The sequence below is a fragment of the Ricinus communis genome, chromosome 2 (assembly GCF_019578655.1).
Source record: "Ricinus communis isolate WT05 ecotype wild-type chromosome 2, ASM1957865v1, whole genome shotgun sequence".
Taxonomy (NCBI): domain Eukaryota; kingdom Viridiplantae; phylum Streptophyta; class Magnoliopsida; order Malpighiales; family Euphorbiaceae; genus Ricinus; species Ricinus communis.
The window spans coordinates 7,394,175-7,532,096 of NC_063257.1; the positions used below are offsets into that span (position 1 = coordinate 7,394,175).

Here is a 137,922-nt window from a genome sequence, read left to right on the forward strand (position 1 = left end):
CGTATACTCTTTTTATTTACATATGTTAAATCATTTTCCTGATTTTAGTGACTTGTTTCTATAACAGGACACGATCAGATCTCCACCAGCAGAGTCCAAAACAATGAGGAAAGCAACTCTAATAAGTGTATCAGTAACAACCCTTTTCTACATGCTATGTGGTTGCTTTGGCTATGCTGCCTTTGGAGACATGTCTCCGGGAAATCTCTTAACTGGTTTCGGTTTTTACAACCCATATTGGCTACTAGACATTGCTAACGTTGCAATAGTAGTCCACCTTGTTGGTGCATACCAAGTCTACTGCCAACCCTTGTTCGCATTCGTCGAAAAAGCAGCAGTACAAAGATTCCCGGACAGTGAATTCATTACTAAAGATATTAAAATCCCGATTCCTGGATGCAAACCCTACAATCTTAACCTCTTCAGAATGGTATGGAGGACTGTTTTTGTGATCTTCACAACCGTAATTTCGATGCTCCTTCCTTTCTTCAATGACATAGTTGGTCTACTTGGAGCTCTAGGATTTTGGCCATTAACCGTTTATTTCCCAGTTGAGATGTACATAGCTCAAAAGAAGATACCAAAGTGGAGCACAAGATGGCTTTGCCTCCAAATACTAAGTGCTGCTTGTCTTATTATCACTATAGCTGCAGCTGCTGGCTCAATTGCAGGAGTTATTGTTGATCTCAAGACAGTCAAACCATTCCAGACTACTTACTAGATCAGTTAGAAGTTGAACTGGTATCACCATTGATGAACATTTCAAAAACAAGGGAATCCCAACACTAGATTTTAGTTGTTGTTCATGTTCATATGATGCTCTTTTATGTGGTCCTGTTAATTCGCTATGGTAGTTTTTTCCATCTTCTGTTATTCCTCTCTCAAAAAAGAAAAATGGGACCATGCCTGTAACATAAGTTAAAAGAAAAGAAAAGGGAAAAAAAATAAAGAAAAAAACATGAGTCTCTAATTCTGTATCCCAAAGCGTTGTATAATTCTCTAATTTTCCAATGCAAATTGGAAGATTTTATGCATAGATTTCTCTTAATAATTGTCTACTTTTCATTATTGTTTTCTATATCTCGATGCTACATTGTGATCATGACTATAACTTTCTGGCGTTATATTTCTGTTAATTACCAGCCATTCATGTCGAAAAATTCAATCTCAATATACTCCATTTTGGATATCAATTTTGTTCTTTTTCTCTTCTTTGGTCCTGCTTGAATAGTATGGCACATAAAGGAGAATCTTCATTTTCACCATTGAAAGTGCACACTTCAAATCAGTAGTGACATAAATAGAGAAAAGAAAATAACAAAAGTAAAGAGCTAGGACCATACAGATGATGCTGCTAAACCATGGCCGATCATATCCAATCTGTCAGAAAGCTATAAGTACAGTCTACATATATGTATATATTAATCAAAGAGAACATGGTGTAGTTATCAGTAGTGGGGATGATCTACTAGCTAGCAAGCATTAATAAGTAGAGAAAAAAAATATGTGCCGCATGGTGCCCCTGCACCATCTTATATTGGGGACCAGAATATGTTAGTATGAGTCCTGTTTCAACTTATAACAGTTGAAATCTCTGGTTGCTTTGGAACTGGCAAAACATCCATCATCAATGCTAAGAAATTATTAAGAAGTGGAGTGATAAGTAGGTCATATAGAGTGAAGGAAAACAATGCTGAAGCATTAATGTTTATGGAATTTAAATAGGTACTGTCTATCATGAAAGCAATTGATTCCTAATATTGTACTGTCAGAACAGACCCCAAAAGAAAAAGATTCCAAATCTTGCTCCTGTTTTTGGTGCATCAATTGCAATTGAAACTAAGGTTTGATGTAGGCTTAGTGAATATCTTTACCTATACACTATGAAAGTGATATGTAAATCTTTTATAAAATTTTGTTCTAATTTTCCAAATTTTGGATCAATTTAATGGTTGCAGATCCAAGGATAGGTATTCCTTTTCGGTGAACTTTATTGCATATATATATATATATATATTTTTTTTTTTTTTCCCTTTTCCCAACCTGCAAAGGTTTCAGGATTCTTCTAGCATCAAAAATTGCATGTGAACACCATTATATTCCTTGCCACAATACCTTTGTTTTTTTGGGGTTTTTAGGCCTGTCGATAAACAGACAAGAAAACACACCATGTGCCATCATTAAGGATCCATTTTCAATGGAAAACATATTTATCAACCATTAATTTATTTTTCTTCTTTTTAAATTCCCCACGCAATTGGAAATAAATAAGTAGAGAATTAAAAATAAATACATAAAATATGAGAGCCGTGCTATAATATATCCTAAGCAAACACGGTTTTATGCTCTTACCTAATTACCTATTATGATAATGACCTTGTATTTGAATCACTTAAATGGTGGTTTAAGTGGCAGCTTAATGGGAAAGGGCGGCCACCGTTGCCCGGCGGCAAGTGGTGGGTGGGTCCTCAATGGGCAAATCCTAGTACACCGCTAAAGAGTTTGTTTTTTTAGTAATTCTTTTTCCAAGGTCTAAGCTGGTGTGCTTATATTATAGTAGTGGGTTGGTGTACACTGTGAATTAACATCTACTATAGCTAGCATTGTCTTTGTTATTACCTTTTTCATTTTTCCCTACCTAACAATGTACACAACTAAAATTGGTCACTGCCCTTTAAACATAATTGCTTTTAGTGATGGTTAATGGAGGAAAATTCTCCAAGAATTGAGGAGATTATTTTTCAAGATTCTCTCTATAATCCTGTGAAGTGATTATATATACACTCCTGAATGGAGTTAATGATGTAGTGGTAAGACAAAGGGACAAACTCATGTCATAGGATGATCAAGTAGTATAGCAATGTTGACTTCAGTCTTTATATTGCAACATTAAGTAATAATATAATTGATTAAATTGGGTTGGGAATAAGCTAAATTGAATTGGAACTAGTTTCAAGAATTCACATGAATCAGTTCAAGATTCATTGAATCAAGGGATGACCTGTGTGGTTAACACATATTCTTGAAACTGATGGTTGTGGAGTGACCAGCTGGTGGAAGCAAGCAACTAGAGATAGTTTACACATGCATGGTGGAAGTATTTAAATTGTATTTCTAACCCATTTTTGGAGTTTGCCCATCAAGTGTTTGTTTGATTCTTGATCAAGTTAGTTCTTGCTTCAATGGACTTATCAGGTTGGCTGGTTGCTTATTTCTTTTTATCAATTTTGCATTTTCATCTCTTTTTAAATTTTTATTTTATTTTTTATAAAAGTGGATTTCCATAAATATCTTGCAATTGATCTTTTGCCACTTTACTTGCTTTTTGGGCATTTGGTGTTACTGTTAATATAAATTGTTAATAAATTTATATATAATTTTTAATTATTTATAAGAATTAAAATTTTATAGATAGAATCTTATAATTGTTAAGTACCACTAATTAAATTCTAAAAATAGATAAAAAATTTAATAAATAAAAATAATATATTTAATTGATCAATAATTAAATACTATAGATAATTGACTAATTTAATATTTAATTATGTTAATAAATTATTAAAATTAAAATAATATTAATATTTATAAATTTATATAATACCATACACCGTGGTATTTGAAAATGACTTGTTATTAATAACTTAATATGAAATATATATAACTAGTCTCTTCCCGTTAGATTTTCATATCAAGTGAAATTGAATTCATGCATTTCAAGTATAAAACATTATTAGATGTTGTTTCAAATTTTCGTAAAAGGATATTTCCACCTCACTTTGAATTTGACTTCAATTCTCAATGATATAATTTTTTTTGCATTTCCAACAAACAATGTTCATAAATCTAAGTTCATACTTCAAAATCCAAAAATAACAATTATTCCAATGGTAATTTATACACTTAACTATTTAAGTCTTATCGGACAAATCGGGTAATAACTGAATTAACCGAGTAATAGTTTAGGATAAAATTAGTGTATTTTTAAGAATTATTATCAAGTTTGATTAGGAAATAATATATTGAAGTGCCCTACTTGACAAACTACATATGGAAAAGCCATCTCAGCAACTTGTAGTAGCTCTTCTTGGCAATTTCTTCAATGCCAACGCCTGCCTGCAACAATGGCGTTAGTGTCGGAGAATAAGTCCTTGAGAATTCTAATTCCTTGTAAAACCTCGTATGCTTCATCTCCGAGGCTGTCTGCATCAACAGCTCTGCGAGAAGCAAGCGCCGAGTGTCAGAGACCAACAAGAAGATTATGGTGTAGTTTCGTTGGTACAGAATTTTTCAGACATGGCGAAGGCAGTTCTTGAGCTTGGTGGCGTCCCCTTGGTTGTATGAATGTCGTCAATGGTTGCATATCTCGACACTTATCTCCATCCTTCTTCTCTACCTCTTTCTTTTTCATTTTCTTTTCTTTTCTTGGATTCTGGGAGTTTGCCAATTCTTTACAACACTTATTATTCACTTTTGTACTTCAGGTAATTCGCATGCTAGTGCTATAAATCATATTTAGATATGCAAATCCTATTTACAGCATATAGTTTCCTAATAGGAAAAAAGAAGGAAATAAAAAAAGAAAACTTATACCAGAAGAATTTTTAATGTGGACGGAGATTCTGAATAATAATAATAACGATGATGATAATAATAATAAAGAATGTGCATAGAGATTCTGCATCTTCATCCAATATCTAAAAACTTGCATTATTTCCCATTTGTCCGGAAGACAAAGATTCAATAAACATGTAAATATGTAATTTACAAGCTCACAGAAGAGAAAAACCATTGTAGCACAAATAAACAGGAAATCTCCCATCTCATTTTGGAACTTAAAAATAAAGAATCAAGAAAGAGGGAAAGTCCTGGGCTACTCTGTCAATTGTATTGACAGTATAAACTTCTCCTGGATGATATAGTTCTATTTTGAAACACATTCATGATTTCTAGAAACAACAGTAATATACAACATCATAGACAAACAAGAAACATCTTTCCTCAGAATCACTCTGCTATTACCAAAAGATTTGTATCATGGAAGCACATTGTACCTGAAGTTGCAGATTGGAAACTGCACAAGCATTGATAATTCACCCCAAAAATGAAGCTTCTGTGGCTGCCTCGAAGAGAATAGACAAAAATGACTTGTGAAGGTTTCTAAGAAAGTTCCTCCTTTTCAAACTTCTTCCAAGATTCCTGTTTAAATGCAAAACATAGAAAAGAATATGACAATCAAGAACAAATTGAAGTAAGTTGTTAAGGCAAGAAAAACCTAAATCATACTGGAGAACTCTTCATGCACTTTCAGTTCCCCTATCATTTTAGAAAAACCTTGAGCCTACAGCCTAGATATAGACTACCTGGACTACTCATCAATTACATTCTATTCACTTATGACGACCTGAATAGATACAAATTTCAATAACATGAACTATTCCTGAGAGCAGCCAATCAAAGCGATGGGTGATGGGTAAGTGATTTAATTGCAGAGACATGACATTTCTTGAGCCATTTTACTGAAAAAGATTTAAGAATATTTTGAAGAATAAAGTGAATACATTCTGAAAAATCAAATAAAACATTCAAAAGAATTTCACTACTTTAAAGCAACTAAAATAAGTTAGGTAAGAAATTCTCAAGAATGATAACTCTCCCCAAACTTGGTAGATGTATGAAAATTCAAATGCAAGAAAACACTAGCTTAGATACTTGATTCTAAATAACACTTCAACCGTTTATTTAAGCAGTCACAAGAAATTATCAGCAGGACTCGTACCGGCCTCACATGTTCAGTTACAGACATAGTTGTCAGACCCGGACTGGACCAGTCGGTAGGACCTGGTTAATAGGGAACCAGACCAGTGTCTAGTCCAGTCTGCTAAAAGAAACCCGTTCCCACCCTGTCGAACCAGTCACCCTAGTCATGGTGCATGCGAGTTGGATGGGTTTATTAGATTTGTGGAGTTCGAATCTGGTACCCTCTTTAACCTTAGGAATAGACTTATGCATAAAACTACTTTGGTTTTTGTGAGATTATCTTCTAAGAAATATTATTAAAATAGATTTTTTTTTAAGGCAAAGCTCAACAATATCTTATTCCAAGATGAAAAATCATAATTATTAGTTAATCATACATTATCAAAGTCACTATAATTTTAAATATTCTAGATTTTGAACTGAAATTACTTAGAATTATTAAAATTACTCTCTAAAAAAGACAATATTTAAGTTATAATAACAAAAATTCAATGTCAGTTATGTTGAAAAATTTTCTCTTTAGATTTTAATAAAATTTATTTGTTACTTATATAATTTTTTTTTTTAAAAAAAAAATTAATTGAGCATACTTTAAACACTAGTATTTTGTTAAAAGATTATTAGTTTTATATATTTTAGATAACACTCAATACTAGTTTAATTATGTTTAAACCCCAGTTTGACTTGGTCAAACCTCTGACCCTTGACCCTCTCACTAGAACAAATTGGATAGGCCAGGTTAAACAACCATGGTTCAAGATTGTAACAATTTAAATTGACCAGCTAATTACAAAATTAGATGAAACAAAGACAAGGTTTTGGGCAGGAATTCACAACATATTCGAGAAGTATATACAAGGCAGGCCCTGTGATTGGTGATGAACAATATATTCAGATGAGAAATATTTCTTCCCAAATGACAATAGAATTTAGGATGGACAACAGTTTGCTAAATTGCTGAAGTATACACGTACCAGTAACACTATATGTGCAATAGCCAAAAGTTTATGAAAGAAAAGATAGAATGAGCATGAGGTAATAATTCCATATTGATTCTAACCACCCATATGCCTCCATTTTTAATAAGAATCCAGTTAGAAGCAAACACCATAATGTGCTTCCTCATGGGTGTCTGGTAACCATATAAGAAGAGGTACCGAACTACAATAGATTAAGTAATCGTATTGCTTTTTCTGCTATGTTTGATATATTATGAGGTCAAAAAATTCCATAACTGACATATGTGCCTTGACCTAGCAAATTGAGGATATTATTGAATTCTAAAAGGTCACCTGGATGATGTCAAAGCAAAATCTATGCAGATAACTAAGCTGCCCTAAGGCATCCATCTTACAGGTGGACTAGAATAGTCACATCATCAAAATCGTTTTGACATCAAGTACATGTAAGCACTCTTTTTTTTTTTTTTTTAAATACTTGAAAACTGAGATTTTACCTTGAGAATATCAAAAACCTTCTCAGCAGTATATTTTTGTCCAAGAGTGGCACCTTTCTGTTGAACCTTATCAGGATGCACACATAATGTTGCCTTTCTATAAACTTTTTTCACCGAGGCAGAAGCAATCAAATCTGCCATTGAAACTGGCTCCCAACCACATTCAGGCCACAGCACCTGTTCATAATTCCATATATACATAAATATGTTGGTATGCACAGTGTTCTCCACAGGCAAATACAGAAGTTCAAATCTTTGACATTCAAGACCACTTTCAAAACAAAGAATGACACTTCATTCAAATGCAAACTAAAGTAATTATGCATGTGACTATTGATTGAATTTAGTGAAGAATACTTTATCAGGGAGAACATTAAAAAAATCTTGCAATATGATATCTGAAGAAAATAAACAGACATTCTCTGGATTCTTTCGATAAAAAGCAGAGCTCAGTCACATAAGTGACAAGGAAAAAGAATACAGCAGGTTCAAACAGAAATAGTAATATAAAGATACCAGAAATAATAATGAAATTGTAATCAGTATTTGTGGTGTAAGAATATCAAACAGTGAATATGTTTTGTATCATTTCTATAAGTAAAAGAATTTAAAGAAATAAAAAGAATAAAAGATAAAGCACACATGTCATGAGTTAGGCCGTAGACGCTGCCTTGCCAGGTCTAGTTGCCTGACATTAAGCCATCATCCTGATTAAAGTTCGCGTCCAAATTAGTTAACATATTTCAACCCAGATACTTTTTAAGTTCTTTCCACTGCAGAAACTAAACTGCAGCAACTGTATATGTATTGTTTTCCTCTCAGATAGTAAAGAGGCAAGCTCAGACTAGAAGTTCTTCAATTTTACACTATAGCCCATCCCATTAGGAAGTGATGAATCAAAGTCTTTGTCAAACTTGCTTAAGGAAAGAGCAAAAATTTTATAGGACTTTCAGTCTAAGACTTCCATCAATCTCCCTCCACAGCTTACAAAACCTATGATTCATCAATTGGCAATATCGGTCATGTTAACTCTCTACAAAGCAATGATATGATGACCAACTGGTCCACTTGCTCCTAAAGCAAGCCTAACGTTTTCCTTACATTTTGACCACTTCTCCTTTAGTCCACTATCTTGACATAGATCTGCCATCATGAATAAGTAAGTCTACTCGAACAGTCGAGCTCTTGACATCTTCAATAAGCTTTTCCACCCATCCCCTTATTCCACAATGAGGCGTTCATCAGCCCAACAAACACACAGGAACAGGAAGGATACCCTCAGCTCTGTATTCTACCACTTAAGACACCATCTTGGTACAACTTGTACACATGTAAATGAGGCTTGAAGCAGAAACTATATTTTTACAATAGAAAACATGTGTATGTGTATATGGCAACCTAAGGCTTTTCTCTTTATATATTTTGTGTCATTAATACCTTCTTTTCTCTTGCACAAACTGGTAGCAGAAATGAAGTTGCAACCAATGAGCCCTGAGTGAGCTCAATATCAAAAATCAAAAAGCATAGTAGTATTTATACGTAGTCCCTTCAAATCTTTCCAAATTCAAATAGCAGCACATCGTTAAATCCATGTTTATCAATGTAACATGATTGTGATTCTCTTTCATATGTTCTAGAATTCACTTCAGTGTGAAAAAACAGTTAGCAAATGAGATGTTTTCTTGCACACTAACATGCTAAAAGCTAAATGAAAACAATGTGTTTTAGCAAACACTGTTATATTACGCACACTTTGCAATGATGATAACAATGCACGCATGTTGCCTTTCCTCCCTTCTGCCCATCTCTTTATATCTGCGTCCACTTTGTCAGCAAGCCTCTGCAAGTTAAACTTACATATCAGTACTCTATAAATGAAAATGAAAGAAGATAAAATACCTGTCAGGAGACAGGCAAATATGGCCAACATCCAACACACCCTGTACTACTCCCCACGAGAACAAGTAAAGAAATATAAACATGCAAGCTTGTACACGTTTATTAAGAGCATACATACATAAAATAATTTACTCTCAGCTCATCTTTAACCCATAAATAACCACGTGCATATGCACAGGCACATTTATATAAATACAAGTGTCTACGCATACTCAACCACTGTTCCGAAACATCAGAATACAAGTCCTACTAAATGCCTCATGATCTTAGTTCTATAGTTACAAGTGCATACAGAGACACGTTTATATATGTGCAAACACTTTGCTCTCACACACATTATACTCAACCACTACTTCAGACAATCAGAGCATAAGAAACTAAACGCATCAGAATATTAGTTCTACACTTACACGCCTCTCTTCTTGCTCGTGCTGTGTTTGCAGGTCGCGCTGGTTCATATCAGCAACTGCTTTTGCCTATAAATGCAAAAATCCAGAAGTGAATCCATGGGGAAGAGGATACAAAGATAAATAACATATTCAATTTCAGCACATCTACGAGGAAATTTGGCTAAATATTGTCAATTCACAATGAAATGATGCAGCTACAAGTCAACTTCCAAAGGGCAGTCTGACAATACACTAAAGTGCTACTTAATGGACTCTGTAGCCAGATGAAGGCATCAAGCCCATCAATTTATGATTCACATTATTGGGTATAAGAGCTGATAAAAAATAATGTCTCCTAAAGAGCATATTTTCCTCGTTTTTCTAGTTACTGTGTGTCATTGGCGCAAATTTGATTTCACACTCACATCAATGGATTTCAGAATTCAGATAACCTGGAACCATAAGATAAAGCCATCTTCCAATAAGGCAAAGTTATAAACCAAAACCCAAAAGATAAGTTCATCCTTCCAAGAAAACAAGTTTAGTCACATTAAAGAAATAAGAAAGATAAGGGTGAGAAACACACACCATGCGGTCCTGAGTTCTCTGGTGACGGCCCAATCTGGCTCTTCGTCTTTCTTCACTTTCCCCTTCAACTTCCTCAAATTCTCCAAAAAATGAGGCATCTTTGGGAACGATAATTAAATCAAAATATTAGAATCAAGAGAGGCACACAGAAAGTCAAAAAATTATCAGCATTACTCCAAGAAAAGCCAATTACAGTAACACTTACCTCCAAACATGAAAGAAAATTCATCAACTATACTTGTTGTAGAAGAGGCCTTCCTTATGCCAGATGAGGCACTGCCAGACTTCTTCTGGGCTACAGCAGGCTCTCCTCTGTTGTTTGATTTTGCATCAAATACAGGACCCTAACAAGTGAAGCAGGCATCAAATTAAATATTTTGCTGGTCTTGCATAAACCATATACTTCATATCGTTGTTCTCACCAAAGTTGCAGCCCTGGATTTTGGTGCACTGCTGGATCGAGAACCCATATTCAAAATGGATTCTATATCATCCATACTTGTTTGCTGATTCTTCCGATTAGCATCTTCAGCTTCTTTATACCTGTTTGCTTTTGCCGTTTCTCTCTCCCTTGCTTCCTTAGCATGGTGAGCATTTGAATGTCCATCAACATTACTCCGCACCATGCCAAACTCTTCAAGCTCATCTATGAAGGATACATTTGAGCTTTTAACTGCATCACGAAGCATTCAAACAACATTCAGGCTATGACAAATAAGAAAATGAAGAATTCACATAAACATTACTTCCACTTAAGGATGCAGTATAACCTTTATCACTCCTTAAAACTTGTCCAGGTTTTGGTGGGGGCCTTAGTAGGGATGGAACATTTGAAGAGCCGCCACGCTTTGTGCTTCCAGAATGACTGAACAAACTGACTTCTTCCAGTGGGTTTGCGGATGTTGATTTTGTTGTGGTTGAAGTTGATTCTAACACTACAAAAGGGTCATCTGTTGAGGTGTAGGTTGAACTATTCATCCCTGTATTCTCTCTGTGCCAAAAGTGTGAGAACAAAAACAAAAGCATTAATTGGTTAAATATAACTCTGCCATAACATTACATAGAAAACAGATCATTCTAATATATCATTACGCTACAGCAGACATAATGCTCCATTCTACAAGACAGAAGGCAGGCTGTAAAAATCCAACAGATAGAATCCTTAAGGCTCTATCCTTGCAAATATTTTCTTTTATAGTGTAAAAAGATAAACCTCCTCCATCATGAAATTGCAGAGAGTAATCACATTTAGCAAATTCATGTCATCTTTTAGAAATACATTAAGAATCACAATAAGCCCCGGGATGGGAACGATGGTAAGATATATGTGATGATCCTATGTCATATGGTCACGACCACATAAGGCATGGTACATAAAGACAGAGACCAAAAGTAAAACATGTTTTCTTGTTATCTATCCTTTAATTATTTTAAAAATCTGTCAGCTCTCTCTGCACTCTGCAGATTACGTGCATCATATGCAAGCATGACAGAAAGCTAGATAACTATGCATAAAAATTAGTTAATATAGTTAAGTGCTATTTCTGTGACAGATTTAACAGTAAGTATCCAAAGACAGAGTAAAAAATGAAGCAGAGATTCACTTGTTAAGTTCAAGTAACACCAATAGAATTTACTACTTAAAAAAATCTCATAGAAAGCTACCAAACTAAACACCTTTATCCATGAAATCTAGGGTAGTCAATAAACAACATATTCATAAATGATAATGTTAATTACATGCCACTAACAACATACAGAACCTCAGCAACACATTTATCATATGCAACTAAAACCAATCTCTTTTCTTCAAGTAATTAAGTTCCTACACAATCCAGTAGCTAATTCTTCTATGGGACAAAAAAGATAAATAAACATCTCAAGCATTGGCATTTAGTAAAGAAAACAGTTTCATCAACTATCCATTAATGTAAACAATTTTCGCTAGACAGAAGTAGTCAAATACCTTTTATTGAATGAGTTGATTGAAACATTACCAAACCCAGGTAATAAATCATCAAAACCAACCGATCCGTTCTGGCTGGATGGCTTTAATGTTGCACCAAAGCCCCCTAACAAGTCATCAACTAGTGCACTCTGATTAGGCTTAGAAACAAAGGACCCAAAAAGATCATCTGTATTATTATTAGAATTGGAGCCATTTAACCCGCTCAATATATCACCATCAAAAGAAGATTTAGCACTCGAGTAATTGGAAGTCGAGAAAAAAGGATCGTAATTTAAAGAAGACCCATTTCCATTAGTATTTGAATTCTTTTGAAACCCACCAAAAATATCAAAACCATCATTAACATCATCTAAAACATTAAAATTCTGGGAGCTATGTTTACTTACAAAAAGGGTTTCATTATCATTGAAGAAAGACCCATTACCAGAACTGGAATTATTGGTAGATTTCGGGTTTAAAGATGAATTCGAAATGGAATTTCGGGTTCGAGCATTTGTGGGTATGTTGGGTCCTTTCGATGATGCCATTGGAGCTGACTTGCCTTGTGGCCTTAACCCATAATGCTTCGTTAAGTCACCAAATTCATCCATATTGATCTATAAGGATAAGAATCTTAACAGTCTAACTAATAAACGAGATAATTTTAACAAATAAGTACGTAATTGATCTATGAGAAACGCTAAGAACACAAAGATCTTGACAAAATTCGAGTGAGTTAAAGCTAAGAAAACGAAGATCTTGAAACAGAGACGTCTTTAATCTTTTCTTGGGTGCTTTTGTTCGACTCTTTCAAATGACAACGAGAAAGATACGGGTGTAGAAAAATTGGCGGGAATTGGATGTTAAGAAAAATAACAAACAAAAGTAAGGAGAGAGAATTTTCAGGGAAAGTGACAGAAAATTTTCAGGGGAGTCTCTGTTTTGTGTTCAAGAAAGAGGGAAGGCGGTGGTGATTGTCTGCTGTACATGTGGAAAGCAATGTCTTCTTTGAGTGGTGGACCATATTTGTATCCCTAATTGAACTTGGAAGTGTGTTAAAATTAAAAGAAAATTGGAAATGAAGTAGCATACATTAGCATTTTAATTTTTTTTTTTCAACTATTAATTCACTTCCATGTTACAATAAGATCATTAAAAATGTCGAAATCTTTTATCTTTCATCCTTGTTTAGAAATAAGTAAAGGCAGACATTTATACACTTTTATTTATTTAATTTAAAATATAAATATATATTACTAAATTACATATAGAATTGAATAAGAGTTTAATATTTTATAATTTTTTTCTATTAATTAATTTAAAATTTAGACATATTTTTTAATATAAAAATATTCATAAAATTTTTAAATTTAATTATAAATTAAAACTTAAACTTATATTTTATAATTATTTTATTTAATTATTTTAAAATTTAAAAATAAATATTTATTTTTTAATTTATTTTTTAGAAATATATTTCAATACTAATTTTAAACTTTGAAATTTAAAAATGAAATAAAAAAAGTAATTATGATTAAAAAGATTAATAATCATTAATACATAAAAATAACTTAACACTCAATAATATGACTATTAAAAATATTTTTTTAAAATATATAAATTATGAATGTTTTTATTCAGTCACTAATAATATATTTTTATTTATGTATAAAACCGATAAATAATTAATTTATATAAATAACTTAATATATTAATCATTTTAATATTTATATAATCTTAATTTTTATTGATAGACATGTATGTCCATGATATAATTGAGAATTAACCGATGAAAATTAGCAACGGGGCATGATTGTCGTGTATGAAAGTGCAGTACCAAATATCAAAACCATCCCGCCGACAATCTTAAAGGCAAGAAGGGTATGCACAAGTTGCACGGCAAGAATTTATTTACCTATTTCGGGTCTAATTAAATTTTCATAGTAGAATTGGATTTTAAATAGAGTTAATTTTAAAATAATTTAACGAGATGTCAACTCAATTGATGAATTGGATAATTTATTTATTTCCTTTTTTTTTAAAAAAAAACTGTTTTTTTCCTAACTCTTATTAAACCTAATTTTTTAATTTTTAATATTAATTCATAAATTTTAGAGTTTTTAATTTAAAGAGTGGCAATGCATTTTAGTGCATTTATTTAAAAAAATTTAAAAAGTTTAGCAAAAATTTTCTTTTGTATTTTTTATAATTGTGATTATAATGTTTATACATTAATAAAAGTATTCAACTTAAATTTTATGAATAAAAATATCTTTTAAAAATAATCATGAAAATAATATACTTAAGCAAACACATTTGGTATTGCAATAAGAATGATATGTGTAATTGGTATATATAAAATAATTTAAAACAGATTATGATTTTAAAATCATTTGTTACCTACAAGTTCAATAATCTTAAAAACTTTATTTATGAACCTAAAATGAATTGCAACTAAAAGAATGAAACTTGTACTAGAATATTAAATTTATATATTTAATATTAAGTTCCTAATTTTGGGTGATACATGCTTTTGTTTTGATCCTTTTCTTTCCTCAGTCTTACTCATATGTTAATGTCACCCTTGGAAATGTCAATCAATATAAGTTGCTGTAGTGTAGCTGGAAACCCAATAGGATCTGATAATTTCATAATTGTGACAACTCATTTCCTTAATACCAAAATTATTAAGCCAATGATCCTGTCTTTCAATGCCATCACCTGCAACCGGTCTTTGCTAATTGTATTCATTAATCATTAATGGAGGGAATATGTCTAAGGAAGGCCTCAAAGTCAGACAATATTCACACACATGTAATCCTTTGCTTCTTTTTATGGCAAAAACATAAATAATTTTAGACTCAATAACTTGTTTCTTTACCCACATGGTCCCTCGGACATACTTTGCAACAGAACTGTCAATTTTAACTTTTTAAAGCTTGTGACAACCCAGTTCAACTCAATGGAAATATCATGGGAAACTTCCACCTTTGGATTCTTCTACCCACATTGTTTTTTTTGCCTTATTTTCATTTTTTTAATGTTGCCTTGAACCTAACGTGCATTTTTTGACCAAAGGTAGCCCACCAATCTTGATCAGTCTAAACTACTCACCACATGTTTTTAACAGCTGTTCTGTGTTAAAGCTTTCATTGTTTTGCACAACAAATGAACATATAACATGGGCAACAAGCAACACCTGCTCTCTTCCTTTCTCTATTTCTTCCTCTTCGCCATTTCTGCTTCTTATTTTTCAATCTCAGCTTCTTCTTCTTCTTCATGTCCCATAGATTTTAGCTATGTCCAAACGACACCATGGGACACATCCGGGTGTCGGAAACCCGACCAGGGGCACTGCTGCGTGACTCTTCTAAGCCTCTTCGGCATGGGATTAGCTCAACATCTAAGAGAAACATCCATGTTTCAACTGGCTAATGCAACTGCTCAAGCTTCCTGCTTATCTGATTTTCAAGCCAAGCTCGGTGCCATGTCTATAGAGTCATCACTAGTCCCTACATGCTTCGACAACCCAAACCAATTTGTTGCTAATGCTTCTAGTTGTGTTGGAATTAATACTACACAAGATTGGACAGAAAAGGTTGGTCCAATGACTACTTTACAAACATCTTGTAAAGGGGATGTATCAGGATTAACCCAGTGCAGTTCATGCCTTGAAGCTGGCCAAAAGGTGACTTCTCAGTTAACTAGTATTGACCCAAATACTACCTCGAAATGCTTTTACTTTACTTGTTTATATGCTGCTGCAATTGTTAATGAGTTCGGTCCAATGAATGCTAGTACTGCTGGATGCATTCTGGGCTTGCCATTGACAGGCTCAGCAATCAACAATTCATCGAAAAGTTCCAAGAAAGATAAGTTGCTCAAATTGGTTTTTGGATTCATAGGTGCTGTTCTTGGTGCTTTGATTGCTTTTGGAGTAATAATTTGGTATAGAAGATATGATAAGAAGAGGAAGCTTAATGCTTCACACGAAGAATATGTGAGCAGTTTCAGGGCAAGTGTACTGCCCAACTCTGGTGCAAAATGGTTTCACTTTTCGGAACTTGAAAGAGCTACTAATGGCTTTTCGCAGAAGAATTTCATCGGCCAAGGTACCTATGGAGTTGTGTATAAAGGTACTTTAGCAGATGGAACTATAGTTGCAGTGAAACAAATGCAAGATTCGGATTCGCAAGGGGATGAAGAATTTTCCAATGAAGTTGAAATCATCAGCAAAATTAGGCATAGGAATCTTCTTTCTCTTCGAGGATGCTGCGTTACAAGCGATCACTTGAGAGGTAAAAGGAGATATCTGGTTTATGATTTTATGTCCAATGGAAGTCTAAGTGACCATTTGTCCAGTGAGCATAGCAGGAAGCAATTAACTTGGCCACATAGGAAGAACATTGTTCTTGATGTAGCTAAAGGACTTGCTTACTTGCATTATGGTATCAAACCTGCCATTTATCACAGAGACATCAAGTCTACTAACATTCTGTTGGACATGGAAATGAAAGCGAAAGTTGCTGATTTTGGGTTGGCTAAGCAAAGTTTAGAAGGTCAGTCCCATCTCACCACAAGGGTAGCTGGCACACACGGCTACTTAGCACCAGAATATGCTCTATATGGGCAATTAACAGAAAAGAGTGACGTTTATAGCTTTGGAATTGTGATTCTTGAAATTATGAGTGGAAAGAAGGTGCTTGATACATCGAATTCATCGTTTCTTCTGATTACAGACTGGGCATGGATGCTAGCGAAATCAGGAAAGACAGAACAAATCTTCGATGAGTCTATAAGGGAACAAGGACCAAAAGGAGTAATGGAAAGGTTTGTTCTTGTTGGGATGCTTTGTGCTCATGTAATGGTAGCTTTCAGACCCACCATAGCTGATGCTCTTAAAATGCTAGAAGGTGACATTGACATCCCCAAATTACCTGACAGGCCAACGCCACTCAGTCATGAATCATTTAAACCTTCATTCTTATATAACAGTTCTACAACAAGTGAAAGGTCAAGAACCAGCAGTTCCAGTATGAGCTTAGCATAGATCATATATTAGTTTTGGACGATAAAATCTTTCTTTGTTTCTCAGTCAGCCTTTGAAGTTTCAATGTTTGAACTCAAAACCTTCAAAGATGGATAGTCCTATGCATGCATGAACTCTTTTCATACTGTAAATATCGTGGATATAATGTAATCTGAAACAGATAATAGATACATACGTTTTCTATGAAATTCTTTTTAGAGCCTTCCTTTTAAATAAGAATGTGAACTTACATTTACTTGTATGCCTCATTTCTACTGGAGTTCGTAAACAATTTGGATTCTAATACCCTGGCACAAGAGAATATTTTTCAGACAAAAAGAAAACTCAGAGCTGAACTATTCTGCCATTGCTTCACCTTTTCTTTTTTGCTTGAACTGCTTTGTTTCAGCTACAGATACAACCATTTCATATCCTCTAATATCTTTTTTTTTATTTGGATGAATGAGAAAATTTTTATTATTATTTTTATTTCTTTTAATGTATTGAGAAACAAACACAAATCTAAAAAAATGTTAAAAATAGATAAAAAGGAAAAAAAAAAAAAGAAGAGAGAATATGAAATTAGTTTTAATGAAAATATTTAAGTTAGTTTACTATTTAAAATCATACGTATAAATATTTTAATCCATAAAACTGACTACAATATAATACTAAATAAATTTAACAGATTTAAACACTTAATTATAAATAAAAATAATAATTTATACACGAAAATAGAAAAAAATTATTTTGCAACTTTCTTTAAAAAATTAATTTAATGTCTATTATACATTCAATTTCTCTAACTATTGAATTTAGCATTTAGTTGGGCAGCAAATTCTGGTTTAATGGTACCAAGCCCCAAAGCTCTTAGAAAAAGATATTTAATTATCAAAATAACAAAATTAATGGTTGTAAAATGTGAAATGCTATTTTACAATTTCATATGTGGCAATTCCGCCAAGATTTCTTGGTTAGTAGAAGCACAAAGAGGTGAATAGAAGAGGGTCCAAAATAAAAAGAAATATATTTTAATTCTTCCATATTTCAAAAGTAACATATTATTCCATATCCAAAATATAGAAGAAACTGTGTTTCCAATTTAGCTATTAGTTATTCATGAAGCATCATAGGCTAACTATCATCCTCTGAAGCCAGCTTCTTTACAATTTCAATTGCCATTTCTTATTCTTTAAATTATTTTATTTGTTTGCTTTTTTATTTTTTTATTGTTGTTTTGATATAAATATTAAAGAAAAGGAAATTTTTTGAAAATACTATAAAACTAATAAAAATTTATTACTTTTAATGTATAATTTTTTTTAAAATATTATTTTTCAATTATTTTTCAAATTTACATTGTAATTATTTTTTAGTTTTTTATTGTTTTGCTAAAAAATTAAAAAATAATAAAAATCGTATTTAAAAAGATTTAAACAAAATATTTTTAATATTATTCTTAAAATAATATTGTTCCCTCAATCTGACTTTAGAATCTGACTTTAGGTGAGCTCACATAAGCAACAACAACAATTGGTTTTACGAGAATTAGCCCGTTTGTGCATCTTTCTTTCTCCCGTGTTTTTCGTTGGTTAAACAACTAATTACAACTCTCTATACTTCTTAACTAAGAAAGAAGTTATCTTGGTATTGGATCTGTTTTTCTCTCGTGCCCTTCTTGCTTGGCGGTATAAAGAAATTCGGAATGGGCGCACCAACCGACCATGAAAATATTATAATATTACCAAATCACCTTTGCTGCAAAAACTATAAATAGTGAAGGGACTCTTCTCACCACTCTCCCTCCCCTTTTCAAAAAAGAAAACTAACCATGAGAAATGCCTGCCTTTCAGTACGTGAGAGATGTTCTGAAGTGCTTTCTCTGTCACTGTCTTACTTTGGCCTCTCTCTAGTCATCTAGAACTACTGAACATAACAAAAATAAGAAAGAGATTATGGGCATCTTTTGCTAAGCCGAGAGGAGCTATATATGCTGGATGTGGCTTCCTCACCGTGACTTTCGGCATTAGCTGTGACTTCACCAAATAAAAGAAATAAAGTATAGGACAGAAAGAAGAAGAATGCATCTAAAGCTAAAGCAGAGTATGCTAAAATTCAGTCTATTACTAATTCCATTCATTTCGTAATGGTGGAACCCATTTTTCGAGGTTATGAGGTAAAGGGACAAGGCTCCTGCCAATCTAAAAAAAAGGCGAGAAACGGCCAGTTTCGCGTGCCACAACAGCCGTTGGCAAGGCCTTTGCCCTCTCGCTCCGTGGGCTAGGTTCAAGGGCTGGTCGAGTGGCTACACTCTTGTCGTTTTTAGTTCAAAAGGAGAAGAGATTAGCAATGGCTATAACAAGAGATTCAAGAAAGGGACACTCACTGATTCAACGTTAGAGCCAGCCAAAGATGGTAAAGTACTTGAGATTGCCTCTGCCTTAAAAAGAAATATACAAACTCAACAAATTGGCTGGATGGAACTGGTTTTCACACTGGATATATTGCCTCAACACTCCTACCAGATGGAAAAAGAGGTATTGATACAAGCTTGAAAACGGATTGATTGCTTAAGGTAATATTACATATGGATTAAAGGCAGAAAGGAAAGTTAGATCTTTTGAAAGGATAGCCCGACCGACCCTATTAGACTGACATAGAACTGGAGGAGCAGCAAGAGAAGCGAAGCAGCTATTCCTGAAAGAGTGCTTCTCTCAATTGAAATAGTTCCTCCTCTCTTCTTCTTCTTTTATCTTTAGTGAGTTAAGCTATAGGGAAAGCTTTCATGCGCTTGCCCTTTACTTCGCAAATATGAAGGCAACTACTATATTTTTTTCTTTATTAAAGTATAAACTACTGGGTTGTAAGGGATTATTATCGGTTAGTTGAGTCGGTTAATGCTTTTGAGCCACAAATTCAGAGACTTTACGATGACCAGGTATGTGGCTTTTTAGGCTTAATTTGTTTGCATTAAGCTGGCCTCTTAAAGTTGGTATTTTTGTGATCTTTTGGATAATGGACTGTGTCTGTCTATTTTAGTTGAGTGCTAAGACAAGGAGAGACTTTAGAGAAAGAAAAGAGTTGTGTGGCATAACAGTAGTAGCGGCGACAGAGAGCTGCCTCATCCTCCTTCTCCTTTCTTCTTTCCAATAATAAGCATTACTGCAGCTATGTGTAAATAACAAAGCTTCTAACCTGTACTAACAGAGACCTGATTAGCAGCCGAACTATAATAAGCACCACTATAATGTGAATTCATCTTTGTCTTTTACTTTGCCTTGAGGGTCCATTTTTTCTACTGGGGTAAAAACAATTGACATGTCAGCATTTTAAGTTTTTTTTATGTAATCTCAGTTAACTAATGAATTAAATGAGGGACATGTATTTAAGATTTTTAATAATTTAAAGGTTTAATTGAGTCTAAAAATAATTTAGGGGCTAATCTATACATGGCATCAAACTTTAAGGGCAAAAAATGCATTTTTTTTCTAAATATTTATACATTGATAGAGAATAATCTAAGGGGAGGGAAAAAATAAAAAAAAATTCAGTCTTAACGTGTTTGGTTTATAGAATTTTTTAAGGAGAGAAAAAAATAAAAGAAAATTTAGTGGTAACCTGTTTGGTTTATAGAATTTTTTAGAAAGAAAATGAAATTGAAGGGGAATTCTACAGTAGATGTTGAAATTGATTTTATAGTGTAAAAAGTTTTATCTAATAAAAATTTAATTAATTAATATTTTTATTTTTATTTTTATTTTTATTATTAAAATAAAATAATTTCTCTCGCTTCTCTTTAGTAATTATTATTATGTAAGCAAACGCAATATTTCTTTCAGCTTTTTCAATTCCTCTCAACTTCCTTTCCTTTTTTCTTGTTTTTTTTTTAATTTACCTTCCTTCTTCGTTGCCATGCCTGTAAGAGAAAAATGAATATTTCCTTTTTCCAAATCTGAGGTCTGTGTTTCCTTTTGGTATCAGTTCCTGTCAAGTTGATATTCTCATTTTATTTTATGCTTTTGATTTCGGTTATTGCTTTTTCTAATCTTCGATATGACTCTCAACATGCAGTTAGGCTAAGTACATGTGTTTGCTGCTCGAAATTGAGTCTCCATTTTGCACTGCACCCTACCTGTTTGATAAAAGGCCTCTAACTATTTTTATGAAAAAAAATTCGATTTGCTTCAATTTCTGGTTATCGCTGACCATTCATTAGTATTGTAATGGTCAACCTAAATTCATTAGTAATGTAATGGTCAACTTAAATTCATTATAAGGTTGTTGTTTAACGTTGCAAGTTCTTTATTTTTTTTTTTTTGAACTACCTGCTTCTGAATTGTGACCAGAGACGAATCAGGAGCTTTTTATTCTTCACTTTATTTTGTTTTTCCTCAGTAAGTAGGTGTATGTGAAGCCATTTCGTTTCACTGTATGGATTTTTTTATCATACTTCTAATAGACCAGTTTCTTGGTATGCTATGCATCAGGTAGAGTTTGTTGGTTGATCTTCATTGTTTGCTTGAGATGCATAGATTTAGTAAGCATCCAAACAAATTATCTACTGGATGGTGTATACTAGCAAGAAGGTTCGATTCAAGTGGACCCACAAGTGATATTTCCGATGTATCCAAAAAGATATGTAAAATCATGATGTCCTCACCAGCAGTAACTCTTCATACTGCCCTTGACCAAAATGGTATCAGGGTTTCACCAGAAATAGTTGAGGACGTCCTTAGGAGATTTGAGAATGCTGGTATGGTAGCATATCGGTTCTTTGAGTGGGCAGAGAAGCAGCTGCATTATACACACAGTGTTAGGGCTTACCATACCATGATAGAGTCTCTGGCTAAGATAAGGCAGTATCAGATCATGTGGGATCTTATCAATGCCATGAAGAGAAAGAGAATGTTAAATGTTGAGACATTTTGCATTATTATGAGAAAGTATGCGAGGGCTCAAAAGCTGGAGGAAGCTGTTTATACGTTTAATGTTATGGAGAAGTATGATGTGCCTCCAAATTTAGCAGCATTCAATGGCTTGTTTAGTGCTTTGTGCAAGTCCAAGAATGTGAGGAAAGCTCAGGAGATTTTTGATAGTTCAAAGGACCGGTTTGTCCCTGATTCAAAAACATATACTATTTTACTTGAGGGATGGGGAAAGACTCCAAATTTGCCCAAGGCGAGGGAAATTTTCAGAGAAATGGTTGACGTGGGTTGCAGCCCTGATATTGTGACTTACGGTATCATGGTAGATATTCTTTGCAAGGCTGGCAGGGTTGATGAAGCACTTGACATCGTTAAGGAAATGGACTTGACAATTTGTAAACCAACGTCTTTTATTTATAGTGTTCTGATTCATACATATGGGATAGAGAATCGGATTGAAGATGCTGTGGACACATTTCTAGGAATGGAAAAGAACGGAGTGAAGGCTGATGTGGCTGCATATAATGCTCTCATTGGTGCTTTTTGTAAAGTAAATAAGTTTAAGAATGTGTACAGGGTCTTGAATGAGATGGACTACAAGGGTATGCAACCCAATTCAAGAACCCTCAATATTATTTTGAACAACTTGATTGCCCGTGGAGAAACTGATGAGGCTTTTAGGGTGTTCCGCAGGATGATCAAGGTATGTGAGCCAGATGCAGACACATATACTATGATGATAAAGATGTTTTGTGAAAGGAATGAGTTGGAAATGGCTCTTAAGGTGTGGAAGTACATGAAGAAAAAACATTTCGTTCCAAGCATGCATACTTTTTCAGTGCTTATAAATGGACTATGCGAAGAGGGTGATGTTTCTCATGCTTGTGTCATGTTAGAAGATATGATTGAAAAGGGAATTCGGCCTTCGGGTGTGACGTTCGGAAGGCTAAGACATCTGCTGATAAAAGAAGGACGAGAAGATGTACTTGAATTTCTTCAACAGAAAATAAATGTGCTAATCAAGGAGCCTTTGTGGGATTGACAAACATGCTCAATCATAAAAGGTAATCTGTTGTGTTAATCAAGCACTAAGCAGATTGTTCATTGATATTGCATAATGTTTAAATGCAAAAATCAACGATGGCGTCAATTTTTATCCTCAAATTCATGTAACATAGGGGACAATTATCAATAAAATCACATTGAAGTTATGTTGTTACATGTTTCTCTTCGGCCAAATCTTTAACTCAAAAGGAAAAACGAGTTGGGTTGGGCAGCCATTGTTAAGGAGCTGCAGCAACCCTATTTCAGGCGCACCATTAGCAGGCCCATTTTGATTTTACTTGTGTACTCATTTAACCGAAACATGGATATATCCTCCATGCGTAGATTTGGAATATTTATAGTTAGATGGAAACCACTTGGAACACTTGTATCACATATTTTTCAAGTACCGTCTTAGCCTCATGATTCTAAACTGACTGCTCCATTCCAAAAGCCTGCTCTGAATTCATAAGGTTTCTATAGCATGATAGTCTTGCTCATGATTCATCCTGGTAGGTTACCATGCAGAAAAACATAAACTCAGAAGGACACTTTTTCCAGAAGCAAAAATATTATAACAAAATTTCACTACTCTTTTCTCTTAAGAAGACATAATAATAAGTTTTATCTAGCATCTTCTGAGTAACTACATCTATCTAATAAATCTCACAAACACTTGAGCAAACATGATGAGGATAAAACTTAAAGATTCACAGGTCTTTATATCTTAAAGTAATGAAGACACTCCCTTAGTGCCTTCTTGCTTTAGACTCTGTTATTGAAAGTTTCATCCCAGAAAGCTTGTTGACCTCATAAAGCAGTCCCACTGAGAATAAGAAACTGCATCAAAATACAAAAGGTTGAATATGGCCATTAGCTTACATTTGCAAGACATTCAATATCAGTATTAAACATACTAATTATATGATTCCTCCTGAACTTTGTGATGCTGATTATTGTAATAAATGGTCCACATGGTGATCGTGATGCAATTAAATCTGCCCTCCAATCTAAATGTAAGTGTTTTGGTTCCAGAATCTCCTTATTGGATTCCATAATAATAAACTACTTGTCAAGACACACTAACATAGGCTAAACTAGTTTTCTGCTCACACTAACATAGGCTAAGCTGCTTGTGAGCTCACACTGACATTATTCATGCCTAAATTAAAGAATATGCTAACCAAGCTAGTTCAGGAACATGGAAGTTCACATTTCTTTCAATATTTCAACTCTTTTGCATAGCAACCCAAAGAAAAAGGTTTCAAAATCACTGGTCCAACTCCACTGCAAATCACTGTCCATGAAAGATATAACCTCCTACTTTTGTAAAGAGAATGAACCTTTTCATTGAAGGATCAGGAAAAATGGGTCCGGACTGCCAACAGAGTCTCTGACACAAATATTCAGGTCAATCCAATAGGTATTTCCTATAAATGTTCAATGACGAACACATGAGGCCTCATTTCTAAACTAACGAAGTAGCTGTGTTAATATTAAAGGGTTTAAACCAGGACATCTAATTGTGTGATGGAACCAGGACCCTAATTGTGTGATGGATATCTACTCTGGTACTGCAATGGGTAAGACCACCGAATTCATTAGGGTTTAAGTATTTTTACGCACACGCAAGTATGCAAAATGAAACTGAAAATCATCTTCACAGTTAAAATTACCATGTAGTGATGCAAACACGATGTACAGTACTAGCTGCAATTAGGGCCACAACTTCTGCTGATACAACTGCCATAAAAGAGGAACAAAACATTCAGAAAATACACAAACATAAAACAACAGTGTCTCTTTAGTGCTTGTCAACATTAACTGAAAGAAAATTCAGGTATCTGATGTGCCACTGTATTTTTAAATTTACCCAAGTTAATGTTGCACAAGCAAAGAAGCCATCCAAAATACCAAATAAATGGGAGGTGAGAACAACTGATGACTGCACCCTGATCCCCAACCCCATTCCTATCACTTCCCAATACTTCCGGCATGCAGCCATGTACTAAAGAGAAGAGCTTAATTTGCCAATGTCCTAACCAAGGTAATTAACAACAACAATTTCCCAGCTGTTCAAATAAGGTATCAATATTGTTTTCTTAGATTGCATCTGTTTCCTAGCAGATGATAGTAACCTTTTTGTGCTCCATCAACTATGGGAGCACTTGGCGTTGCTGTTGTAAGAAGTGTTTTTTTCTTTTTAAAAAAAATATTATGTTTTTCAAATTTGAAAACTTCTTTTTGGAAAAAGTTAAATAAGTAAGATTATAGAGAGCTGCTTACAACATGCAGATAACCAGTTTATGATGGACATCATTGCATCAATTAGTGTACTTGCTAATAGCACTTAATAAACCAAGCTCTGCAAACAAGCAGTCACAACGTGCACACAGGAAAAAGATCAATATCTGATGAATATCACGAGCACAAAAATGTAAAAGGTTGCAAAAGATATAGAGATATGTGATGGACATAAGAAACTTTCTAGTCTTATTTGTTGTAATCAATCAATAATAGCCCCATCAACCAAAAGAAAAAGATTAATCCAAGAAGGTAAACAAAAAATTCAGACAGATTGCACTTGCCTGTGCCCCACCCAGTCTTTATGCCACACGTTTCTTGAAAATTGCCAATGAACTGCAAACAGCAACCCAGCAAAAAATGTTATCATGCAAATTTTCTTATGAAGGTCATATAAAGATCAATTTATAAACCTGAGCTTTTTTTTTTGTAAAATACTGCAAACTTGAATAATGATAAGTGGACATAAGATCACGACTGATGTTTTTTGTGATTGAAACAGGAAGTGCATATATGCACTTTATACATTAAAAAAATTAATTGATCAAATTAACAGCAAGAAATAGTAGATTTGAAGACCACAAAGCAAACGCTAGATTTTTATGAAAAAGCAGAAAGTTAGAAACTATGCATGCAGCATTGAGCTCAGTTGGTAAAAGAACATAAAGAAGGAAGAGAATTTGATAGTTTTACCACAAACACACAAATATAAAAAGAAAGAACAGTAGGAACAAAAAAAAAAAAAAAATTTACAAAAGGCCAACTAAAAGAATTCAACAACAAGAAAGGCATCTGGCCAATAAAAGCATGCACATTTTGATCCTCCTACATATACCATCCAAGCAGATATAGCATGAAATTATATAATATTGATTGCAAGCTAATAGTGATAAGATGAACAGGCAAAAGGTTCTCCTTAAGCTGTAAATAACAAGAAAAAAGAAAGGGCTCTGGACTCACTGTTAGCAGCACAAGAAATAAGAGAGAGCTAATGAAGCCTCCAAGAATGGTAAATAACTCTGTTGATGCTAATTTCCCACGGTACATCTCTTGAAGTGAAAGAATCACGGTGAACATAAGACCAGAATATAGCATGGAGCTTCCTGGCCCTGCCATTATCTTCATTTTGCATTACAAAAAGAAAAAAACAAAAAGACAATAGTATCAGATGTATAGTCAAATATCAGAATACAATATACTAATACAATGAAATTGGTTAAAGCAACCAACTTTCAGTTCAGTGCAATCAAAACCAAAATAAAAGAAAAAAAGAAACCGACTAGATCTTGACGTAGGACAATAAAAAAACAACAAAATTATGAGCAGATCATGTTTGGTGAGGAAGATTAGAAGATTCAGATCAATGATACAGATCGAAATTATGAGAAAATTTTAACTTTCCTTCTTTTACATAGAAACCCCAACCTCTACACAAAGAAATCTGAAGATATACCTTTAGGCTTAGAGACACGATTCGGATCCTTCCTAAGAAGCTTATGCGTCCTCCTCGAGCTTCTAGTCTAAATACTAGAAACCGTATTATAAAAGTGGAACTGGACTAGGTAACTCCACCGAAACGTTGTCGTTTCAATGTCTAGTTGTAATTTTCTTTTTGAGACGTTTGGTTTTTATTTTATTTTTAATTAGTCAGCGTCGGGCTTTTGCACTGATTAAAAACGATGTCGTGGGTGACAAACTAGAAAGCAAGAAATAAGCTTGCTGGCGATCACTGATCATTCATTAAACTGGAAATGGAGTGGGCGGAATGTCCGGTGTGCTTACAGAATTACGACGGAGAGTACGCAATTCCGCGAGTACTGACGTGCGGACACACAACCTGCGAGTCATGTCTTAAAAGCCTTCCTCAAAAGTATCCTCAAACAATTCGCTGTCCTGCTTGTGTTCAGCTTGTCAAGTTCCCATCTTTAGGCCCATCTTCTCTCCCCAAAAACATCGACCTCCTCAGGTTAATCCCCACTAACCATAAAAAAAAACAACCCATTAATCACTCCAGGAGTTCTGATCATCAGGTTGATTCTGCGTCTTTTCTATGGTCTGATGACTTTTTTGTTACATGGAAGAATTGGGTTCTTGAAAAGGATGCTGTTTTAGTTGATGAGAGTGAAAAGGATTGTGGCGTTTTGAAGGATGGAAATAAGAAGTTGAGACTTTTTAAGGTTGCTGATGGTTTGTTGGATGTTAATGGAAGTGGGTTTATTTTTAAGCTGAGTTATGCTTCTAGGATTATGAATTGTTTATATGGGTTGGGAAATGTGGTGAGAGAGGAATTGAGTTTGATTTTAGGAATTTGTTTGGAACATTATAGGATTGGTAAATTTTATGGCTTTTGGTGTGATTCGCAAAATGGTTTTTTGTATTTAGTTTGTGAGAGATTTAATGTGGGTGTTATGGACCATTCTGGTTGTTCTAAAAATGGATCAAGTAAAGATGGTTTGGCTAGTTTCGCTGTTACGGGTATGGAAATTTGTGAAGCGATAATTGGTTTGCATTTGGAAGGGTTATTTATGGGTTGCCTAAGTCTTACTTGCTTTGAATTGGATGACTTTGGACATGTATATTTAAGTTTGGGTGAGGTTTTGTTGACGTCAAGGAAGGTTCATGAGAGTGTCATGGCAGCTCGTTCTGGTAGCAGACGGATTGGTGATATAGAGATGGGAATACTGGTAACTGAACTTTTTAAAAGAGAAGTCTTTGTAAGTCCAGAAATGCTATTTGAGATATTTAAGAAAGAAAGCATAGAGGTAAAATGCGGTAGTAGCTTTAGTTATTCAGCTGTGTATAGCTCGGATATTTGGTCGCTGGCTTGTACTTTTGTTAGACTTTTAATTGGGAAACAGTTTGTTGAAGAGCTAGTTGATTATGTGGATTATTCTGTTTCAAAAGTAAGTGAAGAGAACATTTTGGATTGTTCAGGGCTTTACATGGGTTTGATAGAAAGGATAAGTTGTTTATTAAAAAATAAATTAGGTGAACAATTTGAATCATTGCAGCAAATTCTATGCAGATGTTTGAATTTTTATCCAGGCAGTCGGCCACCTTTGATTGATGTTTGGAAATGTATTAGGGAGCTAATTATTAAGCCTGAGTTTGATACTATGCTCAGATTGAATAAGGCTACTGATGAGAAGATTAAGAGGCATTTCTTGGTTCTTAGCGAATTGGCCCGGGTGCACATTAAAGCTTCAGAAATGCATGTTAAGGATGAGGTGGAGGGACCAGTAAACAACAGTGAAGAAAATGTAGAACAATTTGAGGGCAGGATGGTTGATAAAGATTTAGTTAAGGGCCTTGTGCAAGGAAATGTCAAATTAAAAGATTTGCAGGGTCATCTTGATTGTGTTACAGGATTAGCCATTGGAGGTGTAAAATTCTCACCTAGTGCTCTTAGATTGCAATAGTATGCTTTCTCAGTTAGATACTATCCATTGATCCATTCTACTGCATTCTGCACACTAATTAGTTTGGTTTGTCTTCAATAGCCACCGCTGCTACTTTAGGACCTTCTCTTTCTTATGATTATTGTTAGTTAAATTTTCATACATGAGTTATCCTGTCAATTGTTTCAAACCACGTCTGAAAATGCAAGCTTATAGCTTGTTATTAACGTGAAAGATCACCAAGATGTGCATATTAAATGACATGGGATGGGTGCTTTTCTCTGATGTTGGCTTATCTTTATACTTTTTTGTAGGATGAGCCTCAGCAAGATGTTCCTACTTGTATTTCTTGTGCTGTATTTCTCTTTTTGAACTGAATTTCTTGTGCTGTATCAGTGAACCATTTGAATGTTTAAGTAGCCATATGGTTTGTCAGATGTCTCATTTAGATGTTTATCCTGCAGGAGGGTTTTTGTTTAGCTCCTCATTTGATAAATCAGTTCGAGTCTGGTCTTTGCAGGTAAACATCAAATAGGCAATAAAAAAAGTTTATCCCAGTTTCTTTTCCTTAAGCTTCTTTTCTGCAAATTTTCCTGCAGGATTTATCCCCTTTACATACCTTTAAAGGTCATGAGCATAAAGTCATGGCTGTAATCTACGTTGATGAAGAGCAGCCATTATGCATAAGTGGTGACGCTGGAGGTGGCATATTTCTCTGGAGCATTAATCACCCTCTGAGGCAAGAATCATTAAAGAATTGGTACGAGCAAAAAGATTGGAGATATAGTGGTATTCATGCCTTGACCACAGCAGGAAATGGGTATCTTTATACTGGGAGTGGAGATAGGTCAGTTAAAGCATGGTCACTGCGGGTAATGTCTTGAACTATCTGATTCACTGATTATACTTCATCTCATACATGCATTATCTTAAATATATTATTCATTTATTTATTTTCTCTAGGATGGGATCCTATCATGCACTATGGATGGTCATAAATCTGTAGTTTCCTCATTAGCAGCAAGTGACGGGGTTCTGTATAGCGGGAGTTGGGATGGGACCATCCGACTGTGGAGTCTAACTGATCATAGTCTTTTGACAGTGTTAGGTGAAGACATGCCGGGAACTATGACCTCTGTGTTGTCCCTTAGTGTTTGCCAGAATATACTTGTTGCAGCACATGAAAATGGACATATAAAGGTTGTTTTTTTCTCTGAACCTGTTGAATTCCTTTTGTTTACATGGCCAAGTGGACGCCAAATAATTTATGATTGAAATTTACTCGCTGCATGAATTTGCACTGATTTTAGGCTTCAAATTAGTTAGGTCATGATATGTAGTATAATTATACCATCATTTAGTGAAAGAAATAAGTGAAATCATATGCCGATACTCAAATTGATGTCAGGCTAGATTTTAAATCCTTACTGTATCCCTTGGGCATCTGTTGGATGCAAGTTCAATTTGATCAAAAAAGAGAATGATGCCACTGTAAGCATCCTTGAATAACTTGGTGTAGTTTAAATGAAGACTTGTTTTCAATTTTTGGGAAAAAGACCTTCAAGCACTTGCTAGTTCACCTATGAAATGATAAATTTCAGTTCTTTTTTCTTTGACTTTTTTGATAGCCTTTCTTTTTCAAGCACAAAAGTCAATATTAATTGCTACTTCTTTGCCTTTAGGAAAATTCATCAATGAAGTTATTTTCCATCTTCAGGTATGGAGGAATGATAAGTTTATGATATCCATTCAACTTCATAATGGTGCCATTTTTGCTACTGGTATGGAGGGGAAATATCTGTTTACCGGAGGTTGGGACAAAACTGTCTATGTACTGGTACATGGCTACTTATATTCATTTGTTCTTTGCATTGTTTCAGGAGTTTGACGAGCTGATATCTGGTGTTAGTCACCTATTTTGCATTTTTAATATAAATCACAAAACCATCTGGAAATTTGTCTCAGCTTCTTTTAAAAATTAAACTTTGGCAAATTGATTTTATTTTGTCTTGTCTGGACTCTTCTCTGAGAGTTTTATCTCCTTCATCTTCGTACAACCTGATCAATTTAGAATTGATGATAGGAATTATCAGGAGATGAATTTCAAGTAGAAACCGAATCCATTGGATCAATCCCAGGTGGTGCTGTCATAACATGTTTGCTATACCAGCAAGGAAAGCTTTTTGTTGGCCATGGCGATAGGATTATCAAGGTATATCTCTTCTGCTCTACAGGCATTCTTTCACATGACTTATCAGAAGTGAATTTCTTTTGTATAAACTAAACCTTGTTCTCAAGGATAATATTCTTTTTTAAATATCCTTTCTGAAGCCTTTTTTTTTTCTTGAATAAATTATGGTAAACTTGTAAAATACGCAACTCGGTCTTTGCTCCACATTTAGTTGTGGTAGTAATACCTTAATACATGGCCATTACACAGCCTCGACATAAAGGGTATTTCTTTGAATTCTTGGGTTTTAAACTGCCAATCAAAAAAGTTTGTGGTATTATAATCTTATGCAAACTGAATCAGTTAAACTTGATTGTATGGCACTAGGTATACTTCTATGGAGAGTGATCCAGCCAGGTAACCAGCACCCTCTCTCTCTCTCTCTCTCTCCCTCTGGAATGATGTTTGCTCAACCCAAACTTTATAGCTTTGTTAAGCGAGGTGCTCTTAGTTTGGAAATAGTGTGAAATCAATTGATTCTGATTTCGCAGAGAAGGTTATTTCCACTGGCAATCAAACTCGCAGTTTAGAGTATGTGTTTGATATTATCATACCCCTGTTAAAAGTTTCTGGTGGTTTCGCTGCAGGATATCAGACGCTCGACTTCCTAAAAGGAAATGCAAACTCTGTTACCTGTTAGATAGGGGATTATATACTTGAAAGCTAATAGTTTCTCACCACAGTTTCTGTTGTAGACAGTATTGCATGAAAAATGCAGATGTACATAGATACAAACCACATTTGTATAGTAATATATTGTTAGTGATCCTTATATATGCAAATTCTAATGTTTTGTCTCTGCCCTTGAAATCTTTTGAGTTGGGCATAGGTACCTGAGCTTTTCTGAATGTAATCATAATTTCTTTTCTTCTCTTTTCCCCTTCTTTACTCTTTAACTTGTGAAACACTTAAAAGTGTGTCATTGGCATTGCTCATTTCCTTAGAGGAGAGTGTACTTGGGAGACTGAAATGGGCATATTACATTTTAATTAAAATTAAAAACATAACCTTGACTTTGAAGCCATTATTGATTTTCAGGAGAAACTGTTTCAAAAATTAGAATCCCTCCAATAATGAGATAACTAACTAACTATAACATTCAAGTCCAAATAAATAATAGTTAGTGATTTGGCATGTTAAGAATTGTACGGAAATACTAAGCACTTGTAATGTTGGAGTTGGAAAGAAACTGCTAGGTTTGTTTTCAGAAAAAGAATTGATCTTTCATAAATTCTTTGGGTGTCCAATACATCAAAGAAAAATTAGTCAATAAAAGTCATTTTTCTTATAAAAAAAAGAACTAAGTCATTTTCAAAGCAAATAATTTCTTATTTTAAAGAAGTAAATCACTTTTCAAATTTATACATACTTATAATATGTAAAATAATTTATATACAAAATATTTGGATACTATATTGAATCATATATTAATTATGTATAATATACATTTTCTCAATTTAAATTTTAGTAATTTAATCATTTTAACATTTTAATTTAGTCAATTTTAATAAAAATAAATATTTTATTTTATAACCTCTTAAATATTTTAATTTTTAATTTAATTTAATAAGATACTTAGATTTTAATATTTAAATATTTATACGTACTAAATATAAATCTATTAAATAAAGTTACATATCAGAAATATTAAAATATCATAAAAGAAATAACTGACATGTAATAGTATCCATTTGGTTTCTTGACTATCAACTAGCCCTTGTATGACTTCCAACCATAACTGCCTACTTTTATAATTAGTTATATTATTAAAACATTTAATAACTTTTAAATAAGTAAATAATATTTTTTTAAACACTCCAATATATATATATATATTCCAACTAAAAAAATGTATCCTTAATTCCCAATGAAGAGAAAAAAAAAGAATCTAATATGTATATCTTCTCAAATTCCATAAATCTATTGTCTTTCCCCTCCAAGGATTTGATAGTGCAAAATTTTACTTGGGTTTTTTTTTTTCCTTAAAAGAATTTCCTTTCATTTCTTAAATACTAAATGTATATGTATACTTTAAAATTTATATAAATTAATTAATTAATTTTTTTATTTATAAAAAGTTTAACGGGTTGTGGACTACACAACAAATAGTAGTAATCTCCTTACATTTGTTATAAAAATGAAATCTCACCTAATATAGAGGTAGAGTTTGAACTCAAGATCTCCAGCTCCTAAAAGTAATTACTTTTGCCACTCGAGTTAACTTCAAGAATAATCAATTAATTATTTTACTTTTTAATTTAAATTAATATATACCTAAATTTATATTTTTAATATTTAAATTAATCTAATGTATACATATACTTAGACCTGTTTATGGGCCTGGATACCCGCCCGGCCCACACTCCTCGGGCCGGGCTTGGACAACAATTTTTGTGAATAAGCCCGGCTCGGCCCGAACCCGAAAAAAGCCCGTAGTCTTTGGGCCAGACTTGATATTTATATAAAAACTCAAGTCCGGCCCGGCCTGAGGTCTAATTTAGTTAAAAAAAAAAAAATGTCATACCTATGACTCAAACCCACACCCTTTAGTTTATAATTAAGTATTATAAATCACTTAACTACCTATTATTCCTATTTATAATTTCCATATTATTATTAATATCAAACTCTAAACAACCTCGTTGTACATTGCAGAACCGGGTCAAACCCGGCCCGAACCCGCCCAGGCTCGACCTCTTTATACAGGTTTAACAATTGGCCGAACTAGGCTGGGCCGGACCGGACTTTCCAAAAAATTTCAGCCTCGGACTTGGGTTTAGAGATATTAAAAAATTATCTGGCCTGGACAGACTCGAGTTTATCCAAAATCAAGTCAGGTCCGGACAGGCCCGGCCCATGAACAGGTCTACATATACCTAAAGACTTTATTGATAAAATTGAGACACCTTTATGCAATACATCAGATATATTAAGGACATACAAGAAAAAGTTTAGATATCTTGTTAGATTCCATTGAAAAAAGTCAAGTTGAGAGAATAAATATGCACTTGGTCTCTCTTAAATAAAAGTTTCAAATAAACTGAAATAAATTTATTCTGTTTTCACTTTCACTTCTTTACTAATAATTTGCTTTTCATTTTCTTCTCACAATCTTTGCTGTTTCTCTTGACTAATGTACACTATTAGATTGCCAAAGCAAAGAATTAGAAGGCACCGCGCTTGACGTGGTGACTGGTTTGCAGAGCTAAACAACTACAATTTTATGCACACCAAGCACCAGGGGACTTTGCTTGCTTTACATTAAAAAACAGCGCGCAAACTCGTATAGCAAAAGAAAACAAACAATTACCTGATGGCGATAGCTCCTTCTGTTTTAGAAACCTCTTTTTTGGTTCCAAAACCACCTACTATTAAACACTCCACTCTCTACTACACCAAATTCATATACTCTCTCCCTTTCTATTCGAAACACTTTTATCCTTCTTTATCTTTGTCTCAACGACATTGTTCCAGCAGTACAGTTGTCAGTGCCTCTCTGAAGGTACTTTTTTCTGCACATTATGTGCTTGATGAAATGCTTATGTGGATTGGTTTGACCTTTTTTTTATGGTTGTTTTGTATTTTTAGGAGAATTTAGCTAGTTTGACGAAAAGGGTGAGTGATTTTTCGAGTCTAAACTACTGGGTTGTAAGGGATTATTATCGGTTAGTTGAGTCAGTTAATGCTTTTGAGCCACAAATTCAGAGACTTTCCGATGACCAGGTATGTGGCTTTTTAGGCTCAATTTGTTTGCATTAAGCTGGCTTCTTAAAGTTGGTATTTTTGTGTTCTTTTGGATAATGGACTGTGTTTGTCTATTTTAGTTGAGTGCTAAAACTGTTGAGTTCAAAAGAAGATTAAAACAAGGAGAGACTTTAGCTGATATTCAAGCTGGTTTGGACCTAACAGACTATTCTAATTTTATTTTGAATCTTTTAATTGATGAATTCTTGAGAATATGATGTGAGAGTTACCACATGCTTCATTCTTCAGAGGCCTTTGCTGTTGTTCGTGAAGCTGCAAGAAGGAAACTTGGAATGCGCCATTTTGATGTGCAGGTTCTTCTCATTCTTTGTCTCTTTCTATTATTTTTATTCATCTGCATAAGCATTTGGGTGCTTATATCCAAATGCTTATATCCACATACCATATGAGGGAATTCTATTGCAGAGCGTGCTATATTATTTGAATTATTTCAATAAATTGATTTATGCTGCAAATTGTAATGATAGATAATTGGTGGAGCAGTGCTTCATGATGGATCAATTGCTGAGATGAAAACAGGGGAGGGAAAAACATTGGTTTCGACATTGGCTGCATATCTTAATGCACTAACTGGTGAAGGTGTTCATGGTATGTTGCTTATTCTTAATTGTTGAAAGATGCCATTTCTTTCACAAATTTGCCTGGATATGCCTAAAAATCTTGCTAATATTACTGTATTAGGTTTGATAATGATGGACATGTGAAGATATGATTGAGTTCTTGATTGATTAAATCTTATACCACAACCATGTATTAAGTAAAAAACAAAAGTTTGTGCAGGTTTGCATGTCCCCCCTTTCCTTCTTCCTTTTACCTTCTCATATTTCTAGGGAAGCCATTTCCTTTCAGGAAGCTCACTGTGAGTTTGCTGTCTTAAGCTGATTATGTTACTGGATAGCATCTAAGGTTTGTCTCATCTGATGTGGTTGCATGGAAGTCATAAGTGTGAAATTTAGGTGCAATACTTCTATAGTCTTATTGGGTGCACCGATGATGCATGCAATTGTCCTTGCATTGCAATATTGCCTAAGAACTCAAGAATAAAAGCTTATTTTGCATTATCAGAGATTGAAAAAAGTTTAAATCGATGAGCTTTCTTGAAACTTGTATTTTCTTTTCCATTAATCCGTAGTTGAACTGGCCTGTTTAGATCATGGTATTTAAAAAGTAGATCTAGAGAGAAATTGTTTTGTTCAAGATGCTTATTTTCTGGAAAAGGACTGGTTGATTTGGTTCCTCCTGTAAAGAAGTGCCATGTGGTTTGTATTATTCAAAATTTGAAAATATTGATGAAGCATAAATCTTGGGAGCCATAATGTCTAAATGTCCTTCGAATGGCACTAGACCTCTTTGATCAATATTGACATATATCTGAGGCAGGGTTAGTTGAATCAGTTGCTTCCCTTATTTAGATCTGATGATGGTTTTCTCCTTGGCAGTTGTCACTGTGAATGATTACCTGGCTCATCGAGATGCTGATTGGATGGGTCGTGTTCATCGTTTTTTAGGTCTCTCAGTTGGTCTTATTCAGGTAAATTCATGGAGTATGCATGAACTTGTGCCCTAAAATTGGTTCAACAACTTATTAGGAAACATTTATTCCTTGGATGTGCAGAAGGGGATGACTGCTAAAGAAAGGAGATCCAATTACAGATGTGACATAACATACACCAATAATTCAGTAAGTCACATATGTTTTTTGCTGTACGTTAATGCATATAACTGATTTTGCCTTTGTTTTGTTGGGTTAATTGTAGTTGCTTTAGTCGCTTGAAGTTTTGCTCGAAGTTATCTTAAGCTGAATGTTGAGTAATGCTTTCCTCGACATTTTTTCTTCTTTCTGATGAAATATTGAGTGTGATGCTCTTAGGAACTTGGTTTTGATTATCTACGAGATAATCTTGCTGGAAATAGTGAACAACTTGTGATGAGATGGTATGCTTCAAGACGGACTCAAAGTTCATCACTCATTTTGGCTTCTTTACTCTTTTGTGAACTTGTAATATTGATGTGAATGAACAGGCCAAAGCCATTTCATTTTGCAATAGTTGATGAAGTTGATTCAGTTCTCATAGATGAAGGGAGAAATCCATTGTTGATAAGTGGTGAGGTAATATAAGTTTTGCACTTTAAGAAATAGTAATTATACTTTGATCTTTACATTACCAGTGTAGTAACAGCTTAACATTTCATATCAGTGACAGGAAATCTTTATGATTGAAGAAATAACTTGTTAATAAGACACTGCCTCTTCTGTTTTCCTTATGCTAGGCTAACAAAGATGCTGCAAGATATCCAGTTGCTGCTAAAGTGGCTGAACTACTTGTTCGTGGCCTTGTGAGTTTAGTCTGCCTCCTTGCTGATATTTTACTTTGTATCCATTTATGTCCATGGTTATTTTTAAGTTGACCATAATTCATATTTAAGTTTTACATATTAATTCCAATTTACAGCACTACAATGTAGAGCTTAAAGATAATTCGGTGGAGTTGACTGAGGAAGGAATAGCACTTTCTGAAATGGCTCTTGAAACAAATGACTTATGGGATGAGAATGATCCCTGGGCTAGGTGAATTTTTCTTTTTATATCTCTCAGGCACTCTGTTAGCCCTTTTCATCATTGATGGAAGTGTAAAGGGCATCATAACCTAGGTTTTCCTCCTAAAGAATACTGCTTTCTTCAGGTGTATTTTATTGTATTTACGAAATACATACTTCAGCTTTTGAGAAAAGTTTATTTGAGCTATTTTGTAGCATCTTTCTTTTGCGTATATCATTATTAATAAATATATATGGCATTCAGGTGCCAAAATTTTTGTCTGAATAATTTAATCTATCCTCTTAACTAAGGAATGTGCATACCAGGTCAATAGTACTTTATTTCCACTTTCACTTTATTTGCCAGCAAAATGTTGCAGATTTGTGATGAATGCTCTGAAAGCTAAAGAGTTCTATCGGCAAGATGTTCAGTACATTGTTAGAAATGGGAAGGCTCTCATAATAAATGAGGTATTTCAGTGTCATGTGATATCTACTATTAAAGTATTTTCTATGTGCTGCAGAAAGTTACTTCAAGTGTTTAAGACACAAGTTCAAGTTTAAAAAACATATGACATTTTATGCAGTTGACGGGAAGAGTCGAAGAGAAAAGAAGATGGTCTGAGGGAATTCACCAGGCCGTAGAGGCTAAAGAAGGTCTGAAGATTCAGGCAAGTTGATGAATGAATATTATTTCCTGAAGTTTATTATGCAACAATTACACTAATCATTAGTTCTGTATATCCAATCTAAAATAATGATCTTGCCACCAGGCTGATTCAGTTGTTGTGGCACAAATTACATACCAATCACTGTTTAAGCTCTACCCAAAGCTGTCTGGAATGACTGGGACTGCAAAAACTGAAGTAAGGATGATGATCAGGGTTTTGCATTGTATTTAACATTCTCATACAATATGGCTGTTTATGTTATTAGTTGTTTATGCAAATCTCATGCCAAGTTTTCATTATATTATTGCAGGAAAAGGAATTTTTGAAAATGTTCCAGATGCCAGTTATTGAAGTGCCTACTAATTTACCAAATATCCGTAAAGATTTAACCATACAAGCTTTTGCGGTAGGGCATTTAAAGTTCAGTTTCTGTCTGATATATCAAGTGATCCAGATTTTTTGATTGTATTTTTGTGGACTTGATTAGACCGCTCGTGGAAAATGGGAGTACGTCCGTCAAGAAATTGAATGCATGTTTAGACAAGGCCGTCCTGTTTTAGTTGGGACCACCAGGTGAATCTCTCAATTTTTTTTTTCTTTTCCTTTGTTTTTACCCTGTTTCTGATAGGATTTGAATGCAAAATATCTACACTTCCTGTTGGTGTCACTGTTATTCTATTATGTTTATACTGGTAATTGTTGTGATGATATACAATAATTTAAAAATCTTTCTCAAAGTATAGTGAGATTATTTTCAGTTTGCTGCTATATTGCTATCATTAGAGATGTATAACCTATCATTGGGACTTTGCCTATGATTTTAAGCTATTAGGTTAAGTAGTTACTTAATATGGCAACTAAACCTCCGTCTTCAATTGGTCTGGTTTTCTGTAGATGTTCAGGCCAAGTGGATTTCCACATGAAATATAGCTGCAATGCCCTATTCCCGATAGTAGTTCTGTTGTAGCAAAGACTTATTTTGAAAATATTGGATCTTTTGTTATTTTGCGTAATTGGAGAATATTCTCGCATTATACCCTCTAAGCTGAATTGGTTTCTTTTCACATATCTCTGTTGATAGAGAAATAATTGTGGATGAGTTTTCATTTACGTGTTAATGCATAATAACTCTTTAATAGTAGATTTATTCTATTAATGTTAAGAATCAAGCAGATTAATGACCGCCCTTCTCTTCTCCTTGCAGTGTTGAGAATTCTGAATATCTGTCAGACTTGCTTAAGCAGTGGAAAATTCCTCACAATGTTCTGAATGCAAGACCCAAGGTTGACTAAAATCTTACCCGTAATGATACATAGTTTTCTATATTAGATATTTATAAATTGTTTCCAGTATAATGTTTTTACCATTTTTCTTGTTTATGTTCCCCATCAGTATGCTGCAAGGGAAGCTGAAATTATTGCCCAAGCAGGGAGAAAGTATGCCATTACTATCTCTACAAATATGGCTGGCAGAGGCACTGATATAATTTTGGGGGGAAACCCAAAAGTATGTATTCTTGCTAGTTGATTTAGTTTCTAATGTGTTCTTGCTAATTGATTTATTTTCTACTCTATGTTCTTTTGTTAAATAATTTCCTGGACTCTTTTTTCAGAAACCTTATGAAATTTGGACAATGAACTGTATTTCTTGTTTTATCTTCACTGCTGTTAATTTTTTATTTCTTCCTTGGAGTATTCCTTTGATACTCAGGATCAAACTACTTCTACCTTCTCTGATCAAAATACTGACAGATGCTTGCCAAAGAAATTGTAGAGGACAGCTTGCTTTCTTTTCTAACGCGAGAAGCTCCTGATGCTGAAGCTGATGGAGAAACAATTTCAGAAAAGGTGCTTTCCTGTAGCTACTATAGGTATTAGACCAGTTTTTGCAAACTTTGAGCAATCTCTTCTGCTGTAGGTAATGTCAAAGATAAAGGTTGGATCAACATCATTAGCTCTGCTAGCAAAGACTGCACTAATGGGTTTGTGACACTACCTGAAAACTGTTGAACTTTTGAAATAATACCCGTCAGTGTTGTGACATATGCTATATAGTCTACTAACTTTATTTTCATTTTGAATGTCAATTGCCCAGCTAAATATGTTGGCAAAAGTGAGGGTAAGAGCTGGACATATCAGGAGGCAAGATTGATGATCTCGGACTCTCTGGAAATGAGTCAGGCAATGGATGTGAATCAGCTTCAGAAGGCTGCTAATGAGCAGTCCGAAATGTACCCACTTGGCCCAACTATAGCACTTACTTATCTATCAGTACTGAAGGAGTGTGAAGTGCACTGTTTCAATGAAGGGTCTGAAGTGAAGAGGCTTGGAGGGCTCCACGTGATTGGAACGTCATTACACGAGTCTCGGAGAATAGATAACCAGGTGAGTCATTAACAGTTTCAATGGAACCAAGTTCTATAAATTCAAGGCATCATCGTTCTAGCATATTGGAATACCTTTCTGGCTTTTCGGTAGAATATTGCTCAGAATGAGCCCAGTGAGTATTTCCAAAATATCCACAGAATTTGCTTTGTCCTAAGTGCTGTGTGATATTCTTAAAAATGTAGTTCTTGGGCATGAATTGATAATTTTGTTTCACAAAAACTAAAATGTGAAATCTATTTCTGTTGCATTTGGCTGTTTTATTAATTTGGTTCTTGTAACTGATCTATGGAGTGACAACTGAAAACACTGTCGGTTGTAGATAAAGGTGAGTATGTTGTGGAACTATTGATTGATTATAACCATCATTATCATCATATGATAGTAGGTAGCATACAAATTTTGCTCTTGCAATATGATTGGATTGCAGAAGCCTTTCTTTGGCAGACCTGAGCTTCTCACATTGCGGAATTCTCATTTGGTCAGAATTTATGTTATTTTCAATAGTATAGTCATCTTATGATTTGCTATGTTGTCCGAGCATTTTCAGTTTTGGAATGGATAAGAATTCTATCATTTGATTAACACACTGGTTACTTAGGTCCAAACTGATTTACATTATAACAGAAGGCTTGAACATTGGTTCAGTGCTTCTGCTTGGAAGTAACACAATAACAAAAATAATGTCAATCTTGATGATCTAGAACAAAATTTCGTATTAGATTATTTATCTATTTGTTTTCCTTTTTATTCTGCCTTCCCCCCCTAAAAAACAGCTTCGTGGAAGAGCAGGAAGGCAAGGGGATCCTGGATCTACACGATTTATTGTGAGGTAGTATATTCTATTCCATTCTATGATTTTTCCCCATTGTTTTTCTTTTTCTAGTTGACAATTTGATTTAAATTGATTAATTAATAACAAAGTAATGGCTTCCTGATATGATAAAACAAAAATTCTGGTAAACAAGTGTAGCTCAGGGAAACCATCTATTGATGCATGTTTTGCATTGCATAAAATCTTTCTTTGACATGATGGCCTGCCTTCTAGGAGTCAAGAAGGCCATCTTCAAACTGATATGAAATTTTATAAAAAAAATTAAAATTAGAAGAAGGAAGAAGAAGAAGGAAAAAAAAAAACCGTGCAGCACACCCAAACTTTTATTCAACTTCTACTACTGAAGTTAACTACTGAAATTTTATAGTTTTGTCACTTAATGACCCAAATCTCTTAGGGCTCTCTCCCATAGAAGCACTTTCAGTTGGATGGAACTGATTTACCATAGTTCCTGTGTAATTCAAGCCCATCTTGCGTTTTATCCATCCAGTGAAGTCATATTGAATTCAGTGTTGAATGTGAGCTGTTCAGAGGAATAATGGAGCAAATTAAAGAGGAAAAGGAGAAGACAAATTTAAGAATCATGAATCACAAAGAGTAGATACGATAGGGACCTTTTTGTTTGGTGCTAATCAATAAAGTAAAATGAAAACTGGGTATCAGTTTAAGTGATGGTCAGAGTGCCTACTGGGTATTGATTGAGATAGGAAAAGGACCAAGTAAAATATTGTCTCCCAATCATTGGTTAGTTTGCTGAAAGGCTATATTGGTAGAAAACTTATGGGCTGGGAGACAATATTTTATGTATTATTTCATCCTATTAATATTTTTTGTTAATCTCTTTTAAAAGGAGAACATAGTTGGAATGTTTCCTAAGAAAATTAGATTGCAAAATCTGTTTATTTTCAAGTTTGATGATGTCTAATTTCTGAAAGAATGTAAGTTTTGATCTGGAATGATAAGGCAAATTAGATAACTCCTGCTCTATAATTTATGAGACAGTTTGCAGGACGAAATGTTTCAAAAGTTCAATTTTGATACTGAGTGGGCTGTGAAACTTATCTCAAGGATTAGTAATGATGAGGATATACCAATTGAGGGTGATGTAATTGTAAAACAGGTAATTGTTTCTCTCATGTGCATAGCCATGCATCAATTTATTGTTTTCTAATTCATTTATCATTGTGTCTGTCTTATTAACAACTTGACTTTCATGACTTCTTAGCTTTTAGCACTACAAATCAATGCCGAAAAGTACTTCTTTGGCATAAGAAAGAGCCTGGTTGAGTTTGATGAAGTATTAGAGGTATGCTTGTAAGAATAATGGTAATCCAGTTTTTGCTTTTTGCTCCTGTCACCGACATAATCACTTGATTGAACGGATTTAGTTTCCCACCTGCCTAATAGCTCCTATATTAGGTTCACTTTGAAGATCTTCCCATCTCCCTAATAAACATATTCTTGATACAACAGATTTTTTAAACTATTTTAATCTCTTATTTGGTGAAGTACATATGTTTGAATTTATGAATCACTTAAACAATTTGCTGTTAAATCATTGAACTTTTAAGTCCCATCAGAAATCATCTATTAGAGCTATTTGCTGAATTCCATTGTATCAGGTACAAAGGAAACATGTTTATGATGTTAGGCAGTTGATTTTAACTGGTGATGAGGAAAGTTGTTCTCAACACATATCACAGTGAGTCTGCACTTACCTTTTCTGTTTGTACTCTGTCAACAACACCATTTATCTATTTATCCTAGCCTATTTTGTAACTCTAATTTGCTTGTTTCCTTTTGCAAAGCAGTGTCCCCCTTTTCTGTTGGTTCATAAAAGTGTATTATTTTCTGAACAACATGATAGCATTTTAAATTCACCTGCTGTTATTCATAAATCCAGGGTAACAATCCTTGATTGGGATTTGAAATATCTAGTATTTGCTTAATTAGATCTGTGATCAGGCAGGACATACAGAATATTATCACCTGAAAAATTAAAATATATAAGAAAAGTGTATGAAAACTTCAAAATTATGATTTGTTTAAGTTGCTACATCCCCTTCAAAAAGAAGTTGCTATATCTGGTTTCTCTATATTTCTGATGTTGGTAACTTCTGCAAAAAGTTATAGGATTGTGTAGTTTTTCATCATATTTTGCACAAAGTTCTGTAATCTACCTTTGAACTTGTTTATTGGCATAATAAACTCCTCCTTAGGTACATGCAGGCGGTAGTAGATGAAATTGTCTTTGGCAATGCTGATCCCTCGAAGGTACATACCCTAGACAAAAATCGTGTACATGCACTTATAATTTCTTTTACTTATCGCATTAATTTTCATTGATAGCATCCAAGGATCTGGAGTTTGGATAAGCTCTTGAGGGAGTTTGTCATTATTGGGGGCAACCTTGTGGATGGTTAGTTTGCCTCAGATTCTAAGTTGGCTCTGCAATACATTTCTTCCTATTTTGTTACTTATCATACTCTTTATTTCTGCTATATTTGGAAATAAAATTTATTTAAAAAGAAATCTCTTCTAGACTCATTTGCAGGCATCACTGGGGAAGCGTTGTTGGAATCTCTTCTACAATTTCATGAATTGAGCTCTGTGAATATCGATGACTTTTACCTTCCAAACTTGCCAAAGCCTCCACATGCTTTTCGAGGAATCCGCAGAAAGTGTTATTCGTTAAAGCGTTGGCTTACCATTTGCTCTGACGAATTTACTAAGTCGGTGCAATCATAATGATCCAAGCAAATTCAATACACTTTTGATTTATGTGCTATATCAATATTTTGAGTTTATAATTCCTTGACTTGTCTAATATAGGAATGGAGGATACCGGATAGCTACTAATCTTCTACGCAAGTACCTTGGAGATTTTCTAATTGCTTCATATTGGGATGCTGTACGAGAGTCTGGTTATGATGATGCATACATCAAGGAAATTGAGGTGAGCTCCTATTTTAGGTGCTTCTTTCACGTGGACCTGAAAGTCCATTTTCTGGAGATAGTTTTCTGCATGAGACAGCTTAAATACATGCCGTTTACTAATAATCTAGAAAAAAGCTTCTTTTTCTTTTTTCTGAAGTCTGAAGAACCTTTTCAAGATATTTTCTGGAATAAAAAGTCAAAACCCTATATGAAAAGAGGGAAAAAAGTATGGGGACAGTTTTCTATTTTTTTAATTTCAGGAAAGAAAAAGGGTTTCTGGGTATGAAAACTAGAATATACTTTTCCAGGTGAACTGGGGTGAACAAAATAAGTTGTCCATGCAAAATGTTTTCCACAATTATATTCTTTTGGCAAAACAAATTGTTTTTGGTTATATTGGTTGTAGCATTGAAAATCAACTGAAATTTTTTTTCAGCATTTGTTGTACAGTGATAATAGTAATCTTTCTACTGAATATATTATCTATTCAATATACATTTTGAAATTTGTCATTCATCTACAAAGAGGAGATATAGTGATCATAATAATAAGAGTTAGCTTATCTCATAAATAGTGTTAATTGATTGTAATTAATAGTGTTATTATTAATTGTAACTTTATATAATAGTGATAATAATAAAAGGTAGCAACACTAATTATCTAGTTAAAGTAATTAATCGACATTATTTAACTGTCGTTTTATAATAATATGTTATCGTTATTTTCATTATATAATAATTTTTTTATCAATATATTTTTACTAATATGATATATGATTTTATTGTATAATTACAACTTGAAAGTATTAGAACAAGTATAAAACAAGTGTATGTTTTCCATTGACTTAGTTTCTGTTAGTGCCCGAAACACTGGAAAATATGGTGACGTTTCCAGAGGAATTTTTTCCATGAACCAAATGGAACCTAGACATATTATGGAAGAACTTTTTTGGTATCATAAATGCTGAAAATGTTCTTCTGGATTTCTTCTTTTCACTAATCTTTTGCTCTTAGAAGAAATGTTAAGAGTTCTTTTCACTAATCCCTTTCTTTTTTAACCTAATTAAAATGCAGAGGGCAGTTCTTCTGAAGACTTTAGACTGTTTCTGGAGGGATCATCTTATAAACATGAATAGGCTCAGTTCCGCGGTATATGATTTGTTGCTTTAGCTCTCTTCGGCCTTCCAATATATAGGCATGAACTTACATGGAATATATTGCAGGTAAATGTAAGAAGTTTCGGGCACAGGAATCCTCTTGAAGAATACAAAATTGATGGGTGTCGATTTTTCATTTCAATGCTGAGTGCAACTCGAAGGCTAACTGTTGAGACCCTTCTGCAGTATTGGTCATCTCCTATGGAGTCCCAGGAACTCTTTGTATCTTAAGTGCTGATCGTTCATCATGTTGAAGGTGCGTTTGCCTCTTCCAGATGGCAGTGCCTGTTTAGAAGAAGGTGATTTAAACTGTGCTAATGCAGGACTAGTAACCACAATCAGTTTGGGGAAAGAGAAGATGGAGAAAGGTCAGGGTGAAAAAGGGAACGGAGCTGTGGGAAAAAGAAGAAGAGCATAGGCGACGAAGACAACCACAAAACTTGGAATAAGAAAAAGCCCCAAGACCAAGAAGTTAAGTCCTTAAAAGGGGAAAACCTCTATATTATGAACCAGTACCATTATATCGTAACAATGAAGAGAAAGATCACAGATGAATGCAGGAAAAGAGGAAGAAGAAGGCAGGAGGATTTAGAGGTAGAGAGAAAAACCAGAGAGACAACTATTAATGAGAATGAATTCCACACAATGCACGTGTAACTGCTATGTGTAGATTATAATTGAGAGACATTTTTAGCCACTGGCGGAGCTTCACTTGAATATTTAGTGGGGTCAAACTTAATGTTGTACAAGAATTTTCAATTGGAAAAATTAAATGAAACACCATATATAATTTTACGTTAATTAAGTCCAAACAAAAAAATCATTGACAAAAACAACTTATAAATTCACCGTTGATTCAATCAGCCTAAAGATTTGCTAATATATTAGATAAAAAAATTTATATAATTAAAAAAAAAAAAAAAAGCAATTAAATCAGTATTATTGTATCAATTGTTGTTGAAAAAGAAATAACACAGCAATACAAGTGTATTGTACATATCAAAGTCTCAATAATAACTGAGTAGCAAAACATCCATAAAAAAATAGAACGATTTTACTTCTTATAAATCATTAGAAAAATTCAAAAAGAAAAAAAGAAAGACTTTTAAAAGTAACAAAGAAAACCCCAAAGTTCTCACGCTTTTTAGCTCCTTGGCCACCATTTTTATTTTATTTTATAATATCAGCAGTGTCCCATTGTTCGTACCCTTATACACGAAGTTTGTTGTTATGTAGTTAGGCAATTAATATTAATATCTTTTAAAGCCTTTAGGAGGCATATGGCCCCGCATATCCCATTCTTCAACCTTAGCAGTTGTGTTGCCACATTTAACAGTTCAATAGCAGGTCAAAAGAAATTCTTCTTTCCCTTGCAACACACTTTTACACTTGTAATCAACAGCTTAATCTGTTGTCATCCAATATGGATCCCACCCTCTTTATCCCCTCCCAACTCCAAGGATTATTAATTTCCATGGAGTTCGAAAGTCTTCCAACTCCACTTGCTTTATTTATAAAGTATTTCTCTTTTCTTTTTTAATTTGTCACTTTAGTTGGTAGGTCCTACTTTGACTTTTCTTTTTTTATATTTTGCCTTGTGTACATTTGGCTCATGTGACTCCCACTTAATGGTCTATTTGACTAGTTATTATAAGTTAAGTTGGTTTTCTCACAGAAAAACTAAGTGGGTTAAGTTATAATCTAGGCTTTATGTAACTAGTTTCTACATGAGGTAAATAAATTTTTAAGACTATATACTGCACAATATTACAAACTTGACTTTTCTATATATATATATATATGCACACACTAATTGACCAGTAGCAATTATAAAATTAGGAAAAATTATAACAAGCACAATTAGTTTATAAATAAATTTTAGCCGTCATTATCTCAATCTAAGTTCTTATAAAGCTTCAGTCAATTAATTATTTCAATCTAAGTCTTCTATTTTGAGAAAAAGAAAAGAATTTGAGGAGTGTGGAATATTGAGATTTGACGAAATCGGGACCAGAAATTATTGCTCCCTTTTAATCTCTTCATTGTTGCAGCAATAATTGGCGATAATGCAGAAGTTTTCCCTTTTGTGTTTAGCTTTTCTTTCTTTGCCCAAGGCTGCTTTCATTGTTAGCATAAGAGAAGTTTAATTTTTGTTAGGAGAAAAAATTAATATTTTATGGAAACAAATGGGTTAGGGTTACAGATAGAAAGAAGAAGGCAGCAACAGTAATGCCATGGTAAAAATTCATTGAATTTTAGCTGTGATTATCTCAATCTAAGTTCTTATAAAGCTTCAGTCAATTAATTATTTCAATTTCTTTTAAGAAAAAGAAAAGGAGTGTAGAATATTAAGATTTGACAAAATGGCCACCAGAAATCATTGCTCATTTTTAATCTCTTCATTAGGGTTACAGATAGAAAGAAGAAGGCAGCAACAGCATTTAACTCACTGAATTTGCCAGTTTTGGAGATTAAGAAACATAAATAATGTGTTGGGCTTTCACTTTGCTGCCCACACAATTAAAATATAAACGGCCTTTTACTTTAGTTTATCAATGCCCACACAATCTAGGGAGAGCGTTCCAAAGTTTTAGTTTTACGCTGATTTCTAGAGATAAAAATTACAAGAAAAAAAGTAAATTAAAGTCTCCTTTGATGAATCTTATAATAATATAATACATCAAATTAATATAATGATTTCTCCTATTTTGCTCTTCATTTTGGACACAAGAAAATCATAAAGAGTAGATACGATAGGGACCTTTTTGTTTGGTGCTAATCAATAAAGTAAAATGAAACTGGGTATCAATTTAAGTGACGGTCAGAGTGCCTACTGGGTATTGATTGAGATAGGAAAAGGACCAACTAAAATATTGTCTCCCAATCGTTGGTTAGTTTGCTGAAAGGCTATATTGATAGAAAACTTATGGCCTGGGAGACAAAATTTTATATGTTATTTCATCCTATTAATAACTTTTGTTAATCTCTTTTAAAAGGAGAACATAGTTGGAATGTTTCCTAAGAAAATTAGATTGCAAAATCTGTTTATTTTCAAGTTTGATGATATCTAATTTCTGAAAGAATGTAAGTTTTGATCTGGAAAGATAAGGCAAATTAGATAACTCCTGCTCTATAATTTATGAGACAGTTTGCAGGACGAAATGTTTCAAAAGTTCAATTTTGATACTGAGTTATCTCAAGGATTAGTAATGATGAGGACATACCAATTGAGGGTGATGTAATTCTAAAACAGGTAATTGTTTCTCTCATGTGCATAGCCATGCATCAATTTATTGTTTTCTAATTCATTTATCATTGTGTCTGTCTTATTAACAACTTGACTTTCATGACTTCTTAGCTTTTAGCACTACAAATCAATGCCGAAAAGTACTTCTTTGGCATAAGAAAGAGCCTGGTTGAGTTTGATGAAGTATTAGAGGTATGCTTGTAAGAATAATGGTAATCCAGGTTTTGCCTAAAATATTTATCCTATTCTCTTGTTTCTCTGCAGCTTCTTCTTTCTGACTAGGGAAGAGTTTAGTTATTGGGCCATCGGGAGCCAGTTTCAAATGCAATGTAGGCTATGTGCCGTTTAATTGCATAGTTCCAAACTCTTATTTTTCACCTCCTGTAATGTTTGGGTCCTAAGCCATTTTTAATGAAGTTTTTCTTCTGATAAAAAAAAAGAAGGGAGAGAGAGAGAGAGAGAAACTTAGTTTCTTGTGAGGTGCCAACGTTTAAAGTGCCACATCAACCTAATGATCACCTTAATTTAATATTTCTTCTTTCATTAAGATTAAAGTACTTTGAGCGTGAGTCATTTGCTACCTAATAGAAACCTTTCTTTTTAAATTAAAATTAAGCTTTTTCTGATGCTTGAAAGGTCTGGCAGTGCGTGCATCTTGTAAATTCATCACTGAAGAACAAGAAAGGATGATTCTTGGTTGTAAAACCATATATGCTCATGATGAGCATTTTTAGTCAATCGAGAATCAATTGTGTCTCGCATTCTCTCTCTTGTTCGTTGTCTTGTGGAATAGGGGTAATTTTCTTAATCATCCTCTTTTTGTTGTTTAAGTAATAGGTAATCAGTTTATAATTGATTCTTAACTGATGAGTTTCTAATTTCAATCCTTTGCAATTCTATTATTATTACGTTTTTCAATTAATCTACAATCAAATTTAGCTTTTAGAGTAAAGGATGCTATCGATGTCTATCTTCAATTTAGACATATTCAAAAGTCTAGTTAATTTTCTGTAGTGCCCAGGTTTATGTCCCTCAATTTTAACCTAAATTTCTGCTGTCTATTTTATTTGCTAATTTTATTGTTTTTACTGTTTGTGATTTCCTTGGAGTATTGTCTTTACTGGCCTGTTTGGTGTTATTGCAACTGCACTTATGGAATTGATTCGGATATGGTTTATCTTTTTTTTTTTTCTGTTTCCTTGTGTAATTGATTGCCTGATGTAGAAATGGAATTGTTTTGATATCATTTTGATGCTTGAATTCAATTCAAGTAGATCAAAGAAATTTTATTCTCAGTTAACTTTTTCTAGATAGTAGGCAATGTTTACTTGTTAATTTGAAATGTACATATAGGAAGATAATTATGAGAAAGATGAATAGGGTAATTGGTTAATTTTGGGTCATAATTGTGAAAATTAAATAAGTTATAATACTTGATATTAGTTTATATGTAGTATGCCAGATTGCAGTCAAGTGTACCCTAACTGCATATTGTCTTCCTGACCGCACACACACATACATATGTAAACACAAAGCAACATCGCATTCACTATGCTCAAATTCTTGGAGAACAGTGGACCAAATTTGTTGTTTCCGACCAACTTTCTCTCGTAGAATTTTTGTTTGAATTGAGAATCAGAAAGTACAATTAAGATCTTATTAGCGTGAATTGAATAGCTAGAACGGACAGGGGGCATGGCAGCCGTGGTCCCTTTTCTCTTACGGAGGAAGATGATTAGGAGGATGAGGATAATTATGCTTTGGAGATGGGAGCACCACTTAAAGTAGTGTGGTGGGTCAATGAAAATGAATGGAATTTATACAATTAGTTTCTTTGGAAAAGTGCTCAGTGATAATGTTTTGGACTTATATAACTAGATTCTCTTATTAATTTATGATTTTCCATTGTTGATTTTAATATATTAATTAACTTGCAGGATGCCTAATGATACTGATACATGTGAAAATATACTGGCAACGCTTTGTATATAATACATAGGTAATTATATTACGAGTAAAAGAATTTTTCTATATTATTCTCTATTTAATTGAATTATTAATATCACTGATATTAACTTTGCTTTTCATTTGTAGAATTTATCTATGTTATTCTCAAATATTGCACGTGCCATTTAACTAGTGTTATTGGTCAACTTGTTGACCATATTGACATTGATTGAAATTTTAGTTTACTTTTAGGATTTTCTTTTATATTAGTAGGATCGTCATTACTCTAACAATATTGTCTTGGATTCCAATTAAAATTGTGTAATATTTTTTATTTTGTCATTTTAAAACTAGATTTAATTATTGTTAGAATTTAATAATTGATGAAAATATTATTGTGATTTTTTCTGTGAATGATACATTAACAGTGGGTACTCTTTCTTTCTTTTTTTACGACAAAAATGGTCATCACTATTTAAAGTATATTAACGACAATATTATTTACTTATAGCGATGAAAGAACTCTCACTATTATAGTAATTATAATGATATATAAAATATCTTTTAATGATGGTAATTTTTATGGTTTTTTAATGATGGAAAAAATATTTTTTAATGGCAGAAATTTAAGTCGTTATTAATGGTTTACGGTGACAGAAATACAACAATTTTTAATGAGAATAATTTTTATTATTATTATAATACTTCTATTAATGAATAAATATCTTTTAATGATGAAAAAAAATATCTTTTAATGACGGGAATTTAAGTCGTTAGAATGGTGCATGATGACAGAAATATCAACAATTTTTAATGACAATAATTTCTATTATTATTATAATATTTTTATTAATGAATAAATATCTTTTAATGACGGAAATTTACATCATTATTAATGGTTGATAGCGACGGGAATACAACCCGTCATTATTTGTTTTAACGATAAAAAATTTATTCCCATTACTATTTACTTTTAAGTAGAGAAGCTTTAGTGACAAGTGATGATGGAACTTTTAATGTACTTTTAACGACAGTATTTCTTCTCATTGAAACTAATTTTTCTAGTAGTGTTAAAATAATACTCTGATTCAGTGTAGATACCGAACCCATGAGTAACTTTTAGAGCCGAATGCCTTGTCTGCAACCACTCTGGCTACCCCAATCCCCAATGCAAGAGGGCGTTGATTTGATAATCCTTAGCCGTGAGATGTAGTTTCAAATGTTATTTAATTGATGAGAGATATAACAATTTATTTTCGCTACATTATCTCATACCAAACAATTAGTTTTTACTCCTTTCTGCTATTAATTTATTAATTTAACCTTTGAAGAGAAGAAAGAATATACACTTCCAATTAGTAGCATTTCTTTTTTGTTTTAATGGTGTCGCACGGTTAGCTTACTTCTAACATTAATATTAGAAAAGGGAGGAAAGATTTTTAATCATGAAAAATAACAGATTATATTTCTTTAAGACAATGGGTTTCAAAATCAAAATCCACCGAAGAGATCTTTTGAAGTTATTAGCCACCAGAATAGAGCTATTAGTAGCAACAAGATGAAACTTATAGCAAGATCCAAAAGACTGAGACTAGAAGGAGAAGTTATCAAGTCAAGCATTAATACGATACTTGATTTTCTCACTAAAGCGACTTCTTACTAATTAATGAAAAAATAGTCATTTGATCATTATGTATATTATTTTTGCACCCATCAGCTAGGGCTTTGATTTCATGTCCAACTTCATGGCTGTTGGGCTCCTGTGACTTTCACAAAGTTTCAGTCCTTACGGTTACTAATTTTACCTTTTAGAGAGAAAGGCAATTGGCTGCAACAGGGAAAGTTACAATATAATAGAACACGTCAACCACTCGTAACATTGCATCCAAAATTCATCATTTGCCATACAACTAGTAATGCAAATCAAGAGTCAAAGCCAAGTCATGATCCAACTTCAAGTGAAGGGTCAAATTCTACTCCAAGTGCAGTTACAAATTCAAAAGAAATCCAATTGTAAGAGCTAGAGCTAAGAGAATGAAGGAGACTTTAAATGAGTTTATTCAATAACCTAATTCAACATGTTAGATCTTGAGAAAAGCTAGTTTGGGCCAAAATATTCACAAGACAGAGGAGGAGACAAATTTTGGTTAAGAGAAAACAAAGAAAAGAAGCTTAAAGAGAAAACCAAGCTAGGCGCATCTTATATGTGCGCTAAATCTAATAGGCGTCACTCTTCTAAAGAGGAAGCTAAATTGGTAGCAATATATTTCTTTATTTAGGAAAATGTCTTTAGTTGATTAGTCAAGTTTTCTTTAGTAAATATTGTATATTCAACCAATGTGCTTATTTTATCATATAGAAAACTTTTATTTAGCTTCTAATTTAGTTAATTCCTAATTAGTTTAATTTTCTTATGCTATTTAGAAATTATTTTTATTGTTTTCTCTATATAAACTAAGTATATCCACATTATTCAAAGTGAAATGAACATTTTGAGTTAAACATATTTGTGAGAATTATTCTTGCTTGGTGCTTTGGAAGGACTTCGAACTTATCAAGGACTTGTTCCTGTAGCGTTCAACATCGACTTATCACTCACCTTCTACCTTTTTTGAGTGTGGCGTCAACAATTTTTCTTATACCAAAGTTCAAGATATAAGTTATATTTGAGTCAAAGTCATTAAAGTTCAGATTTAGTTTTCTTGGAAATCTTATTCCAATTCCGCGTGTTAGATTTTACCACAAGTTGCCAAGGTTCACATCAACTAGCCACTGGTTTGGAAACTGCATATGCAATTTACAGGAAGACCACTGCTTATGCATTGCCAAAACTCCACGTTCTGTACTCGATTGTTAGCAAGGTTTATATTGACGATGAGACTGAAATTAGATGCTCATGGTCCATTGTGTATCCTGCCATTGGCATCAGTAGAATTATAGCTATTTAATATAGAGGTTAGTTCACTGGATTTGGAACGATTAAGATGTTGTAAGTTGCAGTGGATCTTTCAAAAAGACATACATCCCACATTGCATAAAAAAAAGAATATATTTCTACAGCAGACAAACACTATTTGATGATCTTGTCAAAATTCTTATAGGAATATTGGGCTGGCAGCCATAAAAATTGAGCCTAACATTAAATTAATTTTTCTGTTGTTCATGTTATTACTTCAGGCAAAAGAACCCTTCGAATCCTACATAATTAGACTGCATGGCCACTTAAACTCTCAGGTCATTCCTGAAGTCTATTTGACAGTAAAAACACGTTAAGCATCTCCATTCCGCAGATCAATATTTCTTACAGGACCCTTGAACCATTTCCTTGCATCCAATACCCACCAAAGCATTATCAATGTCAAACAAACCCCAAGAGCAACCGGTGCATAGTTGAAAGTTTTCCATTGGATAGGGTAAACTGTTGGCAATAGAAAAGCTGAACAGGTGTAACATATCCACAAGAAGGCCACTAAGCAAATGGGCCTACTTGCTCTGCCCAAATAAAATGGTCCAGGCTTGAAGTTGCTCTCATCCATGATTAGCCTTGCAAATATTGGTACAGCATACCCTCCAACCCATCCAATTGTACTTACTGATATGATTGCTGTGAAAACTACATCAAGCTTCAAAATGGGTACTCCAAGAATGATCCCAATGGCTGCACATAGCCATACAGCATTTCTTGGAACCTTGTACTTTGGGTGAATTTTTCTCCAGATAGGTGAATATGGGACTCCTTTATCTCTTGATAAAGCATAAACCTATATAAGAAAAACAGAATTACTGCAAAATGAGACTGAAGAAATGCTTTCATTGCTGTCATAAAATCAAGATAAATTGATTTCAATTTCTCTTACCACTCTGCCAGCACTCGTAGTTACTGAAAGTCCACAAAAGAAGAATGATCCCCAGATTATGCAGAGGAAAACTACCGCTCCAGCTGAGTTTCCATACCTTCCATGAAATGCATCATAGATTATCTGTGCTGGTACTAATGCACCACCAGTCTCATTGTTTTCGTTGTACAGATAGTTCAAATCCTGCAACAAAAGCATGCCTTGTTAGGAATCAATCATGTACAAGAGTACAATTGAATTGAATTCATGCAATGATTCCAAATTGTTTCATAATGTCTTTTGCAAAATAAAAAGCCAAGTAGTAAGCCCATCCGCCTTTTTAAATTAGCATACCTTGATACTGAAAGTGAGAGCTAAGTAATAAGCCCATCCAAAAACAGAGATGATGCCAATGCTAGAAAGAATGGCAATAGGACCTGTTTTATCAGCACCTTTTGTTTCCTCAGTTAAATGTGCTGCAGTGTCGTAACCGTAAAGGCAGTAGTTGCTAAGTAGTACAGACATAATTACTGCGTAAGGAATACTACTGATTCCAGTAGCTTCAGGTGATGTTTCAAAGTGAGTGAACACATAAGAAGCAGGTTGTGTCGGCCTTGCTACCAATGGAAGCATTATTACCACTGCTAAACCCCCAATCACCTGCAGGTTTGAGTAAGGAAGCACTGTTACAAGTACCCAGAATTCGTGTGCTACGAGACAGACAGTTAATTACAGGTGCAGAAAAAGACCTGATATTGAAATTGCTAGAGAGAGAGCAAACCTGCCACCATATGGAGATAATGTCAAGGAATGCAACGACTTCTAAAGCGAAAGTGTTGAGCACTGCCCAAATGATAATAAAACCAATATACATACACAAGAAAACACTCCTTGAAGCAAAGTAGCCTCCACCATTGTTTGTTCCAGTAGACAAAAGAATGATCATTTGCAGAGCCTGAGAAGCTGAATATGCCTGGAGTACACGTATATAAATTTTGCAAAACTCAAAACTATTTCTATTTCAGGATTTACATTGGTAGAAGTTATTGAGTGTAGTAAGCATAACTATAAGAGCTCGACTCGGACTCACAAAATTAGTGGCCTCGTATTAGCACAACTGATAATTTCTCCATAAATCTATTCTCGATTAATTCTTTTACCATCTCAGGATTATTAATGTATGCTTTGCCCAAGTCATTAAGTAGATTCCCCGTTTAGCTAGATACCTGAGCACCAATGCCTGAAATGACACCAATAGTCTCGAGCCAGGCACAGCACCAAGATGCAAATGGCCCCCATCTGGGTCCAGCCAAATGAGCAGCCCAAAAGTAAAGCGAACCTGTGGTCTGTTAAATTAAATTTTCAGCAATAAGAATATAATAATAAAATTAAACGAATTGGTATTACCTCCATCTAATTGCTCGGATGATGAATTTAATGTGGAGTACTATTTGTATAAAAATAATAATAATAATAATAATAATATGTATATAAAGTAACAATATAGTTTAATTTAACCTGCTTAGGTACGCTACTAATAAATAAATGCTGTTTGTTCAAAATAATAATGATAATAATAAATTTGGTACATTTCTTTTTCTCAATGGTGACCAGGCATATATATAAGAGTTTTCAGTCTAAAAGACGCACACCAGAAAAATTCCAGAAGATGGATATTCCCCGAGATAAAGTATTGATTCAGAATCTATATGCAGGAACGACAGTGTGTAGTGTTTGAAGACTGAGCAAATTGTAGTCAGCTTCTCAGTGTGCAGACTATGACATGCCGTTGTGATGCGTAATGAAGAAACTATTTACCAATGGCACTGAATCTTCTTCATTTTATCTTTAGTTACTCATAAGCAATGAAGAAGCAATAACAAAGACATGAAACGAATAATTAAAGAAAGATAAACATACAGGGAAAGAGGAGCAAATTTCAGACATGGCTACTCCAACAAACCAAGTGAAGAAAGTGACAACGATCCATCCCCATATCATACTTGCAGGTCCTGCATAACGCAAGCTTGGACCATATAGAGGTGTTCCAGTAAATACTGCCATGCTCGAGAATGTAATTGCAAGGGTCTTGAAAAGGGTCTGCAACAAAATATACATATAAAATCACTTCACCATATTTTACCATAGATATTCTTTTTAAATAATCCTATCAAACAAAGATAATTAATATACTTTCTGAACTATTATAATTTGAGGATGCCACTCGCTCGTGCGTGTTGCAAATGGTACTGGAAAATGGAATATGAAGTCTCGAACTCAAACCCCATTTAGAGTTTCCATTAACTGAAAAAAGATTATAGCAAAAAGGGAAGATTAATGTTAAAATTGATAACCATATCTCTTCGGAGTTCTTGCTGGTATCCAAGTTCATTGAGACGCTTCTCTCCAGAATCAGTCTCTAAAGCTGTTTGTGATGAGCCAGCATGCACCCTTGAAGAAGCCATGCTGAAACAAGAATCAATTAACCACCTGAAAACTCACTAAGAAGAAACAGAAGGATAGAAATTAGATGTTTCCTTTTGACATGCAGAAGATGGTACTAATAGTTATACATAAATGTTTTCGACTTGTTTGTGCAATTTACAGCAGTAGTGGCCTGGTTGTTTTTTGAATCGGTCAATTCGAAGACTAAATTGTCACAATAGTCATAAAGTTGTGCGTTAAGAAGCAAAGACACTTGAAAATGAGGATGATTATAGTTTATTTTAATTTCTCCTAGGCACTTTCCTCTTGTCTTTACTTGTAGAAGTCCTAGTCCCTGACAAATTAAGCAACAAAAGATGGGAAATTTTCAAAGTTCTTTTGTCCATGTGAAGGAAATGCATAACATCACCTCAATTTAGGATATAAAATGACATAAATTTGAATTTCATGATAATGTAGCTAGCCGCCATGTTTACTTTTCTTCACTTTATCATTAAATAGGTTGTGATATGTATCTCTTTGTGGTTAACCAAATAGTTAGCTGTGGTGTGCAGGATAACAATGTTTATTTGGGTAGTAATCCGATAGGCTAAAATTGCTGTGCGTGATATATATATATATATATATATGAGATCCATTAATTCAATATCTCTTATTAATTCATGTAGAATTATATTTTTATTCAGAGTTCGGTTCGATAAAAACTTCATTCAAAATCGTTTGTTAAGTTAATTAAACCAAGCTTCAATTCTAAATTTTTAGCTCGATTATTTTACTGAGTGGAGCTCAAACTTGACAGAGTTTAATCTGTTAACTTACGAGCCTACTCATTTATTGGCTCACGATGAGACTAACAATATATCTTATGGACATATAAACTATCTTATTAACTCCAGATTAGTTTTATTCTTAAAATTTAAAATCTCATAGATATATATATATACACGTTTATATTTATATTTAATAATAATAACTACAATACAAATTATAATAATAATGGATGTTGAAAAATGCTTAATAAGCTTGAGCTCGAAATACTTTTTATTATATAACTATTTAATGAATCGAACTCGAATTTAGCTCAATTAATATAATAAATAATTTATTTACAGACTATGCTTGAGCTACTCATGCGATTAATAATTTTAAAATAAATTGAGCCGGAGCATAAATATATAAACTCAAGTCGAAGTCGATTTTTCACCAAATTAAATAAATATGAGCTCAAGCTACTTAAAATTCAATTACAGCCGTATACCCACCCAATAACTTAAGTTTATTTCAATTCAACTGTATTTTAGTTTTTCAAATACTAATGTTTCATTATTAAAATCAATACTAGGGTTTATTTCGACTAAATTAGGGTTTAACATTTTTGTTTTAAAAAAAAAAAGGCAGGGTCTATTGACCTAAAATAGAGTTCAGTTCTTTAAAGACTGGGGTTTCATTATTAAAATGATTACTCTTCCATATCAAAATAAGGGAAATTAACGTTTAAAATCAATAACTGCGGTATAATCCAATTAGACTGAGGGCTAAATTCTTTAAAAATTGGAAATTTTCATTATAAAATTCAATACTAATAGACTTTTTGTTTTGAAATAAACTAGGAGCTAAATAAAGTATTCTATATACAAACTAACAAATTCTTATAATATATTTAGTCTTATCATATTATCTGTATATAAATCAAATAAAAAATTAATATGTTGTATTATTATTAAATATGATATTTATATTAATTTGATTATTTATTATTATTATTTACTCATTATAAAAAATTAATAAATGTAAATATAGTAATTAATAAAATAGTTTCATATATAATTATATAATTAATTTTATTTACGAATGAACGTGATAAAATAAATTTTATTTAAAAAAATTTCAAATAGAATAACTAACTTTTGAAATAACAAGAGATATGGCAGGATCCATATAAGATTACACAATAATAATTCCGCTTTAAAAACTCGGTCATCAGTGCTATTAAGATCTTATGAGTCAAAAGATATTAAAAGAAACTAGATATACATGCATCTCGTTGATTCTAGCTAATATGAGTATTCTTGATTGATTCATATGGCAATGTAGTCAATTTCAAAGAAGAATTTTCATCCCTATTTTTTTTATGGCAAAGTAAATTATTCAAAATTAATTCAAAAAATTACTACAGAAGAATTCAATTTTAATTAACTATAACTCGCGTTTAATCCATTCAAGTAGTTGTCGAGATAAGCTTAAACTCTTTAATATTTAGATCTAAAAAGCTCACAAGTCTAATCAAGCTTTTACTGTTGTACTTATTATATTAAATATATTTATAAATTCAATTCAATTGAACTTATTCAAAATTTATTCAAATTTAATTTTATAATTATAAAAATTTCTTCAAGTTATCGAAACAAGTCTAATTAAACTCGAACTTTTTGAATGTTCTAAAAGTCGAATCGAGCTTAAGAAATAAAACTCAATACCGCTCAAATCGACTTTTGAATTTCAAACTTTATAATTGAATTGAGCTCGAGTCCAATCGACTTGTTCCAATTCGATTATACCCTAGTATTTTCTAAGATCGTATGTTTCGCCCTTGAGAACAGATTCAAAACTAATTTCTTTAACAGAACCATATACAACTTTCCCTTTTTGGGAGTTTCTCACAAGCCAATAACAAATGAAGTGATAGGAAAACAGATGTATCTCAAAATAGAAGTATGTACAGCAGGTGATTGGGGGACGCTTGCCTAGAGTTCAGTGGCAGAACAGGGGATGGAGCTCGTTATCACAAAACTAGGTTAGCTTTTCCTTTGGTGCTCATTCAATAATAGCTCCTACACTTTATTGTTCAATTTCTAAAGGGTCCAATGTTTTTTTCTCATCAACTATAGAGCCTAGCCAATATGGGCCTACAGAAGGCCCAAAATATTTATCAATTAAGAAAATTAATATGCTTCTTTGAGACTAAAATAAAAATAAAGCATGTGAAGTTAGTGCAATAGAAATGCTGTATGTAGACCTAACTATATAAAATGATGTGGCATGGCATAATTGGTAACACAAAGCATAACATTAATAGGAGTAGTGAAAATGACAATGTCATTATAAAATTGAAGTAGTGGATGAGATCTCTAGGCTCTCAACTTGCTATTGACAAATGAGATTTGGTGATTGGACATCAAAAAGCAATACCGCCAATTATTGAAGAATAAAAAGTAATTATTGACAAAAAGAAATTTAGAAAAAGATAAACGTTTCGTACTCCGTTATCATGTCAATTTCCTTTTCTCTATTGTCTTTTAGAATTTAAAAATAATAAGATTATTGAATAATTAAAGAATATATTTATTGAGTATAATAATATTAAACCATTTAATTTTTTAGTAATATATGTATATTGTAGCCGTGAGCCAGTCTGACATATTTTTCTGACTTCAATTAAATGAGGTTTTGTTATTCAGAATAATTCATGTTGAATAATATATAAAGTTGGGTTCGGACTGTTCATGCAGACTGTTGGATTCAATCTCCAAATTGCAATGCAAAATATTACGAGGGATTATAGATAAAATAAGATATACGGCTACAAATTATTAAAAAATATTTTATATATAAGAATATAATTATTGTGACTTAATTAACTATTATTATTATATAATTTATACTCAGTTTTTGTTTCATCATTAAATTGTAATAAAAAAGTCATTAATTTAATAAAAATGATTGGACGATCAAACAACGTTATAATATGAAAAAAATATGATAGTAATAATTAATGACACGATTTATTATAATTTTAACTGTATACATATATCATTAAAATTGTTGAAAATTATATTATATTTATTTTATTATCCCAAAATTATATATCTACTTTCTAGAAAAGTCGCCTACCTTACGAAACTTCCTAAATTAACTATAAAAAGCATTCATTTATTAATAAAAGAAAAGGAGAAACAGTAATTAATTAAAATATTAGGCTGCCATCTAGAGGCAATAATTAAAGTACTTTTCAAAGTTGCAGAATTTCTACGAAACCCTAATTCGGTTACATAGGTAGTTACATATCCTCTAACTAAACTACTTTTACTTAATTAATTTAATTGAAATTTGAATTAATCAACTATAATACTGACGCACACATGTGGACTTTCACATTTACACATTATCATACTTAGGTTGAGGGATTCACAATTTTTGTTTTTCCCCAATTTAATAATTAATAAAAAATATTGAATTGAAGAAAAAAAAAACTATAATATGATCATCAGAATTCAGCTTAATTGCCGAAAAAATCCTACACTTTATATTTGTTATCAAATCTAGCATGTACTATTTATATTTTTAAATTTAGCATCAAATTTTAATATAGATTTTTGTTAACGTGGTGTGAACTCCGACAACAACAATAATAACAAATTAAGTTAGCATCCTCACTATTAAAATATTATAGTTTAGACATATAAAATTAATAAAACTTTAAAATTGGGAAAAGAAAAAAGAATTAGTTTATATACTTAAATGATAATATTTTAGTATGGAACAAATCAACAATTCTAAGTTGACTCGATATTTTTTTTTTTTGTCAGTTCAAACTAATTTAGCAGATTTTACAGATAATTCTATTAAATGTTAAAATCGAAATTAATGTTAAAATATAATATTAAAAATAAAAAATAAAAAATTACATACTAAATATAAAATTCAGAATTTCTTTTGGCAATTAAGCCTCAGAAATCTAACCAATAAGATTTCAGTAGCTATATCTTAATAATAGAATTAAATAAGGAATGGGATCATCATGAGGACCTATTTGAAATTATTGTAGGTACTGTAGAATAATAAGTCTAGAATTTCATTTTAAATCTAATTTTGATTCTCTTTTTATATTCTTTTAATTATTTTCGTCAAGCCTGTTCTTTAAGAAATATTGATTTACTTACTTTAAAAAAAAAATAGTTTTCGAAACTCAATTATTATTTTTTTAAATAATTCTTCTGAAAAGCATGTTTGGCCACTTGCAGTTTCAAACCGGGCCATAACGAGAACCGCCATGCCTGCCGCCCTAATTTCTAATAATGGCTTTTCATTGCTGGCTTAATTAAATTCAAAAGTGACATGTTAGTTAAATTTCTTTTAAAAGAAATTCTAATATTATAATTTCTTGAAGAAAGTTTTATAACTAATTTTGTTGATGCAGAGAGATTAATTATTTTTAATTGGAAAGAAGACAGAGACCAAAAACCAAATCTATGTACAGACACTGTAGACCAGTTTTGTGTCACCCTCATGGATATGCCTAATTGCCTCCATTAGTCAGCACCATGTGATCAGGAAGGAGACAGATAGAGTTCTTAAAATGGAAGTTAGGGTTCATGCATGAATATTACACCAGTTTCTCTTTTTTCAAGATTTCCATTTCCTTCGTATCCTCCATCAACATGGTCCTGGGGGAATGCATTAGGTCTTCTTACAAATATAATAATATTTGACACAGTACTAAAATAATTTTCATCAACCCTATATAATATATAAACCAAACCTATTAATGCAACAGTAAGTTATGCATATTTGTTTTAACGTCACATGATTCATGTTTTGCTTAATTAAAATGCATATATATTTACAGAGAAATCATCATATGGATCAATTTATTCCCTCAAAAAGTAAACTTTTGGATTCTGTTTTTCTAATTGATGAAATAAGTTTTAGGTCAGTTTTTCACACGTAACCCTAATTTGAAGAACTGATTTCAAACCTTCTTTTTCTTCTTTCTTTTCCCCCTTTTTTTTCTTTCCCAATTCCTGTGGACTGTGGTGTCTCAGACTTGACAAAAATTAAAAATTCTAATGTCAAAAGAAAAGGGTTGGATATTGCAAAACTAGATTTAGGGTACAGTTATGTCACAACCTTTTTTCTGCATATAAAATTCTAACGAATGGCAGGTTGAGTTGACCTTTGGACCTTGATGCCATGTTCAGTTCAGTTCAACAGAGTTCACAATAACTTAGCTGGATTATATTATTATCCCAATTGGGGAAGTTGGCGTCTCTCTCTTTTCTTTGATTAAATATTTTCATGGAAAATCTCTGCCATGGGCTCTATGAAAAGGAAAGAAAAGAAACAGACCTTATTCATTTTCTTTTTCCTCATTCCAAACTCCAGTACATGCATATACATACACACACGCTGTCACCCTTATAAACCCTAAAATAGTTTGGTGACCAACCAATTAGGTTTATCTTATCAGATGATGCAGTAGTGTTAGTAGTAATAGTGGATTCCAGACCCTAACTCTTTCATAAACATTTCCATCCACATCGTAACTGATTCAGCAACTCTCTAGTCTCACGAAAAGGCCAAGTGGGTTTATAATTTTTGCTTTATTTTATTAGTTTTATATATAGGATACAGCCTTGGATGAAAGGAAACAACAAGAGCATATCATATCCTATACATATTGATTTTTATAAGTTGAGTTTTAAAAGTGTCTAGACAGATTTTCAATATCTGTCTTACTACGTGTTAAAATTGCTGACATGGCATTATATTGTTATTAATATAATTAAGATATAATTTAATATATCACTTTCTAAAATAAACAATAATTCTAATCTAAAAAGTTAAGATTTATTATTCTAAATCCTATTAACGGTAATAATAACTAGAGTATAATTTTTATTTTGAAGAGTAGAAAACATCTTGTTGACTTTCCAAATTATGTACATAGAATCTTTTCTTAAATAAGAAACTACAATTTTTACTTTTCAAAATAAAAAATATTAATAATAACAATAATTATGGAGCATCTGAATAAATTATTAATATATATATATATATTGGAAAATACTTAAATCTTTTATGTTTATATACAGTAATGGTTTATTGAATATTAGCCAAATATATAGTATTATGCAAGATGATTGTGATGGGGAACTATTTAACAAACTCATTTCCAAAACACAAAATATATCAGCAACACCTTTCTAAAAATTGAACAAATCTCAGTTATATATATACACATATAAATTAAAGAAAGAAAAGAATATTTTCACTAGAAGTTAAAACCATAACCATGCGATCTAACCTTAATACTATTAACATCAAGACTCACTTCCTTAAAGGGATTAATTTAAGACAAATGCCTCAATAGTTTTTCAAAAGACCCAACATATGCATGCTCGATCATACCAGAAAAGACAAGAAGCCACCAGAGTCCAGAACAAAGGATGGGATCTGGAAACATGCCAATTATGCAGAAACCGACCAGTTAGATCAGCAGCACGAATTTGGACAATGGTTTTGTGGGTTATTTAAGTACTACTTCAAGTACATCAATGATCCAAGATTTGCATTCTGAAACCAGTCCTGCAAGTGTTATTATATATGTCCGATTCTCCAAAATGTACCCTAACATTCGGACACACTCAGAACCAAGATCACAAGGCCAACTATACAGAACCGTGCCAATGTGCATCCATTAACATGTATGTACTTAGCTAGCTGGTTTATTTAGTTATACAGATCATTTTCCTACTAAAATAATGTTGGCTCTATACACATATATGTGTCACCTTATTATTATTATTATTTTTTTTTTTTACTATGTGGATTTATAATTTTTTTTTTACGTACATATTATTGGGAGTTGACAATGCATTATTTAAGTTAATGTTTGATTATAGTGTCAATTATTATCTTCTTTTAAAAAAAATAATTATGAAAGTCTACCCCTTTGCCTTAGCCCTCAAACTGTGCCTACAAGTAAGTGTGGTTATAATTTAATGACATTATCACTTGTTGTACAAGATTGTGAACTACTGAGAAAGTCAAAAAGGGTTTAGGGAATACAAAGATAATTGGAAGGGTCAACACGATTGAAGGGTGGTCGGTAGAGGTTTCAAGTATAAGTAAAATGAACGCGAAAATATATTACTTAAATATAGAAATTTGAGAGATAATTTACAATGATAAATTTATACATTACTATAGTTATATAAATAAGCATTGAATCTTTGTAATTAGATTCGTTTTAGTTATAAAGTTTTAATTTATTTATTTTAATTATTCGACAATTTTATTTGCATTTTAATTTTAATTATTTTTATAAATAAAAATTTAACACGTTATAATAAAAAAATAATTAAAAAGATATAAAATGTCAATCTCTCATTGACATTATAATTAAATTTAGTCAAAATCGAAAATAAATGATTGAAATGAATAAATTAAAATATTTTTAATAAAGATTAAACTAAATATATCATATACATTTGAGGAAAAAGAAAAAGGGTCGAGCTATTTCTACATTGTGGAAGAAATTAAAACATAAATGAATATAATGCACATGAAGGATGTGTTGTGAAACATAGCAAGAATTCAGACTCTTATTATCTGGCAAGTCAAAGATCAATCATAGATTATTTTTTGAGAAAGAGAAGCTATATATGTTTAGTATGTTACTAGTGATTAAGCTTATTAATTAGGTTCCATTTGATGAGAAATTAACTATCTCACTTAATGATATAGTTTCTTTTAAATACTATACATGTATCAAGGAGGCCATGCATTCAACGATCAAGATCTATGCAGTGAAGAGGTTAGAGGTGGGTCCGAGAACACTCCGAGACATCCACGTGGCATGAAGATTATGTGAATAAAAAAAAAACAAGGTGGGCATCACCTGAAAGAATCATAGAATGCTTGTGTTGTGGGTTAATTACCTAACTAATTACTAATTAATTAAGCAATTGACCTTAACCCTTGTGTGTGTTTTTGTTAAAAAGGTTGAAACAAATACAGAAGGACAATGTATGGCATCACCGTCCCACACACCTCAATTCTAACTCTAACGGCTACTTTATTAAAAGGGCAAGGAAAAATAAATAAATAAACTAAATAAAAGAAGTTGACATTCAAGAATTAAGTAGGGATGGCGGGAAGTGTTCACTATAAATAGACCCCACATCCACTTATCAACCATAACAGAAAAAGCTAACTTACCTAAGCTCTTTAAGAACCCTCTCTCTCACACCCTTCTGATTGTGTTTGTGCTTCCTGTCTCTTACATAGTTGATCCAATGGCAATTCCTGTGATTGATTTCTCTAAGGTGAATGGTTCCGGTGAGGAGAGAGTCAAGACAATGGCTCAGATAGCTAATGGGTGCGAGGAATGGGGATTTTTTCAGGTATATTCCTGAATCTAAGGCAGATCTATCATCTATATGCATGTTGGTATTAAAGAAAAGGTGTGTCCAGACATGGATTTTCATGACCATTTAGTTTCTAGCTAGTTCAGTCAGGTGTGCTATATAGGGTGTGTTCTGAAAGAGAACATGCATATGGTAGGCACATTGTCTTCAGATCATTTTAATTTCATATCATAATCTTCTTCAGTATATAGGGATATATAAAAAAGAACCAAGAAAGATAGAAAGAGCTTTAGTGTGATATTATATGTGTAATATCCATAGATTCTTATGTGTGCGTTATATGTTTTATGTTATGTGTTGCAGCTAGTGAACCATGGAATTCCAGAGGAGCTACTGGAGAGGGTGAAGAAGGTATGCTCAGAGTGCTATAAGCTGGACAGGGAGAAAAAATTCAAGAATTCGGAATTGGTGAAGAGATTGAATAATTTGGCAGAGAAGAAAGATGGTGAGAAACTGGAAAATGTGGACTGGGAAGATGTCTTCCTTCTCCTAGATGATAATGAGTGGCCATCAAAAACCCCTGGATTCAAGTAAGCATCTAGAATTATTACTTGGCATGACTGCCTAAATATACTACTAGCTTTACAAACAAAAAAAAAAAAAAATCATCTTAGTAAACTAAATATAGTTCTAAAGAACTTGTTTCATTTCTTTTTCATTTAAGATTAGCGGAAATATCTTTCACTTTAGCATGATCTATAGATCTTTCTAGGTCAAGAAACCTCAGGCTAGGTGTATAAAAGCAAATATATAGCGGAATATGATCTAAATTTCTCTATAAACATGACAGGGAAACCATGACTGAATACCGAGCTGAACTGAAGAGATTGGCTGAGAGGGTTATGGAAGTAATGGACGAGAACTTAGGCTTACCAAAAGGATATATCAAGAAGGCATTCAATGATGGAGAAGGAGACAGCGCCTTTTTTGGTACCAAGGTTAGCCATTACCCACCATGTCCTCATCCTGAGCTGGTAACTGGCCTTCGAGCTCACACAGATGCTGGGGGTGTCATCTTGCTATTCCAAGATGATGAGGTGGGAGGCCTTCAAATCCTCAAAGATGGGCAATGGATTGATGTCCAGCCAATGAAAAACACCATTGTCATAAACACTGGCGATCAGGTAGAGGTCCTAAGCAATGGCAAGTACAAGAGCACTTGGCACAGGGTTCTGCCTACCCAAGGGAATAGAAGGTCGATTGCTTCATTCTATAACCCCTCCTTTAGAGCTACCATAGCTCCTGCACCAGAGCTGGTGGAAAAAGATAACCAGGAGACGAACCAATCATACCCCAAATTTGTTTTCGGCGATTACATGTCTGTTTATGCTGAGCAGAAGTTCCTTCCGAAGGAACCTAGGTTCCAAGCTGTAAGGGCAGTGTAATTGATAACAAGGTGCAACTTCAATTTTAGAAGATGACGCCTTTTCTTTCCTTTGATTTTCCTTTTCTAGTTTATGGGTTTTAGTGACAAAACTGCCTTCTGGCATAAAGCTTCTTTCTCTCAGCTCTACATGCGTAGCGCAGGAGAGAAATGAAAGCTGATTATGGATGTGTTTTCTTTAGATTGGTTTTGTCTTTTCTTTCATGTGTTTTTTAAGGTTCCTATTGTACGATAGTTTCATATAAACTTTACTTCTCAGTAATTAAGAGAAGCTTCCTTTCTTTCTACCAGTAAACGTTCTCCATCTACCGGTCTAATCCTTTCTGCCCAAGGATTCTCCAGGAGAAAAATCAATTGATAGCAACCGAAGGTGACGAAGGTTGTTCTCAAAAAAAAAAAATCTACTTGGTTACCTAGTTCACTTTTAATACAGAGATCAAGGTTGTAAAAATGTCTGTTCAATAGTTGGGTAAACGATGAAGATAACAGGTGACACTATTGAAAGGTTTGGTGGTGGTGGTTATTATTGTTGACCTAACAAGCTGGCCAAGTAACGGACTTTGGCAGAAGAGGAGGGATCAATAAAGCTAGACAAAGCAAACACGCCTTCCCGTTCTATCAGAATCAAGTCTTATGTTCACAGTTTTCATCTAAATAAATCATACCACAAACTAGTAGGTTTACCATGCGCTCAGACCTGTAAATTATTGCTCACAGAAAGGAAGTAATCCTACTCTGAGGACTAGCAAGTTTCTATACTTATTCGAATATTCCTGCATGTATCATACTGATCTGGCAATAACCACATTGTCAAGAGAATTCAATGTACACCCTACTGTCATAGCATGCTCATTACTACTTTTTCTTCCATCCATGTCCAACTTGGAACCTTTTAACCTGCCTCTAGTTTTCAGCATTTAAAAAGTACCTAAAAGCCAAGCACAAAATGAGCTATATAAAATAATAAAACCATTTTGCCACGTATCTACCCGCCAGTATTCCTATATAGGTAGACCTCCCTCTTTCCCAGACATTCCTACATAATACGAATTACCCTATCATGCAGAAATAATTCTAAAAAAAAATAACAAACTTGTACAAGAAAACAAGCATTGATCAACCAAATTTAGATTTGGAAGTGCTGTAAGTTTATATATTTTATCATAAACAATTATATTGACGGTATATGTTATACAATCTATAATGCTTCAGAGGAGGAAAAAAAATGGCAAACCCTAACTTCACTTGGGAGCCTATGTTATGATGAACAGTATTTACTCATTGTTAGTATAATTTTCTGTGGTCTTTCTAATTTACAGTCTGTACAGTAATTTACACAAACCTCAGTCCTGAAACGAAAATGTACGCCTCTCTTTCACTATCAAAACCTTCAAAGAGCCTTCTGATCTAACCTTTCATTCCAGTTCAGGCAACGAATTAAGCTGCGAAACCAATCACCTGTTTGGTCAGATTTGTTGACTGTTGGAAGTGGGTGCTGGCTCATAGATATCCGGACTGAATCCCCTCTTGAGAGTTGCTGCCTTCTCTTGCCATCAAAAGAAACCCATGCATTACTTCGAGCATCATCTGGAATCTGTTCAATTTCAAACAAAAGATAATATCAGCTGTTTGAGAATACAACTATAATGAATATGATCACTAAGTCCAGGTCAAAGCCTTTAAATTACCTTTAATTCAAGCCTTGCAGAATCTGGAAGTATGACTGGCCTAAATGAAAGAGAGTGTGGACAGATTGGGGTAAATAGCATGCAAGGAACATTTGGATGCACCTGCATTCCAGTATATGATGCTTACCCATCAAAATAATTAGATGCAATAACTTCAGCATTCGCTTCAGAAGATCACTCTAGAGGAGATATTTCACGACATTTCAAGGAAAGACAAGACTTCTAGCTATTTTAAATAAGCCATTCCTTATTTTTTTTTTTTTCATAGGATATACTCATAGGTTATAAAATGTAATAATACACATTGAGAACTTGTAGAAATCATTATATCAACATCTTTTAATATAAAATAAAGGAAGCTTATCTTTGAACGGGTTTAATCTGCCCAACTCAAGTTTAAAGTACATACATATATGCATGTGTACTACTTATTTCCATGTCTAAAGCATTTTCATTTAACTTTTAAAATAAAATAAAATAAAATAAAACTATGGAAGAAAAAAGGGGGGAGAGAACTAATCAATTGTAAAAATTCCAGATTTAAGGGGTTAATAATAACATGAAAAGTACCAGGCCGAAACTGTTATGGGAGGCTTACCATGGAACCTCCGGCAGCTGTAGAGTAAGCAGTACTTCCTGTAGGTGTGGCCACTATGATTCCATCACCTTGCACCTAGAAGACAAGGTATTCATTATACAAAGCATGGAAATCTAAGAGAAGATATGAGAATTTCTTATGTGTTTTATCTATTTATAAACAAGTGAAATGCAGCATGAATAGCCATTTCTGAATCCTTCAACTAACTAGAATTCCAGTTGCAGTGACCTGAAGAACAAGTATAATTCTGCCCCTTAAACTCGAGGAGAAAGTTCCAAAATGTTTAAGAAAATGTCTTTTAGGATTTGAAACATATTACCTCACCTTGGTTATAAGTCGGTCATGTTCATAACATTCAATCTTAGAAAGATAAGGATTAGAACCCCGGTCAACAACCATCTCATTCAGGACATCAAACACTTTCCCAGGCACTGCTTTACCATTGCGAAAGATTTCACAGCGTAGGCGCATCCTAAGAGTTATATAAACACCATCGAGTGTGTTATTCCCATGGATGACCTGCCTAAGATCCTGCTTGTAGTCTTCAAACTGTATCAAGATAAAAGAAAAGCCAGGACTCAAGCAAATGATTATTCATGAGGCAATACATTTAAAGTAGATATGATGTGAACTCAGAGCTTACGTAATGAGAGGTGAGAAAACCAAGAGATCCGAGATTAAAGGATACAACCGGAGGAACGGCACCTCTAAATAAATTTGATGCATGGAGTATAACCCCATCTCCTCCCAAACATGCCACAAAATCAACCCTCTCATGAAGATCACTGCATCGAGGGCAACAAAATAATACACAGATTACCAGTGAGACATGACACGAGGAACACAATACATTTGCTCATTGGATCACAATTTATGTTACCTGGTGTCTTGACTGTAAAAGGTCTGAATAAATCCAAACCCTGGGATTCTAGCAAATATGTCGTGAACATCAGGTTCGACAAGAACATTCATCTTCTTCTGGTGATACAGGTACGAGGCAACCTGCACATTGGGTGCAGAAAATACAATTAGAATTAATAAATGGAAACAAATTGATCTCAGCAGTACTCACAGCCACCAATAAATAAATTAAGCATACATCCTTCAACGCAAATTAAAAAGGGTGCGATATCAACTCAACTACCTATCCCATGAGAACGTATCCCTTCCCTGAAAACAACACCCAGTAAGATAATGGATTGGTGGGATTGTTTGGTCCCACCAATAAATACATTAGAATTAATAAATGGAAACAAAATTATCTCAACAGTACTCGCAGCCACCAATAAATAAATTAATCATATATCCTTCAATGCAAATTAAAAAGGGCGGGATATCAACTTAACTACCTATCCCATGAGAACATATCCCTTCCCTGAAAATAAGACCCAGTAAGATCATGGATTGGCGGGATTGTTTGGTCCCTAATTTTAGAGTTCATGCACAAGACTCCGTGCACTCTACTAAACTAGTTCAAGGAATCAAAACCCCATAGCTAGAGGAAGTAGACTTATAAAATATGTATTAACAATCTTACAAAAATAAGAATGCACAAGCATAGAGATGGAGCTATTAATTTCTCCCCTTAAGGAAAAGGACAAAGTTATGGTGGTCAAGAAATCGACATTCATTCATCTCAAACTAAGTATTTATCTTCTAGTCCAGAAATTATTTCTTTATATCCCCTTCTTGAGATACCCATGGATACCTGAGTTGAGAAAACCCATATGGAAACTAGAAAGGTGAGGCCAAAGTGACCCTGATGACATTTGTTGATGAAATGAGGCAGAAGCCCAGTTTAAAGAGATTCATAAACAGTCAATCCTATGATTAGGATACGATCTGGTCGATTATAATGCTTTCCTATACCCAAAGTTTGATGCAATGAATGTTAGAAAATCTCATCGTAGAGTCAGGATCTAAAGCTGAGGGATTGATTCCAATTTTATATAAGCTGTCAAGGAATCCAGTCAAGGACTGTTGATAGCACAGAGTGACTATGCCTTTTTAACATTGGCCTAAGTTCCCTCCTCTCTCTAAAACTTAGGCCAGTGCGGAGAAGGATTATATTACATACAGAAAAACTGGAGTTGGGCATGCACTATTAAGTCTGATAATTGGAATTCACATATTGGCTATCAAACACAGCAACAATAAAGAAAAAATAATATCCGCAGACTTCTTAAGATAAGGGAGAACTATTTTAGCAACTATTGAGACTTTTCCATAATACCTCTTTAGCTTCTTCCATTAGTTCTTGCCCCAGCTTCTTCAACAATAATACAGTCTTTGGTGTTGATTTCCACATAAGCATCTGTTGCTGGGTACTAGGATGAGTGAAGGCCAAGGAAGATTCAGTGACCTTTTCTCTGGTACAAGAAAATCCATCTGTTCGCACTAGAAACATTTCTGCTTTCCTTCTTGACTGCACTCTTACAACACCAGTTGCAGAAGCACACATGTCTCCTTCAATTGAGCCCAACTCATCATCGCTGAAGCCTAATGAGGCTGCTCCATTTTTTGTATGAACTTCCCCAGAAGATGTTGGTGTAACATGATTCTTTAAGCTGTCACTCACAGTGGTACTGACATTAATATCAAGAACAGAATTTCTCTTGACTTCACTATATGCATTTGAACTTGAACCAACAGATGTAAAAATACTGCCGTCTAGACGCTTCTGACCATCAATAGATGAGGTCTGAAGTTTTGGAGATGAATTTTTACTACTAGCTGATTCATTGGGTCTTTTCTTCTCCACAAGCCGTGGCATGGATTCAATGTCCATAATCTCACTTGCCTGTACAATCCTACCATGTGTGTCTTTTGGAAAAGGTGGCTTTTTGAACTTACCAAACCGATAGTTAGAGTAAGTGGAAGGTGATATTCTCTTAGTCCTAAAAAACCTGGACATCTCTGCTTTTGAGAAGATATTAAAGGGAGGACTTTGACCCTTGAGAGGGTCAGTTTCACTGTAGATGTTTGTTGAGGATCTTTCCTCACTAACTGCTTCTACAGATGTTGAACCCTGAAGAGAAACAAGGCCATTGTAAGCCTCATCATTGCTTTGGCCTCTTTCATTCTTAGGTTGAGAGACAACATCATGAGATGCTCCATTTGAACCATGAATTTTATCCAAAGCCACTTCCAGCGATCCATTTTTCTGTTCTAGGAGGGGCTCCTCATCCATGACAGAAAGTGCCAGTAAATCTCTGGTTTCATTTGTATCCTGTGGTAAGATATCACTTGGAATGAAAAGCTGGGAGACACTGCGAGTCATGTACTGCCTCCATCTGGAGATCATTGCAGAAGTTCTCCATGCTCCTTCCTTACTATGAAGATAGATGGGCTTTTTGGTGCTATCTGAAACTAAAGATGCAAACTTCACAACCTGGTCCACTGAAGGTGCTGTCCTAGCTTCAACAGGAATTTTAATCAATTCAACTTTCCCAGACAAAATAGCAACATCTACAGCCTCTTGATAAAAGTTATCCTTTATAGTTTCCGCTCTAAGATCTATGATAGTCTTGAATCCTTTCTCTAGTAACCAATTCAAGCTTTCCTCAGTAACCTGACCACCCTTCCAAAATGCTGCTTCAGAATTTCTGGATGCTATTTCTTCTTTGGAAGTGGAAAAATAAACAGGACTCCAATTTGCAAATAGTGTATAACAAGGGTAATCTTCGCAGCGGGGAAAGCCAGAATCGTAGCAAACATTTTTCAGTCTCTGCAGTTTCCTCCACACATCCAAACTTCTGTCATCATCAGATGTCAAATAGTTTTCAAGAGCAACATGCAAACTTTCGCAACACCTTTTCATCTCACTCCTAAAAGTAGCAAGTGGTGGAAGCTTATCCTCCATCATGCTTACATCCGAGACACGAAATGCATTCATCATAGAAGATCTTCCAGAAAGAACATCCTCTCTTCCTTTGTTCAAAAGCGATAGCATACAACCAAGAACAGACACTATTTTATCTTCTAAAACTGGTTTTTCCTCAGCCGTGAAGTCATACGAAACACTACATTCCCCAGTTACTGGATTGCATAATGTGTCCATTAATGCAGCATGAAGCCGTTCAGCTGCTCTAAAAATTCTACAGTATGCTTCAACTTCGGCAATGTCCCCAGGTACTGGACCAATCCAAGGTAACTGTGATTGATCATGAGGCTGGATAATCTTCCAATCAGAATAAACAAAAGTCAGTTTAATCAAAATTAAATTGAAATGAAGACGCCTCAATATACTATTATAATTGTGAATAGTTCTAATAATTCAAAGGCTATACTTCAACTTTGCCCCCACATTTTCACTCTATTTTTCTAAAAATCAAAATACCCTTAATTCGGAAGTACAGGAAAAGAAGAGAATGAAAAAAATCGCAGATTTAACTATCAAATATTAGTATGAAGTCCAGTTCAGCGAGGCATTTCATCAAACAGCAAGCAATCAAAGAAATAGCGAAAGAGAGTAAATAATAATGATAATAACCTGAGAATCCAAATCCAGATTATGAGAAAAAGCCCTTGACAACTCAGCACTCGCAACAAATTTAAGCTTTCTCCTAAGCACTTCCTCTTTCTGCTGCTGAAATCCAAACCCAAAACCCAGTAACTTAGCTTCTCTATTAAGCTTGTAAGAGCATAGACAGGGTAATATTCCGGTGACCGGTGATAACCGATACATTTTATCGAGGATGGACACGTGGCAAAAGAAGAGACATGCCACCATATGGAATTAAATTTTTAATAATATATGGGCCGGTAAAAAAATATGAAAAAAAAATAAAAATAAAAATAAAAGAAGAAAGAATTGAGTATTTCTTTAGAAGGGTACTGTGTTTGGATGATGAGAAAGTGATGTTTTTCTTCAATAAGAAATGTCAGTGTTGTGTGGATAATATCGTTAGGAAAATGGCGGGTGGTGGAGTGTACAATTATTGGAACTTTGAAGGGAGGATATAATTGGTGCTTCTTGTGGTGTTGGGTTTTCTTGGCTCATTTCTACTTTTTTTTCTTTTCTTTATCTTTTATATTCTCTTTCAAAATTTATACTGTTTTTGATTTTCTGATCTGGTTCCATTGATGTGATTGTGAGGTTTATTTTCATGTGGTGTGGTGTACACGCGCGTTAGCGTGAGCTTTGTTTCTCGAATTCTCTATATTTTTGTTTGTTTTCCTTAAAAGTAAGAAAATGAATGAAGATATAAAAAAAAAAAGGTTTTATCATACATACATATTATAAATACATTTTCTGTTCAACCAGAAAACCTTTCATTCGTACACATTCAAGAAGCAAGACGCACCCATAGGCTTAGTAGGCTTTGTATTTAAGATCTTAAATCCTGCTAGTTTCTGCAATCATTTTTGTTTTATTATGTATAAATCTTTACTAATAATTACTAAGTTTAATTTTATTTTTTAAGTTTAATTTTATTTTTATGGTATTACTCATTCAGAACAGTAGATTTGGATTAAGATGGTCAACTAAAGAATATCAGCAATCAAACTAAACCCATAACAAACATCATTTCATAGTGAAGCTGCTTCAGTAATGTTGGCATGTTTTCAATTCACCTGCTTCCCGCCCATTACAATTTCATAATCTACGTGAGTAGTTGATATTTAGATGGAGTGTGTAAGTTGCACTTTTATGTTTGGTATTTTCATATTTTCTAGAGAAAATGTTGGTTTTCCAATTTAGGATCATCTTATTTTGGTCTGTGCTTGGAGAAGTTGGTTGTAACTTGTAATCTTCTCAAATGCAAAACGGCTTGCGATTATCTGAATCAATACAGTATTCTCATATTGGGTTCATATTATTTTGATTTGTGCTAGCAGAATGTTGAAATCTCAAATGCAAAATCACTTGTGACCATCTGAACCAATAAATTACAGTGTACTTAAAGAGTATATATAATACATGAAATGGCTTTCACAACCTGTAAGATGTTCTTTAACAAGCTGCATACATGGGATAGTAATTGGTAAGCGACTCTGAAGAACTAGGGTATTGATTACAGTTGCCATCTCACCCTTATCTGCTATTTACTGTCCATCCTCCCCAGGATGATACTTAAATTAATGCAGGTCAAAAGACACTTTACCTTGATTGGCAAAATCCTATATTTGCATCAAAGTTTCATCTCAATAAATGTATTCTGTCTACTGTCGCACAAGTTTCACTTATGCAGGGAGTTGTCCTATTGCTTCACGCCATGCTACTCCGGGTTCGAACCCTGTCTATAATCATTTGCCTGCCTGACAAATCTTCTTCATATAGAACAACCTGCTTTGACAACATCAATCACTATCATCAGAATGAAATTCATCCACCTAAAGGCAATGCACTGCATAGAACATATAACAACCAACTAGCCAATCGAAGCTTTAACCATCTAACCAGTCAGTGCTTTAATAATGCATGCAGCTAACTATAATTACAAATGAGTATGAGCACGAACCTGAGACTCCGTTTGAGTTTCAGTGAAATTATCATACACTCCTCTGTTTACTTCTCTAGAAGGATTGGATAAATCATCTCTTTTCCCAGTTCTGAAAAAACATAAGCATAATATAGAAGTCAAATGGAATATACAAGAGAGAGAGAGAGAGAGAGAGAGAGAGAAAAGACAACCCTAAATGGAAGATAACTAACAAATTGTTAATATCTTAATTAGAATGCTCAGTTAAATTGTTGTTTACAAGTTTGCGAAGCTCAATATAATGGATGATTAACTAAGTTTTGGTAAATGTAGAATAAAGCAGGGAATCATGCTATCATCAAATTGCAGGAATAAATTTACTGAAAAGCTACTTCCGAAACAAATCCAACACTTGAGTGATCATTTGAACAAATCAGATTCATGCAAAATTGCAAATATCAATGCTTGACATAAATAACAAGGCTACCTATTTAACCAGTGGTTGGGTACTCCAATGACAGAGTGAGAGCCCCCGTGGTCCTCACCAAGTATTGGATCAGATGGATATAGCTGTTCTATCGTCAGGGATTCAACAGAAGCAAACATCGAATATCTAATATGAAAAAGAAAACCAGAAAAAGGATACATTTTTATCACACTCACTCTTCCCCAGCGACTTCTGATCATGAATCTATAAGAAAATCAGGTGCATGTATTAGTCAATAAACTAAATATCAAAGAGCAACTGAAAATCATCTATAAGTTAACCTTGCTCGTCTGCTCCAACAAGTCCTCAATAGCAGCAGCAACATCTGGTACACCATGAGAAGACCCTGCCGTATCTTTTGAGTCATTGCCTCTAGTGGAATTAATAGTGTAAACGGGGTCATCTAAATGGAAACTAAGCTGTGCCTCCTGATCATCACTTTTCAAAAGCCTTGCCTTTTTAGAGTACTTCGTAGATTTTTGGGCATCTTCCCCAAAGCTAAAAATTCCAATACTGCCAGTTTGAGTTGGTGCGCTTCTCAGGTCCCGTGACTGGCTTATTAATTGAGATGGATTTTCTCCAGATATCATTCGAGCAGCTTGAGTAGGAAACTGGCTCACAGTGCATAATCCTGCTTCTTGGTCTTGAGAAGTAACTTCTTTTGGACGAAATCGATCCAGTGCAACAACTTCATTCTGCAAAATTGTGCAGATTTTTCACCAATGTTTTCTGAGGTCAAAGCTAATGATTGTACGCAAAAAGACATACACACTCACACTCACACAGAAACTCACAGAAGATTGGAAAAAGCATACCTGCCTAACACATTCATAAATCCACTCAGATGTAATAGAGCATATGCCCCACTTACAAGCAGCCTCATATTTTGGTCCATTGGTAAACTTGCATAACAGGTGGGTGACCTTTCTAGTAAGCTTCTCCACAAACTTAGCCCCAAGAACAAAGCACAAATTTCTTAATAATAATCTATCTTTCTCCTCATACTGTGAAATGCAAAACCGGAAGTTTTCAAAACCAGGCAAAGGAATCTGGCAGGGTAATGGAGAATATATAATATGGCCACCAACATCCAGCAAGCTTTCATCCTTCAATAAGAGTAATATTTATTAGCAATTTTTTGAAAACTGGATTAGCAGATATTTATACATACAAAATAACCATTTAACAGAAACTATCAATTAAAAGAGGTACGCGAGCTGAAGATAGAAATAGAAAGAACAGAGAGCAGCTGCAGCCTTTGCAGCAGCAACGTGCACAAGAATGGATCATTCTACCTCAGTTATTAAACTTGAGTAATCAAAACGTTACTTAAGATGATGGTAAAAAGTATGCCATGCATGATTGCAAGTTGTAAAAAAGGCTTAAACACTAACTAGGTATAAAAGTTATAAACTTATAACTTGATCAGGAAAACATATCTGATGCAAACCTAAAGAGTCTTCCTAGGAGATCTTAAAATGCAAACTGAAGTTCCCATGATCGCTCCTTCTATAAAAATAAAGGTTGAAAAAGTCAATGAAGTATTACCTCTAAACAAGACCGGACCCAGTGACTGGATACATAAGTAGTTTGGGAACCACCCATGCACCTTGGTATCGTGCCATGGCATTCAATAGTGAAGTTCACATTCTTTTTGGTGTGATCTTCCACCATCTTCCCTCCCCCTTGACTCACCCACTCAATAATTTCAGCTCTCTGTCAGGAAAAAGGATAAACCAAGACAACAACTGAGTATAATTGTGAGAAACTGCATGGAAAATTTTAGAAACTGAGATTGCATTCTTGTAGCACAAAACCATACTAGAAAACAAGAAATACAGCATGCTTAAACAGACTAAAATACACCATTAAAGCTGAGAGGCATAAGAGGAGTCATTTCGACGCATCAATATCCAGCATCTACACGTAGAAAGTCACAGCAACATAAAATATTAATTTTGACTACTTACCCTATCTGCAGGAAAGGAATTTGAAAAGCAAAATATTTTCCCCTTAAAAACAGTTAATGGCTTCTGGTTTTGACAGCTGGAATTAGGCTGTGTCTTCTTTCCACTCTTCTTTTCATCATTAACAATGGAAAATATGTTCTGCTGGGACTGTCTCACAGTCGCTTCCAGAGATATGCTCCTACTCATGTAGATTTCTGGTTTCTCTTCTCTGCTATTCTCCAATGACGATGTTTTCCCATTGCCAAAGTTTGCACTTCCAAGTAACTGATCAGAATGAATACTCGAAAAGGCACTGGCGACTTTACCTTGATTCATACCAACTACAGCTCCTTTAATGGAGCTCATAGAATCTATGTTATCAGAACAAAGAGTAAAGAGAAAAAATCAGCAGGCATGACAAAATTCTTAAACGATGAAAATATAAATCAATAAAATGAAAAAAATAAGAAACAAGACCATCACAAGAAATCTGTAGCACAAATACAAGGAGATAAAGCAGTCAAAAGAGCAACTGGAAGATAATCATCAAAAAGTAATTAGAAACACCTTTAGGAAGAAGTAGATCATAGGCAAGATGCTGCCTGATAACAGGAACTTCTTTCTTTTGACGATCACAATCTTCCAGCCAGGTAGGTCTAACCACATCAATGACACCCAAAGCGGCAAGGCCCCTCAGCTCCTTTTTTTCACTACAAGAACATATAAGCATGGCTTTAATCCAGAATCAGCAAATTGAGTAAAATAATTCATCAAGTTCACTAAGCCTACTGGAGAGATGGAGAGATTAACCAACACGTGTTAAGGAATTGCTGACAAGCATCTACATAGATGAGCATAATAGAAAATAACCAAGAAAAGCATTATTAAATTTGGTAATGCATAAATTAGAGAAGACTTACACCTCCGTTGGAGCTCCGACTACAATGTGTGTCAATTTATCATTGAAAGACAAATAACGGGAACCCCCACCTCTACGCACCATATTCACTAATTTACGTAATTCAGAAGCTTCAAAACCAACAAGTGATATTCTACACTCTGACAAGTATAAATCACTGTCTTCAGATTGAGAGTCATTGGCAACACAACCATCCAGGTTTGTTTCATTGGTGGGGTGCACTGCAGGCACTTCATTATCCCACTCTTTCACAGAGACAGGAGGATCAGAAAACATAGAAGACATGTTCTGTGAGAGAGTAGGTTCCAGATCAAGATCAGAAACCCCTGCACCAGGTAAACCTGGCAAATTAGACTCTGCAGGTGCTGCAGATGGCACAGATATTGAATTTCCAATAATATGCTGTGCCATTGAGGAACTCTTTTTAATGGAAGATGCAGAACCACCCTGAACAGGATAGGACTCCTCATTAAGACATGCTATTCATCAAAGATAAGTTCAATGTCAGCTACAACTCGTAAAATGTCTAAAATCCTTTAGGGATGAAGAATTAGAGCTAAGATATTTTAAGCATGTGTATTGGAATACATAGAATACCACTATGTAAAAGCATACCTCTCCTAGCAACAGACTGATCAAACCATTTTCGCATTACAATATGAATGTGGCCCCACCTTTGAGCAACCTTGTACTTGTCACCTTCAGGAGCTTACGAGCAGTCAATAAAACAAAGGCATCCATCCTTAATCAGTTCTTTGGAAACCTTATAAAACTTTTGAGGAAGTGCAGAGAAGAAATTTGCAGGAAAATAGTTGAAGTTTAAGAGCTTAATTATCTGTCACCTCAAGGCACAAAAGAAGCGGAAGTAGCTTAAGCATTTCAGCATTAGATAATATTACAATTTCCACATGCAACAGTTACAAAGGCAACAGATAAATGTTGTTAACAGATTCGAGACACAATATGCGTCAAGCTTGGATGACTTTGGTTACTAAGGAAACCTGCATATGCATTCACCTATAGCTAGTATATTTTCTTTTCTTCAAAGAAGTCATAAAATTTTGAACAGAAATCCAATAGAAAACAAGAAAGACTATATGCTCTAAAAAAAGAATTACACCACAGTTAATCATGGATGGCTATAATTTATGCAATGATCCACATATCTCAAAAGATTTGTTACTTCTACAAAAAGAATTAATAAAAGGGCAAAGGGAAAGGTGATAAAGATTAATGTAAAAGTTGAGGCACATGTTCAGAGAGAGGTTGACATTGCAAAATCCCAATCGGGAGCATATGCATTTCTTAAGGAATATAAAAAGGATATATCGCAAATCAAATGTGTGCATTTCTTCGTCAGCTCGGCAGAATATTTCCCACCATTTTGTGCAATGGTTTTTTCAATCTCTTTCCGCTCATCTGAAAGCACCCAGCAAATCGGCATTAGAAACAGAAATAGATGATTAAGAGCGACGACAAGAGATACCTTATATATTAACCTGCAGGTATTCTGGTAACACATATCATTAATCCAGAAAATGGAAGAACCCTATATGACTCTTGAGGAACAACACGATGCTCATTCCAGCACTGATATAACCAGTTGCAAGTGACAACTGGTTTCTTCAGAATATTTAGAGCCCACTGCATACGAGGACACAACAAACAGTTTTAAAATCTGGTACTTATTCATCAAAGTACTAATAGAAAATATCCCATATCTCCACAGCAAGGACATTAAGCTTCAAGCATCATAAAGCAGATTGGTGCAGTGGTAAGAGGTTTATACTTCCAAGTCCCAAAGGTATCTGCAGGAGCCCAAACCTTGCGGATGGGCCACCTTGTGCAAAGAAAATTAGATTCTCAAAATGCGCTGGCTAATAAACGTTATCTTATGACAACAGGGAATAGTACTTCCGCTGGAATTAGATCATAAAGTAATCTCTTGACATAGAAAGTAGCAAGTCCTCTACCCGCATAAGCTTACTTGAGCATTAATGAAATCAGCTGGTGCATTTATAAAATCAAAATTAATTCAGCAAACTAAACTACCTAGAGTAAACCAAGCTCAGCAAGGTGCAACAGTTATCATTTATAAATCCAAGACATACAAGTAAATTTCGCCCATAACACTCTAAGCAAAGTTGGGCATATTAGCACACACATGCATTCAACATGGGGTAGGAAAAGAGAAATCAAGCAGGAAGCTAAGTGGATTACTCATTGACAATACAAATACTCTAGAACGAATTGACCATCTTCAAGTGTCATATCAAACCTTGTATTTTGCAGCCAAAACATTCTTTACAATGACAAAACTAACGTCCAAAGATGTTTTAGTATGCAACTGTCCCCCCATTGCCGTTACCAACTTTTCTATCTTAACCTGTTTCACAATTATAGGCATTGGAAAAAGTCAATGAAGTCAATAACTGCAAGCTTAGCTCTTTAAATAGTAAACTTAGTGAACTCTTTGTATCTGCATATGTGCGTATAATATGTATATATAGACCCAATTAGAACAAGGTTTCTCATAATGAAGCTAAAAGAAGAAGACACATAGAAAGAGAAAGACTAGAATCAGAACCTTTTCATCAATGTCAAAGCCAGATGCAAGAACTTTAACACCATCCATTGCAAGGCAACAAGTGAAACCTTGTTTAGGCAATGTCCTGTGTTCTTTTGCACATGAAAGCACACACTGAGGACCTGCCCAGCCATTACATGAGACCGCAATTATTAAAAATATAATAATAATAATAACATCATTGATCTTGAACATAAAGGCATTGTTTAAGACAAAAAATGTGCAAAATTCCAATTGACGAGTCCTTGCAAAATCTTGTAATTTTGATATAATTTCTTTCTTTCAAAATACCTTCCGAAATAACTGAATTCTAGCAAGTATGAGGTTTCCAAACATGAGAATTGCGTAGATGAGATCTTGCATTTTCAAACTTTCCAAACAAAGTGAAGTTGAATTATATATATATTGAATTTCAATCAGGTTAATCTCGAAACTATCACAACCTATGATAAAAAAGATAAAAATAAAAATGAAATTCGAGTAAAAAATGTTTTAAGAAAAAGTACCTAGTAAATTACATCCCTTAGCTCTAAGATCCTCGAATTTCTCCTGAAAAAGATAAAAAAGAAAAGAAAAAGATGAATAAAAAAAATAAAAAGCAAAAATGAAGAGAAACGAAAGTGGAAATGGCGGGAAGTGTTAGCAATTACGTGATCAGGAGAGGAGATGATATGGTAATCGTTAGGGCCATTGCGAGAAGGATCGCAACAGAGAAGTACTTGGGCGCCGTTGAGTCTGAGAGCATCGAGAAGGGCGTCGAAGACTTCCGGCGGCACAAGATTTCGCGACATGAACACGTTAGCTCCTCTGAATGTTTTCGTATTCAACATCTTTTACTGCTTCAGTTTCTTTTCTTTTTGTTATTATTAATATTGGGAATAGAGTGGATTTGCAGTCTGAGTTGAGTGAGTGAGTGAGTCTAGGTTGTTTTTGAATTGAGAGGAGATATTGGGGGATTTAATTTTTTGTAATAAAAATTGGGGAAACAGAAAAAGAAAACGCGCCAAGGCATCAACGGGCATCGATTCTAAAGCTACGACATCGTTTGATAAGGGATGGCTGTAATCATAAACGACATTGCCGTTTTCTTGTGGGATATAATGGAACAGGAATAATGACATTGAGATTGAAACTTTCAATTTGTCTATTTTATGATAGGAATTTTCTTCTTTTTTTCCTTTTTATTTTTCATCCATTGCAACCCTCACCTCTCTCATTTTGCCTTTTAAGGGCAGCACTCTGGATTTAGCTATACTAGTTTTATAACATATTAATGTTATTTATTTGAGCAAAAAGGTTAAATCTTTAATCTACATTATTTTCCGACAATTTTATTTATGGATGTCCCCCCTATCCATTCTACCTTAAGTAGAACTTGAAGCTTGTATGATTCTTATTCCTTAATCAAAATTCTTTTATTCTCAATGAAAAGAAAAATAAATATTGCCAGCCAAATTCGTATATCGTGTCGGTAGACATGCCATAATTAGATGAGTAAATTGTCTTGTAATACTCCATTAAGATTGTCCAATTCCAGCACCGCCCTTTACTAAGATAGCTTCAAACAAAAAGCCTAAAGTCTTAATTTCACGTGTAAAGTTGTGAGGAGCATGATTAGCATCATCCTTTTGGCAATGCAAATTAGCAATTTAAGCATCCTCTATTGTTCTGGGAGAAGCCCTGAATCAGACCAACTTTGTTCAGGTTTTTGCCACAAAATGCTGGGCTGGGTCAATAACGATAGCTCAATTGTTACTAATTACAAATGCATTCCAAAAGGAATCATTTCGACCTTTCTGCCAATAAGGCATCACCGGCAGTCCGCAACCGCACAAAACAAATGGCAAAATCAAGATTTTTTTTTTCAAAGCTACACGTCAAAGCAATGCATTAATTGTACAAGAAAAATACAGTATTCTGCCATTTCCTATTTAAAAAAACGAAGCTCTAATTGACAGTGCACCATGCAACACGTAATTACAAAAATGAAAGAAAATCAGCTGGTCAGAATTAATGAAGCCTGCTGAGGAGAAATTGAAAAGAAAAAGCAAAAAGAGATTTTGTTACACAAACACTTCTATGATGTAAATTTCCTAAACAACTATATTGCGTTAGCTAGACTGTTCGAAACTTGAAGGAGTGGTTAACTGAAGGTTTAACTTTTGAGAAAGACCTGCCGCCTGCTTAAGGGACTTGTGTCTTTCTTCACTAGATTGGGAATGCAACTTCTCAGAAGAACGGATATGAGTTTCGTCCAACTCTGGTTCTGGCTTCCTCTTGGTCTTCTTCTTTGCCAGTGCACCATCTACCCCCATCTTCGCTTCATCCATGGGATTGCTTGAACTTCCTTTTGGCTTCTCTTGTTTTAGCCTTTCCACATTCGGTGCATTTGTTGGAGGACTTGGTATCCGAACAGCTGCTGTTGCTGAATTAGGGATAGAGTTGCTAGCTAAAGCCAAAACCGGGCCGCCTGTATCAATAGGCAACCTCTCTCGCATAGGTTGTTGCAAAGCAACAGAGCCAGCCTCAACTCCAGCGCTCTCATCCAATCTGGGTGCCAACATCTTATTCCTCTTCAGTTTCTCCTGCTCCTAATACAACAAATAAAAAAAGATGAAAAAACACCACGCAATAGGACCTTCCCCCAGAGAAAAGTAGATGCATGGCATTTCAGGGTGTTTTAAGAAAAAGTGCAAGTAATGATCTTAACAGAAATGAAAATCTGAGTGCCGTATGACATGTATTACTCATTCAAATAACACCAAGCTCTCTGGGTGTAATATCAATAGACACCATATGACTAAAGCATATGAATACCCAACAGATAAGACACTCCATTCCTGGTTCACTTTGCACTACATATAATTTGAGACTTTGACTCAACATAACTATAAATGTCTAATTGTTCATTAAGCTTAGACAGATGCTATTTTCAACCATAGATAAGAAATTTTAGCAAATCATGCTACACTATATCATTGTCCGTAGACATGAATAGATTCTGCGAAAAATGGCCTACCCACCATCCAGCGCATTTGTATTAAAGGCGAACATTAAATAAGATACTTTAATACTCCAAAAGAAAAGGTTCGAATCAATATCCATCCAGCAATTATATTTAGATGCACCTCACAGAGAGAAAGCAAGAAAGGAGAGGTGGATGAGGAGACCTTGCATACCTTGTGTCTGTTGTATAAGGCCCTTCTTCTCTCTTTTGCCCTACAAATTGCACGTTTGATCCCATGGTTATCCATGAAACCACTTGGCCACAATCCTGCGAGCTGAATCATAGATGGAGCTTATGTCAAGAACATATTGCAGAAATCAGAGGAGTTGAATTATTCTCTTCTTCTCGGCTCAACAATCGAAACGAGGGTAAGGAACTAGGTCATTGCAGGGCTTTAAAGAAGACACAGTTTCAGGAGAAAGAATACAAATGGCCACAGAGAGAATAAGAGAGGGAACATGGTTTGAGTTATTATAAATGCTAGCATCAAAATACAACTAACAAAAGTTTCAAGATGGAAAGAACAAGAGGGAGCAGTCCCTTGACCAACCCTGCTTCAAAATATACTGAGTGAAACAATTCATACCTCAACATACAACTTCCTGACTTGTGGGCCAGCATCTTCATCCAGTCCCTAAATTAATTAAAAGTGAATGACCAAAGTGTGAGAACCATCAAGTAGAAGAGTAAGAATTCATCAAGAATAAGCATTGCAAGCAGGAAACATGTCAGTACATCAACAAAAAGGTCATAAAGATCACAAATTTTATCCTCCACCACAGCGTCCATGCTAAATTTTCTTTTAGGGGCTCCTTTTTCCTGAGGACTGATTTCTTGAAAATTATCAGATGCTCCAGCGTGTTCCAACGCCTGAGGAAAACAATAAAAACTCTGTTCATATTAATTCAGACATTCATTGCTGAGATACTGCAAAGAATCAATTAACCTGTAATAAATTAAATTAAGATTTAGAAAACAACAAATTCCTTAGGCTGCAATATGGAATCACCCATTTAAAAGTTTAGGTGATCCATAAGTAACAAGAACTGTTGGGTACAGCAAAACAAACATAGATCCAGAAAGTGATGCCAAAAAAGGCAGTTAGCTAAAAAAAATTTCCATGACGATAAAGTGAGAAGGGGGAGAGGTTCAGGTAGCTTGTTGAAGTCATATGCATAGAAGCATAAAACAAATGACCAGATAAAAGGGATGCCCTCCAGCTTCATCAACCATTGACTTGTAAGTTAATTTTCATTTTCATCTATGGTACCTAGAGGTCCTGAACAGCAGCTCTCTTAAATAAGACGGAGAGAGAGAGAGGACTTAATCAATACACCTTGGATTCCAAAGAAGGGCCACGTGTCTTAATCATCTCAGCTACTTCTTTTTTTATCTGTTGAAACCTATCATCTTTCTCCTGCTTTGCCGACAAGCTCATGCTGATCATCACTTTTAGGTTTCTCTGTGGCAGAAACAGATTGCACCATTTTATGGTAAGAATAATTCACATAAACCATAAAACAGGTAAATGTGCATAAGACCAAAATATAATGAATAAAAAAAATATTGATATAACAACTTCATTCTCCAGTGTTTCGTTAAGTTTATTGCAGTTTTTGTTAATACACATTTGGCTTGATGGACCATGTTAATATCTTCCAAATATAACAATTTTGGGCTGTATGATCCAAGAGCCAATGCACAAGAGCTGGTCATTAATCTATACAAACAATTACAATAAAATTGCTTGTTTTACAGAAAACTACAGGAGTTCAGAAACCATGTGAGACAAATCAAGAGCCAGTTGTCAAAGACATTCATTATTACTTGAAACTGGGTGCCAAATTCAATTCTATAGTTGTCAGCAAAATAGATGCCAAAATGCATTGTGTGCCCAGAAAATGATGAGAAAAGGAGGCCTACTAACACCAATTTGCATTGTACGCTCACAAGAATGATGAGAAAAAGAGGTCTGTCAACACCAGTTGTGTGTGTGAATTCTTAGTCAATTTTAGCCTCCCACTTCAACTTTTCCTAATGTATCCCTACTTAGAATACTAGAGTTAATTTTGACAATCATTCGACTGATCTTATCCGGTTATGTGCCTAAGAGCATTGCATGTTGACACATCAATTAACTCACTTATAGCTTTCCTGGTTCCATGTAGGATAAGGGAAAAACTCAAGTTATAACCAAGTCATAACTTATCAAACCCATCATCTTCCAAAAGTCCTGCACCTCCATCAGAGTCAAGAGAAGAAACAACCCAGAAGCACTACTCCTGCTGCTGAGTCTCTCCAATTTTCCATTCTGTCGTCTTTTCAACTTCCTTGAGACAATGCTGTCCAACAAAGCATTTTCTTGCAAGAAATTGAAATTGAAGGGATCAAATCAAAGAAGGGAAGAGAGAAGAATATTCTTGACGAAGGGTCATTGTAGAAGTCCTGAGATAGGATTTCTTGGAAAGAGAATCTGTGAAGGAATGGTGGGTAATGACATCGCCTATGGTAGGAGTAGGCCCTACTTACACCTCTGTTGTTGCTGCCTTGCAATCCAGCGTTCATGTTTTAACTTTGCTATCTAACATAAAGTGATGGATTCAATTTGGCACACAGGACACATATGTCTGCGTGTGTACAACACATGCACACATGAATGGTTCAGCTGAAAGAAGCAGTCTTTAACTCACAGGCATTGAAGGAGGCTGTTGGTTGAATGAGTTTATTTTAATATGCAGTTGTTTTTACTTTCATATGCAACTGTTTTGGAACAGGTGATTGTTTGTGAAATGGAATGACCTGTTTTATTTTATTTCTATGTACAACAGCAATGAGAAACACTGACACTTTAGCAAGGTAGAATACAGTCAGTCACTTGGAAGATTTAAAATCATATTTAAATAGGTTTGGTAACTATCTAACTTAATAAATTTAAGATATATTATCATGTTCTTTTTTTTCCAACTAAAATTATCTACATGGCAAGCTATAAATGGAATCCATTGACATGTCACATACATGCCCCAGATGGTGCAAGTCAATGCTTCATGATGGGGTAAAGCAACAGATGGGCAAATTTTATTCTAGCACCCTAAAGTATGAGAAAAACTGAAAAAATTTGGAAAGGTGAGAAGAAAGTTGATAGAAGCATGATAGTGTTGGATTCAATGGATTGTCTACATCATCATTAGGCTGAAAAAGATATAATAAAGTGAATTACTGGATCGTAAAGCTAATGCCATATGTACAAGAATCAACTGTAAAATCATAGTCCAAACAATTCCAACCAGCAGGTTGAAGTTACCAAAGATGAAATTCCATATTGCAAAATAAAGAAAAATGAAATAGAAGCATTGAAGATGCACATCTTCATTTTTCTACAAAAAGATACCTTGAGTGTTCTGAGCTGTATTAAGTGCCCAAGAATGCTCATAAGGCGATTGATCAAATCCTTTGATACTTTTCCCTGGCTAGCCTGCTAAAACAAATACAATTAAGTATCCTATACTTACTTAAAACCTTCAATTACAACTATCCAACAAAAAGCCAGAGTATGAGGAAAGAATTTTTCAGCCAAAAAGCCGAGCAGGCAATCATGTAAGTTTTCAGAAGTTACAGTACCGCTAGCCTAGCAACTTTAGCAAGCTTTAGCTTTACTTCTCTAGGCAGTCTCCTTTTGATTGCCTGGGATGAGGTATCAGCCTCTTGATTTTCCAAAGTGGGCGGCCTTGCTGCGAATTTCGTAAAGCAAAGAAATTTGGATTTACAAGAGATTTCTCAAATCGTCTTCTAGAAAACAAGCACTACAAATCTACAAGAATTTTAAGCTTACATTCGGCAACCATCTTCTCCAACTCCCTAATGGCGTTTTCCAGCACAGAACCTTTGTGCCTACCACTAGAACCATCCCTTTTGTGAACATGTGAAGGTTTCTGCAACACATTACATTCAAAATTGTGAAAGAAGGAAAGAACAGGTTTTTCTTATTAAAATTATTTGAAAAAAGAAAATAAAAATCACTCTACTCAATGTCAGATATGAAACCTAACAATTCAGATAGAGTTGTGATGCATCTATATATGTGCATGTTTAATACGCTTTCATATACACAGGTCAAATTCCTTTTGTCAGTTCGCAGAGCTGCAATGATAATGTATCTGTGCTAAGAATCCCTCAATGCAAAAGAATCAGAAAAGAGAGTTAAGAGCAATTACTGTTATTTGCATGGAAACCTTGCCATCTGGCATATTGAGGTCAGGCAGCTCATGAACACCATTCTTCTCTTTTGATCGAACAGATGGTTCATGTTCATCAATTCTGGTTATTGATTTAGCAGATTGCAATTTTGATTGATATTTCTGATGTGAAGCATCTAAGGATCCACTTGCATCTTTTGATTTGTTTGTGAGGTTCTTCATTTGGAGCCCTCCAGTCTTCGGCTTTTCAATATCATTAGCCTCTGGTAGAGATACAGAAACATCGCCATTGGAAACTTTTACTGATGAAGATGGATCCACATTCATTTTAGATTCAGCAGATTTCTTCTTGGAAGAAATTCCAGAAGAAAATGATGGATTCTGGGATTTCACATCCTCATTATGTTCACTTGTTACAGCCAAAACTTGCAAAGGATTAAAAGAGTTCTTTCCAGGCAGTGGTGCTGTCTTTCCAGCTGCCGACTTGCCCACTTTAACATGTTTATTTAATGTCCGACCATCATCACTCTCACCAGGAGCCTTATTTAAATCTTTTCTTCGCCTTTTCTTTACTTGCTGATTAGGCATAATAGTAGGTTCATTTCTTGAACAAAGAAAACAAAAGAATCAACAAACAATGCACTAAAAACTAATTAAAAAAAAAAAAAGAGCAGCATGCAAATAAGACTTCTTTCTTGCCACAAAAAACAAATAAATAAACAAAAGTAATATGATAACAAAAATTTAATATGTATTTGTACTCATATAATTTGAGAAGCTGAAGGAGCAATATGCTGATGTCTCCAAGATAGTGATTTGCTTTCAGAACCATAAAATACCTCATCACTAATGATTGCTTTGCACATTTGACAGTAAAAGACTAATGAAGAAACAAAGAGCTAACCAAGATTACAACAAGAAATTTCTTTCACATTATTGAAAAGAAAAGAAAAGGAAAAAAGAAAAACCAAAGTGCTTAGTGGAAGAAAGAACCAAAGGCTTTTTAAAGAGACAAAAGTAACACATATATCAATTATGTAACAAGACAACTTGTGATGACCAAAGTACAACCAAAGAAAGAGTTAGAATATAACTTACATGCGTTCCAGCTTTCCCCTGTTGACAAAGAATCCACTGTGTTTTATTGCTGAATTATCCACTTCAAAATATTCATCCTGTATTATACATTGAGAAGAAATTCAGACTTAAATCTTTTAAGCAATAAGAGTAGTACAAACCACATTTGCAGAATACAAACAACAAAAATGAACAAAATTACAACCACGATGAGATACCAACCAAGTCAGCATCATCAATAAAAGAATCATCCGTATCATACTGATCATCATCAGGAACATCTTTTAGATCTTCATCATCACTACTATCCTTGCCCTGTGAAGAACTCGAGTCATGTTAGCGCGTGTGACACACCCACGCACACACATTTATATACATGCAAAATAAAGGTATAAAGAAAGTATAACCAATAAATGCAGTAGACAACATACCATGTAAAGGCGTTCAATCTTCTCAATTACAGCACTGAAACGGTTTGGAGCAGGTGGCTCCTTCGCTTCATTTTCAGTTGGTTGTCCCTGTAAAAAAGTCAAGCACAACTAAGAATTCAGTTCATACAACAAAAAAGTAAATTGACCACCTGTACAACATTATATTTCATACAACTCTCAAAGCTCGCGAAGAAATATAATACAAGATAAATAAATACCACACTAATAGCAATCCAAATGACAAAACGAAAACAAAAATCAAAAAAAGAAAAAATGGAAGTAACAACAATTAACTACTGCTTAAGGCGCCACCTAAGTATAATCAATCCAACATTACAAGTTCAAGAATAATTAATTAAGAAAAATAAACAGAGAGACGCGTATATATACACATAGTGATAGACGTAAATATTGGATTGATAGGGCTTACAGCAGCAAGGCGAGACTCAAGGTTAGGGTGAAGGTTGACCGGAGGCGGGTCCGGTGCGGGTGTGGATCCACTATTGACTTTATTAGCGTCTTTCATGAGCTTCTTCCACGACACGAATGTTGTTTCCCCGGGTCGGAGCTCCACCGTGAATATTTGTCTGTCCCCTAATTTCACATACGACGGCGTTACTCTCGTTGACGACGACTCACCTCCTCCTCCGCCGCCGCCTCCGCCGCCGCCGCCGCCAGTCCCTTCTTCCATAACGAAGAACAATTCTAGGGATTGATAATTGGAGAAATTAAGATTTGATAGACATAAAACCCTAGTTTTTTATTTGAGAAGAAGAAGGATAAGAGACAGCGAGAGAAACTGAGTGGAGAGCTGGGCGGGATGCGAAAACGGTTTCTAGGGGTTTAACTGGAAAAGAAAATTAAAAGTAAAAAAAAAAATTTTCTGTTTAATTTTCTTGCATTTTCTTTTCCGAGAAAATTCGGAGGAAGGGGAAAAAGGCGGGTTGCTTTTTGCTCGTTCTTTGCTACCGGACCCTTGCCCTGAGCCCAGTCCATTAACACTCAGCTTAATTACTAAATCTATCCTTAGATCTTAGCATGATATACACTTTAGTTTGACATTTTAAAATTAATTAAATTTAGGTTAATACTATTTTTATAATCTAAATTATTCAATACATTATTATTTTTATATAAGGCATTTTATTTATAGAAAATTCTGCATTCTAAGAAATTTAATTGTCAACTAGGGACCTAAAAGTAAATAATTATATGTCAAGTATATATATATATATATATATATATATATATATATATATATAACGTAAAGGAGAATGTATATTTATAAGATATCGATAATTAAATTTATTTACATTTTAAATAAAATTTAAAAATATTAATTTATATTTTAATAGGGAAAGACATTTATAAAGTCTGTGAATAATTATAAAGACTTGCTAATATAGTAAAAATTTCTTCTTTTTTGAGTTATATGTGTGAGATATTACTTATTATTTTTACTAATCATATGTGTATCCCTATCTTTTCCTTTTACACTTTAAATTATTATTTGTGTTTTTATTTTTAATAATTTTCTTTTAGGTGTTTTGAACACTTTTTTCTCTTTTATAATCATAAAATTTTCATAAAAAATTTATATTGAATTTGCTTTAACTGGCTATAATATAAATAGAAAATAGTAAATTCCATAACCAAAAGAATAAAAAATCACTTACATGCTTATTTGCTAATTTTGTAATGGAGTTAGGAATAATTATACTCTTTTTCTTTTGCTTACGGTGCTAGACTTATATCAAACTATTGTTTATTAGTTTTGTAATTGACATAAATGGTTTTTGTGCAATCAAAGTTGGTTTATTTTAGAAATAATTAATACATTGTGGAAAAACTCTTTTTGAGTTTTTGATTTTTGAGCTTAATTGAATCTAATTAACTCTAAGTTATAGAGTGCAAACGATTAATTTAATTGTTTATGCGTTTGTAATTAATACACTTCTTTTATGTGCTTGTAATATCTTATTCATCAAAACTCACACTATAAATTTTTAATTCCTAAATCTATCAAAACTCATACTATCGTTTTAAATAAATGATTTTGACGTATATCAATTTAAAAGTTTTACTCGTAGGATTATTTTTAATTTGTGAAATTTAGAAAAATTAAATTATATTAAATAAAACGAATAACAAATGTAATATTTTAAAATTTTAAGAAAAAGGACTTAAAAGTTAAATTTATATATACCAATTGAGCACCATAACTTTTAAATTAAAACTGCATAACAACCTTATGAAAAAATCCATCAAGTCAAAGGTAATTAATTTTACGAAGTATGAAGTCTCTTCTCCAAATTCAATTGATATATAATCAGTTATATTGTAAATAATAAATCTATGTATATTTTGTTTGAATTGCAAATGAAGAAATGAGAATTAAAAAAAAAAAGAATAAGGAAAGGAGAATTTAAACTATAAAATTTATTAAAGTCAATATATTTATTTATTGCTAGGTTAAGTTTTATATTTTATTAAAATAATGGTTAATTTGTTAAAAAAGAAAATGCCTTTATCTTAAAGGGACTTATATATTTTTTAATACTTTTAATTATTATTATTATTATTATTTTATATCCTCCGATAAAAAGAGCATCGCTAAAGTTTATTGATGTGTATTTAAAGTCTTACATTTTTCTATATTCTTATGTGGGTGAGACTTTGCCATTTTTATACTAAATTTGCCTAAAATTTTGTGCTCCATTAACCAAAATGGTTAGAATGGATGAAATTGACCCTATTACAAAAGCTTAAGGGCCAAATTGGCTTTCATTCCATAATAATAGGAAAAAGAAAAAGGAAAACTATAATTTTGAGACACTATGGATCAAAGTGTATATTAAAGCAAAGCTGAGGAGTTATGTTAATAATTAACCTGAATACTAAACCACTTCACATCATTACCCAATCATAAACAGACACATCACCAATTACAAACATTTTTCCCTCACTTTCTCACAGTTGCACCTTCCAAAACCCAATCCAAAACCCTTTCTTTTATCGTATTTTCCCTCACTTTCTGGCAATCCAAACACCATGTCCACCGCCACCACCACTCTTAATTTCCTCTCTCCACTATCCGTCACCACCAAAACCCAAACCTCAATCACCAGAACGCTCCCATTCTTCTTCTCCTCTTCAAAATTCACTCCAATCTCACACAATTTCCCCAAACCTTTCAAGACCCTAACTAAAAGATTCATCCCAAAAGCGGACGACGGCGACGGCGATGAAGTCGGAGCAGATGAGTATGAAATGGATGAGGAAGAAGTGGAGGAATTGGACAACAAAAAGGACTACGACCTGGATTACGACCCCTCAAGCGTTGCTAGTGGTGGAGATGAGGTCATTGCTATGGTAGATAGTAAGAGCTTTGTTTCTACGCAGGGTTGGGATAGTGAAAAGATTGTTGATTATCGAATTGATGAAGATGAGTTTCACAAAATTAGCTTATTGGATTGTGATTTCTTCATCAGGAAGCCTCCTGATCCTGATAATGATGTTTATGATTTTAGAGAGGTTGGTTTTTTGTTATTATTATTATTGTTGTTTTTGCTGAATTTTAGGGATTGTCTGTTACCATTATTTCAATAGTATAAATTATGCATAATTGTTGATTTTTATAATTATTATTTAATGTTGGGTGTAGATGTATGTTACACCACCGGATACTGATGTTTATGCTATACCGAGGGTTTTAGCTCCGATGCCACAAAAGGTGACAAATTATTTGTATTGCACTATTGGGGCTATTCTTGGAAATTTGGCTTTATGTTTAGTTAATTTTAATTTCATGAATTAAAAGGTCATTTAATTTCATATTATGTTTATGCCTTGTTATGGAAAAATTATTGCAGTACATCCGCTGTGGAATGAGTGATTATGGACGGTACAATTTCACAGAACCACCAATTGATGCACCTCGAGATCCAATGTATAGTAGTGAGAAGGAAATTTTGAAGGTATGGTTGACTCTGTGATCAATATTATGAGTGTTTACATCACATAAAGTGGTTTTCTTTGGCATGAAAGGCCCTTTATAAATCTGAGAGAGCATACATAGATGCTGTGCAGGCACATAGATTTTTTTTTTTCCGACTCAAATCCGGTGATTGATGGACTATAAGACAATCCTTAAAAGAATCATCTACTCTTGAGCTCATAACATTGTTAAATAGTCCTTTATTGTATTTATCTTAGGGTCTGCAAAAGTTATTAACTTCTATTAACATTTGTTGTGCTGTGAAGCTACATTGTATTCAAGTTATGAAACTTGATTTAAAAATATAGCACGGTTCGGACTGATTTTGATTGCTGTTCGTAGCTACACAAATTCTCTTTCTTTTGAGGAGAAAAGCCATTCATTTAGTTTGATATAATAGTCATTGTGGTGCCAAAAGTGCAGAAGTTTGACTGCCAAAAAAATCTTGGAGGTGTTTGTTTGGTAATGGAAATTTAGTCTCCCAAGTTTTTCTATCTTTTATCAGTTAGTATTGTCCATTTGATTAGGTGATTAATTAGCATTTGATGTTTTACAAGATTTCTTCACACTTACAATATGTAGAAACCAAAGACTCACCTTTCTTCTCAGCAGCCTAATGTTCTTGAAGCAACATCATCACTGGTTTGACTTTCTTTTACAGGTTTTCTTGACGAAGCATTACAGGAACCGAAGATTCGGTGACCCAGAATTTGTGCTGGATTTTGAGGAGATATATGTTATTGATTCCAAAACAAAATCGATAACCAGAGCAAAAGTAGTGGTAAGGAATTTAATTTGAAGCTGCTTTTGATCTAATAACCGTTACCTCATGTCATCCACTTCTGATTTCTGATAGACAGGTACATATTTGCATAAACCTATATATGTCCTGCAGTAGCTTTGGTTTAGATGAATAACATTGCTTGCAGTCATAGTTATGTATCTCAATTTGCAGGCACAGGTGTTATGAGAGCAATTTACACTGTTCTTTTATTCCATATTTGTAACTGCTGGTTTTTTTGGTTCATTATGAATTTTGAGTTTGTCATGGCTGCCCATCTATGGCTTATTTAATTCTTATTTTATTGTTTAATCTGTGACGCGCATAGGTCACAGCTCCAGGAGGACGAAACAGGGACAGAAAGAGTGACTTGCTTGTAATACGTGATAATGGAACTTCCTTCAAAATAAAGCATGCGGTGACTATTCCTAATCTAAATCTCTCAGACCATAAGCTATCTGTTATCCTTTTCCTGATTGATATTCTTTCAATGATTTTAGAGTGAAAGAGAGGACCCAACCACCGTGATAGAGAGGGAAGAATGGGCCAAGAGTAGACAAGACATGGAGAAACATCTCAGTAAACTAAGGGACTTCAGTGTTTCAAATTGGTTCTAAGTACCTTATGGAGACTGCATCATGGAGATGAAGAATATAAACATTTCAAAGCTTGGCCAGAGCACAAGGAGATATATAAAACCCAAAACTTCAGTTGATCTCATGTCACCTTGATTATATAAAATATCCAGGCATCCTGAAAAGTTTGGATATCACGGATGAGATGCACGCATGAGATAATACTCGGGCTTCCATTTTGTAAGTACATGGAAACTGCCCTTGTAGGTTTTCAGTCGAAGTGTGTTTCTTACTCTTTTCATAAGCTTAGGAAATGTTAATTAGCTCGTGATTAACTCTGCAGAACTCGTGAGACCTAAAACCTAAAGGTCCTTCAAAGAAACAGGTGCTAATATTGGTTCTCTAGGACTACTAACCAAGTCTCAGGCTCCAATTCACAATACCGGCGCTAATATTTATGTAGTTTACACTAGTAAGAAATTAGTGAAACCTATTAAGAAATTAACTCAGCTAAGTTGAATGATTTGGTACTTCGATAGTGGTTAGGAGTATTGGAAAGTTAAAGAAAACACACTAGTTGAGAATTCTGTTAAAAAGAAAAGGATACTTATATCTTTAGTCTCTGAAACTCGTTAAAGTTTGGTAACTCAGTGGTTAACTTTTAAGATTTCTTAGCAAAACCATCATGCAGTATTTTTTAGCATTTCACTTAAGTCTAATAAACACTAATTTTTAATCCATAATGCCCGTGATTCTTATTCGTTGGATTCATTATTATTAATTTATTACATATATTCTTTTTCATATAATGCATTAGTTTGAAAATTAAAAAGATTTTACTTAGAGTAATTATTATTTTTTCGTATTAATTTTATAATTATAATAATCAAATTCTTATTTGTTTGAGAAATTATGTCAATTATTGTTGTGTTGCTTAGTTTAGTTGTTGAATTAATCACTGAAAAGGTGACTGAAAAAATTTACAGTCAAAAGCATGAAGTAAGCTAAAAGGTTATAATCTATCAAATTAATATTTTAATTAGGAGTTACTTTAAAATAAGAGTGAATAGTGAATATTAAAATTATAGTTTTATTAAGTTTTGTCCTATAACTTATTGCTTATAATTGTCTATTTTATACAGTCTTTTTTAAAATTTCTAAATATAAGCATATCATGAAATCAACTTAAAAACCAAATACAATTAAAACACAAATTTATTGATTGCATATTAATTAATGATACAACCTTAACTCTCCTCGTATTAACAATCATAACAAATAAATTTTTTTTATTATAATGCATTTGATATCGAGTCTGATGCGTATCTATGCCCGTAAATTAAAATTATCATAAATTATAAAACATATTTAAATTTAATGGTTTTAAACCACCTCACATCAAATTTATGTTAAATTCTCACTTCAAATAATTCTTTTACATATCAATAACTAAACTATAATACCTTGCATGATTTTTATAATCTTAATAAACTAACTTCTATAAATTTGAAACTTCCATAAAAAAATCATATTGCTTTCAGACATATACAATGATATTATTAAACAAAAAAATTTGATTTTTTTTCCAAAATATCATATTAGTTTAATACATTTTCAATTTTAAACTATAAATTATATCCAAATATTTTATTTATTTGTAAATGTAAATATAATATTTTTTATCTTTTCCTTTAATCTAATTTTCAAAAGCATATTAGTTTGGCTTTTTATAATTTTTATGTATTTTATTTGTATTGATAGTTATTTTAATTTTATTATTTTAATATTATAAATTTTTAAACTTTCAATAGCATGTCTAAATATGAATACATGTACTTTTTAGATATTTTGATTACATCACTTTAATTATGTTTTCTAATTATATTATAATTTTATTTAACTAATATTAATCATGAATAATTATCATATAGAATTAAATATGTAAATAGAATTGTTAAAAGTTCTCATAAAATAAAGTTTTAGTTGAAACAAATAAGGATGCAATTCTTATTTATTTTAAGAAATTATTCAACTTAACTTAATATTTTTTCACATTTTTTTTATCTAAAATAATTTAATTAGTAAATTACTATATTAACCCATCCTTATAAAAGGACATATAAAAATATCTTAGTAAATTTAACCGTCCTTCCTCCTTTTTGCATTTTCATATATGTTATGATGTATCTGTAAAGTTAAAAATTCATACTTATTTATTTTACTTTACAATTCATATAATTTTTAAAAGTTAAAAAATCACATTTAATTTATATTAATTAAGGTATTTTGTCTCTAGTAAGACTCAGAATTATGACTGCATGCATAAGAGCTAAATATTAAAAATAATATTATTCTAATAAATTTAAAGACACCGGAGATTTTTGGGATATCACATAAATCTCTTTTGGTCCGTAAACGAAACATTGAAAAAGAAAATGAACGTTAATGGAGGGTAACTTGACATTTGACAAATTCACCCAAAGAGAATTCAAAGAAAATGAGATGAGGGAAAAAAGGGAAAAGAAAAAAAGCTCAAGACCAACTCTCCTTTCACCTTTTTAAAGGTAAGACAACAAGAGATATGCCAAATAAATGATTAGAAGCACTTTTTCTAGCTATATTTAGTGCCACAAGATTAGTGGGTTTGGAAAATTGCAATAAGCATAATGAATGGCTTAAAATCCAAAGCATGAACATGGAAGAACCAAACATAATAACAACAAAAGCAATTGTTTTATCTCTACATATTTCCATACTTGGCTGGCTTCAATTCTCATTTGTCATTTAGAAGAGGTCCCACTATATATATATATATATATATATATATATAGTGGAGTACTTGGTGCTATATATCTGTCGGTCTTGAAAGCTTAAAAACTTTATTGCTAATTACCACTTTCAGTGCTACTTAATTAAGCAGAATTTATGCTTGAAAAATGCAAAGCCAACATAAAAACAAAGTTTGTACTCTACATTACACATTTGCCTTATGAGGCTTCTTTTAGTATTTACGATGTGATCTTCTGCTTGGTCCCTTTTGATGGTCTATGAAGTTATTTTCATCACTAAAGAGTACTCTTAGATGAATAGACTGCCTTTAATTAGTTCTTCAATACAATATTAAAAAAAAAAAAAGCAACATTTGGATAACAAAAGACAACATAGAAATATATAATTGCGTTAAAACTCTTGAAATCTTATTTACCATCCATAAAAATTATGTCCAAAATGCTATAAATTAGACAAACTAATTATGAATATTAGACTAAAAGAAAAAGAAGCAAAATAAAATTTAAATTATTATATACGGTAGTTGCTTATACATTAAACAGTCATACACATATATATTTCAGTAATTCGGATCTTATATATATATTGCAGATTATATGTATAATAAAAAAAATTTAATAAGCTTTTAATGAGTCTCATCACACTCAATATCCTACTTGCACGATCAATAAATATAATACTTTTGATTTATTATTTTGATACACAATGGAAGAAATAAAGAAAAATAATCAATTAATTGCTATATATTAGCTAGCTCAGTTAATTGCTATTAATTTTTTGGAATGTTTGCTCTAATGTTCACATAATATATACATGAGTGCATCAGTATCTGTTTTTTTCATTTGCTCCTTTAAATTGAAAATATATATAAATAAATTTTATGTAATCATAAAATCTTTTAATACCAACTCAAGCTAGTTATAAATAAAAGTAATTTCTATACTGTAATAAGTTTTTTTTTTTTTTTTTAGAGTTTTACTATGTTTTTAATCTCGTGGGTATTTAATAACTCCCTAACAATGACACTTTCTTATCGAAGCTACTTTTTTTTTTGAAATTTTTCTTTTTCTACTCTCAATATAATTTTATTTTTTTCAAATTATGTCAATTTTTTAACATATTACTTCATTTTTACATATAATATTAATCGATCATATTTAGATACTGCGTATTTTACCTCTATAGTATTTACAATAAAAATAATTAAATGAAGGTAAGATTTTTTTTTCTTTCCTGACTTTACCTCCTTTAAGTTATAATTAAAATTGATTTAATTCCAAAAATATCCCTATAACGAGATTTTACTATATCTATATATTTAACTTTTTGCATAGAAATATAAAAACATGTATCCAAGGTGAATTCAATGAAGTATCTACTATATCTAAGATTATACAATGTACAAAAAATTGCATTCACTCCTTGCATCCTCAAAGAGAATCTATAGGTTTAATGTTGATGAAGGCACAAAAACTTGTAGGCTCCATAGTAGCAGGCACACTGTTTGATTTGAGCTTGACAGTTTGACTATGAATATTGAATATCATATTCTCTCCATAGACAATAGATCACACACGAAAGAAAGAAAGGAAGAAAAAGAAACTAGTAGCTAGCTCCTTGCTTTTATTGACCCTTTGCTTGCAAAAACTTATTGACAGAAGAAACTCTTGGAGTTTCGATTTGACGGTTAATGTCTGTTTATCATACCATATTTAGTTCCACCATACTTGAACCCTAGACATGACTATCACATACTTCAAAGTGCCTAAAGTGAACCCATCACAACTGTCCAGCACGACATGCACAGCTCTTCTTTTACGTATCAGACACGATCTGGTGTCTTCCTTCCTGCCCTGAAGTCTTGTCCACATTTTTGTTTTCTTGACAAACATAGTCAAACCTAAGCTTAGCCAATTAATTAGGAACATTAATATATGTTGAGAAAAAAGAAATCTATAGCTGAATTAATTTACTAGCAATCTATAATATTGAATTAGTATTTCGTCTCAAAATTTTCTTATAAATCATTAAAATAATGACCAAATATATAAACTGAACCTGATGCTATAGTAGAATCGATCAAATTTACTGAGCCTAATAGAAAGAGAAAAAAAAGAACCCTTTACAAAGCTCATCAAGTAAAAAAAAAGAAGAAAAGCAACCCTAAGTCTAAAAATTCATCAAATAGTATCACTTACATTACCTCATAGGGAGAAAGAAAAGACTAGTGGTTAAGAAGGTGAAACAAAAACTACCGAAGCCAAATCAAAGTTCAAACATAAGAGATTGGAAAAAGCAGTTGCCTTGCCATTGTCTACAACCCACAAACAAACCCTTCTCTTCTGCACCATTAAGAAAGTTTTATATCTTCAAACCCCTTATAGTAAGCTCCTCTATTACTTTCCTCTCTCCCTCTCTCTCTCTCTTTCTTTATACCATCTTTAACTATCCCTCATCTCTTCACAAGCTTCTCCATTAATTTATCTTCAAAGCAAGAACAAGAAGAACAGAAAAGTAAAGGTTGGCCTGAGGAGTTCTTCATAAGAATGGGAAGAGGGAGAATTGAGATCAAAAGGATTGAGAACTCAAGCAACAGGCAAGTGACTTACTCAAAGAGGAGAAATGGGATTATAAAGAAAGCTAAGGAGATCACAGTTTTATGTGATGCTGAGGTTTCTCTGATTATCTTTGCTAGTTCTGGCAAGATGCATGAGTATTGTAGTCCTTCTACTACGTATGTAACTTCTTTTTTTCTTTTCCTTTTCTTTTATGGCCTAAAGATCTGTTCTTTTTCTTTTGTTTGTTCCTAAGTTGTTAATCTATACAAATATATAAATCTTGATCATGCTGTGAAATTCTTGAACTGGTGAAGGTTGGTTGACATGTTGGACAAGTATCATAAGCTGTCTGGTCAGAGGTTGTGGGATGCAAAACATGAGGTGGGTTTGTTTCTCTCTCTCGCTCTCTCTCTATCCATCCCTTTTGTCCATTGTTTTTATTTTAAAGCATCTGCAAATCTAAAGGAGAATGGTATGACTTTCTTTTTTGCTAAAAATATGATAACAAACATAAACTATGAATTCTATGAACAGATCTACAAATGGGATCCCTCTCTCTCTCTCTCTCTCTCTCTCTCTCTCTCTTTCTGCTTATTTGAATGGTTATTTATGTTATTATTTTTAATTTTTGGAAAAGAAAACTAAAAGTGGAAGGAACTGCAACATTTTTTGTGTGATAGATCTGGTAAAATTAAAATTATTTATTTTATCCTTTTTTCCTTTTGAAATTTTGAAAAGAACTTCTTGTATCAGAAGCAAATGAAAATTGTATCTATATATGGATCTTCGTTGAATTCTTGCTCTTTTGTCTACAAACTTGAAGGAGAGCGAGTCGGCCTTACCTAGGGTTTCTTAAACATCATTCTTTTCTGGATCAGAAGAATATCAATTTACCATCATGTAATACAAGTCCTGATCAGAACAGATCATCTCACTAATTGGTTTTATTTCTCTTATAATATTCTTGCCTGGAATATATTTAACATTTAGGGTTTCTTTTCTTAAAAATAAAACAAAATATACAGAACCTAAGCAATGAGATTGATAGAGTCAAGAAAGAGAATGACAACATGCAGATTGAGCTCAGGTGAAGCTTGCTATCTCTCTCTTCCTCAATGTCTCTCTTTATCTATCATATTTAAGCTTATTGGTTTTTCAGGCACCTGAATGGAGAGGATATCAGTTCTTTGAAATACCCAGAGCTCCAGGCCTTAGAGGATGCCCTTGAAACTGGCCTTGCTGGTATTCGTAACAAACAGGCTAGTAGCACACACCAATCTTAGTTGTTCTTTTGATACATAAAGACTATTAAAACAAAAGTTCTAATTTCTTCACCTTCTCCCTTTCTATTTCTTTTTGTTTTTGTTTTGATCTCTTATTAACTTCTCCTTTTTGTTGACAGATGGAGTACTACAAGATGATGAAGAGAAAAGTATGTGTGTGTGTGTGTATATATATATGTATATGTCTTGTTAGCCTCACCAATTATTTTTAGACACAATTTGCTAATGTTGTGACCCACCAGCTGCCCTAATCCTAATATATTATTTGCCATTTCTCAATTTGTTGCAGGATAAGAGTTTGGCGGATGAGAACCAGCACTTGAGCTTCATTCTGGTAACCTTTTCTTCATTATTTTCAAACTTTGCTTGCAGTAAATTAACTGCGACATACATTTTTAGCTAGAATTACACTTTACAAGAAATTAGACTCATGAGATAAAACAATTTCTAGCTAGTCATGCTAATTGATAACCAAGATTCATAATGGTTAGAGCTGATAACCAAGAAATGCACAACAAGCACTAGGTTTTTTATCTTTTATGAGCAAAAGGTATTGATCATTGAACAATAATTGGAAGAATACTTATTATTATTTTGAGAGAGAGAGAGAGAGAGTGGAAGAAAAAAGTACACTGCAAGTGTTTCTTGAGCAGACATTAATTAAAGTTGGGTGTCAATTCAAAGAGCATACAATTTGTTTCTTGATGGATATAAGCATTCTTCCAGTCTAGTGCCCTAATGCGGCTAACTTTTCCCTCCCTCTATTATATCTGTCTTCTCTTCTCTATTGCAAACGTCTTAAAAAAAAAAAAAAACGTGCATTGTTGGATTCTCTCAAGTCATCTATTAAATTGTCAACTTTTTCTTTCTGGTTTCCTCACAGCATCAACTAGAAATGGAAACAAAACAGACTGTGAGGGAGATGGAAAATCCTTATCTGGTTTCCTCACAGCATCAACTACAAATGGAAACGAAACAGAATATGAGGGAGATGGAAAACCCTTATCATCAACAAAGGGTGAGAGACTACAATTCCCAGGTGCCTTTTGCCTTCAGGGTGCAGCCTATTCAGCCAAATCTGCAGGGGAGGATGTAACATTATTATATTTATATATAATCTTAAATTACTGTTGAAGATTTCCACAAGAGATGTGATCTCAAGCTAGCTAACTGGCTTGTATTAAGTTGTTGTCTAAGTATTACTTGTTTAAGGTCAGGATGATCCTCTATCTATATGAATGCTAGTTTATTTGAGTGTTTTTTTATATAAGAATTCACAATGTTTGTCAGCTCTCATCCTAATTTGTTTTGATGGGATTAAATTGTGCTTATCCTCTGAAAGTCAATTATTATTTTGATATTATGAACCAAGAAATGGCAAAAGAGGTCTTCTATTTCTATTTCTACTTTTCTAGTTTCTTGTGGTTGGATAAGTGGAAAATGGAAAACGTATAATTATAAAACAGTAATATGTAATTTCAATTTATAATTAATTGCATGCAATTATTATTTTTATTCACTTTCATTTTCATCCAAACTCTTTTTGCAGTTGTTCTGTAAGATAAGTGAATTGTACATTATTTTTGTACAAAATACCTTGATCATGCTCACACACTTTTCATAAATATGTCTATTAATTGAACTAAGCTTTTTTTATTATTTAAACAAGCTCAATATAACACAACTAAAAATTTAGTGGGCTAATAAAATAAAATATAAAATCCAGCAATATGATATTAAGTTTTTCTTTTCTTTTCTTATCGCCCTTGTTATTTGTGAAATATGTTAAACGTAAAAATAAAAATATAAGAATTTAATATAATACAAATAAAATATTAGTACTGAATACAATAAACTATAAATGTCTAAGGGGCTGAAAATAAGTGTTGCTTATTAATTAGTAGTTATAAAATTATATACAATACAGATAATTACATGTAAGAATAGTAAAATAATTATGAAATAATTATTGAATTTTTACTCAATTTTACTTCACTAATTAAATGAAGCCATAGTAAATGAATTATGTGTTTATCTAAAAATCCATAGCGATATACCTTTTGTGAGTGTTCATTTCCATTATCGTAGGTGGCAAGAAAATAATCACATCAATGTCCGAAACTCATCAAATCGAATTAAAAAAAATAATAATTAACTATATTTATGAACCCTAATTTAAAAAAAAAAAAATCAATCGCTTATAGAGCTAAAAAATTAAAATACTTGAATTCATTTTATACATAAAAATAACATGAATAGAATAATAGTTTATAAACTTTTTTAGTTTTAGCAATATTTTATTATAAATGTATGATTAAAATATTTTATATATTATATAATTGACGTAGAAAATGATGATACAGTGATGTATGTTATACATGTAATTTTATAATGACGATGATAATAATAGCAATAATAATACTATAATATTATTATTATTATAGAAAATAGAAAAAATAAAATTGGTCAGAAGAGGGATCAACCAATTTACTGTCAACTGATTAATTAATATAAATAATTAATTATAAAATTATTTAACAGTTTTAGTTAACTAAATTATGCCCACTTGTATAGTGATTTATAGGGGTAATTTATTCCTTTATACTCCCTTTTTTCTTTTGAAAATTTACTTTTTAGTTAATTTTTCCTTTATTGGTTTCGATTAAATGCTTTCATTTTCCCTTTTTCTAATAATAATAGAACATTGTGAAAGGAGATTAAAGCTGAACATGCCTTTTGGTGTAATTTCTACTATGATTTTTTGTTTCTTCAGTTGATAATTTGGCAACATATATTAATTGCTTCAGGAGCTCTTTGTTCAGCCGAACCAATCTTTTGGTTTCACTTTTACTTTAGAGCATTTCTAATGATACTTTTTATTTTAAAGAATATATTTTGTTTAATAAAGAATATCTTTGTTTATAAAGAGTATAAATTTTATTTTGAGTCGAACGCTCTTTTTATTTTTATCTTTATTTTGCTTTATCCAACAAGTATTAATATTTTAAATTATTTTTTTTCTTAACGAAAGTTATTTTGAAAGAAAAAAACTAAAAAATATTAGACATCAATTATATAATGTATAAAAATTTGTAATGTATTAATTACAATAAGGATAAAGAGTCAAATCCACTCTCTACTTTATATTCTAAGAACATATAATGTGTTTGAGTCTTATTTTATTGAATAACTGTTTATAATAAAGAGTTTAGCTTATAGAAAGAGCTCTTTAAAAATGCTTTTATATTAGCAACATCTGCCATCTTGGATTTCGAAAAAAGTTATACTTTTTATTATGTAAAAAGTAAAATTAATGCTACTTTCTTTATTATTTTCCGAACTTAGAACTATCAAAATAAGTTTGCAATTTTTACATATATATACATATTTATATTTATTTATTTATTTATTCCAAATATTAACTAAATAGCAACTTCAAATAAAATTGTAGTACTTTATAGGATAACATTATCCATTTGAACAACTATATATGAAAGCAAGTTCGATTGCATCTAAATTTACTTCTAACACTATTAATTCAGATTCAGTTTTTATAATTATTACATATTAATAGATCACGAAACATAGTTTTAAATTAATATATAAAAAGATTAACAGAAAACTCTTAGAAATATATATATATTTTAAAGTCTAATTATCTGAAAATGCCTAAACTTTTCACTTAGAACAAATCTAAGCTAATTTTATTTTAGAAATGCTCTCCAATGATAAACCATCATGGCAGTTTGATTCTAATGACTCATACTTGGACTAACTTTCCTACTCCACCTACTGCTATTTCGCCTAATCTCAATGTTCATTCTAATCATCATCACCGTTGGACTTCCACATCTTCTTTCAGTCGTGGTTTGCAGGGTTCTTAAAGCATTTACCTTTAATGGCGAACCCAATTTGAGTTCGGATGAAAAATAAAACAATTGTCTCGTTCTTAAAGTTGGTAGTGCTCTGCTACCGAAAAACTGTAGTCAAATGTGTCCTTTTAGTGATTGTACCTTTTGGTTGCCTATAGATACAAATGAGCCAACATTAGCATATGATCGATATTTAATTACTCTTTCTGTTTCATTATAACTGTCACTTTTTTAGTAATTCATTTGGATTAAGAAAACGTTTAATATGGTTAATTATAGAAAAAGAATTTAGCTAAATTAGACTAATGTACCTTTCTATAGATATTCTAAATTTATTACACATATTTCAATATAAGGATAAAATATGAAAAAAAACTACATCGTAAATGAATAATATAAAAAAAAAGACCCTTATAATAAAATGAATGGAGTATTTATTTAGCCAGTTGTTTATTAATACTGCTCGGCATTGAGATGCGTCTTTCTTATTAATGCATTTCCTTTAATTTTTTTGAATTATTTTTTTATGGTAGAAACAAATTTAGATTGCTAATAAGTTATTCAACAAAAACCCTAAAATTGAAAGAACGAAGAAGAAAGAATGAGGGAGAGGGAGAGAAAGAAGGAAAAATTTATACCTTTAGGACTAAACAGTGCTTTTTGAATGTTAAGTATCAAAGCATTCTAATATTTCATATACGTTTCTTTATTAAATTATAGATAATTAATTTTTTTATTTTAAATTATCATGAAATATGCATGTACTCCAGCGGTACTTTCTATTCTACTATATAGTTAGTTTTGTTACTAATAAATTAAAAAAAGAAAGAAAGAAGTAAGAATAAAAAATATGACTAAAAAAAAAAATAATATAATATACTTAAGAGCTACTTAAGAGTTATTTTCTTTTATCCATAAATTATAAGAAAGAGAACGTGACTTTTAAATCATTTTAGGATAGAAGAATGAATTAGAGAATATCTTAAAAATTTAATTTTTACAAACTCACTATAGAGATGCTTTTAATATTAACCGAGCTTTTATATTTCTCGTATTAAAGTCAAAGTACTGTAATAGTCAGTGCGGTATAAAAATAAAATTAAAAAGTACAAATTTAATTGGATGAAAAATTTCAATTCCTAATTACCAAAAGCTTATCTTAAGAATCTCATAAATGAATTAGTTTTTCAAACAACGTATTAAATTAAGCATTATTTACTCATAAATACAAATCCAAATCAAATCATCAACTCGCACAGTTTTTCTCACCAACTATCTCTCTCTTCACTTTTGATGCCGTCAACATGGGGCTAATTTTGTCATTTCAGAAGTCAATTAAACCTCCTAAGCCATTTAAACAAAAATCAATGACATTTCATGGTACACTTTTCAATTACCAATTCTACCTTAGCTAGGCATCTCCAATACTTAAATTCTAAAAGGGCACAAAATTCAGTGGCACGAAATGACACAATTACCCTTGATGGTAACACGCGTCCGATATTTGCACAGCCGAGAATGAGGGTAAGAAGACGGTTTCTCACCTAATCACCAATCATCATCATCAGAAATATTTATATTCCATTAATTAAAAAAAAAATTAAAAATATCTCTCTCTCTCTCTCTCTATCGCAAAAAAGCAATCACTTTTTCGTGTTTTCGTTCTCCTTTGATATACCGATTAAGCAATTCTTTACTTGTGTCTAATATTTTTATTTATTTATATAAAATAAAAGGAAAAAGAAGAGAGAAGGAACTGTTTGGACAAAAACGAAATAGAGAACAAGTGTCTTTCTTTCTTTCAACGGCCCCATCTTTTTGTGTTTCTAATTCTCTGCAACAAAGGTATTCGCTTCTGGCTTTCTTTTATTTATTTTCTCTTCCCTTTGCTGTTTTCTCTTTTCCCATTTTGATGATTTTTGTTTTGTTCGGGTGGGGTGGCCTTCCAATGTGTATGTATGTTTATTTTAGTATAGGTTTGTTTTATGTATCTGCATTATGTTTCGAATTCTAAGATAGGGTTTTTTATTTATTTGTTTTTTGCTTGTGACGGAAGAGTGGATTTTAGGGTTCTGTTTTTTTTTTTTCTTAATTATTATTATATCTGGCAGCTGTTGACCCAGGCACCCTTTTTTTTTTTTTTTTCCAAATTTTGTTTTGAGGGAGATAGATGGTGAATGAAACAGAGAAGCTAGGGGTTTTATTGATTGGAGCATTCTTTTGGGTTTGGGTTTGTTTTTGCAATTTATTTGAGTTTTTGCTATTTTATTTTGATGTTTCAGGCAATGGGTATGCTTTAATTGGTTAAACAAATTTGATAGAATTTTAGATGGGTTCTTGTGAGAACTCACTTGAGGTTGAGGTCGTCCCCAAATCTATACACCAGACTGCTGTTGAGCAGCTGCAGCATCAGAATGCGTGCTTGATAAAAGTTTTGGAATCAGAGCAGGAGCAGCTGCCTTGCTTGGAGGGTTTTCATATTAGTAATAGTGATAATGTGGGCCCTTCCAGTATGCTAGATGGGTGCACAGAATTCTCTAAAAATGATAAAGCTGGCTCTTTACGGTTGGAGGATGCTTCTGTTGTTGACAAGGGAATTGGTTTGGCATGTGAGAATGGAAATGCAGCCAGTTTGGTGCCAGGGGAAATGTTAGAAGATGAATGTGGGATTACTGGGGGTAATTTGAATGAGAGTCAAAGTGGAACTGATCACTGCAGTCCAGAAATTGATGGATTGTGCATGGGAAAAGTAGGTTCTAGTGATAAGGACGATAAATTAGCGGAGCACTGTGAAGAATCTCTTTTGGAGGGTGCCTCTGTTGATAAGGGAATTAATTTGGTACGTGAGAATGGAAATGTGATCAATTTGGCGCCAGGTAAATTGTTGGAGAATGAATGTGGGATTGTTGGCGGTAATTTAAATGAGAGGCAAAGTGGAATTGATGATTGCAGTGAGGAAAGAGATGGATTATGTGTAGAAAAACTAGGTCGTAGTAGTGAAAACTATGGATTAGTTAATTCCCTGGAGGAAAGTGAACAATCTTTGGAATTGATGCCTGCGTCTGGTTCACTTGAAAATCATGATGAACAGGTTCAGCAGAGGGATGACAGGAGTGGAACTGTTGGAGGGGATATTAAAGAGAAAAGTGGGAGTTTAGCTGCTTCAGATAGTGATATTTGTGATGGATTGGAGCTTCACTCGAATTATGAAATGTCTACAGAACTAAGGCCAATGAGTGCTTTTCCTAGAAATGAGGTTGAATATGACAAGCATCAGGGCAGTAGTACCTCTTTGGAAACGGTTTTGGTGGTCTTGGGAAACAAAAGTGTTGGTGTGGATGGGACAGAGGCTGGTGATGACAACCAAACACAGTCTTTACCAGACCGTGAGACTATGCAAGAAGTGATGCCAACAGATCCATTAGTTAATTATGTTCAGCAGGATGATCGGATCACTAACAGTACCTTTACAGAAGGGGTTATGAATGAGAAGAGCAATATTTCACCTGGGATAGATGCTTCCATTTGCAACCAATTAGCCTCCCATCAAGGCTTTGATAAATCCTTGGAGTTAATGCCTGTGATTGGTTCCCCAGAGAAAAGTGTCGTGCAGGATGAACAGAAGTTTGATAGGCCTGTTAGTTTGTACTCTGATGGAGTTATGGAAAATAAAAGTGATCTTTTAGCAATCGAAAAGACTATGGTAGATAACCAAATACTGTCTCCATTGATTGATGAATTGTGCATGGAACCAGATTCATGTTCCGGTTTTCCAGGGAATTCTTGCCAACAAAATGACCTGAAGACCAAACCTGAAAGTGCTGTACCCTTGGGTATGGCCTTAGATGGGACACCCGATGCTTTAGTTACACTGGATTCTGATACTTGCAATGAAAAATCATCGCACAGAACTGAAATGCCGAAAGAATTATCAATTACAGGTTTTCTAGTGAGCAGTTCTGACATCCAGAATGATCGGAAAAATGGCAAGGATGCCAATTGCGTTACTGCAGAAAGTGTCCCTACAAATAATTTTAAACAGAGTGATTTAGATGGATGCATCGACGAATACCCTTCACAGGCTTGCCAGAGGACCTTGGAGAATTTAGCTATGGCTGACTCACTTGATTACTGTGATCAAAGGAATGAGCAGAGGGATGATAAGAGTGTTAATGGTCCTTTTGTTGAGACCATACTAGATGCTGTGGAAGAGGGAAGTGATGTTACAGTGGAAATTAAGGTTGAAGCTCGTAACCAGGAATTTCCTTTGGAAGGAGATGCCTGTGATGTGAAGGGATGTTCACCTAAAATAGCTATTACCAGTCCACGGTCATGTCAGTCTTTTGGTGCAAGTAGGAACAGCTCTTATAGGGAGCTGGATGCACCACATCTTATTGGGAAGGATGGTTTTAGTGTCATATATTCTAGCAGTGCAGTTGACTACTCTGAAGCAACAAATAATGGAGGAGAGGATCTTGTTATTAATGATTGCCCATCCACAACTGGACGTTCTGAGATCAGGCTGTCATCTTCGCGAAGGAGCAGTCGCACACGTAAATCCAGCCGAAAGCCTCAGACAAAAAGGGCTGCAAAGAAATCCGGGAACAAAGACAAAGTGCGAGACGTACAGATCTTCAAGGCTGAGAGAAGGAAGAGAAGCTGTTTCTCCAAGCCGGCTCGCTCCTCTAACTGGGGATTATTAGGGAATATTGCGCAATTCTTTGAACAGAGTAATGGGCTGGGGCTCAATGAAACTCATAACCATGAACCATTTCAAACAAAGGTTGGCCGAGGTGGTGGAAAGCGGAACAATAGTCGGGCAGGTGGGAGCTCCCAAAGGTTTAGCGTAAAAAGACATGCTTCAACTAGTGGTATTCGCTTGAAAGTTAAAGTGGGAAATGAAGTTGTTCGAGACAGTCTGAACATTATTGTCCCAGAGGTCATTGATACCTCAGCATCTGCTGGTGTTGTTGGTGGTGATTTTGAGGCTAAGTCATACCAAGGAACCAGTTTTGGAGTTCCAAATTTCGCCAATTTCCTGGAAGTTAAAATGGGGGAAGAGGGGACTGAAGAGCAGCCTGAATGCTTTGCCAATAAGCTGGAGGCAGCAAGAATACACTCTGACGCTTCAGTTTCGGATGTTCATGTAGTAAATAAGAATTCAGAGAGCATTGTGATTTCCCAGAAGTTATCTGGAGATTCTGAAGCGTATTATGTTGGAGTCCCCTCTCATGTAGAGGTTGAAACATTGAATGCAGCAACCGAGAAGAGGTATACAGATCCAGGGACCTCACCAGATTCAGAAGTTATCAATTTAGGTCCTGAAGGCCAAGTTAATACAAGATCTCAAGAAGATTTTGCTGATGCTGTTTTGACCTCTTCTAAAGCATTTATTGCTCCTGGAGTTGTTCCTGTTAGTAAGAAAGGAAAGAAGAAAGGTAGAGTCACCCATGCTAGTGAATTTTTTCCAGAAGATAAATCTCCTGGGGTTGCAAGCTCAACCAAGGTTAAAGCAGGTAAGAATCGAGGGGTCAGGCAGAGAAAGAGTGGTGAAGTTTTTCCAAGCGAGAATTTTAATTCATCCACTGGTGCAAATGCTTCAAGCAACTTATCAAGCAGTAAGGAATGTTCTGATGAACAGTTACCTTTGTCAGGAGAGACTGAACTTATAGACTCCAGAGAGGATTTGCCAGATGAACTGACAGAAACTAAAATCTCTTCTGTCCTGGATGTTGGTCTTAGGTTGTCAGAAGCACAGACTTCGAGCAATCTGCTTTCTTCAACTAAATCTAAAGGGTGTCGGCTTCCTAGAAAATCTGGTGGAGCAAGCAAGGGAGAGTGCAAAGTCTCTGACAAAGAAAGAAGCAGAAGAGAAGATGGTTGTAGACAAAGAAGGAAAGAACAGAAATCAGTTAAAAGGAACAAAGTCAAGGAAAAGAATGATTATAATGAAAACGAAGAAGCTGATCCAGAAATAGGTACTACCTTTTTTATGTTGCATATGTGATTGTCTAATAATTTTTGTTCACCATATTTATTTCTTTTACGCCAATGTATTCATGTCTGTCTTGTATATCAAAGGTCAAATGTTTCACGTTTATTGTTGCTGCAGGAAATTGTATTGCAGATGACACTCAAAAATTCAACCCTCATGACACTATTGCATCCGTGGCTGTAGCAAATTTAGACATGGCATCAAGCGATGCCGTGGATCAGCATTTGCCTATGGATAATGCTTGGGTGCGCTGTGATGAATGTCTTAAATGGAGGCGCATTCCTGTTGCACTTGTAGATTCTATTGGTCAGACAAATTGCCATTGGTACTTTATCACTCAACTTACTGTTTGAATCTATTTAGCTGCTAGCTCTGTTGTTTGGTTGTTGAACTCCTGCTCATTCTTTCTTCATTTTCTATCTGATAAGAATGTTTTAAGAGTACATTGGTTAAACTAGTAAGTATAAAATATCTTTTACAATGTTTTGGCCATTTAAGTAGGTGTTTAAGTGAACTCCAGTCGATTTGTATGTCCTGTTTGGGTGGTAATTAAGTATTCAGTGACCTGTTACTAGTTTAATAGCTTATTTAGTTATTTTGTGATCTAATATTATCCCCAGCTCATAGCAAGCTTAATATTTGGCTTGGGCTTCCAAGCAGGCTATACTTGGGATTTGGCATTTTTAGGTATTCCAACATAGGGGATGTTTTGTTTATTGTTTGGACCTGTTTAGCTTTTAGCTCTCAAGTATACCACCTCCTTTTATTCACATTTGGTATTTAGAGGGGAAAAAGAGCCAGTCAAAGGCTTTATTTGAAGCATCTAGTAATTTTTATTATGTCACTGCTATAGTAGTCTTTCTACTGTGCCCTTGTTTTACTTCTTTCCAACCGAATAACGATCACAAGCTGCAAGAACAATGCAAAACCAGCATAATTGGCAACAATAATATTAGATAGCCACTCTTTAAACTTGGAATTCTAACTTCTGCTCAATTTGAAACATTGTGATGGGTCCGATGTCAAGAACCAAACTTTCCCCACCACTCACTCATTCACTGTCTCACACTTCTATGAAAAAAGTTACGTAGCTTAAATGTTTGGCATGAAACTCTCTCTTTCTCTCTCTCCCTCTCTCACACACACACACACACATGGAGGGACTTAATTTAATGATTTTGATTTGGTCCATCTTATGTTTTACCCATAAAGAACACTTTGTTTCAGTTACAGATCCTCCCTTTTGTCCTGCTGAACTCTTTACTTTTTATGCTCGAGGATTGTAAAATGTAATTTTTTTCTTTGAAGGATCTGCAAGGACAACATGGATAAAGCCTTTGCTGATTGTTCTATCTCCCAGGAGAAGTCAAATGCGGAAATTAATGCAGAATTGGGCTTATCTGATGCGGATGAAGATGCCTGCGATGTACCATTAAAGAACAGGGGATTAGAATATAAGCGTACAGCAGGTTAGCAATATTTTCCTGTTATAGCAGAGTAGGAAGTTACCTAGTAGCTTGATGCTTTGAGTCTTATGGATTTTCACCCTTTTTCTTTTTGAATCTGACTCAATTCTTTTAATGCATTTTTAGCTTCCAAGGAGCATGAATTTACGCGTATTTCCACTAATCAGTTTCTTCACCGTAGCCGTAAGACACAAACTATCGATGAGGTCTGAACTCGACCCAGTTTCATTTTATGGAAAAATATTCTTTACTGCATTATAGTTGCTGTTAGATTGATGATGAATTGAGACTTTTTAGTAAATGGTGGTGGTGGTGAAAGGACTATGCTTCAGTTTAAGCAAATGGATTTATGGAAGTTTGACTTTTTGCGAGATGTTATGGGCTTGGGCAGTTGGGATGTCTTTATAGGTGTCTACATCCTGAGCTTTGCTGAGACCTGGTCTGTTACTATAGTAAAGAAAATGTATGTTCTGGTGGCTACTGGCTATAGCACTCCTGTAGATCTAGCTTGATAAAGACATCTATGGAATTAATTCCTTTGAACTTGCTGTTGCCTGATGAGGAAAGTGAGAGAACTGCCTGCATGGAAGGAGATAACTTGATCTTTCAATCCGAGTAAAAAGACATGAACATGCACTTCTTGTTGTAATGTCTAGATTTTTTTATAAATCTATGTTTTTCCTTATCAATGTTACATGTCAAGTGAATCCCACAAACGTGATAGGATAATGCAACTGATGCTGTAGCCAGTTTGACAATTTCCTTTTGAAATTAGCTGAAAATGATTAGTTCTTATACTCGATCATCAAAATCTCTTTTATGTTTATCTTTGCTGTATTTCTTCCTCTATAAAGCCAGCTAATCTTTTAACATAAATAAATGTTTGATATGGTCTTGTCAAACTTTATTAATGATGTCATTTGTTTCCTAGCAGTTCTAGTTTTGATCAATGCTATTGTTCTGGGCCCATCTTATGCTGGTGCTGTGGACAATTTAATTGTGCTCCTGATTGCTTCTTCCCTAAACAGAATTGTGGTATCCTTGCATCCAATTGCTAATTCTTTTCTATGATATGCTTCATTCTTAAATGATTTCACTAGTTTTAGACTTAAGTGTCAGTCTATCTCTTGGAATTTTTATTTTGGTCCAATGCAAAGAGCCTCTTACCAAGTAATCAGAATTTGGGCTCTTGAGCTTTGACTCAGATGCTAGGTTGGGGGGCTTCGAACAGGTCATAAGTTTAGTTCTCATCCTTCAAAAAGTACATGATTTGCATTTCCACATAGCACTATTTTCTTGAGATGTTGCTATTCTTGTAATTGCTCTTTCTATAGCAGACACAATTCAGGACTTAAGGCTAAGGCAGGCCTTTGGTACTCTATATTTTGCATATTCCTCCATTAGTTATCCATTAAGAAGTTTTTTGATATGCAATTGGACATTATCTCAATTATGTTAGGGACCAACCACAGACTTCAACATTAGGATTTCTCTAGGACTTTTATATACTCTTAAAACTACAGAGGTTAACTTCGACTTGCTCTAGTTTTAATATGTCACTTGATTTTCTTTTCCATTTTCTAATCTTTTTTGGGGCAGCAGAGATATAGTTGATATTTTCTATGCTTTTAATATGGCCTCATCGCTTTTGCCATTTATTTTATCGTTTGAACTCTAGTATTCAACTTGCAGGAGATCTTTTTTTAACACATGGTGGTGGGAATTATAATTAGCTTTTCTGGAATGTCGGTTTATATATTGACCTCGTTAAGTTGTAAAAAGCTGATGAGCTTTGTCAGTAAGTAGGTCACTGTAGGTCTAAAATCTTATTTTACATTTTTTATAAATTTTTTGCAGATAATGGTGTGCCATTGCAAGCTACCTCTAGATGGTAGATTAGGTTGTCGAGATGAGTGCTTGAATCGAATGCTTAATATTGAGTGTGTTCGAGGCACCTGTCCATGTGGGGATCTTTGTTCAAATCAACAGGTTTGCTAATGCTTTTTAAGGGACTTGCACTTTGTTTTCTTGATAAGAGATTTATTTAATTCATGAAGAGTAACTCTTTAGTCTAAAATACTTAATTATCTATATGCAGTTCCAAAAGCGCAATTATGCCAAAATGAAGTGGGACAGATGTGGGAAGAAAGGTTTCGGGCTGCGACTGGAAGAGGATATATCCAAAGGGCAATTTCTCATTGAATATGTCGGAGAGGTAAATTTTTCAGTATCTTTATTTTGTTGATTTAGTGGTAAATTTGTTATGAGAAAAATAAAGGTGGAACCATGCCGCAGCGAGCTAAATTTGTAGGGTTCTTCATTAATACCCAGTAGTTATAATACACATGTTCATGGGAAAACCACTGGCAGCTACTAAATCTTCAGTTACTAATTAGAATCGTATTCCTTGAAATCTTGTATAGATCCTCTTTGCCAATCTTATTTGTTGGATTTTATAATCTGCAAATTGTTCATGGGAGAAAACACCAACTTCAGTATTAAGTTTCATATGAGGGAAACTGCTCCTATCTACTGATTAAATTCGTGATTGTATACCACAATCTCTCTTGGACCTGCAAAAGTATAGGTCCCTAGAATAATTATTAATGGCTGTCACTATTGCAATTCTTAGCTTAGGATAGATCCATAACTTAATCTTGATTCTCAATCTCTCTTCTGTCTGCAGTGCACTTGCATGTCTGAGTAAACATATTTCCACTAATATCCTTATTATGTAATTGCTTTTATCTTAAGGCTTTTAATATATGATCATTCAGGTGCTTGATATGCATACTTACGAGGCACGACAGAGGGAGTATGCTTTTCAGGGTCACAAGCATTTCTACTTCATGACGTTGAATGGCAGCGAGGTTTGAATCTTCTCTTTTATTTTTAGTTTCTTTTTTCTCTGATTTTTGTTGCAAGCACTAATACTTGCGCTTTAATTAGTTTCTATTAGATTTCTCCCAAATGTAGGGGGATTTTGAGTTTCATTTTTTATTTGATTTTTTATTTTTTCTGACTTCTGGGTTGGTGGTTTGTTTCTAATTATATTTTTGTAATTAATTTGTTCTATTATGAGATTCATGTCTTCCAAATTTTTCAGGTTATAGATGCTTGTGCAAAAGGAAATTTGGGGCGTTTCATTAATCATAGTTGTGATCCTAATTGCCGTACTGAAAAGGTGATTAAATTGCATGCATGTGTTGTTTCAATTTTACATGGATTCGTATTTTGTACTTTTTTGTATTTCTGCATTTGACAGGAGCTTTTATCCAATCTACTTTCACTTTTTATGTATTGCTTCTTGAAGACCATACATTCTTTGCGTGCTGAAAGCTACTTCTCTTTCACTTCCCTTATGCCTTGCCTTTTCTTTTATCACATTTTTCTTTTTTGAATTCTTTTCTTAGAGAAAAGGAGGAAAAAGAAAGAGGCTTATAAGAATCTATCTACTAGATTTTTTTCCTCGTCTTTAGTTACCTGCTTCAACAGCTTCGAAGAGTGAGCTTAATTTCCTTGTAGGAGTGATGCAATACTATTTTAGTTTACTCAATGACCACGCGCTCAATAATTATGAGCTTTTTCTTGTGTTGCCTGTTGCTTGAGGTTTAATTTTCCATAGACTTCAATTTTCTTGATATAATAGTTTCTTCTAATTAAACTGTGCTGTACTGTTGGAATCTTATGAACAGTGGGTGGTCAATGGAGAAATTTGTATTGGATTATTTGCGTTAAGGGATATTAAAAAGGTATTTCACACTTTACCCTCATATTATACTTCCATATGATAGTCAGTTGTTTTATAGGTTTTATTTTTAATGTTTATTTATTTTTTTTACTCACTGCAAGCTACATATCTGACCTTCCTGTTCCACATATCTTTTGATAGAGAAGTGTTGGATTAAATTTTTTTACTTTTTGTTTTTGTGGTGGGGATAAAAGGAATGAAATAATACCTGTAGTTTTCTCTGATTAAATATGACAAAAACAGAATACTGTCTGTAGTGGTGACTTAGTGTATGGAATAGAATTGTGCTTACTAATTGTGAATTCATATAGGAATTCCCCCTTTTCATGTTTAAGTGTGGGATATGAGGAAAGGAGGCAGTTCAAATTTGGTGCTGAGGGTTGATATTTCAATTCAGCTGGTCAAGCCCTGACCACACTAAAGCAAATTTACTGATGATTTTAGTGGCCTTGTTTTTAAGGAAAAAAAAAGATTATAACCTTTATGCTGCAGTTTCTCCTTTAGGGAAACAACACTGGTTTTTATCAACTTTTTGCTGGAGAAATTAACTAAATATCTCAGTCTCTTTTTTAGAGGTAACAGATATGACTATTTCACTGACAACATAATCGCAAATTGATTTGCTGCTCACTGCAGATGCCTTGCTCTTCTTTTCATGAAATGGATCATTTTGCAAGTGTAGTTAAAATCTAGTATGTAGTTGTAGTTAGAGAAGAAAAAAGAACACTGCCAGCATAAAACACTTCCTGAGAGTTTCCAATAGAAATCTTACAAACTTATGAAGAGCCTTGATGCTTTCAATAATCTGAATGTCTTATAATGTGCTTTTAGACAAGTGCTCTGCTTGTTGCCGCCATTATACACGTTTATTCATTTCGTTTTTTGGTTTCCTTGAACTCCGGGCTTCACTATAGGGAAGTTTTTCCCTAATCCATTAACCTCCGCACTGTGACCTCAATAGCATTTGAACCTGAGATCTTCAAGCCGGAATTCCAAGTCTTTGCCATTTATGTGTCTGTTTTGGACATATGCGTACTTAAACTGAAAAACGTGAAGTAACTCTTAATCAGTAGTTCTTAATGACTTGAAAAGTAAATCAATAATGAATAACCAACCATTTGAAACATAACTTATCACTGGTTTTATGCCATAAGCATGGTCCTCAAGTTTCCAAGACTGACATTGATGCGATAACCAAATATTGTCATAAGTTTCTCTTTTACCTTTCATATGCTTGCTTTATCATTGTTTGTCATTTATAAGCACGGTATTTGCTCAGGGTGAAGAGTTGACATTTGACTACAACTATGTGAGAGTGTGTGGGGCTGCTGCAAAAAGATGTTACTGTGGTTCACCCCAATGTCGAGGTTATATTGGTGGTGATCCGACAAACACTGAGGTAATTGATCAAGTTGATTCAGATGAAGAATTTCTTGAACCAGTGATGCTTGAAGTTGGGGAAGCTGGATATAGAATTAGGAATAGAATATCTAGAAGCAGTTCCTGTGATGATGTAGAATTGCAAGTAACAGAGAGTATATCAAATAATAGAGATAAGATGGACAGCTCCACAACAGCTGCTCAGAAAATGGAGGCTGCCACAGAAATTAAGGATTCTATGAACCCATCTATTCCTGCCATTTCTAGATTAGATAGCTCGTTGGAAGTGGATGATCTAAAGGAAAGTTTTCCATCTTCTAGACAACAAGCAGATGATGCCACAATTGAATTCTTTCCGGCTGTTAAGCAAGAGAATTCCATTGAACAGATTCAAGGATTGGATACCTCTTCAGCTACAGTGCTTAGCAAATTATCATCTGATGACATGGTTGCTAACAGGAAGCCCAAGACTGATGAAAAACGTGTTTTTGTGAAATCACGTTTTCTTATCAAAACTTCATGTGAATCTGGTCTCGCTAAGAAAGGGAAGTTCGGTAGTATTCATTCAAATGTTAATAAAGTTCAGATGATGGCCTGCAAATCTCAGGTGCTGTCTTTAAAACCCAAAAAGTTTACAGATGGTACTACCAGTGGCCGTTTTGAAGCAGGTTATAATTTCTCTTTTTCTTGTACTGATTTATAAATAATTTTATATTTTATATGTGATAGTTCATTTTAATGTTTGCAGTTGAGGGGAAACTTAATGAGTTGTTGGATAATGATGGTGGGATAAGCAAACGAAAAGTAAGTAACTAGTTGAGATTTGTTTGTTTTTGAATTTCCAGCTACTCTATGGTTCATATAATTTTAATAGCTTAGAAACAGAAAAAGAGTCTACCATGCTATTTGTCTTGTGATCTATCATCTGTCTCTATATCTTGGATGATCTCGTTTAGGTCTTACTCTTTCATTTTCTTGGAACCATTGTTTTTTGCTTTTTCCATTAGTGTTGTGTGACTATTTGCTGTTAATTGTAGTAGTAAAAGTCTGATTCATTTTCCACTTGATTTGATGCATGCTTCTATATTCATTGACTTGCTGACACTGAAGCCATCGGTTAGGTTTCTTTTTTATCTTATGTCTTGATAATTGTCTGTGTTCATGCATTTTTGCTTATGTTCATTATATTTCAGGATGCTGCTAAAGGTTACTTGAAGTTTCTGCTTCTTACTGCAGCATCTGGTGCTAGTGGAAATGGTGAAGCAATTCAAAGGTAATTTTGGATTTTTCCCGGCCGTTTGTTATTGTCTGTTTTTGAGGGATACGTTTAACATTTTTATCTCATTTTTTTATTTTTTCTCTTTCTTTTCGTCCTTGTTGCAGCAATCGAGATCTTTCAATGATTCTTGATGCACTCCTAAAAACAAAATCACGAGCAGTGTTAATTGATATAATTAACAAAAATGGTAAAGGCTTCCTTTGCTGTTAGCAATCAATTTTCCTCATGAATCTTGTCATGGAATGAGTAAAACCATTGTCATTGTGCCATCATTTGCTAAAGAACGATTATGGCTTGCTAAATGATAATGTTTGCTTGCTTTCAGGTTTGCGGATGCTTCACAACATGTTGAAGCAGTATAGAAGTGACTTTAAAAAGACACCAATACTCCGGAAGCTTTTGAAGGTGAACACATTTGGAACTCAGTGATTCCCGTGATGCTGGTTCTCTGTGACTATTGCTAAAAACAACAATCTCGAATTCAACAAGGTTTTTGTCCGGTCCAACCCGTAGGGGGGAACCGGTCTGGTCCTGATCCCCCCTTTAAAGAACTTGAACCGGAATCCCCGGTCCTGTTCCATTTCGAACTGTTTTTTATATAGACTACCTTATGAGATTTTAATTAATTTTTTTCTAAATCCTGTCCGGTACTGGATAGAACCTGAACTGTCCAATTCCTGAACCAGAAATGAACTGCCTATCCAAGGTCCAGTTTCGAATTGGGGTCAACTATATTAGGAATTGAAAAACATAACAAATTTCAATGCTCTTGATAAATCCACAAATAAAAAATCATTTGCCTTGACAAGTGAAATAATCCAATAGGATTTTATTCCCTCCTTTTTCTTCAACAGGTAAAATTCGTCATTGTTTAATGTTAAGAACATGGTTGAAATCAGATGTTTCATCCTTAATGGTGAGAACTGATTTGGAGATTTTACACTATTTGTGCGGGCATTTTTATTTTGCAAGTCTTTCTTGTGTCCGTTAAAGAAATGTCTTTCTCATGTGGAAGGATGGGTAGAGGAACTTTCTAACTGATTCAAAATGAATATGAATGACAAGCTACAACTGATTTCAGGAATATGGATGATAATCGCAAGCTACTATCTGATTTTTCTGCAGGTTTTGGAGTATTTGGCAGTCAGGGAGATACTTACACCAGAACATATCTATGGAGGTCCTCCTTGTCCTGGAATGGAGAGGTTGGAATAACATCTGATTGTTACAAAAGAATTTGTCTCTTACATTATTGACAAATTAGGATGTTCATTCAGTTTCCGTTTCTCCTATGGAACATCTGGTCCTTCTTTGTCTGATTTTGCACTAATGGAATTTGTCTAGGCTTTTCTAATTTTAGGGGGACTCCAGCTTAATTTAGATGGTCTGTATTTCCCAAAAAGGTTTGCTGTGGATTTTTAAGTCTTGGGCTGGGATGGAGATTTTGAAATTGACAAGGAAAGAGGAGAATTGAGAACCTTTTATCCTGTGGAAAAGTGAAACATTATATGCACATCTGGGGATTGTTTTCTTTTAATCTAGAAGCAATATAACAAAGGTGGTTCATCTGATGGACCATGGGATGAAATTTTTCAATTGCTCACTTCCTACCTGAAACTGATGGTTTCTTTTATCATGCATTGATGCCATTGGTATATGTTACTGAGACGTTTTATTTCTGCAGCTTTAGGAAATCAATGTTGTCATTGACAGAGCACAATGACAAACAGGTATTTTCTCAAACTCTCGCCATCTGAAAGCATATATTTTTTTAATGTACGCCATATGTCCCAATGTATTTTGTCCTCTTTTAAATGTAATGCTCCAAAGATTCATTATTCTTGCGCTCACAATAGAAATTGTCCATAAAGTCCAATTATCGACCTTGGTTGAATTTTTAATATTTACAAACGATGTACATACTATGCTGGGAGCTATTTTGAGCAGAATATAGTTTAGCATTGAACTTATTTAACTGAGTGGAAGATATTGTAGGCAACAGAAAAAATGAGAGGACAAACTCTTTGAGATGGAGGGAGAAGCATTCAAGTTTGGAATGGGAAAACAATACTTATAGTTTGGCAGTTACTCATTTGTGCATTTATATGGTTACTTTGGATGTTGGAAAACTCAATTTTCAATGAATTTGTTTTGCAATGAACAGGTTCATCAAATTGCAAGAAGTTTTCGAGACAGATGGTTCCCTCGGCATGGCAGAAAATATAGCTATATGGATAGGGATGATGGAAAGATGGAGTGTCACAGAGGTTCAATAAGCAATAGGGTTTCAGCTTCACAGGATCATTTGCGTGATCTGACTATAAGGCCTACAGAAGTAATAGATGGTGCAATGCAGCCAAAGGTAACAACAGCTTCAGTGGAGACTGCTGTTAACGAGGGCTGTTCTTTGCATTGTGTTGGTGACGATACAAAAACTCGCAAACGTAAAAGTCGATGGGATCAGCCAGCAGAGGAAAAACCATTCCGAAGGTCTCATCAGCATGATGAGCAGAGGATTCAATCTGGGTTGCTAGAACAATCCAGATTTAACCCGCCAACTGACATGGGTAAGGAAGTGTCGGAGCATGCAGACAAAAGAAGCGGAGAGAACAGCTGTTGCCCTCACTGTGTTCGCAATTACTGTCGACAAGTTGAAGCTGATTGTGCTGATCTTGGAAGGCAAACTATTCAAAGTGATGCTCCACCTGGGTTTTCATCTCCCCTTAACCCCCCTCTGGTTTTACCCAATGCTTCATCAACCATCATTGATGGTTTGACCTTTCCGGTTGATATGGTTGTTGGACATCCACAGAGGAAATTTAACTCCCGCTTGTCCGTCTCTTATGGAATTCCATTGCCTATTGTGCAGCAGTTTGGGTTGCCTCAACATGGAACTGTGGGGAGTTGGACAATTGCTCCTGGCATGCCTTTCCATCCTTTCCCACCACTGCCACCATTTCCTCATCATAAAAATGAAACTCCTGCTGCTGCTATCTCTATGGCAATTGATGGAACTGCAGAAGAAGGTCAACAACTCAGACAAGATCCTCCGACATGTTACCCAAATGAAAATAATTTAAGCACAAATGCTATTAATCAACCAGATATCGTTTTTCCTGGTGAAAATAGCCAAACATTTAAACGGGTTAGGGCATCATCGCAAGACCTGGGCAGGAGGTACTTTAGGCAGCAAAAGTGGAATAAAGGACCTCCATGGATGCACCAAGTGAATGGGTGGGGACACTTGGGAAGTAACTCAAAAGGTGTTATATGCAGCACTGATGTAGTGAGTGTAACAAATGAGCCCAGAAATTCATACTGTTCTCAAGATGTAAGCTGTAGAATGGAGAAAGCTGGCGACTGCATTAATCAGCAAAACAGTACCTAAATAAGCATTGATTTTTAGGAAATTCTCTTTACTGGATCTTCTTCTATACATCAATGTATTCTCAATTCTTTTTTTTTTTTTTTTTCTCTTCCAGGGTTTTTTTTATCTTTAATGGAAAAATTCATTCAGTTTCAGAATACTTGTCCTCGTACTCTGAGTCCTAATGCATAGGCCATAAAGCTGAGGAGAAAAACATACTGAAATCTGGCCCTTTGTTCCTCTCGATTTTTACCCATTTGTTCGCACCTCAAAGAGGTAGGTAGTTCTGTTTTATGTATCATTTTTATCGTAGAAAGCACATTGACTATTTATGATCAGTGGAATAGAAAATTAAACCGTTTTAATGATTATCTTTTGTTGCAAGATAAATGAAAATATTCGTGATGGACATGGTGTAAGGTTATGTTTCTTCGATCGTCATGGAAATTGTTGTTTGGATTCTGGTACAGGCTTTCCTAAAATTGGTTTAATTTATTGATCTAATCAACAATAATATGCACTAGTGATTTGTTTCACAATCAACTAGATTCACAACCCAAAATTAAATGCAGCATGGTTGACGATTTGTTATTAACTGATCTGTCTGGAAATAGAAGAGAAGTGTATTAACTGCGGCTTTCTTTCTTCCTTTTCTTGAACTCTGGAAAGCTAATTGTGTAACAGAATAGAATTCTTGCAGAAAATGTGTATGGATCTATAAAAATACCTCCACTGAAAGAATTGGAAGATTTTATTGTCTAGTGATACAATGGATACCAGGAGAATGCACTCATCTTTTCCTTCTTGGATTTCTGTTTATGCAGCTTTAATGGATGTAAGAATATGTTCAATTGCCAATTAAATTAGGCTAGAATTATAAGCAGATGCATATCTCCAATTCCAATACTCATGAAGAAAGAGCCGTAATAAATGCAAAGAAGAGGGATCTTTCACCCAATAGCTAAGGATTTGAACCAATTTTTCTACATGAATGGGATAAGGTATTAATACATCGGACACATAATTTAAATTATTTAAATGTAAAAATTTAGGAATAAAATGATAAAAAAAAAAAATAATATACAATGACTGATCATTTGGCATGCTTACATATAATAGGAAAAGAATTGTGGAAAACCGACCAAAATAAACCTGAGATGAAGATTTTGTTCTAGATGCCATGGCCATAGTGCACTTTCAACTCTTTTTCCACCAGAATAAACAAACCGATCAAACAAGTTTCAAACTCGGGAACCAAAATGAAAAGGAATAAGGAAAAAAGCCATGTGTATATTTTCACTTGCACTTCTTTTTATATTTAATTACTTGTACAAAATCTTCCTAATGTACAGCACCTGCTATCTTGAATTTGAGCTTTTCATCAGTATTTCCTCAACAGACTTCGGAGGCGAACAAAATACCATGTTCTTATTAATGTTTTGTATTTTCTCCAGCCATTGAAATACTTCCCGATCACCTTCCTATAACTAGGCCTCTGTTGCACCAAAACCCAGTACTCTGCAATATTCGGCCTACTACTTATATACTCATCTTCCAAATTCAGGAGTACTAAGCGCGCCAGAACTGGGATCAGCATGGCATCTGCCATTGAGAACTCTTCCCCACTTAAATATGCTGTTTCGTGCAGCTTGGTTTCAACTTCATCAAGAATTCTAATAAGATGCTCTTTGCTCCGTTTCAGAACTTCTGAGTTTTTCAACTTGTCTTCAGTTTCATATGCTTCTTTTAGCTTCCGATGGTAAGCACTTGCTAGATCAGGAGATTCAGCCATCCGAGCTATTACTACACGCCTTATGAACTTGGAAACAGTGCGGCGGTACTTCTCAGGGATGTGAGAAAGTGTGAAAAACTTGGGGTTCCACTCTTGAATCTTGTGCATCCATTCAACAACTTCTCTGCTGCTAAAGGAAGACTCGTCAGCACCTGCTGAGACAACGGCGATTCTTTCGATATACCTGCGAATTTTGTTATCACTTTAGAATCTTCCCTTTTCCTAGATATTGTGTATTTGGAGAATATTTTCAATTAAGGATATCTTTCTTTAAACTCAGATGAAATATAGACGCAAACCAACACACCTCTAATAATAGTCCTGACAGGGCATGGGTGTCCTGATATGTTTGAATGTTAAAAGAAAAATAACTACAGGAGAATGTCCATCGCGGATCGCTCAAATTTCAAATTTATTAAAAAAACTATACATTCTCTATGCAATAGTAATGAGCGAGAACAAAGGATTAGACATACTGGATTATCTCAATGGTATCAAAAATAATGTGGGTGCCATTCTGGAAAACAGGGAGCTTTGCACGTGGATTTATCCTGAAGAATGAGGCATCCATATTCTTGCCTGTTATAGGATTGATACGGTGGGATGTGTAGTCAATGCCCTTTTCTTCCAAAGCAAGCCTCACCTTTTGACTATCTAAGGAGTACGGATGGTGATAGAACTGCATGATTCAATTAGCACTAGTCACAGAGTATTATTGGGTTTGAAGAGTTGGGTAACTTTCACATGAACAGGTCAAGGTCTGCAAATGAATATTGAAAGAAAGATGAATTAGCATCCATCATTATTCTGAAGATCTTTACAATAGGCAAGAATGACATCAAAATGGCTACTTGATGAAAGCTCATGAAGACATTGCATAGCAGTTATAACAGAAAGCATGCATTGATGCAAGGGAAAATTCACCAGCAATTTCTAGCCCTCTTTTTCTTTTAAAACTATGATGCCATATTATTATCGTAATCTAACCAGAAGTTCTGCATACAACAAAATAAGGTTCTAAAAGAAGCAAGTAAGAACATCTATCTTCATATGTGACTTCAATACTTTAAAAGTGTCATCATTCAGTTTGTATTAACAAATGAACGGAATTATTTGAAAAAATACAAACATTCAATTTTTATAGACTTGTGCTAACCATGCTAAAGAGTAATTTGCGAAACCAAAACTGGCATTAGTTGATTATAACCAAATTTGAATTAAAAATTAGGGATGTGCAAGCATGTGTCTCTATGTGCCGAATACACATAGTTCAAAATCCGTTGTGCTCTTCAGAATGAGTTAAGAATATATACAAGCAATCCATCTATATGTCATTCCTAGCTTACATAAGCCAAAATAATTAGCATGCTTATATCCTTGAATCCTAGATCAGAGACAAAAGTAGAGCAAGATCAAATCATTTATATTTAAGTGAATCAATGTTAGTAATCTCTCAGCGAATAACAGAACTACTTCACAGAACAAAGACAAAAATAAGACAATACTTTTCATAAAACCAATCAAAACAGGAACAAACATTTTTCCAAGTATAAATAAAAGGAATTGCAGCTTGTTGTCCCCAGGAATTACCCCTCAAAGCCAAGGTATTAGAACAGTCGAACCCTATCAGAACAAAGCCTGGCCTAAAAACACGCTTCAGTCCATGCCTCGTATACATAGTCTATTAAACTCTAGACAAGAGTAATAAGAGAAGTACCAGCTATCACTCCAACAAAAACTAAAGTCTCTGGTAAATTTTAAAAAAAAAAAAAAAAAACTTTACATGAATTCATAAAAGAAGAAGCAATCCAGATCACATATATGTCATACCATGCAAAATTTCAATCGCAGCCCAAAGCAAGAAAATAGACAAAAGGAAATTCTTGATGACAACTGCAAGAGAAAAAGAGACTGTCACTTACCCAGAAGAGAATAGAAGCAAAAGAAGAGTGGAAAGTTCAACAGCTGTTCCTTGCACTGTTATGCTAAGCGGGTGCCTCTTTTTTTTCCTTATTTTCTTTTAAACTTTTTGAGATTTGTGTTAGCACATGAAAGAAAAGGAACAACCTTTGCTGGACTAAAATGGAATATGGAACAACTTTTGGTGGACTAAAAGGGCGTATGAATGGTATCTTCTATTTTGTGAAGAAAAAAGAAACAAGAATACAACTAAAAGAGCCAATTGGAAAGTTGTTAAGTTCAATTCTCATAACTGTCAATTACAGGTTTGGTAGGCCTTCTTGCTTGCTCGTGGAAGATCATATCACTCGCTCACTTCAGTTAGGTTCCATGAGAAGTACATTTGGCCGACGATCGAATTCAAAATCGGATCCATCAAAAATCAAAATTCAGAAATAAATAAATTAACTTTCATTTATTTTTTAGATAACAGTGGCTTCAATTCTGAATAGCTACAAATTTATAGTCTTAGATAAAAGAGTAAAATTAAAAAAGAATAATTATCTAAATAGCTAAATTAGCTATTTAAATATTGAGATAAACTAATTCTTGGTAAATGTTATTCTGCTAGTAACAAAATTAAATATTTTATGTTCTAATGGGAGAAATCAAATAATTAAGTACTTTAGATATTAAAAAATTTAATTTTTTCTTTAATAATATTTTCAGATATGAAAAGAAAATGATAGAATATAATAAAAATATGGTTAGTATATGTTAATTATTAATATTAAAGAGGATGACGAATTTTTTAGACGGACCGTTATAGATTTTTTTTTTTTTTATATATAAAATTTAACTTCACACGAGGTGAATGAAAGTTTCGAACTCGAAACCACTATTTTTAAGGGCAAGAATCCAGCTAGGTTGGATTGATTATTTTTTTCTTCTTCTTTTATATTCTATGATTGCATAAAAAGAAAATGAATGATTGTCCGGATTGTGGAAGAGGATGGAAGGTGTTCCTCCAACAGCAAGGGCCAAGGAGTGGGTGAACCTACTCTCATAATAAAACAAACCAAGGCAATGGAGGAAGCCACTTGCATTGTCTGTTAGGAAAATCTCCAAGAGTTTGAGAGTTGAGACCACCAACGCGTAACTGTAATGTGCTCTTCTAAGGTGGATGCCAAAATGGAATCTTCTACTTTTCCCCCACACATGGGAAAATGTTTTTTTTTTTTTTTCCGTCTTTCAATATCACATTAAACTGATCAAAATAGGATAACTAATTTAATTTGATTTAATATTTAAAATTACATAATAATAACAGTTTAATTTTTACTTAAATCAATTAAGGTGGCAATATTTTTTCGATTTTTTTATCTCTATTAAAGTAAAAAATAGATAAATTCAAATATTATCCAAGTTAAATTCGACTTATGTACATAAACTTCTATTAATCAAGAATTGAGTTATGCTTTACTAATGGGTTTATACATTTTCCAATCAGTTCATCTTAATAACTCATATACAACACAGTTATCTATACATTCAAATGCTAACCATATAAAAAAAACCCGAATTAGATTGAAAGTAAAACTTTTATGACCACTTGGGCTAAGAATTTTGGTGGGTTCCTTGCACTCGGCACACCCAGTATCCACAAAAACACAAATTGGCTAGACAATTTTAAGAAGCCAGCACAAATTTCAGTAAGGACAGGCAGCCCTCATAGGCCCTAAACACTTTTTCTTCATTTCCACAAAACTGAAAGTGATTATTTGATGACAACAATCCCACCTTTTGTAGTATGTTTATGGGTTTCAAACCCCAGATGCAGCCCATTAATGCAACATTATTTCTTGAAAAGATAATAAGAAATAACTGTTTTTTATTTTTTTTATTAAATCTAAAGTTTTTTTTAAAATTTTTTTTACAGTTTTGAAAAATTAAAAATATAGTTTTTAAATTCTTTTTTTTTTAATTTACTGTTTTGATTGTTTTTTAGTTTTTTTTTTTAATTTACATATATAAGCTCTAATTTTTATTTTGTTTTGTAGCTTGATAAGACTTGAACCGGTTATAAAATTATTTTTAGTTAATATAGTGACTGAATAGGGAATATTAGTAAGCATTGAAATTATCACTTCGTCATTTATCCTGATATAGAATGAAATTCATGAGGTTAAACTGTAATTATTTGATTTTACATTCTAAATTATCTTAAAATGATTGGATCGAGTCGAGTCAGTACTTCGAGTTCAACCCAGTCGCACTGTTTTCTTAGGAGGAAGTGTTGATTCATCATAGTAGATCGGAACTCTCACTGTTCAAAAAGTGTAGAAACAGAAAGGTACAACTAAATAATGTAGTATCACTGTCAATTTTTAGTGCGTGGTTATAAATTGTAAATGTATATATATATATATATATATATATAGTTATTAAAACTTTCTGTTTTCTGGATCCAATTAATTATTATTATTGTTATATTATTCGTCTTCTATTATATAAATTGAAGAGTTATAATTCTTTTGTTGAACCATAATTAAATTTATCATTGATGAGATTAATTTGATAGCCACTGTAATTTTATTATTGTTTAAATTTATATTATCAAATACAAATAATATGATAATAATAATTAATTTGATTTTTTAGCGATGAGATATTTTTATTTATTAATTATATATTACTTTTTTAGTAAAAAAATATACATATATTCAAAATTATAAAAAATATAAAACTAGTTCCAAAGAAAGAAAAGGAAAAAAGATTTAACATGCAAAGCAGAAAGAGGTATCCATACCTAGTCCACGTGGCCAACATTAGATTGAGGGTATAAAATATGAGCAGCAATATACCCGAAAAAACCAGTGTCACGATCACCCGGCTCCTCAAAATCTAAATGTAGGGATAGTGAAATAAATCCTTAAGATCTTTGCTCTTCTACCATTATTTTTATTGGGCGGTGCAGGCTCGATTTTTGGGAGAGGACATCAAGGTCTCCTATGGTGGCACCCATTTACATTAATTATTTTCAGTTTCTCTCCAGCGGCTAGGGTCCCTGCTTTTTGTCTTTGTGCCATTTGATTTAGTAATACAGAAAAAATTACTCATTATCCAGTCAATTTCATTAGTTGATGCAATCAATTTTTAATTTATATATACGTGCATATAATTAATTTTATGTTAATATAATTACAATTTATCGCAGAATATTTACAGATGAAAAAAATACTGTTTTAAAATTTTAATTATATATTTTAAATTTAAATTTAAAATCTTAATTACCATTTCATATGAATAGTCTCATTTTTGTATTTTCTAGTTGATAGGAAAACAGTTTAAATGGGACTCTCATTGATTTGTGTCAGTTGGGCTTTGCAGTTTCCTATAATAGTTAGGTAGTTACTTATGATCAAAAGAAAGTTAGTTAGATACTATTCTTATTATTATTCAGCAGAAAAACCTATGCAATAGGGAACCGATATTTCTTCTGGCCATAAAGCTTAGATCCAATTTTCAATTTTTAAATTCTCTTGATAGATTGTGAAAATCTAGGACACTTGCAGACCAAGTTGGCACTGGTACAACCTTAAATACTGTCTTAAAAAGAAATATCACGAAATCTGGGTAAAAATGTACAACCATAATGGGCTCCATCTCCATTAAACAGATTATCAATTTTATTAGTTTTTATCATTATATTCTAAATATGTTCTAATTAAAAAAATGGACTATAATTTAGAACAGACTAAAAGATATGGTAAGAGTAATAATCTTTGATCGATCACTTTGGCAAGTGATAGTCGGGCTTAATAATTAATTAAATGATTAAGTTGGTACATTAAATAACAAGACACGAGTTAGAGATTTGATAGCACGTCATTGAAACCCAAAGCCACCAACTGACAAGTTACGTTTCCCTGTCTTGAGTCAGTTAAAACATGACGATTTAAGTTAGCTGTGACTTAAGTGAAAGAAAGGGTTTCTGTTTGCAATTTAGTTAATCTGTCGTTTTGCACTTCCAAACTCCATACTTAACGGCCATTCTTACGAGCAAACCACAGCTGCACCGGCAGGGACTACTCTAAGCAATTATCATTATCCCTAACCTCCTATGTATATATTTATAAGTCATATAATAACCGATTTGTACCCATCAGGTAGCTTAATGGAATGCGTTTCACCAAACGGTTCAAATTTTATGAAAACAATTTTTTGAAAAACAATAATATTCTTTAAGACATTTAGGATCTCGTTTTAGTTGAATCTATATATCTAATTTAACTATAACTTTAACGAAATTACTGCCATCGGTGCGCTGTTTTCATTTTCTGGACTCAAAATATATTATAACAAACGTTATTTGGACATATTATAGTTTGGTGTCACTGAATATGAATTCTAACGTCATGCATGTAGATGCAGGTTTTGAGTATGACCAAAGTGCAGTAAACTTGTTTATTTTAATGATTTAAAATATGGTTTTGTTTTTTGGGAATTGTGATGGTAGCTTCCCATGCATGTTTCGCGACATATAATGTCCTCAGAGCATCTTCCCTGGCCTTTGTCCTGAAATAACTTTTGCATATTTCAATCGACAGTCCAATCTTTCTGCATTGACCCGTAAGCCTAAGGTGGTCGACTTATTAATCAAAACTTTAAAACTTCAGCTCAAACTATACTTCTGAAACTCCAAATTCGGATCAGATATGATTTCAATTCTGTCTTCTTCTTCTTCTTTTTTTTTTTCTTTTCCGAATTCCTCTCAATGGTATATTTAATTGATATATAAAAATAAAATAATGAAATTTATAAAGTAAAATATTATTTATTAAACTACTCGAATATATCAATTTAAATTAAATTATATTGTGAGGCGGCTTGACTCGATCGTACCTCTAAACAAAAAATTCAAAAATTATTCTGATTATTATATATGTTTCCTTTCGTTTAAAAATAATTAGATGCTCTAGTATTTGTAATTGTAGGATATATCATATTCTTGTGATTTTTATTTTTATTTTAAAATAGAGAATTAAAATGTCGAATTTAACATAAATTTACGGCAAAATAAGAATAATAAATTCATATATTTTTTTAATTTCTATTTGTGCTCTTAATATTTTTTTTCAATCAAGGTAGGTGAATAATATATAATTGACTCCAGTGAGAACGAATTGAAACATAAATTTGGTGATACGAAACAGGAAAGCAACGCAAGACAGCAATTCCGGCATGGACTGTCCCTCGTCGAAAGAAACATAAGTACCTAATCCAAGACAAGAAGCAGTTTGCTATGGTCTAAGATATGTAAGTAACTGACGCACATGGGTTGGATGGTCATTTTGTTCCAAGCATTAAATACTCCCATTACAAAGCCATGTTATATGTATAATAATAACAAACTTATTAAAAACCAAATGCATATACCCTGAATCTATATTGTATAGCCATTTTAATATATTTTAATTTTATTTTCTTAGTAAACCATTTTTAGTTTTTGATTTAATGCCACAGACTCTTAATTATGTTTTTCAATAATATTTAAATATTTATACATTATATACATATAGAAATATTATATAAAATCGTATGTTTATAAAATAAACTAAATTATTAAATTATATTAAAAGATGTAATAGAAAAGCAAGAGGATTATGCCATGAACAGCTCTCGGCTCCCTTTGGTATCAGAGCCTTGGTGATAGCAGAAGAGAAAACCTAAACACCATGTCAACCGAGATTACCTCTCATACTTCTACCCTTCAATTATCTCCCTCTTGTAAGAAAACCATCTCTAACAAGATAGATCATCTTGTTGAGATCTCCCATATTCCTGACAACGTGCAGATAGAAGATACTCTAGTACCTATCATCAACCCTTACAACATATTCAAGAAACAAAACTTTGTTAGAAAAACCTTTAACCAAATCATCCACAAAAAACCCCTCACCATAAAAGAATATGTTCAATCCTCCTCACTTTCTCAGTGTTCACTTACTGCTACTTCTCAAGAGCAGTATGTTACTTTAGAGATCCCCACCTCTTTCATAGAACAATGGCGGAAGCAAGGCTATTCTCATCTCCATCTCGGAGCTGTGAGACTTGTCCTTTCCTATCATGGAAGGATGGGATTGCCTGTTACAGCACGGATGTCGCTTTTGGACACTCGTTACCTCAAGTACGAGCATGCAGTGATTGGGACAATAGTCACAACACTCAACACTGGTAGTGTTGTTTTGACTTTCTTTCCAAACTTTAACCTCTCTTTGAGTGATCCTTATCTATCCACTGCCTTAAAAGTACAAGTCCAAATCACGGGAGCTAGCCAAGTTGAAAATGCTCTCTCAGCGACTCTTCACCATCAGATCGTTTATCGATTGCAGGATCATGCACTTAACCTGCAGATCCCAGGCTTCCAAGCCTCATCAGATGCTTTGTACATCATGGCTGATTCTGGTCAAACCCCTACAATAGTTCAAGCTCCTCGACAGCTTGAAAAGGAAGATCTACAGAAACTAATTCCTATTGAGTGGGTAACAAATTATGAGAAGCTCCAAGCATCTCAATCAAAACCAGTTCAAGCCACAGATCCCCTCTTTATACAGCAAAAGGACCTCTTTATACAGCAAAAGGATGGGACTGTTAAGACGATCTTTACAAGAACTGAGGAATCTTCCTCAGCACCGTCAATTTTCCAAGCATCAATGATACAACCAGTATCACGGCCTAGGGAGAAGGTCCCTATTCACTCCTTTCAAGCATCCGGCAACCAGGATTTATGCCTGCAAGTCGAGGACACTTTGTCCGGGATGTAGCCCCGAAATGTGCAAGCCAGTGCCTATGTCATGATGACATGGATTATCTTGAACCACATTTTCAGCATCAACAGAAGAATCCGAAAAGGATGTCTCTGGATACTTCTTGTTCGGAGATTCATCCTAAGCCAGATGATCGAGATCCAGATGGTTCCCAGAAAGAGAATAAAAAGCCACTGCCAATGTTCGACGAGGCAATTGAGTTTCTTGCCGGGAGAAGGAAAAACGGTCATTGGCGTTTCTTATGATGAGTTCAAAGAAATTATGGCACAACTCAACATTGAATATGGCAAACCCCTTCCGCAACTTGCGAATGGAGATCGAGTCGGATCCAAAGGTTTATAGGTCGGAAACCCCGGTTTGTATGCAGAGGTACAAAACGTTGGGCCAGTATAACAACGCCACGAACTTTTGGACCTACTTCATCTCATCAATGTATCAGTACAACCCTTGGTTCAAGAATGTTTCATGTTACAACCGGGAGGATTTCCCTCCCTTGGGAAAAACAGAGAACAAAAGATCTGAAATCCTTCCTACACGGATTTCACCTTCCGGAAACTTAGAACCACTGACACCCCCTCAAGAAGTTCTCAATCAGCGGACATCTAATTCTATTGTCCAAAACACTTACTTGAAAAGATAGATGGCAAATTGGATCAAGCCCTGCACTTGGTTCAAAACATGGATCACAAGTCGGATACTTTTTCACAAGAAGTCTTGCAATCATACTCATCCTTGACAAAGAAAGTATCAAGCTCTGGACAAAGAACTCCGGATACCTCGATTACCCCCTCTTTCATGCAAAAGCAAAAGGAGATTTCCGGTCAAGAAGCAAATAGATCAAATTGAAAATGATCTCCGGAAAGACCGGTCTCGCAATTCCAACATTCATATCGGCAGCTTCAACCTCATCCCGGCTATTACTCCTTCATACTTTTCTTCTTTCCCTTTTCTTTCACAACCGAACAACCACAAGAAACCCTTTATCGGCCCTTTGGCACATTTTCTCACCTTTACCCAAAAACACAGTAAACCCAAAGAAAAGAAATCCTCTCCTCCTCTAGCCCCTAAAGACAAATTTCCGGAGCAATCTCTCATCACCAGTATGATTCGGAATCTTCTTGATTCGGAGATGGCGACATCACCGAAATTCTCATGAACACTTCACATCGATCCCGAGTAGTAGAACCTGAAGATGAAGATGCTCGGTCATTCTTTGCTCCCACTGGAGCTCCAAACCCAAGGCCAAAGCCAGTACAGGGACCTTGGTTCACTTTTGATGACTTGCCACCATCAAAATGGAAGGATAAGCTTCTGAATTCTTGGCATGGATTGATCTTCGGATGACCCTTGAAGGGCCACACTCAAAAAAGTCCTTGCCGAATTTGTCACAAGGTTTACCGGGAAGCTTAAGAGATTGGTTTCGGCCTGAATACACTAGGCTTCAATTTGTCACTCTGCCGACTCCATCGGTAGAACGATCCTCCATAACCAGTTCCTTGGAAGTTATGACCTTGTCATAAGGCCAGAAACAAGAGTTCTTTGATCGAAATGCCGCTCATTCAAGATGAAGGATCCGGAAAAACATTATTCGGCTATGTCCAAGCTCTACTATGTCATTTGGAGGACATGATGGTGATGATACACTAAAGTATACCTTCATCACCTCTCTACCGGATGAGATACAACTGAGGTTAACAATATGATTACGGGCTACAAAGAGACTACCACCTCAATTACACTTGGAGAAATCGGCAATTCACACTCTCTTCCATTAAGAGACTGTGATCAACAGGAATTATTCAAAAGGTTGTCTCAAAGGGACTTGATTGTCCAAAAGGCTTGCAACAAAAACCACCTAAAGATCAAGTGCAAAGCCGCCAACGCGTATGTACAAATCACAAGAAGAAATCCGGACATCATTTCCGGAAATACACGCTAAAGCAACAAAAGTTCAGGAAAAGAACCCAAAGAAATTCAAATACTTCCGTAAAAAACGGAACCAGGGGTACAAGTCCGAGCGGATGTTTCATCTCGCGAAAGAAAGGACATTATGCAAAAATTGTCCCAGAATCCAGAAAAGTCAAAGTAAAGATGATACAACAAGTGAGCATGTCCTTATCTCTTGCAGACTCTTTTGAAGAGGAAATAGAATCCCTACTTTCGAACAAGAAGATCTAACCCCAGAAGCTTATTTGGGTTAGAATGGAGTTCTCGGACTCATGAGTCTTCACAAGAATCTTCTTGATTCGGGATGATAGTGAAATACCAATCCCGATGATTGGTCTGCATGAAGAAAGTCGGAAGGATATTCGGAAGATGCAATACAATATCCTCTTTCTCCAACCCTATTATCTTCTTTCTTTGTTTCTCCTCCACCTCCGAAACTTTTCAATTTACTATAAAACCTCCTCCAGGTCCATATATTCCCATACAGATCATCTCAAAATACTCCAAGCCTGTTCCAGAGTAATAGCTTTCTTTGACACTTTGGAGCTCAAAGAAGCATGATGAACCCAATGGTTCTCCCATCGAGTATTGGAAGCCCCATGATCGATTCTTCAGGCGGCCCAATGGTCAAACCTTCAAAACTACTCCGATCACAAGAGCGGAAGATCGAATTCGGTTCTTTCCCGATTGCGTTGTGTGGACACACATCATTGGTTCAGATCTTCCAAGCAAGGATATTCGATAGGATTTGATGTTTATCACCAAGCTCAAAAGCTCCAAATCCTTCCAACCGGTATAAAGTTCAAAAGACAGTTTAGGTCATACACCGAAACTTCAAATCATTTTCCGTGACGAATACTATTCCTCCATTCCTTTCATACGAAAAATTCCTTGATTACCTCCGAATCCCATTCACATTTCCAACATCCTCTTCCTCCCGTGGAAAAATCCACAATTCTATATCGGCCTCCCTTCAAACTTAATGAAGACATTAACCCTACTAAAGCCACACACATGGGAATGTCTCCCATGAGACCTAGCCCTTGCCCGATCGGGAATGCCCGACATACAGGGTTTAATTGAGCCCACTACTTCACAATGGGCTTGCCAAGCCTTTTATGTGGAGAAAAGGTCCGAAAAAATCCGAGGAAAGAAGAGGCTTGTCATAGACTACAAACCCTTAAACCATTTCCTTCAAGACAACAAATTCCCTCTCCCTCGAATCTCAAATCTCAAGGTCCACATCCAAAAGGCCCGATGCTATTCCAAATTTGACCTAAAGGCGGGCTTTTGGCAACTCGGTATCCGGCCAGAGAGATACAAAGCGCATTTTGTATCCCTAATGCCCAATACCGTGGATCGTTATGCCTTTTGGGCTCAAGACGGCCCCATCTCAATTCCGGGAAGACAATGATTGAGATTTTTGGGCCTATCCTGTACTCTTCTTTGATCTATATCGACGACATCCTTCTATTCTCGGGGAAGCGAGAGGACCATCACCAACTACAGTTTCCTTGCCATCATCCAAAAATATGGCATTATGCTATCCGAAAGAAGAGCTTTATTGGCCAACGAGAAATTGAATTTCTCGGAATGCATTTCAAGAATGGCCGATACATATGGTCCCCACTGACAAAGGAACTTGATAATTTTCCTAAGAAAATTTATCAAAGAA

The 137,922-nt window shown here is 33.9% G+C and overlaps 15 protein-coding genes across 34 annotated transcripts in view; 8 read left to right on the top strand and 7 right to left on the bottom strand.

Annotated features, from left to right (window-relative positions):
- LOC8270992 (amino acid permease 3) overlaps positions 1 to 1,048 on the top strand; it is a 4,286-nt gene extending 3,238 nt beyond the window's left edge. The window contains exon 6 of one of the 2 annotated variants that reach the window (XM_002520276.4): positions 68 to 1,048. In XM_002520276.4, the coding sequence (XP_002520322.2) occupies positions 68 to 721 (654 nt within the window). In that variant the 3' untranslated portion in view covers positions 722 to 1,048. 2 annotated transcript variants of the gene reach the window in all.
- A 2,910-nt stretch (positions 1,049 to 3,958) lies between these two features.
- Positions 3,959 to 13,049, bottom strand: LOC8270990 (auxilin-related protein 2). 4 transcript variants are annotated; one of them, XR_001535299.3, is made up of 10 exons: positions 12,056 to 13,049; positions 10,860 to 11,080; positions 10,512 to 10,762; positions 10,295 to 10,433; positions 10,090 to 10,187; positions 9,523 to 9,588; positions 8,964 to 9,053; positions 7,214 to 7,390; positions 5,052 to 5,196; positions 3,959 to 4,214 (listed from the first exon to the last, which is right to left on the bottom strand). XR_001535299.3 is itself a non-coding variant. In XM_002520274.4 (9 exons), the coding sequence occupies exons 1-9, from the start codon at positions 12,646 to 12,648 to the stop codon at positions 5,158 to 5,160; spliced, it is 1,674 nt and encodes a 557-aa protein (XP_002520320.2). In that variant the 5' UTR covers positions 12,649 to 13,049; the 3' UTR covers positions 4,683 to 5,157. The 4 variants fall into 4 exon arrangements, 1 of the variants encoding a protein (XP_002520320.2); XR_001535300.3 differs by lacking the exon at positions 3,959 to 4,214 and adding an exon at positions 4,221 to 4,429; XR_003079233.2 differs by lacking the exon at positions 3,959 to 4,214 and adding an exon at positions 4,408 to 4,446.
- Positions 13,050 to 15,136: 2,087 nt separating this feature from the next.
- Positions 15,137 to 17,275, top strand: LOC8270989 (probable receptor-like protein kinase At1g11050). Its single transcript, XM_015719907.3, has one exon. It carries the CDS (start codon positions 15,219 to 15,221, stop codon positions 17,085 to 17,087), a length of 1,869 nt encoding a protein of 622 aa, XP_015575393.1. The 5' UTR covers positions 15,137 to 15,218; the 3' UTR covers positions 17,088 to 17,275.
- A 3,593-nt stretch (positions 17,276 to 20,868) lies between these two features.
- On the top strand, positions 20,869 to 23,210 carry LOC8270987 (pentatricopeptide repeat-containing protein At1g77360, mitochondrial). Its single transcript, XM_002520271.4, has 2 exons — positions 20,869 to 21,023; positions 21,554 to 23,210. Exon 2 carries the CDS (start codon positions 21,591 to 21,593, stop codon positions 23,031 to 23,033), a length of 1,443 nt encoding a protein of 480 aa, XP_002520317.2. The 5' UTR covers positions 20,869 to 21,023; positions 21,554 to 21,590; the 3' UTR covers positions 23,034 to 23,210.
- A 377-nt stretch (positions 23,211 to 23,587) lies between these two features.
- LOC8270986 (protein KRTCAP2 homolog) lies at positions 23,588 to 26,940 on the bottom strand. The gene is made up of 5 exons (XM_002520270.4): positions 26,793 to 26,940; positions 26,300 to 26,458; positions 25,624 to 25,675; positions 24,712 to 24,778; positions 23,588 to 23,875 (listed from the first exon to the last, which is right to left on the bottom strand). The coding sequence occupies exons 2-5, from the start codon at positions 26,453 to 26,455 to the stop codon at positions 23,785 to 23,787; spliced, it is 366 nt and encodes a 121-aa protein (XP_002520316.2). The 5' UTR covers positions 26,456 to 26,458; positions 26,793 to 26,940; the 3' UTR covers positions 23,588 to 23,784.
- Positions 26,941 to 26,948: 8 nt separating this feature from the next.
- LOC8270985 (protein translocase subunit SECA2, chloroplastic) lies at positions 26,949 to 46,054 on the top strand. Of its 6 annotated transcripts, XM_015719891.3 has the most exons (36): positions 26,949 to 28,720; positions 29,202 to 29,257; positions 29,337 to 29,609; positions 29,701 to 29,937; positions 30,455 to 30,574; positions 30,821 to 30,949; positions 34,556 to 34,690; positions 34,792 to 34,861; positions 34,961 to 35,025; positions 35,200 to 35,320; positions 36,172 to 36,263; positions 36,348 to 36,413; positions 36,603 to 36,667; positions 36,755 to 36,842; positions 37,004 to 37,069; positions 37,186 to 37,301; positions 37,651 to 37,741; positions 37,858 to 37,941; positions 38,044 to 38,136; positions 38,252 to 38,347; positions 38,429 to 38,514; positions 39,146 to 39,224; positions 39,334 to 39,447; positions 39,693 to 39,788; positions 39,859 to 39,922; positions 40,036 to 40,325; positions 41,102 to 41,157; positions 42,163 to 42,280; positions 42,386 to 42,466; positions 42,783 to 42,862; positions 43,380 to 43,434; positions 43,510 to 43,579; positions 43,703 to 43,892; positions 43,993 to 44,116; positions 45,171 to 45,245; positions 45,320 to 46,054. In XM_015719891.3, exons 1-36 carry the CDS (start codon positions 27,091 to 27,093, stop codon positions 45,482 to 45,484), a joined length of 5,436 nt encoding a protein of 1,811 aa, XP_015575377.2. In that variant the 5' UTR covers positions 26,949 to 27,090; the 3' UTR covers positions 45,485 to 46,054. The 6 variants fall into 6 exon arrangements, 4 of the variants coding, with proteins under 4 accessions (XP_015575377.2, XP_025013314.2, XP_025013313.2 ...); XM_015719888.3 differs by lacking the exons at positions 26,949 to 28,720; positions 29,202 to 29,257; positions 29,337 to 29,609; ... (1 more) ...; positions 30,455 to 30,574; positions 30,821 to 30,949 and adding an exon at positions 33,946 to 34,469; XM_025157546.2 differs by lacking the exons at positions 34,556 to 34,690; positions 34,792 to 34,861; positions 34,961 to 35,025; ... (25 more) ...; positions 45,171 to 45,245; positions 45,320 to 46,054 and adding exons at positions 31,295 to 31,324; positions 31,555 to 31,841.
- Positions 46,055 to 53,453: 7,399 nt separating this feature from the next.
- Positions 53,454 to 56,865, bottom strand: LOC8270984 (amino-acid permease BAT1 homolog). Of its 3 annotated transcripts, XM_015719883.3 has the most exons (8): positions 56,638 to 56,770; positions 56,477 to 56,532; positions 56,204 to 56,383; positions 55,510 to 55,629; positions 55,065 to 55,256; positions 54,638 to 54,943; positions 54,305 to 54,487; positions 53,454 to 54,208 (listed from the first exon to the last, which is right to left on the bottom strand). In XM_015719883.3, the coding sequence occupies exons 3-8, from the start codon at positions 56,345 to 56,347 to the stop codon at positions 53,717 to 53,719; spliced, it is 1,437 nt and encodes a 478-aa protein (XP_015575369.1). In that variant the 5' UTR covers positions 56,348 to 56,383; positions 56,477 to 56,532; positions 56,638 to 56,770; the 3' UTR covers positions 53,454 to 53,716. The 3 variants fall into 3 exon arrangements, with proteins under 3 accessions (XP_015575369.1, XP_002520314.1, XP_015575368.1); XM_002520268.4 differs by lacking the exon at positions 56,477 to 56,532 and having other exon boundaries at positions 56,638 to 56,865; XM_015719882.3 differs by having other exon boundaries at positions 56,477 to 56,769.
- Positions 56,866 to 65,676: 8,811 nt separating this feature from the next.
- Positions 65,677 to 67,611, top strand: LOC8270983 (1-aminocyclopropane-1-carboxylate oxidase 5). The gene is made up of 3 exons (XM_002520267.4): positions 65,677 to 65,913; positions 66,241 to 66,467; positions 66,728 to 67,611. Exons 1-3 carry the CDS (start codon positions 65,806 to 65,808, stop codon positions 67,320 to 67,322), a joined length of 930 nt encoding a protein of 309 aa, XP_002520313.1. The 5' UTR covers positions 65,677 to 65,805; the 3' UTR covers positions 67,323 to 67,611.
- Positions 67,612 to 68,460: 849 nt separating this feature from the next.
- LOC8270982 (NAD kinase 2, chloroplastic) lies at positions 68,461 to 74,800 on the bottom strand. Its single transcript, XM_002520266.4, has 8 exons — positions 74,100 to 74,800; positions 71,841 to 73,787; positions 70,488 to 70,609; positions 70,251 to 70,392; positions 69,932 to 70,156; positions 69,608 to 69,682; positions 69,010 to 69,111; positions 68,461 to 68,915 (listed from the first exon to the last, which is right to left on the bottom strand). The coding sequence occupies exons 1-8, from the start codon at positions 74,337 to 74,339 to the stop codon at positions 68,712 to 68,714; spliced, it is 3,057 nt and encodes a 1,018-aa protein (XP_002520312.2). The 5' UTR covers positions 74,340 to 74,800; the 3' UTR covers positions 68,461 to 68,711.
- A 652-nt stretch (positions 74,801 to 75,452) lies between these two features.
- LOC8270981 (DNA topoisomerase 2-binding protein 1-A) lies at positions 75,453 to 83,233 on the bottom strand. The gene is made up of 17 exons (XM_015719929.3): positions 82,625 to 83,233; positions 82,481 to 82,523; positions 81,975 to 82,096; positions 81,666 to 81,773; positions 80,887 to 81,031; positions 80,715 to 80,806; positions 80,003 to 80,096; positions 79,389 to 79,866; positions 79,036 to 79,178; positions 78,490 to 78,839; positions 78,068 to 78,235; positions 77,335 to 77,625; positions 76,801 to 77,214; positions 76,679 to 76,723; positions 76,520 to 76,602; positions 76,072 to 76,162; positions 75,453 to 75,896 (listed from the first exon to the last, which is right to left on the bottom strand). The coding sequence occupies exons 1-17, from the start codon at positions 82,802 to 82,804 to the stop codon at positions 75,819 to 75,821; spliced, it is 2,925 nt and encodes a 974-aa protein (XP_015575415.1). The 5' UTR covers positions 82,805 to 83,233; the 3' UTR covers positions 75,453 to 75,818.
- A 635-nt stretch (positions 83,234 to 83,868) lies between these two features.
- LOC8270980 (ubinuclein-1) lies at positions 83,869 to 91,691 on the bottom strand. Of its 4 annotated transcripts, none has more exons than XM_048370845.1 (13): positions 91,116 to 91,691; positions 90,686 to 90,772; positions 90,477 to 90,569; positions 90,276 to 90,352; positions 89,196 to 89,781; positions 88,814 to 88,913; positions 88,603 to 88,712; positions 88,373 to 88,459; positions 86,318 to 86,443; positions 85,717 to 85,851; positions 85,568 to 85,615; positions 85,145 to 85,255; positions 83,869 to 84,565 (listed from the first exon to the last, which is right to left on the bottom strand). In XM_048370845.1, the coding sequence occupies exons 1-13, from the start codon at positions 91,374 to 91,376 to the stop codon at positions 84,086 to 84,088; spliced, it is 2,301 nt and encodes a 766-aa protein (XP_048226802.1). In that variant the 5' UTR covers positions 91,377 to 91,691; the 3' UTR covers positions 83,869 to 84,085. The 4 variants fall into 4 exon arrangements, with proteins under 4 accessions (XP_048226802.1, XP_048226803.1, XP_015575398.1 ...); XM_048370846.1 differs by having other exon boundaries at positions 88,373 to 88,456; positions 91,116 to 91,690; XM_015719912.3 differs by having other exon boundaries at positions 85,154 to 85,255; positions 91,116 to 91,690.
- A 1,907-nt stretch (positions 91,692 to 93,598) lies between these two features.
- Positions 93,599 to 96,453, top strand: LOC8270979 (PLASTID TRANSCRIPTIONALLY ACTIVE protein 6, chloroplastic). Its single transcript, XM_002520263.4, has 6 exons — positions 93,599 to 94,219; positions 94,350 to 94,418; positions 94,558 to 94,662; positions 95,344 to 95,463; positions 95,792 to 95,881; positions 95,964 to 96,453. Exons 1-6 carry the CDS (start codon positions 93,737 to 93,739, stop codon positions 96,078 to 96,080), a joined length of 984 nt encoding a protein of 327 aa, XP_002520309.1. The 5' UTR covers positions 93,599 to 93,736; the 3' UTR covers positions 96,081 to 96,453.
- Positions 96,454 to 100,849: 4,396 nt separating this feature from the next.
- LOC8270978 (agamous-like MADS-box protein MADS9) lies at positions 100,850 to 103,958 on the top strand. The gene is made up of 7 exons (XM_002520262.3): positions 100,850 to 101,562; positions 101,701 to 101,767; positions 102,412 to 102,473; positions 102,546 to 102,645; positions 102,789 to 102,818; positions 102,959 to 103,003; positions 103,553 to 103,958. Exons 1-7 carry the CDS (start codon positions 101,375 to 101,377, stop codon positions 103,763 to 103,765), a joined length of 705 nt encoding a protein of 234 aa, XP_002520308.1. The 5' UTR covers positions 100,850 to 101,374; the 3' UTR covers positions 103,766 to 103,958.
- A 4,085-nt stretch (positions 103,959 to 108,043) lies between these two features.
- LOC8270977 (histone-lysine N-methyltransferase ASHH2) lies at positions 108,044 to 124,150 on the top strand. The gene is made up of 18 exons (XM_048370967.1): positions 108,044 to 108,386; positions 108,824 to 112,519; positions 112,654 to 112,861; positions 113,845 to 114,005; positions 114,129 to 114,208; positions 115,860 to 115,991; positions 116,101 to 116,217; positions 116,780 to 116,872; positions 117,109 to 117,186; positions 117,698 to 117,754; positions 119,033 to 119,801; positions 119,882 to 119,937; positions 120,327 to 120,406; positions 120,517 to 120,599; positions 120,738 to 120,817; positions 121,538 to 121,617; positions 122,097 to 122,142; positions 122,577 to 124,150. The coding sequence occupies exons 2-18, from the start codon at positions 108,871 to 108,873 to the stop codon at positions 123,798 to 123,800; spliced, it is 6,993 nt and encodes a 2,330-aa protein (XP_048226924.1). The 5' UTR covers positions 108,044 to 108,386; positions 108,824 to 108,870; the 3' UTR covers positions 123,801 to 124,150.
- Positions 124,151 to 125,039: 889 nt separating this feature from the next.
- LOC8270976 (glutathione S-transferase TCHQD) lies at positions 125,040 to 127,973 on the bottom strand. 6 transcript variants are annotated; one of them, XM_002520260.4, is made up of 3 exons: positions 127,494 to 127,973; positions 126,048 to 126,250; positions 125,040 to 125,755 (listed from the first exon to the last, which is right to left on the bottom strand). In XM_002520260.4, the coding sequence occupies exons 2-3, from the start codon at positions 126,140 to 126,142 to the stop codon at positions 125,161 to 125,163; spliced, it is 690 nt and encodes a 229-aa protein (XP_002520306.2). In that variant the 5' UTR covers positions 126,143 to 126,250; positions 127,494 to 127,973; the 3' UTR covers positions 125,040 to 125,160. The 6 variants fall into 6 exon arrangements, with proteins under 6 accessions (XP_002520306.2, XP_015575346.1, XP_015575345.1 ...); XM_015719860.3 differs by having other exon boundaries at positions 126,048 to 126,331; positions 127,402 to 127,973; XM_015719859.3 differs by having other exon boundaries at positions 126,048 to 126,331; positions 127,494 to 127,971.
- Between the last annotated feature and the right edge of the window lie 9,949 nt (positions 127,974 to 137,922).

Bases quoted from the DNA above. Each gene is read 5' to 3' on its own strand.
- LOC8270990 (XM_002520274.4), bottom strand. From the start codon at position 12,648: ATGGATGAATTTGGTGACTTAACGAAGCATTATGGGTTAAGGCCACAA. The intron at 11,081-12,055 runs GTATTTGACTAC...CTTTTGGCACAG, and splicing joins ATCAACTCATTCAATAAAAG to AGAGAATACAGGGATGAATA. The intron at 10,434-10,511 runs GTGAGAACAACG...TTCACTTGTTAG, and splicing joins AATCCAGGGCTGCAACTTTG to GGTCCTGTATTTGATGCAAA.
- LOC8270989 (XM_015719907.3), top strand. From the start codon at position 15,219: ATGGGCAACAAGCAACACCTGCTCTCTTCCTTTCTCTATTTCTTCCTC.
- LOC8270987 (XM_002520271.4), top strand. From the start codon at position 21,591: ATGCATAGATTTAGTAAGCATCCAAACAAATTATCTACTGGATGGTGT.
- LOC8270986 (XM_002520270.4), bottom strand. From the start codon at position 26,455: ATGGCAGGGCCAGGAAGCTCCATGCTATATTCTGGTCTTATGTTCACC. The intron at 25,676-26,299 runs GTGAGTCCAGAG...TGCTGTTTGCAG, and splicing joins TATTTCTTGTGCTGCTAACA to TTCATTGGCAATTTTCAAGA. The intron at 24,779-25,623 runs GCAAGTGCAATC...CTTTTATGGCAG, and splicing joins AAAGACTGGGTGGGGCACAG to TTGTATCAGCAGAAGTTGTG.
- LOC8270985 (XM_015719891.3), top strand. From the start codon at position 27,091: ATGGAGTGGGCGGAATGTCCGGTGTGCTTACAGAATTACGACGGAGAG. The intron at 36,414-36,602 runs GTAAGTCACATA...TGATGCTCTTAG, and splicing joins TAACATACACCAATAATTCA to GAACTTGGTTTTGATTATCT. The intron at 44,117-45,170 runs GTGAGCTCCTAT...ATTAAAATGCAG, and splicing joins CATACATCAAGGAAATTGAG to AGGGCAGTTCTTCTGAAGAC.
- LOC8270984 (XM_002520268.4), bottom strand. From the start codon at position 56,748: ATGGCTTCTTCAAGGGTGCATGCTGGCTCATCACAAACAGCTTTAGAG. The intron at 54,944-55,064 runs GTTTGCTCTCTC...TCAAACCTGCAG, and splicing joins TTATCTCCATATGGTGGCAG to GTGATTGGGGGTTTAGCAGT. The intron at 54,209-54,304 runs GTAAGAGAAATT...TTTCTTATATAG, and splicing joins CTACGAGTGCTGGCAGAGTG to GTTTATGCTTTATCAAGAGA.
- LOC8270983 (XM_002520267.4), top strand. From the start codon at position 65,806: ATGGCAATTCCTGTGATTGATTTCTCTAAGGTGAATGGTTCCGGTGAG. The intron at 65,914-66,240 runs GTATATTCCTGA...TATGTGTTGCAG, and splicing joins AGGAATGGGGATTTTTTCAG to CTAGTGAACCATGGAATTCC. The intron at 66,468-66,727 runs GTAAGCATCTAG...TAAACATGACAG, and splicing joins TCAAAAACCCCTGGATTCAA to GGAAACCATGACTGAATACC.
- LOC8270982 (XM_002520266.4), bottom strand. From the start codon at position 74,339: ATGGTGGCATGTCTCTTCTTTTGCCACGTGTCCATCCTCGATAAAATG. The intron at 70,610-71,840 runs GTATTATGGAAA...CCCAATGTGCAG, and splicing joins TAATGGAAGAAGCTAAAGAG to GTTGCCTCGTACCTGTATCA. The intron at 70,393-70,487 runs GTAACATAAATT...CCCTCGATGCAG, and splicing joins TTTTACAGTCAAGACACCAG to TGATCTTCATGAGAGGGTTG.
- LOC8270981 (XM_015719929.3), bottom strand. From the start codon at position 82,804: ATGTTGAATACGAAAACATTCAGAGGAGCTAACGTGTTCATGTCGCGA. The intron at 81,032-81,665 runs GTTTGATATGAC...CCTCGTATGCAG, and splicing joins TTTTGGCTGCAAAATACAAG to TGGGCTCTAAATATTCTGAA. The intron at 80,807-80,886 runs GTTAATATATAA...GGGTGCTTTCAG, and splicing joins TGTTACCAGAATACCTGCAG to ATGAGCGGAAAGAGATTGAA.
- LOC8270980 (XM_048370845.1), bottom strand. From the start codon at position 91,376: ATGGAAGAAGGGACTGGCGGCGGCGGCGGCGGAGGCGGCGGCGGAGGA. The intron at 89,782-90,275 runs GTAAGTTATATT...TCTTTGTTCAAG, and splicing joins AGGGGAAAGCTGGAACGCAT to AAATGAACCTACTATTATGC. The intron at 86,444-88,372 runs GTATCTTTTTGT...TTTCTGCCACAG, and splicing joins TACAGCTCAGAACACTCAAG to AGAAACCTAAAAGTGATGAT.
- LOC8270979 (XM_002520263.4), top strand. From the start codon at position 93,737: ATGTCCACCGCCACCACCACTCTTAATTTCCTCTCTCCACTATCCGTC. The intron at 94,419-94,557 runs GTGACAAATTAT...AAATTATTGCAG, and splicing joins TAGCTCCGATGCCACAAAAG to TACATCCGCTGTGGAATGAG. The intron at 95,464-95,791 runs GTAAGGAATTTA...TGACGCGCATAG, and splicing joins TAACCAGAGCAAAAGTAGTG to GTCACAGCTCCAGGAGGACG.
- LOC8270978 (XM_002520262.3), top strand. From the start codon at position 101,375: ATGGGAAGAGGGAGAATTGAGATCAAAAGGATTGAGAACTCAAGCAAC. The intron at 101,563-101,700 runs GTATGTAACTTC...GAACTGGTGAAG, and splicing joins TATTGTAGTCCTTCTACTAC to GTTGGTTGACATGTTGGACA. The intron at 101,768-102,411 runs GTGGGTTTGTTT...CAAAATATACAG, and splicing joins TGTGGGATGCAAAACATGAG to AACCTAAGCAATGAGATTGA.
- LOC8270977 (XM_048370967.1), top strand. From the start codon at position 108,871: ATGGGTTCTTGTGAGAACTCACTTGAGGTTGAGGTCGTCCCCAAATCT. The intron at 112,520-112,653 runs GTACTACCTTTT...TTGTTGCTGCAG, and splicing joins AGAAGCTGATCCAGAAATAG to GAAATTGTATTGCAGATGAC. The intron at 121,618-122,096 runs GTTGGAATAACA...TTATTTCTGCAG, and splicing joins CCTTGTCCTGGAATGGAGAG to CTTTAGGAAATCAATGTTGT.
- LOC8270976 (XM_015719860.3), bottom strand. From the start codon at position 126,256: ATGCAGTTCTATCACCATCCGTACTCCTTAGATAGTCAAAAGGTGAGG. The intron at 125,756-126,047 runs GTATGTCTAATC...CAAAATTCGCAG, and splicing joins GATACCATTGAGATAATCCA to GTATATCGAAAGAATCGCCG.